The 143,585-nt window shown below is 42.6% G+C and overlaps 2 protein-coding genes, 1 long non-coding RNA gene and 1 pseudogene across 12 annotated transcripts, besides 2 other annotated features; 2 read left to right on the top strand and 2 right to left on the bottom strand.

Moving 5' to 3' along the window:
* Positions 1–1,561: 1,561 nt before the first annotated feature.
* Gm11821 lies at positions 1,562–6,671 on the bottom strand (annotated as a pseudogene).
* A 7,302-nt stretch (positions 6,672–13,973) lies between these two features.
* Gm35631 lies at positions 13,974–16,254 on the bottom strand. Its single transcript, XR_390400.3, has 2 exons — positions 16,202–16,254; positions 13,974–15,521 (listed from the first exon to the last, which is right to left on the bottom strand). It is a non-coding gene; the product is annotated as a predicted gene, 35631 (long non-coding RNA).
* Positions 16,334–16,363: an enhancer, noted in NCBI's record as "m9a fragment". NCBI's record gives its function as "low activity enhancer in mouse ES cells and EBs" and the evidence as "EXISTENCE:reporter gene assay evidence [ECO:0000049][PMID:17784790]".
* Positions 16,346–16,352: a nucleotide motif, noted in NCBI's record as "nucleotide motif; motif 9a". NCBI's record gives the evidence for it as "EXISTENCE:motif similarity evidence [ECO:0000028][PMID:17784790]".
* Positions 16,603–71,453, top strand: Esrp1 (epithelial splicing regulatory protein 1). 8 transcript variants are annotated; one of them, NM_001290383.1, is made up of 16 exons: positions 16,603–17,081; positions 17,611–17,739; positions 18,924–19,037; positions 23,981–24,095; positions 36,203–36,301; positions 36,424–36,478; positions 37,905–38,012; positions 38,110–38,242; positions 38,340–38,382; positions 42,131–42,432; positions 43,430–43,648; positions 45,728–45,926; positions 49,923–50,091; positions 59,124–59,274; positions 64,555–64,664; positions 69,913–71,453. In NM_001290383.1, exons 1-15 carry the CDS (start codon positions 16,950–16,952, stop codon positions 64,627–64,629), a joined length of 2,043 nt encoding a protein of 680 aa, NP_001277312.1. In that variant the 5' UTR covers positions 16,603–16,949; the 3' UTR covers positions 64,630–64,664; positions 69,913–71,453. The 8 variants fall into 8 exon arrangements, 7 of the variants coding, with proteins under 7 accessions (NP_001277312.1, NP_918944.2, XP_006537778.1 ...); NM_194055.3 differs by having other exon boundaries at positions 37,902–38,012; XM_006537715.1 differs by having other exon boundaries at positions 16,608–17,081; positions 37,902–38,012; positions 45,728–45,914.
* Positions 71,454–81,247: 9,794 nt separating this feature from the next.
* Dpy19l4 (dpy-19-like 4 (C. elegans)) lies at positions 81,248–142,071 on the top strand. 3 transcript variants are annotated; one of them, XM_006538041.4, is made up of 20 exons: positions 81,248–81,386; positions 83,568–83,600; positions 86,206–86,313; positions 93,896–94,020; positions 98,996–99,086; positions 99,318–99,439; positions 99,929–100,074; positions 107,327–107,450; positions 110,698–110,832; positions 112,864–112,995; positions 113,097–113,195; positions 113,643–113,716; positions 115,753–115,911; positions 118,213–118,332; positions 122,262–122,382; positions 125,401–125,457; positions 126,440–126,522; positions 130,247–130,379; positions 135,615–135,773; positions 137,444–138,888. In XM_006538041.4, exons 4-20 carry the CDS (start codon positions 93,958–93,960, stop codon positions 137,606–137,608), a joined length of 1,983 nt encoding a protein of 660 aa, XP_006538104.1. In that variant the 5' UTR covers positions 81,248–81,386; positions 83,568–83,600; positions 86,206–86,313; positions 93,896–93,957; the 3' UTR covers positions 137,609–138,888. The 3 variants fall into 3 exon arrangements, with proteins under 3 accessions (XP_006538104.1, NP_001074670.1, XP_006538105.1); NM_001081201.2 differs by lacking the exon at positions 83,568–83,600 and having other exon boundaries at positions 81,249–81,386; positions 137,444–142,071; XM_006538042.4 differs by lacking the exons at positions 81,248–81,386; positions 83,568–83,600; positions 86,206–86,313; positions 93,896–94,020 and adding an exon at positions 107,882–108,029 and having other exon boundaries at positions 137,444–138,545.
* The last annotated feature ends 1,514 nt before the right edge of the window (positions 142,072–143,585 follow it).

Here is a 143,585-nt window from a genome sequence, read left to right as displayed (position 1 = left end):
ACTTGCTAAGCCACATCAGGGCCAAACTGGAGACTCCTGTATTCAGGTCTGTGGGAAAGCAGGGCAGAGTAGCTGCATGAATAGAACATACCATTCTTTGTATATCAGGAACATAGACGAACAGATCTGTGTCTTTCTGCACTATCAGAATTGACCGTGTGACAATAACTTCACAATCTATTCAATTCTGTTCGGCTGCAGTTTGTCATGTAGCCTCTATCTCCCTTGATTGCTGGCCATTGGCACTCACAATGTCTTTTATTCCAGTCTTAATTACTAATATTAACTTCGAGGTCATACATTATACTTCACATAATGTTACCTAAGCAGGTTAACAGAATGGCAGAGAAAGGGTTAAAAGCTTCATGCAGTCAGAGTGCTTGTACAGGTAAACACAAGGAAGTCTTTAGCTGACTGGATAATTGCTGTTCAGGTGTGAGATGTCAGGTGTAGGCCTGGGCAGCTGGCCATCTGAGGGCCAGCTAGAAAAATGTTCCTTGGAGAAAACTGGGTTCGAGCTGGAGCATGGGAAGAGAGGCAGGGTTCCTTTGCTGTCCTAGGTGAGGACCATTGGCAAGTGTGACTAGTCAGTGTGCCTGCTGCACTGCCCTCTTAGGGTGCTCCTCTTCTTTTTTTTTTTTTTTTTTTTTTTTTTAAAGATTTATTTATTATATGTAAGTACACTGTAGCTGTCTTCAGACACACCAGAAGGGGGAGTCAGATCTTGTTACGGATGGTTGTGAGCCACCATGTGGTTGCTGGGATTTGAACTCTGGACCTTCGGAAGAGCAGTCGGGTGCTCTTACCCACTGAGCCATCTCACCAGCCCGGTGCTCCTCTTCTATACACTGCCAGGTAAGGGGCAGCATCGGGTGGGACAGACAAGCTTGTGTCAGGCATTCTTGTGACTTGATAGATTTGGAGGGGTAATTCTTCCCTGGTGTGCAGAGGGCTGCTTGCTTGTGTAAGCAAGATATGAAGTCATCATTTCTTGGCACTTATACTCAAAATGGTGCAACTCAAATTGCAGCTGTTACTTCACAAAATGGAGTCATTCAAGGCCAGGCCCTCCATACCACGTGAGAGGGATCCAGAGGAGCCCTGCCTTTCTCACGTGGTAACGACTATACACTTTGTATGTATGTGTGCACATGTACATACGGGCGACTGAATCCAGGGATGACATTTGATAAGCTTGTGCCTCACTGTCTAGCCACGCCCCCATATCCTACTCTGAGGTTTTAAATCAAGGAAGCCCCAGTGGACAGAGATGGCTGTGGGCTGTCATAGATAAGAGTTGTAGGGCTGGCAAGATGGCTTCTTGGGTAAAGGCATTTGTTGCCAAGCCTGATTTATCTGAGTTCAGTCCCTGTGACCTGCATGGGGGATGGGGAGAACCAACTTCTGAAAGCTGTCCTCTGACTCCACACACATGCTGTGGCACAAATACAAATAAATATAACAAATTCTTAAGCAACTTCTGTTTTATTCCCATTAGATAGGTCTGATAGTTTTTTGTTTTTTGTTTGTTTGTTTGTTTTTGTTTTTGATTGTCACCAAATATCGTAGAGCAGAGATGAAATGTATGCGGGTACATAGATTGTCAATGGTTACATTGGTTACATCACATTTCTTAAGAAACAGAACCTTTCTGCTCCTGTAAACGTTTTCTCCCACTGTAAAGTGAGGTTAGTGCTGACATAGTTATTGCTACACTCAGAGCTTGAGTCTCCACCACGTCGAGGTACATTGTCTCCATCCACCCTCCCAGGCCTTCCTTACTTGATTAAGAGCCAACCCAGCTCACAGCCCACACTGTCCAATGCTTTCACTACTGCTGGAATGACACCAAGTAACGTTACAAAATACCAGAGATCAGACTGTCTTCTCCCTGGAGCACAAGAGTTCAACTTATTCTTCATGACATGAATATACTGCTCTTTAATTCTTCCAGAGAGGATTATTGAAGACAGAAATGCCTCCCCAAATCCTTTTCCAGTCTATTCCTTCACATCTCCTGAGGCGTTGCTTGTCTCGTCCATTTCCTTCGGTCATGAAGAATCACCTTTCCTTCGGTGGTGTGTCATAACGGTTTCTTATGCTTTTTGTCAACTGCTTGATAAATATTTTGTACGTTTTTCCGCAGTATGTGTGAACTGTCTTCTGTAGTTCCAGCTCTAAAGGTTTTAGTAAGGAACGGACGGAATCATCCTCAAGAGAGCAATTTCTTAGTGCTTCATACACAGCTCTGAATGCTGGCTGCTTGTCGTCATGGTAAACACCTCTGTTTCCATGAAGAATGAAGACTCCTTCTTCTTCTGCTTCTCGGCAGTTGCTCCCATATATACAGTGATCTGGTCGGTAATTCCATTGACATGGAAAAACAAAGAGGCTTTCTGGGTTGTGGGAAAACACAATATTTAACAGATCCTGATCACCCCACGTGATGTTCAGTTTGTACTTTTTAAGCAGTGGCATAAGTATGTCCCCCCAATTGTAGCCGCGCAGTTGTCATATCATTCTTGAAGTACTTGCTCCTCATCCGGGTCATGTTCATCAGCATCACTCCAGAGTTCACGCCCGTCCTCCCATAGTACGGGTGCCAGGCAAAGCGATTATACCATCCAATTCTGGGCTCCTTGTGTTCTGGTGCCATCGCAGCAATTTGTGTGGAATTAAATTTCTTTAGTAATGACCAAATATCATCAACAGGTCGTAAAAAAAGGATATCAGTGTCGACATACAACAGTGAGTCAACTTCTTTCAGTATTAATGGCAAGAACAGCCTCTGGGACGCACAGGGCTTAAAGAGCTTCTTCCAGTCCGCGGCGCTGTCGCATGGGAAGGTGATAGGGTACAGGCTGTAGTCAAATCTCCGGAGGAAGGACCAGCTGGCAAGTCTGTCTTTAAAGCTATTGTGCAGTTGGTCTTCAGCAAAGATGTGGACGTGCAATGGCTTGATGCTGAAAATCAGAGCTGACTTCAACATAGTCACAGTTTCTTCCAGTCTCTCACCACAGGCAACAACAGCAAGGTGCATTTTCTCATCGGGCCTTGTTTTCATATCATACCTGCCCGTCCGGCCCGGGCCCGCGCTGCCCGTGCCTCTCCCCGTGCCGCGTCCACCGTCCGCCAGCCAGGAAACTACCGCGGCCTGCGGCCTGCGGCCTGCGGCCTGCGGCCTGCGCCCCCCCCCCCCCCCCCCCCCCCCCGGCATCTCCTTCCTCAAAGGACACCGCGAGCTGGCTGAAGGCCAGGCCAGGCACAGCCCTACGACCCGCAGGTAGCGCCGCATCCCAGCCCGCGCTGCTGCCACCACTGTCTGTTTTTTTTTTTTGTTTTTCAATACAGGGTTTCTCTGTGTAGCCCTGGATGTCCTGGAACTCACTTTGTAGACCAGGCTGGCCTTGAACTCAGAAATCCGCCTGCCTCTGCCTCCTGAGTGCTGGGATTAAAGGTGTGTGCCACCACGCCCAGCTTTGTTTTGCTTTTTGAGACAGGGTTTCTCTGGGTAGCCCTGGCTGTCCTGGAACAGGACAGGCAGATCTCTGTGAGTCTGAGGCCAGCCTGGTCTACAGAGTGAGTTCTAGGACAACCAGGGCTACCCAGAGAAACCCTGCCTCAAAAAACAAAATGAATAAATAAAATAAAAATATTTCTTTGTGCCAAGTTACATGTGGTCAATACTATAAGCCAAAACAAAAAGCTACAGTAAGCCTATTTACTATTGTAGTAATATCACATCTTAAATTCTATAAGATATATCATTTATCATGGTCATGAATCACGAAGAACACTTGAGATACATTAAGTTGCATTCTAGGATTACAAAACTATGTTAAAATAAGCAGTAAGTATGTCATCAAACCTTAAATTTTGCATAATAGGAATAGTCAAGTGTCTGCCTTATCCCAGCGCCCTTGTTTTGCAATAGGCCAAAGAAGCAAAGTGATTTATTTGCTCAGCCAAGATGACACAGCTACCTGGCAGCACTGCTATATGCAGTGCTCAGCAGTCTGGGCTTGCAGGCCAGCGCTCTTTCCCTGTTGGTGTCCCTCTGAGGATATGCTAAATCTCATGACAAGCCTTTGAGACATCTGCGTAGCGGGTTTTGCTGAAAATTAGTTCCAGGGACAAATAATAGGGCATGAAAGTTACTAAAATTCATTATATGAATGCATGAAACTGGCAAACGATATACGACTATATACAAAAGCAAACATCCCATCTGAGTGCTGGGATTAAGGGCAGGTACCACCACACACAGCTGAGATTTGTTTATTCATTGCTTTGGTTCATTCTTTAAACATGTGGTCTTGCCAGGATGGCCTTGGGTCCTGAGCTGAAGATATCCTCCTGCCTCGACTTTCAGACTAGTGAGACTAGTAGCACTGCTGCCGCACCTGACTAGGAAGGCTCTTCTGATCCTTTGGTGTCCAGCATGGCTATTTATTGTGTGGCTTCACTTCATTACCTCCTCCAACTGGTTCTACCTACTTTAATTAGTCAGTGGGGCTGCACACTTCACCCCAAGGCATGGTTCCTGCTGACTGGTAGTGTGCTTGCAGAATTCCTCCTAGAGCTTGGTCACAGGCTCCATGCTTTTGCGTACAGCCTTTAAGTCAGTGACAATAACTACCTGAGAGAAGTACTTACTGTCTGTTGAGCGAACTCACTTGTCTTGTCGTGACTGCCTGTTTTGCCTTCTCTTCTGTACATTCCCACAATGCAGCCCCAGAAACACAAAGGAAACTCTTTCTGCTTCCTCTTCCACCTTCCTCTTCATTTTGAGATGAGGATCTCACTATGTAGCCCCGGATATCCTTATACTCTCAAGCTTCCTGCCTCACTCCCCTGAAAGATGACATTATAGACATGTACCATGGAATTGGCATCAGTGAATATTTTCTTACAGAATGTATGCAAATGGGCTGGGAAGTAGGGGTGTGAACTAGTGCTAGAGACCTTGCCTTCTGTGAAAGAGGTATTGGGTATGGTTCCTAGCATTTGAAGAAAAAACAGGTCAGGGAGTGTTTCAGGGAGAAATGTATACGAACAAAGGAATAGTAGCACACACCTTGTAATCCCAGTACTTGAAAGGCTGATGCGGGAGGATTGGGGATTTGAAGCCAATTTCTCTGCAACACAATTAGACTCTGTCACAAATATGTTTGTGTTGATACGTATAAGCGTATGTGCATCTAGACAATAAGCACATGAGAATGTTATTAGTCACTATGGAAATTCAAATGAAAAAAACAAGCACTATTTAAGCACGTTAGGTTAGCTAAGATTAAAGAGGCAAGCAGTAAAATATGAAGACTATTAAAACCTTTATATATTGTTGAAAGGATTGTTCAGTGGTATAGCCACACCGGGAAACACTGAGAGTTTTTCAAAGGGTTACACATAGAATTACCATATGATCTGGCAACTGTGCTCCTTGGTACATACCTAAGAAACATGAAAACAGATGGCACAATTGATAGTTGCCTATAATCCTACAAGGCTGAAGTAGGACAGGCACCACAAGTTTGAGCTTAGCCTAGTCTACATAGAGAGTTCTGGGCTAGCTAAAGCAAAATAGTAAGGCTGAAAGAAACAAGGAAAAAAGAAGGGAGGGGAGGAGGGAAGGAGGGAGAGAAGGGAATAGAAGTATAAACATACAAGCCTGTTCAGTTTGTGTACAGATCTCCACAGCCACAACACTCACACACAGACCAGATGCTCTCTAGCTAAGGAGCTGTTCAGATGTGTATTACTCACATACAGAAAAGGAGTGACAGAGGCTGGGCGTACTGTCTGGTGGAGCACCCAAGAACATCTGTTGAGAAAGACTTTTATCATCTTTTTATTATTTATGTGTACAGCTATCTTGGGTATATGCATGTGTGTGTACAGCTATCTTGGGTATATGCGTGTGTGTGTACAGCTATCTTGGGTATATGCATGTGTGTGTACAGCTATCTTGGGTATATGCATGTGTGTGTACAGCTATCTTGGGTATATGCATGTGTGTGTACAGCTATCTTGGGTATATGCATGTGTGTGTACAGCTATCTTGGGTATATGCATGTGTGTGTACAGCTATCTTGGGTATATGCATGTGTGTGTACAGCTATCTTGGGTATATGCATGTGTGTGTACAGCTATCTTGGGTATATGCATGTGTGTGTACAGCTATCTTGGGTATATGCATGTGTGTGTACAGCTATCTTGGGTATATGCATGTGTATGTGGGGGTGCACTTGCTTTTGTACACACAGAGAGGCCCAAAGCAAGCAACAGATGTCCACCTACGCCACGCTGCCTGTTCCTTTGAGGTGGGGCCTCTCCTTAAACCTAGGATCAGGATTTTCTTGGTGAGGCTAGAAACCAGCAAACCCCAGTGCTCCTTCTATCTCTGCTTTCCTCGGGGCTGAGATTACAGTCTTATTCTGTGGGTGCTGGGATCTGAACTCAGGTCCTTATTGTTCAGTAAGCATATTCTTAGCCATACGCCTGTCTCTCTGGCCAGCGAGCCTAAGACACAGTGTCCACCTACCCAGCAGTGTGGAAGCTCGGTTGCTCAGGGCACTGGTCCACTTGACTCCACTAGTATGGGAAAGGTAGACGTGGAGTTGAAGTTTAAACACAGGCTGGGCGACAAGTCCATCAACCCAGTGAGCCATCTTGCTGGCTCCAGATTATACTTTTGGACTAATGTTTAATAGTAGTAAGTGCACGGTATTTAAAAATGAAGAAATGGGGCTGGTGAGATGGCTCAGCGGTTAAGAGCGCCGACTGCTCTTCCAAAGGTCCCTAGTACAAATCCCAGCAACCACGTGGTGGCTCACAACCATCCGTAATGAAATCTGATGCCCTCTTCTGGAGTGTCTGAGGACAGCTACAGTGTACTTACATATAATAAATAAATAAATCTTAAAAAAAAAAAAAAAAGAAATGGCCAGGTGGTGGTGGTTCATGCCTTTAGTCCCAGCACTCAGGAGGCAGAGGCAGGCGGATTTCTGAGTTCGAGGCCAGCCTGGTCTAGAGAGTGAGTTCCAGGACAGCCAGGGCTATACAGAGAAACCCTGTCTCAAAAAACCCCAAAACAAACAAACAAACAAACAAACAAACAAACAAGAAATGACCATAGGGAAGAACTACCTCAAACAGGATCAGAGTTTAGGAAGGGTATAGGTAGGTGGCTACAGACTTTATTATAAGTCATGTAGGAGCTAGGCATGGCTGTTTAGGCCTGTAACTCCAGTGCTTGGAGGCTGAGGTAGTAGCGTTGTGAGGAATTTGAAGCCCACCTGGGGTACACAGTGTCAGAACAACTGGGAATCCAGAGTAAGATCCCATTAAAAAGAAAGGGAGGCTAGCCGGGTGTGGTGGCACACGCCTTTAATCCCAGCACTCGGGAGGTAGAGGCAGGTGGATTTCTGAGTTCGAGGCCAGGCTGGTCTACAAAGTGAGTTCCAGGACAGCCAGGGCTACACAGGGAAACCCTGTCTCGAAAAACCAAAAAAAGAAAAAAAGAAAAAGAAAGGGAGGCAAAGAGATGGCTCACTGGTTGGGAGCACTCACTGATTGGGTGCTTTTTCAGAGGACCAGAGTTGGTTCCCAGCACCCAGCTTGGCTCACAAAAACCTGTAACTCAAGTTCTGGAGGCCCAGATGCCTTTTGTGGGCTCTGCAGGCATCTGCATCAGGCCTGGGACATAGCTGAGTTGGTAGAATGCCTGCTGAGCAAGCCTAAATTAAAGCCTTGGGTTTAATCCCAAACAGCACACATGCTAGGATTATAACCCAAGCCTGGAATCCTAGCTCTCAGCAGGTAGAGGCAGGAAGATCAGAATTCCAGGTTATCCTCCACCATAAAGCAAGCTAGAGGCCAGTCTGGGCTACATAAGAGCCTGTCTTTAAAAAACAAATAACAACAAGAAGAAACAATGTGAAGTATATAGAATAGTAAATAAATATATGGAAAACAAAATTGGGTTTGGGGGGAAATTAATTTGTTCATAATTTTCAGAAAAGATTAAGGCAATGGTTCCAAACCCCTGGTATATGGTTCATCTTTCCCCATACAAAATTGATGTGACCAGTTTTTATAAAAAACAAAAATCTTCTTTATTCTTGACTAGACTTTTTGATACTAAAACCTTTTCGTTTTTCTGAGATAGTGTGTCACTATGTAGCCTTGACTGGCCTTGAACTCAAAGAGATATTCCTTCAATTTGGATTCATATTGAATTAAAGGTAGCCAAAACTATATTTTTATATGAAATGGTAGTAAATTCATATGCATTATTTTTTAAAAATGTATTTCTTAGGGCCAGAAGATAGCTCAGTGGGTAAAAGCACTTGCTATACAAGGCTAGTGACCCAAATTTGGTTCCCCAGAACCTAAATAAGAAGCCATGTGCAGTAGTGTGTATCTGTAATCATAAGAGATGGGAGACACAGGCAGGAGAGAGAGATGCTCAAGAGCAGACGCAGGAATAAGAGAGACCCAGCCTCAAACAACAAGCAACAAAGTAGAAGGGAAGAACCAACCAACTCCCCCAAAGCTGTCCTCTGACCTCCACAGGTGTACTGTGAGGCCTGCGTGAGCACACACACACAGAACCACATACGTTAGGGCTGGGTACACTCTATGTACCTTGGTGACCACTTGGACATGGTCAAGAGCAACTCCCAAATTCTCTCCTCTATAGACTATTGGGCTTTTCCTTAACTGGTTTGGTTTGCTGTGAGCCCTCCCAAGTTTGGCTCCCGAGGGTGCAAACAGAGCTCTTTCCGGGTATTTTTGTTTTTTCACCCTGACTAGTGCACTGGAATTCAAAAGCCATTTCCTATCTGCCCGGAGGAGTGTGCCTGTCACAGCTGGAGCCCCGAACCCCGCCCCCTTCCCCCTTCCCCCCCAGCTGAGAGCACTTGCCCTGTTTATGCATTTGTTTTTGTGATGAGCAATTTGTTCACCCCTCTCATAGAGCAAGCACCGATTTTGTTTGGTACAAACAAGCCTGAGCACGGTAGTAGATGAACAACTGAATACATTTACCAAGCCTGACGGTCACTCAGAAGGCCACAGGTGAAAAAGTGCTGCCAACAGTACACTGTAAGAATTGGACATAGACGCATCATAAAAGTTAACTTCCTTGTCTCTAAACAGCAGTTTCTGCCAAATGTCCTCTCTCAATGTAACACTATATACTTCAAACATACAGAAGGCCAGGGGAAAACTGTTTCCTGGTCCCTGGGTTATATTTTGCCAGACTAGCAACGTTAACCCTTTGTCAGTCAAAGGGGTAGCTGAGCTGATAACAAATAAGCCTGAGGCCTAGGGATTAAGAGTCGATATCCCCCCCCCCCCAAAAAAAAAACAAACACAAAAACCCCTCAGTTAATTATGCAGTTTCCTTACCACTCACACTCCTTCTGGTCCCACTCCTTTAACTCCTCCCCCTTCTACTTTCAAGTCTTTGAATTTCTTGAGAGTTGCTTACAGGAGCTGGACAGGTTTGCTACAGAGAACATGTCCCATGTCCCATCTGTCCACCCCACCTTGACTTAAAAGGTAAGCCTGCTGCTGAGCTGTTTCTTTGGAACCTGTAAAGGGCTCAGAGTAAGGAATACGTAGGAAGAAGATATTTGTACCAAAAGGCCAGAGTAAGTGGGGAGGAATTTTTGGGTGGCATCATTTACCCTCTAGATGCCCAGTAAAACCGATGATTTTGTTGTCGCCGCGGGCCAGGTGTCTCTTGCTGCCGTGCTATCCAGACTCCTTGTATTTTATATTTGCACTTTTTTCTGAATTTGCCTATGACAAGCATGGTGTTGGGGTAATAAAGTCTCATTTAAACACCTTGCTAGTGTCTTTTGCAGGGGTTGAAACAGAGACTCAGGTAGCTCAAGCTTGCCCCAAACTTCCCATATTCAGAAGAGCGCTGGGCTAGGTTTCTTTAAGACAGAGCCTTAGAGTCAATGGTTTTGTGGTTACCTTAAGTAACCCGACCCTCTCAGTAAGTCCTCTAAGTAGAACCTTCCTGGCTTGGAAGTGTATTCTTTTTAAGGAGACACTTTATATGCCCCATTTCCTTAAAGCCTGTGAAGTATATGTCATCTTCACAGGTGAGAAACCAAGTCCCTTTGAGACTAAAGAACAAGTCCAAACCACAAGATAGCAAGTAGCAGGGCAAACTATTAAACTTAGATTTTTCTATATTGGTAGTCGACAATAATGGCTATAATAAAGGTTCAGGCCAGTAACTTGTCTAAATGTGGAATACACAGAATAATTAATAGAATATTATAATTTTTTCCTTACCTCCCCATTGCCGAGGTTTGGCCCGAGAATGAGGCATCGTGCAGCCCTGTCTAAGTGAGCATCTAAGGCCTCTCAGCAACTTTCCATAGCCTCAGAATAGATTTTTACTTGATATTTAAAAACTGAGATGCAAGTCACATACTATTCTGTTTCTTCTATTTGGGGGTACAGTTTCATTGTTGTTAGTGCATTCACAAACAATCCTAACCATGAGCTCTGAGTACTTTGTGAACACTTTGCTACCCTCCTTTTCTGAAGTATACCAAGGGAGACCCCGTGCTCCTGCAGGCTGGAGCAGTACAGGTGGATCTGAGCTGGTTGCAGAAATCAGGACAGCTTTTGACTTCTGTCTACAGAGCATGCCTGGACACAAATGGCTGTCTCAAATACGTGGTCGTAGTGGGAGGTCAGCAAGCTCCTGCTTCTCCAAAGACAGGGCTAGTAAATAACACAGAGCACTAATGGGCATTGCCAGAGAGCAAAGCTTGGTCATAATGGGGTTTTCTGTTGTTAAACACTCAAGTTCTTCATTCAACCATCCCTTCATTTCAAAGCACAGTTAAAAACTTCAGTCCCTAGTTGCTGGACTGCTGTCCCCATTGTTCCTTGACATGCAGTCTTCTTGGCTCCTCCCCCTTTCTGGTGGGTGTCTGACGGTTTTGTTTTTGTTTTTATTTTTCGAGACAGGGTTTCTCTGTATAGCCCTGGCTGTCCTGGAACTCAGAAATCCGCCTGCCCCTGGCTTGTTCTAAGGCTTGTTCTTGTCAAGGAGTGGTGTCTCCATCTTTTCTGGTGTGTCTTCCTCCCAAGTACTAACTCCTCCAACTCCTGACAACAGGCTAGCAAGTGAGTTCAGCACATGTTCTCCACTTGACACCTATGCATTTGTATACACTGATCTATTTCACTTTTGATGTCTTGCATAGGTAACAACCAGGTGTGGGCATATGAGAACCCTAAGGAAGGTATAGACACTGCAAATGAAGTTGGAATCATTAATGTAGCTGTCCTCTAGCTTCCAGGTGTACCACCCACTACAAAAGTGATGGGAGGTTCAAGGATAGCCTCAGGTGCACAGAAAGGCTATCCTAGGCTATAAGACAGGATATTTCTCAAAACAAATAAACCCCCCTAAAATAGCAATAAGTTCAATTACTAGCATCTCACAACTCACTCTAACTCTCTCTCTCTCAAAGGAGATAATGAAGATAGGTAAAGAGCAGGAAATGAAGAGGCCACAGCGGCTCAGTCTAGGAAAGGTCACTTGAAAGGACTGTTACACAGAACAAGGGCAAGAGGCTGGAGAGACACCCCTTAAGAGCACTTAATGTTCTTGCACTGAAACCGAGTTTGGTGCCCAGTATTCACATCAGGCGGCTCAGAACTACCTGTAGCTGCAGCTTCTGGGAACTTTAACACTCTGCCCTCCACACTGAACAAACACATACTCATGCCCCAACCCCAGTTTAGAAAAATCAACCTCTAGCCAACAAAACAAAAACAAAAAAAAAAAACTCTTTTTATTTATTTTAACCTCTTTCTATTTACTAAAGAAAATCTAAAATAATGTATTAATTCAGGCTTGAGACCTGGCTTAGCAGTTAAGAACACTGGCTGCTTTTCCAGCTCCATGGAGTCTCACTACCTATCACACCAGTTCCAGGGATTCCAGGAGATCTAAGGCCTTTTCTGGCCTTAGCAGGTAGCAGGCATGCAAACAGTACACAGCCATGCATGCAGGCAGCTCACCCAAACCCATGATATCATCATAGAAGAAAGGGTGGCACCTTGCTAAATACCTGCAGGGCCACAGCAAAAGGCTAAGGAGACTAAAACAAAAACCTTATGTATCTGAAGTGATTTTTAACCTTATACAAGTGACAGAGAGCAGTACAAAGGATTCTTTCACCTACAACTGGGGCCACAGAGCTCTTACCCAGTGTGTGTGTGAGAGTAAGACCCTGGAATTGATCCTCAGCATTGAAGCAAGGCAAAAAATCCCTCCCCAGTTCCTCAGCACCTTACTGCACTTGTTCCATGTGGACAAGGATTTTGTCTGAATCTTTGAGAGCAATTTTCTGATAATTTTCCTTATCCCTAAAATTTTCATTCATGCTTCCTTAACACAAGGCTGTGCTCCTCCCTAAGCAGTGGGACTTCATTTGTGAAATTAAAGGTGACATAATACTGTATAGTCGACAGATTTCACTGAAGCATGCCTGTGCTTTAAGCTTTTTTTCATCTAATGTTTTGAGACAGGGTCTCTCTCTTATAGCCAGAACCCCCTGATCTTGATCCTCCTGCCCCCCACCCCCCAGTGCAGGGATTATAGTTTGTAGTGACATACCCACTCCTTAAAGACCTTTAAAAGAAAAAAAGAAAAGCAGACCCAGCCTGCTGATTCTTTATAGAACATTTGAAACTTACATTTTCTGTAGACTAGTCATATATGGTAGCATACTCCATTCGTCCTAGCACATGGGAGGAAGGCAGAGGAAAATGGATCTCTGAGTTTGAGGCCATCCTGGTCTGTAAGTCAAGTTCCAGGATAGCTATGGCTATACAGAGAAATTGTGTCTTGAAAAAAAAATTTGTTTTTTTCTGTGACTGTGAGTAGAGTTTCCTTTACAATGATGAATTAACACCTAGGCTTATAAGACAACTGCAAATTTGCATACATATTGTTACAATTCTGTTAGGTCTCAAACCTGGGAAAATCACCGAGGTGCTTAGTAACATCAAAACTGCTGCTCTCATATCAACCGCCTGTGCCTCGTGGTAAATGATTGGACTTCTAAAAAAGATTTAAAAGTTATGGACATTTCGAGGATCTAAGAAAGTGTTCTAAGGTATATATAAATAAGAGTTGTAAAGGTCTGAGGATATAAGGTTTAAGTTGTGAAGGTCTCAAAAAGGTTTTTAAAAGATGTGTAAATCCAAGTTATAAAGTTCTATGAAGTGACTTAAGGTATATAAAGATGAGAAACATTTCAGATTTCTTCCCCTCTCTATGCTATTGTTATGGTAAGACATCAAAAGCTCAGAATTTTAACATTAGTCAAGAGAGTTCTGATAAGCTATTAATCTAGTCCCTGGTTAAGGATCGACTACATCATAGTCACAAGCTCAAAATTTGAAATCTCCTTTGGTTATTTCTAAGTGTAGATTTTAAAATGTTTCTCGTTGTGCTAAAAACATCTCTAGAATTAAAGAACTCATACACTTCAGAGAATCGACCTGGATCTCTTTCTCACAGGTCAAAGGCACTCCAGATAAGCACCGCTGTCAGTCAACAACCTAAGTTTCCCCAGCTGCCTATTCTTGAGGGTGCGATCGCTCCTCTACTTGGGACTCCCCTCCACTACCTACCAGTATCACGGGGCTGACCAACTCCTAGACTTTACCTTCTTTCCCTAGTCTATTTGTCGCAGCAGGTATCAAGTTAACTGCCTACAAATGCTGGCCCCCAGGTGTTACTTTGGAATTTGCATCTTAGACAGCCCCAAAGTAGCTAGCCCTAGGTGGTCCAGCTACATAGATTGCTCCTAAGTGGCTTGTGCTTCCCAAGTCCCTGGAGGGGCGGGAGAACCTGGGCATCCATCCACCAGAGCGGAAACAGCCCGCAGCCTTACTCCGGGGCCTTGGTCAGCATTCCAGCTTTCCTGGGCTGCTGACAAAGCCCCAGTTTCAGCCTAATAACTAAGGGACGACCCCTTTACTGACAACAAAAACCTGGGATGCTAGGTCTTAAACCCTAGCGTAAAACTCAGCATCCCTCAGTCCGTACCAGTTACAAGGTCCTCTTAGTCGGTTTACTCTGCCCCCTACCCTGAACTCTCCAGTACAGGAACTGGGCTGAGTTGCCCTTCTACCAATAACCCAGCTATTTTGGCCCCTTGGCCACTGCACCTGGTTTCCCTCTCTCTATCTTCCTCTTCTCACACGGCGTGGCTCAGCTTCCTCTTCATTCTGGACCCTTCCACATACCTCTAGCTATGGGCTCCCTCATATCGCTAATCTCAATCTTTTTCCAGACTACCTAGTCTGTGTAGCTCTGGTTATCCCGAAACTGGGTTTTTAGACTAGGTTCATAAGATTCCCTAGCCTTTGCCTCTGAGATCACTGGCTAAAAAAATGTTAATCCGTACCTAGAAGCAGTCACGTCCTCCTTTCCTTCCTTTCTTTTTATCATTAAAATTACTGTATTTGTGTATTTGTTGTGGGCAGAGCAAGTGCCAGGCTGTTACAAGCCCTGAGCATCTACCCCAAAACAACAAACAGCAAAACCCTTGTTAAGGTAAATCCAGTTGGACACATTAAACTGAATTAAAAATTGAATTTAAAATCTAAAAATTAAAAAATGTTAGAAACAGATAATCCAGCTTATTAAAATGGGGGATGGAGAGTCTCTGCAAAAGAGGGGCAGCTGTGAGATTCATGTTAGTTTCCTGTTGCGGCATCTCCTAGTAAAAGCGCCGACTTTAAGTCTTCCGTTCTTTAAAACTTGTCGTAGGAACGATGGATCCAAACTCCAAAGTCCTGTCGGAGGTGCTTCAGGTGCGGCTGTGATCACTTTCTCTGCAACCTTCGCTTGCCTGACTTGGGGCCTCCCAGCCCGGTGTGCTGAGCGTGCCGCGGAGTCTCGTGCCTTTGCCAGGTGTTGCCTCTTCGGTAGAGCCGAGCAACCGAGATGGTCACGTCTAGAGAGCCCTGGGGCGACGCGGCTCCGCAGAACCGGCTCCTCCAAGCGGCCTCGCCCACTGCAATGCAATCTGGGTGGTTTTTCCAGATTCCCCGCCCAGTCCCAGCCCCCTCGACTCCAGGGGACAAGGAGGCAGGCTCGGAGACACCGGGGCTAGGGCGGGGCCAGGAGAGGCACCCGGGGACTCGGGAGCTGAGCGCGAGCCAGGCCTCCGCCTGCGATCCCGGACGCGGCTGCCACCTGCACCGCCGGCCCCCGTCTCCGGCCGCACCTCATCCTACCGGGAAACGCGCGCCGCGGGCCTCCGACTCCTCTCCCCACTCCCGGGAGTCAGCTCCCGCTGGGAAAGCGTAGTCTCTAGGTTGTCCTGACAAGGGTCCCCCAGGAGAGTACCAATAGGTTCCTGCGGTTGCAAGGGTGTGGCCGCTTCTTTTCACTGCAAGGATATGCAAGGCCACACACCGGGCGCCAAACGAGTAATATTTCAGACGGAATTCGGCTCCTAAGAATAGACCGGTTTAAAACAGAAAACTCGAGGGAACTCCACCGATGGCACTTTTCTAAAGTGTCAACATAACCTTATATAGCTCTTGGTGGCTTGTGGCAGGGCTGGGGTGGTTGGTGGTGGAGGCGCAGGAGTCTATGGGCATAAGTTGGCCAAGTCACACGCTCCAAGAACAAAAGGCAGGATATTTAACGAAAAGTGCGTTTGGCCTGACTGAAAAATCTCTATGAGGGCTGCGGGGCAGATGTACTTCTTAGCCAAGGCAAGTCACAGTTAACTGTGTCTGCGTCCTAGAGGGTGTTCCGGTCTCGAATTAGCAGCCAGCACGACGAAGATGTAACAATTATAGCAATAGAGAAGGGGCTACAGGTCCTTCCTCCCGAGGTTCCCCAGCTGCTTCGAGGGCTGTGATTGCATCCCAGGACCTGCCTAGCCAGCCAAGCGTCGGGTTCTGCGGCTCGGGGGTGGGGGCGGAGGCTCGCCCCGAGGTGGAGAGAGCGAATGCCAGCCTCCCGCGCCGTGAGGGGCAGGGCCAGCAGGACACCCTCCTCCGGCTGTTTGCACAGAAAGGTGTGCTGGGCTCAGGAGCGGCGTTTGCCGGGTTCCGCAATTACCCGCACCAGCTTCCCGGGCAGCCGTAGACCCGTCCCTCCCACGCGCCGCGCCCTGGGCCTCACCTCTGGCCTTCTTTTACCTTTAGGCACCTTGGTCATTCGCGCGACCCCTCAGCTTCTCCTCCCCCCCCCCCCCCCACACACCCTCGGCCAAGCCAACCCTCCAAATCCCTCAACGCTGCGTCCTCGAGCAGGGACCCTTCTCGTCGTCGTGCCCCCCGCCCCTTGGTCTGGCCTTGGCTACCCTCCTGGTGACAAGTAGCTCTTCCCCGCCTCTCTCTTTCCCTCCCCTTCCCCCAGCCCTTGCTTCCCCATTCATCCAGCCTTTGTCTCCCGCCCTCTCTTCTCCCTCCCCCAGCTCCCCTCCCACCGCTGCCACGTCGTGGTTTGAAGGAGCCAATGGCCGGGCGCCGCCAGGTGTCTCTTACCTGCACCACGTGGGGGAGGGGGGAAAAGGGGCGGGCAGGTAGAGCCACATCCCAAAACAGAAAAGCTTTCAGCCATTGCGCGCGCCTCCCGGGGGTGCAGCCCGGCTCCTGGGTTTTTTCTTAGACGCACCAGCAATTGGATACAAAAAGGGCAGGCCTGCTCTTCCCTCCTTCCACCCCCCTTCCTGCCCAGGGTGTGGAGCGCCGGCCAGGTGTGGGCTTGGGTGGCAGGTTACCGCCTTTTGCCCTGGCGGCCTCGAGGAGGGGGGTGGGCGCTTTCTTTTTCTCTTGGAAGAGGGTTTTAGCACAGGTTTTCTCGTTCTCACTTCCAACCCCACCTCGCCGCCTCCCGGCCCCCCTCCTCCCCCTCCCCACCTATCGTCATGACGGCGTCTCCGGATTACTTGGTGGTGCTTTTTGGGATCACTGCTGGGGCCACCGGAGCCAAGCTGGGTTCGGATGAGAAGGAGCTGATCCTGCTGTTATGGAAAGTCGTGGATTTGGCCAACAAGAAGGTACTTTACTATGTTCTGGTCCAAACGAGGAGTCGGGGCAACAACTTTATTGAAGAAAGTTGGAGAAAGGGTAGTCGGTTTCTTTTCCCTTTCCTTTTTTTTTTTTTTTTCTTTTCTTCACTTTTCTTTAAGTGGTTGCACGCTTATGAAGCGGGGCCCCGAGGCCTAGAGAATCCATAGCAGAATCAAACCTGTTGGCCAACCACCTTGGAGCCGTTTAAATCTTCTGAAACTTGGCTCAGGTAGAAAAAGGCCTCTCGCTGCCGAGCCGCGTTCTCTGAGAGTCGCAGAACGCCTATGCCAGGCTGGTGGTCCCCGGGGCGCTAGGGTCCCCTCCTTGGCCTGGGCGACTTGATCCGGGTAGGGTGGGGGTGGGGCGACCAGATCCCTGGGTTTCTAGGGAGCTTTGATTCTGCTGTTAGGTGCCTGTAGAGCTCGAGCCGTCCAGGAAAAGCCAGGGAGGAGGAAGGATTTCCAAATTGAAAAGGGGGGAAACCGACCCCTTGTTTTCTACCCCTTATTCCCCGAGGTGGGACAGCTGCACGAAGTACTAGTTAGACCGGATCAGTTGGAACTGACAGAGGATTGTAAAGAAGAAACTAAAATAGACGCCGAAAACCTGTCTTCCGCGCCGCAGCTGGACCAAGCCCTCCGACAGGTGACAGTTTTGGCCAGGCCACGCCGCCCACCCCCATCCAGGTGGCCCCCATACTCGACCCGACCCAACCCTGCGGCTCCACGCCCTCGTGGGGCGGCCTCTGCTTGTTTCTGGGGTGGGGTGGCGAGGTTCCCAGCCTTGTGTGTGGGAGTCCGGCCGGGGGGCGGGGGAGGGCTGCGGTGCTTGACTTCCCGGCCCCCAGGGTCTCGAGATTGAGATGGGCTCGAGCTCCTGTTGCCTCCTGAGTAGTTCTTTGGGCAGGAGAATCCGCCGCGCGAGGTTTACCTCACGGGCCGCCAGCGAAGTTGCAGTGCCAGCTCCGAGCTCACCCAGTCTCTCCTGGTATCTGGGTCTGTAGCTCGCCTGGGGTTGGAGGCGCAGTGCTGTAGAGGGGTAGACCCTCAGTCATACCGCGCTAATGCTAGCTATGGCTGTAATTTGGTTTGCACCTGAGTGCCCGCCTGATTTTAGCCAATTTCCAAAAGCTTAGCTTCCTCATTACTTCTTTACTGCCTTGATTGGGATCCCATGGAGTGGTTGCATGTACAAACCTGTGGGGCTGTTTGTTGGGTCATCGTGGAGCTGGCGGGATCCCCGGTTGAAATTGAGGTGACCTAAAAACTGCTCTGGGTGCTGACGGTTGCTAGACTCCGGAATAGGGCGGGTCTCAACACCTGTGCGGCAAATGTGCTCTGCGTTCTCCCAGCCTCCGCCGTAGCACACCAGTTTCCAGTTAAAGGAATTATTTTAGAGTATTTTATTTCTAGAGTATTTTCTAAAGAAAGGTGATAACCAGCCGCCTTACAGAATTCTGCTTATTCATTACCCCGCTTGTTTATCGGATATGGGTTCCTTAAACCTGAAACACTGAAAAAGTAATACTATAATATGATGTAATCTAAAAGCAATCTGTTAAAAGTGACCCGATTAGTCTCATCCTGAATATCGGGGCTGCTGGGAAGTGACTTCAACTCCCGAACAAAAACTGCAGATTGGTTGGAAAGCTCCCTTGCCTGGGTGAAAAGAGGAGGTTCCTGGGGAAGGGTTCTTTGTGGTATTACCCTGGTGTCCTGCGTCCGAGGCTTCAGGAGGGTTTTTCTTTGGTTATCTTCAAGTTGGGCCACTTTGGTGTGCTTGTAAATTCTGCTTTCGTTGCATCCCTCGTGTGTCTCTTGTTCTTGCAGTTTAACCAGTCAGTGAGCAATGAACTGAACATCGGGGTAGGGACTTCCTTCTGTCTCTGTACTGACGGGCAGCTTCACATTAGGCAGATCTTGCATCCCGAGGCTTCCAAGAAGGTAAGAGTGCTGGGTTCTGGAAAAGCAGGTGGATGCGCTCTGAGAAACAAACAAACTAACTCAGTCTGTTCTGGTTTCTGGAAGGACAGGTGTACTTTCATTCAAATTATCCTACTTCTAAAGAAGTCAAAGTAGGGAGTTAGCTGTGTAATAGTGCAGATTTTCCTTTGGAAAAATTAAAATGTTCTGAATCAGAAGGATGGTAACAGTTACACAGTGTCAGTGAGCTTGATGTTGCTGTACTTCAAAGTGAGGAGACTGCAGGTATGTAGCTGAGTGCCGGAGCTTAAGAAGGGTTAACATTGCTATGTCTATTTTACCACATTTCGTGGAGATGTCCCGGATAGGAGTAACTTACAGGTATCCTTTGGTGATTTAAAACATTTTCTTTGTTTCCAGCTCTACATCCTCTATTTTCCAAAGCTAATAAAAATTTGAATTTCTGTCATTTAAAATAGAATTATACTTTATTATACCAAATTGTGATAATTTCCTTAATGTGAAATGGCTTTATCCTTCAAAGAGTAAAAAAAACCTTCTAAACATCTAAATATTTTTAAGACTGCTTAAGGAACAATGACCGACATAAGTAGTAAAATGTTTTAGAACACTTCCCTTGGATTGCAAGTAAATGTTCAAAACCAAATTTTAAAATTCTTATTTACTTGTGTATATGTGTGAATTTTTTGAGATAAGGTCTCATTCTGGAGCCCAGGCTAGCTTCAACTTCATGGCCTTCCTGCCTCATCCCTGTGCTGAGATTACAGGGTGCACCGACACCTGTATTGGTGGGGTCATCATTGCTAACTTCTCTCACGTAGAAAAGAAATTATGCAATTTTTTCAGATCTCTTCTGGGAAGAATATTTCTGAAGGACAATGAAGAGCTTAGACAGCTCACCCAGTGAAGCCAATTTGTGCTAATGTAGTTCTTATTAACAACTCCGATTAGTTGTGTCCTGCACCGCAGTAGGTAGGCACCGAGGCTGAAAAGATAGGCTATGTTCAGGGCACTGTGAAGCTCAGAGTTGGTAGATAGAACAGACAGCATGGGCAGGTTGTCACTCCTGGCTTGTCTGCCTTCATTCTCTAAGGAAAGCTGTAAGTTAGTTAAATATATAATCATTTGAACAGTGTCTGTAGGAGAATCGCCAGGTCCTCCACCTTGAAGGTCGATCATTGCTTTTAAAGGAATCTTAGTAACCAGTTGATGTCATGGGATGGTAACTGGTAACTGTGTCACAGAGTCAGAAGTACAAAGGAGGAGTCTCTACCAACCCCCAAGTCATAAAAGAAGGGCCAAGAATTAATTCCTTTGCAAAAGGGAAATAGTCCCAATTTTTTGAGGTGGCCTTATAGCTCAGGCTAGCTAATATCTAAGATGACCATTTACTCAAAAGCTCCCTGCTTCATTTTTTTCTTTTTCTTTCTTTTTTTAAAAGATTATGTATTTATAATATATGTGTGTGTATATCTATATAACATATATGTGTGCATATATACATACATGTATATATACACATATACACATATATGTGTATATGTGTTATATATAAAAAATGAGGCACACCAGAAAGAGGGCATCAGATCCCATTACAGATGGTTGTGAGCCACCATGTGATTGCTGGGATTTGAACTCAGGACCTCTGGAAGAGCAGCCAGTGCTCTACCATTGAATCGTCTCCCCAGCCCCTGCTTCATTTTGTTTCAGGTGCTGGGTTACTACTGGTTACTCTGTTCCCAGCAGTTTCTTATTTTTTGGAAGGATAGCATTGCATTCCAGAAAATTTATAGAGAAAAATTAAGGTAGCTTCCTGATCCATTTCTATTAAGATAAATTAAATATAAAAAACTAAAAGAAATGGCATAATACAAATTATATATATTCATTTTACACACAAAATGATAAAACATGGGAAAAAACCTCACAAAGTTTTCCCTGACTTTAGCATATTATATATTCTCCAGACTTATGTAGGGAAGCATTGTCTTTGCAAGCAGCATTTTTATACAAACCTGTTTAGTTTGCTGTATAACTTAGTGTGATGTCAATATATTTATAAAAAAATAAATGCTAAGTATTTTACATGGGAATGGTGATTTAAACTAATGTTTTCCTATTGTGTGAATTATTGCTATAGATTATCATGACCATAGGGCATTGTGGGTACTCGTGGTTTATGTAGTTCTTCAGATCTGTTACCATGGTTTGATAATTCTGACTTCAGGTACAGTTTGAGAAAATCATACTGAATAGAATCGGCTAAAGACTATGTTACTGTATGTTTGGCAAACATTCAGAACATGTATTTCCTGACTGGAGAGAGCGCTCAGCAGTTAGGAGCACTTGCTGCTCTTGCAAAGAACCTGGGTTCGGTCTCCAGTGCACCCCCATGGTGGCTGGCTCACAATCATATACTTGATTCTACATAATCTGAAATCTATATAACTCCCGTTGTACCTGCTTACAGTCCCTGGGCACCAAGCCTAACCAAGTTGTACATACAAACATGAAGGAAAAATACATATAAATTTTTTAAAAATTAAAAAACCTACAATTCCTTTTTTTTTTCAACAGTAAATTGAATTTTCAAGTTAATGAACACAAACTATTTTGAAAAAAATTTTAAACATCTAGGGCTAGAAATGGCTCAGCAGGTAAAGATGTTTGCGTGCAAGCTAGATGGACTTCAGTCTCGAGACCCACATGGTAGTAGGGAAGACACTGACTTTCCCCTATGACCTCCACATTCATTCAGTGGCATGTGTGTGCTCCACCCACTAAGTATGTAAGAAAGGGGGTGGGGAACCTAAATTCGGTCGTGTCAAAAATTATTTTTAGCCAAGAATGGTGATGTTTGTCTGTAATACCAGTACGTAGGAAGCTGAGCCAGAATATAAGTTCAGAGCCAGTCTGGGGTCATATTCTATAGTATTTCAAGCAGAAACAGAAGCCAGGAATTACTTTTGGGGCTGAGGATTTACCTAGATAATAGATAATAGAGTATTTGATATCCTGGGTTCAACTCCCAGCCTGCATAAAGCTAGGTGTGGGGGCACATTCAAGGGAAGTGCCCTCGGATGAGAATCAGAAGTGTGGTGGCACATAACTTTAGTTCCAGCACTTAGGGGGCAGAGGAAGGGAGATCTCTGAGTTTGAGGCCAGCTTGCTCATGGGGCTATCTCAAAAAACCTTAAAAAAGTCCAAGGCTTGTTCAGCCTGTGTACAAGGAAACAGTGTAAGGAAAAAATACAAAACATTAACAAAAAAACCCAAACCAGTTTTTTTGCACAGTGATCTTTACCAGCCAGACGTGGTGCTCAGAGCTGAGAATGCGAACTACTTCTCTTTGCTTTGACTTAAAGCTCCTTTTCTTCGTGGTCTCTTCAGGAGCTGAACACCTAGAGCCTGCACATGCTTGCAGGCTGTCTGCCACTGACTTACATTCTTTAGCGTGACTGTTTTGAGACAGTCTCTGTGTGTAACTACGGCTGGCTGTGGGCTCCCAGCTCTCTAGTCTCTGCCTGCAGAGTTGTGTGCAGTCTCCCTCTCTAGTCTCTGCCTGCAGAGCTCTGTGCAGTCTCTCCCTTATGTGGTTGTTGGGATGCCTTCTTGTTTTATAACTGTCTCTGTCTGTCGCTAGTGTGCCACATTGTGCCTGTTGAGATCAGGGGACAGCTGTGGGGTCCATTTTCTCCTTCTGCTGTTATGTGGCTTCCAGGGATCAAACTCAAGCCACAGACTGAAGCAGTGAGTGCTCTACCCACTGAGCTACCTTACCAGCCTGTGGGATGTTTTGGGTTTTTTTTTTTTGTTTTTGTTTTTCTTTTTAAGATTTATATCTCTATTTTTTAAATATGTATTGGTGTTTTGCCCGTGTGGATTATGTGTGCCATGTGTATGCATGCCTGTGAGAGCAGAGGTAGGTATCAGACTCCCTGGGCCTGAAGTTACAGGTGATCATGAGCTATCGTGTGGATGCTTGGAACTGAACAAGTGCTTTTAAACACTGAGTTCTTTCTCTAACCTTTGATTCTTATTTTTAAAAGCAACGTGAATTTTCAGGTATAGCCAGAATAATGAGCAAAAACCAATATGGAACTATAATTTGGCACTAATTAAACTAATTTTTCCAAAAAAAAAAAAATAGGTACTACTACTGTTTTCTAATTTTATTATCAAATATACATATTACTGGGATTCAACATTAGTTAGAACTACAAAATCTTACCATTTAATCTTAGTCTAGCCGGGCGTGGTGGCACACTCCTTTAATCCCACTCAGGAGGCAGAGGCAGGCGGATTTCTGAGTTCGAGGCTAGCCTGGTCTACCAAGTGAGTTCCAGGACAGCCAGGGCTACACAGAGAAACCCTGTCTCGAAAAAACCAACATAAATAAATAAATAAATAATCTTAGTCTAAGTTTATCTCTGTAAAAACAGATACCTGAAAACACAGAATGTCTAAAATGATTATGGCCGGGAAAGGTGACAAAATGACTAAGAGCTTTCGGGGAGGGTTTGAGTCGGGGGAGGGGAAGGGCTCAGCAGTCAGCAGAGGGTGCAGATGGGTTCCCTACTCTGACGTCTGATAACCCACAGTTTCTGCAGCTCGTGATCCAGAGGCTTTTGTGAGAACCCACACACACCTGGTACAACTGCAGACAAATAGAAACACGCACAGAAAACAAGAAATGGCTTAATCGGAAGGCACAGTGACCATGTTACTCTTTCTGTTAAAATGAGATGGCTTTTGTAAAACTGCTCTAGGATTTAATGCAATATGGTGGCCAAGGATTAAAAATAAAGCCAGGCCACATTGAGTTTAATATTTCTAACAACTGTGGTAACATGTTAACTATATTCTACCCTAAGGTTCCTGGTTACTAGAGAAATACGGACCAGACTCGCCTAGTTAACCACCTCTACCTTGTCCTCCCTCAGAATGTGTTACTGCCTGAGTGCTTCTATTCCTTTTTCGATCTTCGGAAAGAGTTCAAGAAGTGCTGCCCGGGCTCTCCCGATATCGACAAGCTGGATGTCGCAGCGATGACAGAAAGTATCCTTTCAGGTCACCTAAGAGTGCTTCCTGTCCCAGCCTTGCACTTTGCTTTCCTTCCTGTTTGTTTTTTAGGTTTTGGAGACAGAACTTGGTCTGGCCTGGAACTCAGGTAGTGGAAGGAGGCTACCTTCAGACTTACAGGTATCCCCCTGCCTCAGGCCTACACAGTGCTAGAATTAAATGTGTTAGCCACAGGACCTGGCTCAAGAAAAATGCCTTGAAGTGTCAGTGTGTGGGTCAGAGTGTTCCTGCCAAGTGTGACGGCATGCTGTGTGAGGAAGAAGTGACAATACTGCAGAGTAGTCATTGACCAGCTGGCCTTGAGCAGGTACCTGAGCGCACGGGTTTATGTATGTGAGGTGTTTCTGTTCTGATGCTAAGTATTCACGTATATCTTGTCTGTGTGTGAAGAAAGATGCACACATATATTTGGTAGGTTAGATAAAATATGAAGAGTCCACTTGTCTACAGACCCCAAAGGAACTCGTGCCTGATTGTTGTGGTCTTGGGGTCTATTTTTGGTTCTTTACATCAGGTAGGATTTTTGTTTTGAAGAACTGGGTGCTTCCCCCCGAGACAGGGTTTCTCTGTGTAGCCCAGGCTGTCCTGGAACTCACTCTGTAGACCAGGCTGGCCTCAAACTCAGAAATTCGCCTGGCTCTGCCTCCGCCTTCCAAGTGCTGGGATCAAAGGCTTGCGCCACCACGCCCGGCTCTGGGATCTCTCTTAAACCTTACTTTTTAAGTATATTCCAACCTGATCTTGTGAATATGGCAAGATATTTGGGGGCATGGTAAAACAGGGACTGCCAGACATAGTGGTGACTGTCTCGAAAAATTGGGAGAGGAGAACCTGTTGTTTTGAACATATTTGCTTACAAAAGATAATATTTTTAGTTTATTTTTACTGTTTAATTTTTTCAAGACAAGGTCTCACTGTATAGTTTTGGTTGTCCTGGCTAGAACTCAGTATGTAGATCAAGCTGGCCTCAATCTCATAGATCCACCTGACTCTGCCTCCCAAGTGCTGAGATTGAAGGAGTGTGCCACTTGCTAGGAAAATAGTATATTGGATGCTTCATATATTGTTAAATTGTCTTAATGCTTATAGGAGTCTTGTACCATGAAGGACCTATTGTCTTATATCTATGAAATGTCTTTAATGTACTAGTAAATAGCCATGTATTAGTATATCAGAAGGGAAGCTGAAAATTGGGTTAGGTTTCTCCTTGAAAGCCACTTTAGGGGGTCATGGGCTGTGGAGTGATGGCTCAGTAGTTAAGAGCTCTTCTGTTCTCAGCATCCAGCATCTATAGGGGTTGGCTCACAACCATCTGTAACACTGGGTTCAGGTGGTATTCTCATCATATTGGTAAAGTGTCTGTTGCTATATGTGTGAGGCCCTCTATGGGAAGGAGGCATTTTTAGTTTTCTCAGATAGTTGACAATGCAGAGAAATCTTTATAATCCCCTGTCCCTTCCTTCGTCGGTTTTCTTGGCCTCTGTAAGGTTGAGGCTGAGGTGAGGTGAGGTGAGGGTTGAGGTACTTGAGTTGCTTCCTTGCTCTGTGCTGTGCTTCCCAGCATGCTTTAGTAGCTGACTTCTGGGGAGGGAGATTCGCCAGCACTTTTGCCTGCTGTTCCCGCTAACTCTACTTATGTAATCGTATGTTGGCGGCTCTTTTTCAAGTGCATGATGATAAAAATCAGAAATATTTGTCTCTAGTGAATGGATAAATTGTGACTGAATCAGGATGAACCTCCTCCAACATTAATTCTTGAAATTGGAAGTAGAACTCATGGTTGTTTAGCAATGCATCTGATTGAAAGCAGAGCTGGAGGCAGAGGTACCAGGGGATCCTTAGTGGACTGTAGCAAGTTTCAGGCTGGTCGGGGCTGATGGAACCCCTGCCTTTAAACAACAAACAAAAATGGACTCTTAACTTTAAATGTTTTAATGTTTTTCCCCCCTTTACTATTTTAGAAATGCTATTGACCCTTCTTAGCACAGGCTTTTACCTTTCATTCCTGCTGAAATAATCTTTCTATTCAGAAAATTGATATTTCCGTGACCAGACTGCCGAACCTACCTTAGAGGTCAAAGGAAAGGTACAGACTCTGAGTATCGGCTCTGTCCATCTGTCTGAGCGTGTGTGAGCTGAAGAGCTGTGCTCTTTTAAACCACTTGTTAGTTCCTTGTTAATTTTTGGAAAGATGAAGGTAGTCTAAATACACTTGATGGTTTCCTCAGAGGACAGAGAGTGTGAGCTTGTCTGCCCACTAGTAACAGAGTGTCCAGGTTGACACACTTATTTCTAACTGTTCACATAGTTGCATTATTCTTAAATCTTACTAGTTTTTCGAGAGTTTCATGTAGTCCAAGCTGACCTAGAACTTGCTGTGTCAGCAAGGGTGATCTCCTGCCCCTCCCACCCCCACTTGTAAGTGCCAGCATTTTAGGTGTGCACCTCCCTGCCCAGCCTGGTTTTTGTTTTTCTGTTTTGTTTTTGTTTGGTTTTTTGCAAGTATAGAAGAGATGTAGATTTGTTTGGAACACCAATGGCTGTGGTACTGTGTTAGGAGTATTTTTTCATTTTATATTTAATTAAAATGTAATTCCAGTACTGTTTTTGTTTTGTTTTGAAATGAGGACTTGCTCTGTGGTATATAGGCTTGCTGGGAATTTGGCTATCCTGCTTCCCCACCGGTTCCCTTTAGGTGTTAAGGTTATGTGCACCAGCTGGGCGTGGTGGCTCACGCCTTTAATCCCAGCACTCGTGAGGCAGATGCAGGCGGATTTCTGAGTTCGAGGCCAGCCTGGTCTACAAAGTGAGTTCCAGGACAGCCAGGACTATACAGAGAAACCCTGTCTTGAAAAAAACCAAAAAAAAAAAAAAAAAAAAAAAAAAAACCAGGTTATATGCACGAGCCATCACACCCAGTCACAGATCTTTTTTTAAAGAGTAATTTTAGATCAGAGCAAATTGAGCAGAAAGTCCTGATTTTCCATGAGATCCCCACGCCTGCCTTAGTGTTGGCTTTGCTGTATTACCCTCAGTTTACATTAGAGGCCATTCCCGGGGCTGGGCATTTGCACATGTACGATGATGTGCCCCCAGTCGCACCCACTCCCCCGGGGGGGTGGGGCTCATCAGAAAACACAGTAGTGAAGTATAGAATGATTTCCTGCCTCTGTGCTTCTGACTCTCCCAGGAAGTCTTGTAATCAGGTGGTCAGAATGAAATAGCAATAGTCTCTTCAGATTGGCTTTTAAAACCCAATTATAAATGTCTAAGGTGGTTGGATTTATTTTCATGGCTTAAAAGTTCAGCTTTTTTCCCCTCCATCCCTTCCTCCCTTGGTTTTGTTTTTGTTTTTCGAGACAGGGTTTCTCTGTGTAGCCCTGGTTGTCTTGGAACTCTGTAGACCAGGCTGGCCTTTAGCTTACAGAGGTCCTTCTGCCTCCCAAGTGTGGAACTAATGGTGCCACCATTATGGACTACCGCCTGGCTGTCCATCTCCTTTTGGTGTTGCACAGTATTATCTGGATAGACCACAGGTCATTTACTCTCCTACTGAAAACTTGGTTGTACCCACTTGTGACAGTTATGAATAAAGTTGCTCTAAGTACCATTGTACATGATTGTGGGGAGACAAATTCTTTAGTTCATTTGGGCTAAGTACTGAGAACTGTGGCTTCTATAGTCCAGCTGTAATTGCTTTGTCTTCATGCAATTTTATGTGTGACAGGATTTCCTTCTTTTTCTTTTTCTTTTTTTGATTTTGGTAGAGAAAGCGACTTTGTAGAACTTTTGAGTGTGTGGTTTTTCAAGGTACTTATGGAAGATGGAAAAAATGAGAATTCTAGCATTTTCTGTGCAAATCTTTTGTCGCCCCTGCCCCTGCCCCAGTCCCAGTGTTGGCGTTTTATGGTGGAAAAGGAAGCTAAAGGTATTGATGAAGCTTCCTAACTGGGTCTTGAGGGCCTGCCACTCTGTAGAGTGGACCTCAGCTTGCCTGGCTCTGTGCTCCTAAGTGAAAGTTTTGTGGACTCTGCATGCTCCGGACAGGAGAACCGATGGCTGCTTAGGAACTGTGTGAGTGCTGCTCCGATTCAGTGCTTTTCCCACCACCATTTTTCATGTCTGCTCTGAAACTATTTCTAGTCTCGGTTTAGGCTTCTAGAGTAATTCCAGCTGCAGGTGTGCTAGCCGTGTGTGAGTTACACAATGCTGGAAAGGCCTTATCTGTCAGGTGAACTGTACATTGCAAGGCATGCTATCAGGCGACCTGGGGAGAGGATGATGGGGGTGGAGCTTGTCTGGTTTTGTTTTCCTTTGTTTTTTAAAAGGAAATTATATCAGATTCCTTGAAGAAATAATTTTCTATTGACATTTTGCTTACAGAGCTATTTGTATAAGTGATTTTTATTCATTTGCTAAAATAAAATAGCTGCTTTTTTTAAATCCCTGAAATTGAATTATTTCCTTCCAACTTCTAAAACTTTTTTGTTTTGTTTTGTTTTGCTTTTTTTGTTGTTGTTTTTGACAAATGTTGTTTAAGACATCTTTTAAGACACATATGTCTGTATCCCTGGCTGTCCTGGAACTTGATAAGTAGAGCACACTGGCCTTAAACTCACAGAGATCCAGCTGTCTCTGCTCCACAGTGCGGGGATTGAAGGTCCGTGCATCTTGTTACTCATGAACTAATTATTCTCATTAGTGAAGATGGGCAGCAATACATATTTACTTTTATTGTCAAACCTTTATTAAAGGACTTACTTTTGATAGAGTCTAATGTAACGAGCATGTGAAAGAAAGGACACTTAGGGCCAGGGTAAGACTTGGTGATAGAGTATGCAAGACTCTGATTTGAAAGCCCGGCATTCATATCTATACACAAGAAAATATCAAAACTGGGTTACCTGTTGCTTTAGTAGCCTCACAGAAGCCTGCCGAAAGGACATTGCCCCACTGTGCAACCAGAAAACTGAGGGGTGAGTGCCATCATGCCCAGCCCAACGACATAAAGGTGTTTCATAAGTGAGAGGCTCTGATCTATCAGGTACAGATGTCCTTATTTTGAGAAAGAATTTTCTTTTGTTGAGACAAGGGCTTACTGTACGTTTGGCTAGCGTAGAATATAGAGCAGGCTGACCTAGAACTCACAGGGATCTGCTTGCGTCTGCCTTCCAGTCCATGCACCGCCACATCTGGCAGGTTATGTACTTGTGATCACTTGTTGTCTACTTAAGTATGTTCAGCTTCTCCTGAAGGACCTTCCCTGTTTTTGTACTGTGGTGCTGCTTCGAGCTTATAGCAGGTAAGTCTTTCAGTCTAAGGTGAGAGTAAAATTGTGAGTCTCCACTCAGCACTAGTGTGTGGCCTGCAGGCTGATACTGGTTGGCCCTGTTCTTTGCTGCCTCTTGATGGCTGTGCACGATAGCCTGTTTTTCCCGTAGGTTAGAAACGAAATGCTGTAGCATGGTGCTTAAAACATGAGCTCTAGCCTGGATGGTGGTGATGGGTGCCCTTAATCTCAGCACTTGGGAGGCAGAGGCAGGCAGAGCTCTGAGTTCGAAGTCAGGCAGGGCTACACACAGAAACTCTGAGTCTAAAAGTGAAAACAAAGCATGAAGTCTAAGGTCTAATGTATTAGAGTTAAGCCTTGGCAGTCATCAGCCTCGGTTTCCTTGTGTTAGAGTAGGGAAGACTTGGAAAAAGTAATGTCAGGGAGCGTGTGACCACAGTATCTAGTGCCTGGCTGCTGTGACGGCTTCCTTCTAGGCTATTGGGACTGTCAGAAGAGATAACACAGCTAGCTGCAAACAGCTTTTTTTTTTTTTAAAGATTTATTTATTTATTTTATGTGTGTACACTGTAGCTGTCTTCAGACACCCCAGAAGAGGGCATCAGATTTTTGTTATGGATGGTTGTAAGGTTGCTGGGATTTGAACTCAGGACCTTTGGAAGAGTAGTCAGTGCTCTTAACCGCTGAGCCATCTCACCAGCACCGCAAACAGCTTTAAAATGGACTTCCTTAGTGATTTAAAAATCTGTTGGAACCGTTTTACATGTAAAGTTTGCAACCTGTGTGACACTGGCTAGAGAACTTTGAAAGCTTCAGGTACCTGTTAGTTCAGGTGAATGGCCTTGTTAACGTGTCTTTCTTCTTCTGTAAAATACTCGGTGATTGTGGCACATTTCTGCGTGAGGTTTCATGATTAATTGAACAAGACCATTATAATGACTCAAGCCACTACCCAATTTAAAAGATGGCTGAAAGCGCACTGACTGTTCTTGTAGGCACTAAGTCATATGAAAAGGATTTAAAATGTCCTCAAGTGCACAGTTAAGGCATGCTCTGGTAGACAGCCTTGTTACCTGGAGGGGGAGGAATTATCTTTGGTATCCCATCTGCACAGTGTGAACCAGGTGATCAGACACACTGCCTTGTGGTCTGTAATAAGTTAAGGAACTAGAAATAACTGCTGGCTCCCAGCTAGCACACAGGTAAAGTCTGTATGACTTATTTTAATTCTAGAACTATTATCTTCTTTTGATGTAGCTCAGATGCTTGTCTAGCACCTAGGAAGCCCTGGTTTTAGTAACTGATGTTCATCACCACCACTGTAAACCAGATGTTTATGTGGTGATGCACATACTAATTCCAGCATGAGCAAAGTGGGGGCAGGAAAGTCAGAAGTTCAGGGCCATCCTCACCTCTGTAGTCACATGGGACTATGCGCAGTCACAAGAAAACCTTAGTGAGAATTCTCAGATAATTGTTATTTACCAGGCCCTCTAGCAACACTAGCAAAACTAATTGGATATATAGGTGTGTGTGTGTATTGCATATAAATTATACATCACTTGTATATAAGTTGTAAGTATATTATACGTAATATATACGTATACACACGTGAGATTGAGTGTGGCCTCACGAGTTTGCACTTTCTGCCTTCCATGTAGCTAAGTTTCAGATGTGAGCCGCCACACTTGTTTTGTTGGCTTGTGCCTACCTATATCTTAACTGCTTGTAGGTTGCGTCTGACTCATCTGGTGGGTTTGAAATTCCTTTACTTGGCCCTTCATTATGCTAATACCTCCAGGAAGTTGGATTTGTTACATAGGGATCTTTTTTCCCCTTGAAAAGTATAAATTAAATCAAGCTAAGAATTTGAATACTTTCCCCAGCATATTTCTGGTATAAGAGAGTTGGCTGCTATGACTTGCTTTTTTTTTTTTTTTTTTTGAGACAGGGTTTCCCTTTGTTGCCCTGACTGTCCAGGAGCTCAGCCTGTAGACCAAGCTGCCTCTACCTCTGCCTCTGCCTCTTGAGTGCTGGGGTGAAAGGTGTGTGCCACCACTGCCTGGCATGGTACCCTTTTAGCTGTGTCTGTGTGAAAGACAGGGTCTCATGTAGTCCCAGCTGGCCTCAAACGTGCTATGTGATGGACTTATGACTCTCTTCCAAGACTCCATCCCAAATGCTCCTGCTTGTTTTGTAGCATTTATGCAGGGCATAAATCCATGACCTCATGCTGCCTTGGCAAGTGCCCTACCTTGCTTTTTTCTTTCTTTTTCTTTTAAAAATGTGTATGGGTTTTTTGCTTTGTGTGTGTCTGTCTGTCTGTATACCACATTTGTGTGGTTCCAAAAAAAAAAAAAAAAAAAAAAAGCCTGATTTCTCAGACTGGAGTTACAGTCCGTTTGTGAGCCTCCCTCTCAACTGGGAACCAAACCGTGTTCTACCCCCTACCCCCCCACCCCCACCCCCAGAAGAGCAGCCAGTGCTCTTAACCTCTGAGCCATCTCTCCAGCCCTGTATGTTATTTTGAAAAAGCATACACAGTGCCTGCTATTTTCTTCTTCACCTCCTACTATGTGCTACCCGATGGCTCCTCCTCTTTCAGTACCACGGGTGTGTTCATGTCTGGCAACATAATATTTGTGTTACCCTGTACTTACAATAGGGAGGTAAGAGCACTGTCTTCTGAGGAGTCTTGGGCAGGACTTTGATGGAGAATTTCTGCTGGGATAGAATTTTGAGACTTGAGACTTAATTTTTCTAATATATTTTCTGTGTTCTGTGTGATTGTCTTAGATACAAGCTAAAGCTGTAGCTTTAGAAGAGGGGTTGTTTACATGTGGCAAGTAAATGCATAGGAAGTGTGTCCATTTTCTGACAATAAGGGAAGAAGTTGTCAGTGTAAGCTAGTAGAGATGAACTTTATGGGGCTAAGCCTGTCTCACCAAAGGTGGTGATAAACGAAAGGCTCATGTCGTCGAGACAGCTTCATCTACTTGTCCCACCCTCTTTATGGACGATACTTTGTTCAGTATAGCCTGAAATGTGGGTTCTTGTTCCCACCGAGCTAGGCTGTATTCTTCTTTATTCCCTCCTGGCATTTCTGGTTTGTAAAACTGGCTGAGCCTGTCTGGGCTGTTGTGGCTGCCCCAGGGCACAGTTGAGTAAGTTACAGATCCAGCCTTGCAGTAAACCAGGAGGTGCAGGCTCCTCGAACCTTCTCTCCACACCAGTTGTGGTAGCAAGTATTCCAAAATGTAATAGGCCTTGATGCCGGAAAGTATTGGTGCTAAAGCATTAGGAAAACCCCTAGGGCTGGGGACGGAACTCAGCAGTGTGTAGTCCAAACGTGCACAAGAAACAAGAGATACCTTCCCTTTATTATCTGTGTTCAGTTCTGGTAAGGAAACTGATTGAGCATATGTAAGGGTATGTGTGTACACACACGTGTAAAGACAGGGCTTGGGCATGTAGCAGGTCCAGTGACTTGTGAAAGTTGTTACAACTTTGAACTGCTGGTGGCACAATGGGAAATACGGTGGTATGTATTGTATAGAAACAAGTAAGCCCAAAGCCAGTGACGCACAGACAGACACAGGGGCGGGAGACCAAACTTAGTTGAATATGGTGGTTTATGTCTTCCATCCCAGCACTCAGGAGGCAGAGGAATTGAGAGTTCAAGGCTAGTGTGATTTAAAGTTCTAGACCAGAACTACACAAGTAAGTCTTGTCTCAAACAAAGGTTAAATCTGTGCATGAAAGGAAAGCTGTGAATCCGTCTCTTATCAATGGCCTTGTGCTCGTGATGAAAGTGGGTGGGTGTGGGGCTGGTCCTTGTGGCCCCTCTGGGAGGAGAGGCGCCCCCCGCCCAGCCTGGTGACAGCCTGCAGCTCTGCACAGCGGTATCCCCAGCAGACCTCCGGGTAGGAGCTGCATCCCCTTTGTCTTTAGCACCTGGATTTTCTACCTAGTGCCTACAGTGAATTGTTCCTGTTGCAAGTGGCTCCCTGTAGGCCATGAGAACTCCGAGGACACACTGTTGGCTTCATCTTCCCATTCCTGGAGCAGAATCAAAAGTTGAGGATGAGTTAACTGCATCAAGGGCGGTGCCGGCCACGCTCAGGAACTGTGATACAATTGATCAATTTCCTAGGATGTTGCTGACTGGCCTGGAGCAGGTAGGAAAGGCTTTGGTGCTGGGTTGTCAGTCACTCTGGGCTAAATTGGCAAAGGAATCAAGATGAGTGGTTTACTGTAGACAAGAAAGATACATAATTTGAGCAGAATAACCTTTTTTACTACCTGTTTCTCCAAACCTCTGTTGGTAGTCTCCCTTTGAGGATGGAAAGTTAGGGTGTGGTTAACATTTGCTATGTCTGCCTCTGTAGTAAGAAGTCCACCAATGACTAGATGGTCTAAAATGTATTCCTTGTCCTGGTTATGTAAATCCTTCGAGGAGACAATACCAGCTTTGCTGGATACGGACGCTTTTCCCCAGGTTTTCGAGGGTACACACATGTCAGCTCATTTTTATGTCTCCCATTTTGACCTACTGTCATGCTGGTCCTTACGCGGTGTTGTCTTGGCCACTTGTCTCCAGACTATCCTAGGATGATGCTTAGAGTGGCATTGGAGCTGTTGGAACTATTAGATGACCCCAGTGCTCCTTATCCGGCAGTCACTTTTATTGTTATTTTTTTAGATTTCATATCTGGAGGGTAGAGGACAACATGCTACTGAAAGTCACACAGTACACACTACACAGAAACCCCATTCCCACTTAGTGAACTAGGTGGGTCTATGTGTGGAGTTGGTGCTGAGCCTGAGACCCCTGACCTGTGCAGTGGGCTGCTTTCTATTCCTTGATTCTTCAAAGATCTCAGTAGCCCTTCCTGACTCCCCAGAACTCATACGGCAGCCGTCCTTCTATGTTTTCATTGTTTGGATTCATACATGCATAGTGGCAGCTCCTGCAGATGAGAGCCGTTGACCCAGGAGGCTTCTATTGTCTTGCTTTCGAATTTGCTGGAGCTGACCCTCTAATCCCCCACATGTTTATTTTCTCTCTGGACAGTGGAAAGGCAGAGGCAAGAGTGTGGACTTGATTTTTCATCTGAGATTGGTGGTTATCCATGACAGTTCAGGTTTTTCTCAGTCATAAATGTATGTCTGGTCATTGTGGGTTAAAGTAGGCACTAAAGTGTCTGAAGGAGTGGAGCCTGCTGTTATTAAATGTCTGCTTCGTGTCATGGGGTTTTTATCTCAGTCTTCACACAGAGCCAGAGCAGGAGGTGGTCATAGCTTTGGCTTTATAGATACGCAGAAGTTTAGTGGGGTTAAGTCATTTCTTGGGAACTGTCTCTACTGAGCAGGCAGGGGGAGCTGTGGGGTGAGAAATGACTTAAGACATGAAAAAGAAGTGGTGGTATTGACTCTGACTGACTAGACTCTGAATTGTTCAATTCTGTGTTCTACTTCCTCTTTTGTTTTTTTAATACTTATTTTTTGAACTTTTAAAAACTGTCACAGAGATGGAGAGATGGCTCAGCAATTATGAGCACTGACTGCTCTTCCAGATGTCTTAAGTTCAATTCTCAGCAACCACATGGTGGCTCACAACCACCTGTAATGGGATCCGATGCCCTCTTCTGGTGTGTCTGGAGACAGAGCTACAGTGTACCCAGATAAAATAAATTTTTAAAAATGTATCAGCTGGGGAACAGTTTGCTCTAAGGCCAACATCTACTGAGTCCACCACAGGAGTGCCTTTATTCGAAACTCAGAGAAAAGGAGCATTCTACAGGATTATCTTTGATTCCTGTTGTGCTGTTAAAAATGTATTCTGGACCAGTGAGCTGGCTCAGCAGGTCAGCCTGCTGCTAGGCCTCATGACCTGAGTGCAGTCTCTGGCAGCCACGTGGTAGACGAGGAGAGTCACCTCCTGAAAGCTGTCCTTGTTGCCACACACTGGCTGTGGTATAAACACTCCCACACACTGAATGTCAGTTTTTAGAGTGAAAGGCCACACACACAAATAAGATATAGTGCAAATTTTAAAAATACTTAAAAATCTTAAAATTAGTTGTGACTTACGCATAATACAAGTTGTGGTTTACCCAGAAAGAATACTGACATTGTCAAGTTACATTAGGGTTGGTCATGGTATGTACCTGTGTTCTTAGAACCTGCAGTGGGAGGGTCCACATAAATCGGAGCAACACAGTGAGGTCACCATGTCAAAACATATGACATCATCGGTTCTAAGTGCTTGAATTATTTCTAAAACTGGCTGTGAGAGAACTTGAATTTGTATATATTACTGTTGAATATATGATATCCTACTGGGCTGTAAATCTATTGTGGAAGGGAAGTTCTAGGAAAAGCATAGAAATGATGTCATTGGTGTTACACGGTATGAATTGCAATACTTCCTGGTTTCTATGGACAGCCATCTCTTTAGTTACCTGGCCATTGCCTTGTATGAATGATAAAGTGTTCTAATTAGTTGCTTGCTTTGATTTGACACTAATTAGTGTCACACAGCTTTTATGCATTTGCTATTTCTAAGTAAACCAAAATGTTCTCATTGGTAACGCCCCAGGATAGGGTTGACTTGGACACTTGCTGCAAGAGGGCAGAGGGGGAGGCAGCACGGTACTGGGTGCGTTCCTGGCTGCAGAGAAACAATCATGCTACGGTTGGTAAAGATCTTGTCTATCTTTAAGTTTCGATTCTGCCTAGCAGAGTAACTTTCCTCTGCCTGTCCAAATGTTTCCTTAACTCAGCCCCACAGGCCTGAACTTTGAGAAGAGTGACTCTGTGTCCCGATACGGAGCCTCCCAAGTTGAAGACATGGGGAACATAATTTTAGCAATGATCTCCGAGCCCTACAGTGAGTGTCACGGTGGTGATTGTGTCATGCTGGGATTTAATCCCTTTACTCTTGGTTTTGATTGCATTGCACAGCTTTGCTGTCTAGTAGCCAGAACGATGACTGTATACTCTCGTTTCTAGATCACAGATTTTCAGATCCAGAGAGAGTAAACTACAAGTTTGAAAGTGGCACTTGGTGAGTGGCTGAGAACTATTCATCAGAACCTTGGATTTGTTCTTTCTTGGAACATTTACGTCCCCTTAGAATTTCCTAACTTTATTAAACCTGTTTACCACTTCTTATTGTTAGGCCATCTGTTATTTAAAGCAAGCTTTGTATGTGAGATTCAGATTTAGTGAAGTGCTGGCATCTTTAATTACTCACCGACTTAGGGACATCCTCTGTCTGTGATTCCTATAGCCTTCCTGTCTGTCTCCCTCTCTGAGGGGAAAGTCGCAGGACTTGAAGGGTATGCAGGGAATGGGAAGATGGCTTGATAAGGGTGCTTCCTGCTAGCACGGGACCTGGGGCTTCTTCCCCCATCAGGCAGTTCAAAGGGATTAAATGCACTCTAGCCTGTGCACAGGATGCACATGATTCCATGTAGGTGTGTGTACATACACGTAACACAGGTGGCTCTTCAGATGCGTTCTTAATGGGGTAAGTCATGTGTATACTATCAGTATCTACTTCATCACCAGGGACATCTCGGGAGGAGTGTGAAGTGTCTCTGATCATAGGTAGACTTGGTTGTTAGTCACTGTCATGAATTTTGTAAGATTGTCTGGCACCTAGTGGTGAACAGAAACTTGGACAGCTTTGCCAGTGGAGAGTCTTTAGCTCTCATTCCGTTGTAGAGAAAGTGACTCACTAGGAAAATGTCCCAAAATGACTGAAAATATGAACAGGAGAAAGACAGAACATCAAAAGGTGTCAAACTGTATAATGGGCGATTTGAAAGTGACTCACTAAGGCATGGAGACTCCCAAGTGTTTCCATAAACACCCTGTGCTTGCTGGCACTCCCATTTGATGAGGGAGATAGATACTTTAATAGTCTTCTGATCACATGCTCACATTCCCTGTGTGGGTTAATTGTAGCTTTATTCTGATCCTTGCTGTCAAGCTGGATTCAAAAAGTTGAAGTCCCACCACACCCCTACTTGACCTCAGTATGGTGGCTCAGGCTCCTGTTGGAAGGTGAGGGTAGGAAGTTGTCAAATTCAAGGTCAGCCTTGGGCTGTTTATGCCACCTGCAAGTAGTCAGGAGTGAAACCAAGACAAACCAAACCAGGCAGCCCTTCTTTCTAAGTCAGGCTGTAAGGGTACCGAGAGAATTTTCCTTTCTGTAAACTGATCTGAGATGGTTTTGAACTTAAAGCAGGGAAGGAGCTATTCAACGGATAGATGGTTTCCTGAATGCGTTAGCTGTACTAGTCCAACAGCAAGCCATCATTCTAGAGTGACGCAGTTGATTCTTTGAGCTGTCCGCAGACAAGTTTGGAGGGGATGGAGGAATTCTGGATTGCAAGTCACTGTGGTCTTTATCAGGTCTTGTATGTAGCCAAGCAGCTTGTCGGGCATTAACCGGGCAACATGAAGTTGTGTTTCCTTCACAGCAGCAAGATGGAACTTATTGATGACAGCACAGTGGTGAGAGCTCGAGGTTTGCCCTGGCAATCTTCAGATCAAGATATTGCAAGGTTCTTCAAAGGACTCAATATTGCCAAGTTGGTTTTCTACTCTTTGTTTTGCTCAATTTCAGAAGAGAACAGGGTTTTCTGTGTGTGTTTGCCTCACCTGCCATCTGCTTTGCTTCTTTCAAAGGGGTGGCGCAGCACTTTGCCTGAATGCTCAGGGCCGGAGGAACGGAGAAGCTCTGGTTAGATTTGTAAGTGAGGAGCACAGAGATCTAGCCCTGCAGAGGCACAAACATCACATGGGGACCCGGTACATTGAGGTATGTGCTCACCGCCCAGCATGCCTGACCTCTCCAGGTGCCTGTTAGCATATGACAGGTGGTTTAGAACCTGTTGTAATGTCTCATTCTTTCTTAGGTTTACAAAGCAACAGGCGAAGATTTCCTTAAAATTGCCGGAGGTGAGTTCCTTTTACGTAGTACAGATTCATTGATAAATTGAAGCACACACTGATTTCTGTGACCATAATTGGTTCTTTCCTAGTGAAATGTGGGGGTTGGTCTATAAATAGGGAGAAGAAACGTGGAACACTGCTGGTGAATTTAATGTACTGTAACATTTACCCTAAGGCCTGAGCCAACTACTATGGCTAAATAGCCATTAAGAATGAGACCATATAAAGGTGAAAGGGTCACGTGCAGTCACATAAAGAGAAAGGGTAGTTCTTGAAGGAAATTCGTCTGAACTGTTGGAGACAGCCACCTGTAGTACCTGAGGCTATTACACATCAACTAGTTCTGGCTTCTCTCATAAGTTTTTGAGCTCGCAAGAGCTCAGGACCATGGTAGTTTCTTGTGTTTTGGGGGTAGTTTTATGGATTCAGTTCTCTCCTTCCATTTCACCGTCCTGTGGGCTTAGAATCTAGAACTTAAGTTGTTCAGCTTGCGTGGCAAATGCTATTCACAGAGCCGTCTTGACAGCCCTGATTGGTTTTTAGGTATGTGGTATTTGCAGAAATAAATAGAGGAATAAAAAGATTTAAAAACTTTTTTAGTTTCTCAGTTTTTATTAGAATATGTCTCATAACACATTTTCATTATCCACATACATAATATTTTATTGACTTTAATCCCCAAGATAGCATCTTTATCCAGTTTTTAAGTGAGTCACCTAAGATGCACAAAGTACTTTGTTTCTTTGTTTTGTTTCTTTTTTTTTTTTTTTTTTTCAGGACAGGTTTTCTCTGTGTAGCCCTGGCTGTCCTGGAACTCACTCTGTAGACCAGGCTGGCCTTGAACCCAGAATTACCCTGCCTCTGCCTCTGCCTCTCTGCCTCTGCCTCTGCCTCTCTGCCTCTGCTTCTCTGCCTCTGCCTCTCTGCCTCTGCCTCTGCGACTAAAGGCGTGTGTGACACCGCTGCCCAGCTGATTTTTTTTTTTTAATTTAAAATTTTTAATTTTCTATGTTTGAGTGTTTTGCCTGCATGTGTATGCACCGTGTCTGTGCTCAGTGCCCAAGAAAGCCAGAGAATATTGAATCCCCAGGAACTGGAGTTACACACAGGTGTGAGGTACCCATGGGTACAGCCAGTGCTTTTTTTTTTTTTAAGATTTATTTATTTATTATATGTAAGTACACTGTAGTTGTCTTCAGATACTCCAGAAGAAGGCATCAGATTTCGTGAGAGATGATTGTGAGCCACCATGTGGTTGCTGGGATTTGAACCCAGTACCTTTGGAAAAGCAGTCGGCGCTCTTAATCACTGAGCCATCTCGCCAGCCCTGCAGCCAGTGCTCTTAACAACTGAACCATTGATCCAGCCCTTGTTAGCATGGTTTTAGTTCACAGCCCAGGCTGGCCAGAAACTTGTTATGTAAACTCAGCTGGCCTTAAACCCCAGGCATCCTCCTGCCTCAGCTTTGCAGTGCTTGTGTAAGAATGAGGCAGGATATGCCAGCTGATCTTTTTACATATTTTTATTTAATTTTATTTTGTGTTCATCAATGTTTTGCCTACATACATATCTGTTGGCCACATGTGTGTCTGGTGCCTGTGGAGAGATCAGAAGAGAGCATTGGACTCCCTGGAACTGGAGTTATAGGCAGTTGTGAGCCGCTGTGTGGATACTGAGGATGCAGTCTTGGTCCTCCACAAGAGTAGCCAGTGCTCGTAAGCAGTGAGCCATCTCTCTAACCCCAGTATTATTATTATCATCATTATTATTACAGTAATTGTTAGACATTTACTTTGTAAGCTTCCGTTCTGTTTGAGCAGTTTAAAACTTCATTTTTAATACATTCTGAACACCACACGTTAAATTTATTTAATATTTATCATATGTATTATTATGCAGGTTTTTATATATCACTACTGAATTCCTAGAGCTTATTTTTCGTTTGTTGTAAAGTTTTCTCAATATGTGTGCACTGTTCTTCAGGATGGATCTCTGAAGCTCAGAGAGCTGAGTCTAAGAATTGAAGCCTTTTTAATAGACTTTTGACAAGGTGTCAGATTCTATTAGTGGGACTTTGATCTAAATGCAGAGTCCTCTCTAACAGCGCTGGCGAGTTTCTTCAGCTGCCAGCTCGTTTTCTACAGAAGTCTTCTTTCCCCCAGCTTGGTAGTGTGCTACTTCTCTGCTGCTTTGTTTAGCTAAATGCTAAGGCTTCAGAGGCTGAGGCTGTACTTTTTGTGTTAAGTTTGTGGCATTCTACAGCAGTATTTGGTACTGGCTGGGGATAGCAGATGTATTTGAAGCTGCTGGTGTCTTCCTGCATCCTGGGCTCTGATGGTTGTAAACACACTGCAAACTGGGGACAAGTTGACTGGACTCACTGTGTGTGCATAGTGTGGTAAGCATTGCATGAGCAGATTCTGTCAGTGGGAGTCTGTAGAATGTGCGATGTGATTTGGGGGTTCTATGGCGGTGCTACACAGATACTGTAGTTTGGGCTGAATGTTGGTAAATGTTGGAACTGTGCCTGCGTACTTTATTATTCTCTACAAAAATTTCCTAATTAAAAGCAAAGGAGATTTTTTTTTTTTTTGGATAATCTGTCCATTCATCTGCCTGTTTGTTGTTTTTTTAAATAATTTATCTGTCTGTTTTTTCAGACAGGATTTCTCTGTGTAGTCCTGGCTATCCTGGAACTCGCTTTGTACACCAGACTGGCATTAAACTTCTAAAGATCCACCAGCCCCTGCCTCCCAAGTGCTAGGATTAAAGGCGTGCCCACCACACCCGGCAACAATATCCTTCATTAACCTCGTTCATTCCCATAGTTTATGAAGTAGTTAGTTTAGATGTGGAAGCTATAGCGAAGATGAGACCTAAGCATTCGGGGTCCAGCACTGCTACCTTTAGTTGTTGTATAGCTGGACAGTGAACTCAAACACATTGTCATTGGGCAAAAACTGACCGCTGATCTTCTTACCCGGGACCTATGTGTCTTTAAATTGTCATGAAGATTTACCTAGCTCTCTGTGAGAAGAACAGGTGGATATTCTGTGGTTGTCTGGCCAGCTTTCTAAATTAAGAGGGCTGCTAAAAGTGCTATGGGAAGAGTTTCAAATTTTCAGGAAGAGACATCTTGAGTCCTAGGATATTCTTATGAGTCCACTAGTGGTGTGGCTCTTTTTGTTGTTGTTGTTGTTGTTGTTTGTTTTTGTTTTTGTTTTTTTGAGACAGGGTTTCTCTGTATAGTCCTGGGTGTCCTGGAACTCACTTTGTAGACCAGGCTGGCCTCGAACTCAGAAATTCGCCTGCCTCTGCCTCCCAAGTGCTGGGATTAAAGGTGTGCGTCACCATGCCCAGCATGGTGTGGCTCTTAACTGTACATTCAGAGCTTTGCCAGAAGGGCCTAGGATATAGCTAAGGGGCGGAGCACATGTTTGAGACCCTGAAGCATATACAAACACGCACTGCCAGGAATTCTATCATTTTAAAATCTGGTAATGTGGGCTGGAGAGATGGCCCAGTGGTTAAGAACACTGACTGCTCTTCCAAAGGTCCTGAGTTCAAATCCCACCAACCACATGGTGGCTCACAACCATCTGTAATAAGATCTGATGGCCTCTGTGGTGTGTCTGAAGACAGCTACAGTGTACTTAGACATAAAAATAAATAAATAAATCTTTTTTAAAAAAATCTAGTAATGTTGATGCTTTAACTCTTTCTTCCTGTGTTTTCTAATATTTGTTTTCTCTAGGGACATCCAATGAGGTAGCCCAGTTTCTCTCCAAGGAAAACCAAGTCATCGTGCGCATGAGGGGGCTCCCTTTCACGGCCACGGCTGAAGAAGTGGTGGCCTTCTTTGGACAGCACTGCCCCATCACTGGAGGGAAGGAAGGCATCCTCTTCGTTACCTACCCAGATGGTAGGCCAACCGGAGATGCTTTTGTGCTCTTTGCTTGTGAGGAGTATGCTCAGAACGCCCTGAGGAAGCACAAGGAGTTGCTGGGTAAAAGATACATCGAGCTCTTCAGGAGCACAGCTGCCGAAGTTCAGCAGGTTGGTCTTAGAGCCTCTTTTGGGAACTTTGCGTTGACTTTTTTATTAAGTTGTGGTGTGTATTTCTTTGTATTAAATACTTCCTAAACAGAAATAAGACCTAAGAAATAAATTATTAAGAAAGTTGAGAACTGGCATGGAGGTGGTACCTGGGCTTTTCCATTCCCATTTTTAAGTTCACAGTTGGGAGTGTGAGATAATATGAAGGGAAAACTAGGTGGAGTGTGCCTACTGTAAAGGAGTTGAGTACATTACCCTGAAGTCCACAGCTTGCAGTATGCCTAGCTTTTAATTACAGTTACCCAGATAGGTACTACTAAAGAATCACATTGTATTCTGGGGAGTGTGTGCCTTGATTTATTCTATTGTGTTTACTCTGGTCTTACTAAATAACTCTGACTGCCTAAGACTCCACATATAGAACAGACAGGACCAGCCTGAAACTAATGGGCGTTGCTCCTGCCTCTGCCTCCTGAGCTGGGATTACAGGCGTGTACTTCATATATTTGATAGAAGTGGATATCACACTTTCAGAGAAGACGTGTATGAGTCCTTCATCAGAGCTGCTGCTGCTGTTTTTTTTTTTTTTAAGATTTATTTATTATTTTATGTACACTGTCATTGTCTTCAGCCACACCAGAGGAGGTCATCGGATCCCATTACAGATGGTTGTGAGCCACCATGTGGTTGCTAGAAATTGAATTCAGAGCCTCTGGAAGAGCAGACAGTGTTCTTAACCTCTGAGCCATCTCTCCAGCCCCTCATCTGAGCTTCTTAAACTTCTTTGCACTTATGAATTCCCCAAAGTATCATGAGACACAGCCATACTTTGTAATAGTTCTGTGGCAGGCTGTAATTATGCCCAGTGTCATGCCTCTTCCTGAGGCTTTGCCTCAGTGCTTCCTGCATGCTGAAGTGTGCCCTGCAGCTGACACGCAGAAAGTCGAGCACCTACATTTAGGTCTCCTCAGTCGTTTGCGCTTTGTCTTACATACAGGTGCTGAACCGATTCTCCTCAGCCCCTCTGATTCCACTTCCAACCCCTCCCATTATCCCTGTACTACCTCAGCAGTTTGTGCCTCCCACGAATGTCAGAGACTGCATACGTCTGCGAGGTCTTCCCTATGCTGCCACAATAGAAGACATTCTGGACTTCCTGGGGGAGTTTTCCACAGATATTCGTACACATGGAGTGCACATGGTATTGAATCACCAGGTAAGGGGGGTTATTGGAAAATGTGTTTGCTCATTCTTGCGACCAAGTGCCCCTTCTAGTATAACAGCCCAAAGGTTTACATTGCCTTTATGAAAAGGTTTAGCTGTAAATAGAAGAAATCTTTAGTATATATGTCAGCAATTAGCCTACTGTTGGTGTGGTAATTGAAATTCAACTCTGCTTCTTTTATCACAGAAATCTGTCCATCAGATTGGAACCAAATGTATTATGAGTGCAAATAGCCTTTTCCTGTGTAGCTGTTCAGCCCTGCTGTTTCAGTGTGAGAGTAGTCATAGACCAAACGTAAGCAAAGAGCTTACTGTGTCCTAAAACACTTTATATCCGGACGTTGCACATGGCTTGTGCCAGGCACTCGTTTGTGTTAAGTAGACCGAGGGCCTGGAGCACAGCCTCTGTAGCAGTGTGTGGATCTTAATCTCAGCTGCGTCCAGGAACAATTCTAGTTGTTTTCTATCAAAGGCTGACGGAATTCTTTGCATATGTCATGAAGTGTTTACTAGCTTGATGCTACTTGAGTTTTGGTTAAACAAATTCAGTCCTATTAGGTGCTGGACAGTTGACTAGGATTTTGTGTTGTCTTGAGCAAGACAAAAAATTTAAATACTCATAGGCCAAGAAGCACTAGTTTAAAAGTTCAGGACTCTGTTAAAAGCAAAGAATTTAATTTTGGAAAACAGGTCTTTATTTATTTTTTTCAGAGAATTAATGGATTGAATGCAGACTTATAAGAGAAGTACTATTTTTTTTTCCCTAACTAATTTTCCATTTGGTACTTGGAGGTTTGTTCTCTTTTATAACTAGTTTCCTACTTACTGGAAGGAGTCATAACCTCCTGTGGCCTTGCGAAGTCTTTGACACCAGCATCTGTTTAGTTAATACTTCTTCTGTATAAGCTACACACCTTTTAGTCTGACAGCTCATAGCTCACTTTATCGGTTAAGAGTCCTTTGAAATAGAATGAAATAGAATTCCCCACTGTTCAACATCACCGGGGAGTTATTTCTTTCAAGTCACTGTTTCTTAATAACCTGGGACCATTATCCTTTGATTAACACCGGTAGACAGATTTGCCTCTGATTTGACCTCCATGACCTGGAGGAAATGCTTCTTTGATGATGGCCAAGCTCTTACCTGCCTGGAAGATGTTAGGTTTCCATCTTGACTGGACTGGGTTTGTTGCTATTTCCCTGGTATGGTGACTGTTATGGTAACTTGCATGGTAATAATTTGTAAAAATGGTGTAATATAAATATTCCCTAGGAGACTTGGAGAACTAATTTATAATAGTCCTATAAACTCGTCTTTTTTCTCCCTCCAATCTTGTTCATATACAAAGTATTACAAAGATATTCTAGCTGTATGCAGCTCAGAGAGGCTTGGTTTTCAAGACGGAAATTTTTCCTAACAAACCTGTCTCTGAATAGTTACTTGAACAATCTCAGGAGAAGGTGTTAGGATGCATGAGAAGAAAGGTTCCCAGGATGGCAGATGGCATCTAGCCACTTAGCCTCGTACCTTGCGGCTCTCATTTGCTTACTTTCAAGGTGCATTCTGAGCTAGGCTATGAGGGGTGAGGGACAATCTAAGGGATGTGGCAGGCGGAGAAGAACTAATACTGAGAGCCAAAGGACAACACTGGCTCATTTCATTTCCTGTAGGAGGATATATTTCTAGCTTTTCTCATCAAATGATATTTAATCGGATTTTTCAGAAGGGGAAAAAATCCAATATATAATCCTATATTTTGAAACTACAGTCACAAGGAGATCTTTTAAAATCCTGTAAATTTGATACTAACTTAATAGAAACCAAAAAAGGGTCACTTTTCAGTCATGATATCTCAGAACTTTTTCTTCAAGATTTTGTGGGCCATTCTGGCGATTAGAGAAGGAAACCCAAGTCAGATTTTAGTAGCTCACACCGGTCACCCAGATTTTGTGGCTAACCATGTCTTGCACTGTGGGTGATTGTCACTTTGCATGCTTTGTAAGCAACCATTTATTTCCTTGTTGGAGGAGACAGTCGCCTTTTGTTTGTATTCTCCCCCCAAACACTCAGGGACGCCCGTCAGGAGATGCCTTTATCCAGATGAAGTCAACAGACAGAGCATTCATGGCTGCGCAGAAGTACCATAAAAAAACCATGAAGGACAGATATGTTGAAGTCTTTCAGTGTTCAGCTGAGGAGATGAACTTTGTGTTAATGGGGGGCACTTTAAATCGAAATGGCTTGTCCCCACCGCCATGTAAGTTACCATGTAAGTTTTTCTTGGGTCTTGGCGCTGTTCTACGCTGTGTGCTGGTAGGTGCTTAAGCTGCTTTCATCACTTCCGGGCCCCTGGTTCTTTCTGAGGCAGGCGAGGTGGGTACATAAGGCTTTCCCATCTGAAATCACTAGTTTCTGATAATCATTTCAAGACCTTGGTTGCGGACACTCATCATTAGACATGCTACAGATGCCTCCTTCCAAATTACACTCTTGCTTTTCCACTGATAAGCACGTGGGGTCTGAAGCTTAGTGTGCTCCGGATAAGCACTGACTCTGGGAGGCAACCTGGCTATGTAGATACCGAGGTAAAACGCAACATCTGCCTGGCTCCTTTCCTTTCTGTCTTTTATTTATTTTTTATTTATTCATTGTCTTTTACATGTTAAACTCTCAAGGAGGATGATTTGATGTCCATTTTGTATTCTTAACTTTTTTTTGAGCATTAACTGTGTCCTAAAAGCGGTAGCCTGGAGAGCATTCCGGTCGCTATCCTATTCAGGCCATCTGGGGTGAGCAGGGTGGTAGTCTCCGTTGTGTATAAATGTGTAATTGGTTCAGCCACTGTTTGGTTGGATCGCAGGATCAGTGCTTAATTGCAAGCTGTGCTCTTGCTCATTGGCAGCTGGGTGCAAGCCATGTGGAATCCTGTCCGAGAGGAATAAGCCCCGTAGTCTAGAAGCCGAGTTCTAATTAATAAGTGTGGAGCATTTGGAAAGCTGGCACTAAAATATGAACCTTTTTCATGAAGTTTCAATGGGTTGATTTGCTTGGTTCTATTAAAATCGGCAGTTCTAGGCACTGAATTTTATTTTGAAGCAAAGTGGGATCTATATCAGTTAACTTGTTTAATAAAGTATTGTTTGTAGAGTGTTTGGTGGGGCTTAATCCTTTTTTCCCATGGAATTCCTCAACTCTTTAATATTTCATTTACCTGCTGCTTGCTGTTGGTGAATATCTAATTGTCTATTATTAATGAATATAAGGTTTTAGAAATTTATGATGGAGCATGAGACAATACTGTAGGGTAATACTAGAATGTTGTCTGTCTGTAAATCACTGTCCTTTAGTGACCATCCATCAGATATCATGAAACAAAGACATTTCCCCGTTGTTCTTGTGTAGTTTATTGTAGACTCCCTGCATTTCCTCCCCTGTAGTTCACAAGCTCTAAGAAAAGAGAATATTGTTTTCTGTGTGGTTTTGAGACCGGGTTTCACTGTTTCTCAAGCTGACCTGGAGATCAGCATGTAATCCATGCTGACCTTGCAGTGTAATGGCTCTCCTGCCTCTTCCTCCTGAGCACCAGGACTACAGGTTTGAGGCACGATTCTCACTCAGCAAAGGAGAAAATTTAAATCCATGTTTATGTATGTAAAATTATGATTCTGAAAACCTAGTCTTTAAATACAAATTTTTAAGAATCTATGACTGTGTCTTTGGTTACTTGTTATACTTCCAAAAGATAAGATGGGATTTTTTTTTTTTTTAACCTAAAATTTCATCATGTGTCTTTTTAGCAGAAATGTTAATTTCTATAAAAATCAGAAGCCGGTCTACAACTGCTTGCATTTCGCCTGTTGCTGCCACCTTTAGGGAACTGCCTAATTCTATTACAACCACAGGACTTAAAGTGCCTGTGTTTTAATCTAATCTGAGACTTAGAGCATTAAATAATGATTGGTCTGACATTTCCCACTGAAGACTTTCTTGATAAATTTTATAGTCATAATATATTTCAGTATGGCACCTTAGTTCATCAAGAAGTCAGCTTAAGCTAGATGGTGTGGTGTGCACCTTTGATGCCAGCAAAGAGGTACAGGCAGGTAAAAGAGTTCAAGGCCAGACTGGTCTGTGTAGCTAGTTCCAGGACATCCAGAGCTCAAGATCAAAGAAAGAAAAGTCAACCTAATTCCACAGTCCCCTTTATTTTTCTCACCTGTGCATAGACACCTGATTTCTCTTTTAGGAAAATAAATAGCCATAGTTTCCCATGAGGAATAAATCTCACCTCTGACAATTTTTATTTTACTTTCCTTTGTCGTGAAGCAGAATATGAATATATATACCTGCATATTCCCCCCCCCCACTCTCTCTCCCTCTCTGTCTGTCTCTCTCCCTCCCTCCATCTCTCTTCTTTTATGTGTGTGTCTCTCCCTCTCTTCCCCTCCTCCCTGTCTCTCTCTCTCCCTTCCTCCCTCTCTCTCTGTGTGTGTGAGTGTGTGTTATTAGAGATTAAACTCAGGTCCTGATCAGGACACTTGATGATTTTGCAAGCAAGTCATGAGCATAGGCTACATAATTTTACGTTGTGCGTAAGATGATGTGTGTGATGCTGAGGACTGAACCCAGAGCCTTCACATGTTCTGCTGCTGAGCCACATGCCTAGCCCGATCATCTCCATTAATGTTGTTGTGATCTTGAAAGCCAAACAACATAATCTAAAAGTTTATCATTGTCTAATATTAGCAAGAGTTTTTGATGATGTGAAAGAGGCACCCACAGCCAGGTGTGATTGTGCACATCTGGGTCCATCACTGGGGAGGCTGAGGCAAGAGGCTTATGAATTTGAAGCCAACCCAGGCTACATAATGAGACTCTTTCAAAAGTTCAAGGGCTGTTGATGTGATGCAATGTAGCATGCTTACCCAACATGCATTAAGCCTTGGGCTGGGCCCATGACACTGTAATTGATAAATACATACATTGACATTAAACGTTGAGCCAGAAATCCATGGTGATAACTACTTACCTTATTCTTCATAGTGATGGAGAAACGCTTAAGAAGAAAAACAACCAGGAATCATCTTGGAGGTTTTCCTGTGAAAGTTACCCCTTGGCTCTCTGCTGCTTCCAGGATCTAGTGGATCTCAGTATGGGTCCCAGACTGTCGACTTAGCTCTCTGTCTCGCACGGTGCATGGTCTGTTCAGGCATTCATGCTACCTGTGAGATGTAGTGACTGCCAGCAGCTCCAGGAAAAGGGAGTTCCCCATAGGGGAGATGCAGGATAGCTAGGAAGTAAAGGCATTTTCTCTTCCTCCGCCCACGGCGCTGGGGACTGAAGCCAGGGCCTCATTCCGACTATACATGTGCTCCACTACTTAGCTATACCCGCAGCCCCTACATTTATTTTTCAAAAATTTGAGCCACATTTTTGTATATGTGGAGTTTGATTTGTTTGTTTTGGTTTAGTTTTTTGAGACCCGGGTCTCATTATATAGCCCTGGTGGCTGGCTTGGAACTTGCTATATAGACTAAGTTGGACTTGAAGTTATGAAAATAATGTTTGCCTCCGTTTCACTGGGTACTGGCAATGTAGGTATGCACTACCATGCCCAGTTAAATCGGCGTTTTACCAGCTGGAAAGATTTATGTATTTCTTTCCTCTAGACTATTTCCTGGTTGGCCTTTTATTTTAAATAGGTCTGAAGGTGTAGATTAGCTTCAAAGCCTATCTTTTGGTGGTCTTTAAAAGGTCAGCGTAATGTGGAGGTGACATATTCCGCATAGAGCAGTTTCTGTGACACACATGCTTTAGTATAATGTATGGTACAGCATTTTATCCTAATCTCTTGACTTCACATCGTACTAAAGGATAGAAAACATCCATATAATCGAAAGGAAGTTACTTGGAATGTAAAGCAACTGTGTAGTCTTTTCCTTTAAAACATACAGCTAATCTTAGGGTGACGGCTCAGCAGCTCGCCTTTGCTGTTTTGCAGAGGACCTGGTTTCAGTTCCCAGCACCCACATGGCAGCTCACACACACCTGTAACTTCAGTACTAGGGAGATCTAACACTCTTCTTCAGGCTCCCAAGGGCTCTTGCATGCATCTTGTGTGAATGAACTCATACAGGCATACGCATACACAGATAATAATTATCTTCAAAAAATATGTAGGTAGGAGAGTAACTGTAGCTTGAGTGCTAACACCCATGTTAGCTATTACAAACATGTCTCAGAGTCTCTCTCTTTGCTTATTTAGGCCTGTCTCCTCCCTCCTACACATTCCCAGCTCCCACGGCTGTGATTCCTACCGAAGCTGCCATTTATCAACCTTCTCTGCTCTTGAACCCACGGGCACTGCAGCCCTCCACTGCATACTACCCGGCAGGCACTCAGCTCTTCATGAACTACACAGCCTACTATCCCAGGTAAGGTTATACAGGAAGTGACCAGGGACGGAAACAAAGGACTCCTTTGATAACCAGTGCCTCAGCTCACAAAAGAATATTGTTTACCTTGTTGAAGGTTAGCATGGCAGGCTACAGCTTAGGTCATATCCCTACCAAATAGGTTATGACAGATTGGAAGAGGTTTGTTTGTGTGTTTGTCTATCTTTTATTTTGGTGCATGTGGCGAGCATAGTCTTTATATTGTACGTGAGCTCAGCTCTCCCCTCCACCTTCTTGCAGTGGATTGCAAGCAGGTAGTTCTTTTTTCCTTAAGATCAGATGCTACCAACAGGGAAGATGAATCACAAAACTGAATTATTCATAATAGGAACAATTGTATTATTCCATAACAAATATAATTTATTTGGGGACTTAAACTTTCCAAGGCATGTATTCTTTACTCCTTAAATACTTTCTATAAACAAATCCAGAATGGAATTAATTGAGTATTTTCCTGGGATCCACACATTTTGTCTTTGTCTTACTTTGGTTGCTGTTTCAGGGAGGTTGCACTGGATGAGGGAAAGAATGTGTATTGGGGAGGTAGAGCTTTAGCTTAACGTCTGTATTTTGTTCATTGGCCTGGGTTTCTTTCCTTTTACCTTTTTCCCCCTCCAGGGTCTACCTTTGTACCCCTTGCTGTCTTACTGGTTACTTAGCACTAACCCTGCTTCTACTTCCCAAGTGCTGGGATTACAGCTGTGTGCTACCATGCCAAACCCATATTTCCTTAAAATTAAATTTATTGACTTGTGTGTGTGTGTGCGCGCCCATGGGGGTGGTGGTGGTGTATGAGTGTGTGCATGCACACACACACACCCCACAGGGCACACATGAGAAAGCTAGACAAGCTTGGAGACTCCACTGTATGGGGTCCCAAGGATGGAACAAAAGTTGTCTTTCTTGGATCTTCTAAAATGATGGAATTGGTGGAAACTTTGGAGTCACTTTCATATATCTGCTTGTGATTCTAACTTGGATGTATAAGGAACAATTCTGATTCTCAGTTTTAAAGTGTTTCTGTACCTTTGTTTATACATCAGTCCACGTTCTCTTCATATAAAACTTCACTCTGTAGAGCCGTGGGTGTGTTGCAGAAGCAGCAGTTTATAGCCGGGTTTATTTTTATCCTAAGGACTTTAAGACTGAGGTTTTGAGGTTATTTACACATTTGTAAGGAGGCTTTTGATAGATGGCCTAAAGCTAACTTGTCATATCCCTGCTTTTACACCTATTTCCTCTTCCAGTGGGGAACCAGAATGTTAGGGTCAATCATGGGTGCTGATGAGGAGTTTGGAAAACACTGTGCTATTGAAAACCTGCTGGGGAATAAGAATAGGAATCAAGGCGGGGGTTGCCAGGTGGGTATCATTTAGTAAGGCCCAGAAAGGGGCTTGGGCTGCATGCTTGTGGTACAGTGCTTACCTCCTGTGCATAAGACTATATTTGACCCCCTGTACTTGTTTGAGTACTGAGGTGGGCTGACCTGTAGACTGTATACAAACGCTTATCATTGGAGGGTTCTTTAGTGAGATGTCTGTCTCTTTCTGCCTTCAAAATGTCAGCATGGAAAGATACTGACCCTGAAGGCAGTTCTTCTGCCTCCGTAGGTACCCATGGCAACATTACTGACTCCGTGCCTGGGCCCTGTTAGGATAAAACATCTCTTAGAAAGGAGACCACGAGTATTGAATTGAAATGCCAGAGACAAGATGTAACATATATGGCTTACTTTTACCTTTACTAGGGTGGCTTTGATGTCGCCTTCATCCTTCTGCCCATATCTCCTGAGTGCAGGGATTATTGCTGTATACCACCAAGCCTATTTTTCATGGTCTAGCAAAACAAACAAACAAAAACACTTTCCTAATTTTTAGCATAGGATTTCATTCTCAAATAACAACCTAGCTTTGCAAAACACCCTTGTTTTAAGTCAGAAAGTCTATCACTTGGCTTTAGACTCAGTATTATGGTAACTATATTTTGAGTTTTATTGTTGTTTTTATAATCTTGGCATAACTAGTAAACTTAGGTTTAGTTACCTAACATTTTCAGTGGCAAATTTGCTGCTTAGGTGAAATAGACTCTTGGAAGAGTTCCTTATATGTTGGTTAGTTGTTTTCTGTGGATGTTAGATGCTTGCTCCATTATTGACAGTGTACACATGAGTTAATATTCATACAATTAAAAGTCCAAATCATGGGCTGGGCTTGATAGCACATGCCTTTAATCCAGCACTCAGGAGGCAGTGGCACGTGGATCTCTGAGTTCAAGGCCAGCCAACAGTACTATAGATGTTCGCAGACAGCCAGAAACCCTATCTAAAACTTACAAAACAAAACAAAAATGTATAAAACAGCTGGGCGGTGGTGGCGCACAACTTTAATCCCAGCACTCGGAAGGCAAGGCAGGCAGATTTCTGAGTTCGAGGCCAGCCTGGTCTACCAAGTGAGTTCCAGGACAGCCAGGGCTACACAGAGAAACTCTGTCTCGAAAAACCAAAAAAAAAAGTATAAAACAAAGATAGAATGAAGGAAAACCTTGGCGCCCGAAGGGAGGGCTAACAGGAGTTGTGGGTCCAGAGAGCTCGTGGTACGTTTACTGCTGAAGTGTTTATTGCTTTGGGATTGTAGATTTCAGATGAGAATTTAAAGTTCAAATGGGGAATCTTGACATGAACATTGGGTCCAGGCTTCCTACCAGCAAGGCTAGAAACAGTATTTCCTGTTGGTTTCCACATGTGTGCTTGCTCTCAGCCATTGAGGATGCAGAGGTGATTATGCAAGCAGGCCTTCTCAGAGCACTTCTTATGCCATACCTTTGTATTGGACTGCTGAGTCCCAGCAGGATGCAGAGCTTGCATTTGGTCCCATTTCTCTTAACAAGGACTACTTACAGCTTCTCTTTGGAGATGCATGACAACTTGGGCCTGGGGTTCGCTCACTGCTAGAGTGATTGTCTAGTGTGTTGACAGCCCCGGGTGCCTTCATGGGTGTTGTATAAACCAAGCATGGTTGTGCATCTCCCATCCCAGCACTCAGGGGAGACCCAGAGATCCATAATGAGTTTAAGGTCAGCCAGCATTTTTAATACTGTTTCCCAAAACAGTGGTATATGAAGGAATTTGGGGGGCGGGGAATATTCCTGTTAAACCTGACACCCTGAGTTGTTCCCCATGGTGGATGGAGAGAGAGAACCAACTCCCCCAAACTGACTTAAACATGCGCTGTGGTGTGCATGGCTGCCTATGTGCAGACACAAATACACACGTGTATTAAATGTTTTTGAGAGAGAAATAAGAAGCTCTCAAATCATGACTATTGCCACTCATGATGGTCTTTAATTTTAGAAAGTTATCTGGTAGACTATTGTTAACATTTTGCATTTTGTAATGATGAAGTAAAGGCAGACAATGTGTAGCTTTTTTGTTTGTTGGTTTGGTTTGGGGTTTTTGTTTGTTTGTTTTCGAAACTGGGTTTCTCAGTGTCACCTTGGCTGTCCTAGAACTCACTCTGTAGACCAGGCTGGTCTCAGAAATCCACCTGCTTCTGCCTCCCAAGTGCTGCGATTGAAGGTGTGCACCACAACTGCCCAGCTTTGTGCTTACATGGTGATCATACTGACCTATTGTACGTGCACAACTTTTCTACAGAGAAGTTTGTATGACTTATTAGGAAATATGAAATGTAAAACAGGTGTTATAAATTAGGATCTGGTGAAAATACAGATGTGAAGACATGATTGGACTGTCTCTCTGCAGCGTCCTCGGGTAATTAACTCAAATCTTGAGTTATAAAATTAGGAATTTTTACTCAGTTTTAGAGCTAGAAGCCAGCCCCTGACGTGTACTGGGCAGCTATGGATTGGAATCCATAATTTCAAAGAAAAAAGTCATAATTTTCTGGGGAAATGGGAGCTTTGTGTTTGAAAAGGTTCTTACTATATAGTGGGAGATTGAGAGGGCTAAGTGGGGCAAGCCTTTGATTTCCTTACAGTGCTCCTGTGAGTTCTTCTGTGGTTCTTTTATGATGGGGGGTGGGGGTGGGGCAGGCAGGCAGACAGTTTCCTTCAATGTATTTCAATTATATCCACCCCCATTCTCTCCCAGCTCTTCCCAGATCCACCTCTCTATCCACCTCCAACTTCATGTTTTCTTATATTTTTAATAACTCATTGATTCCAATTTGCGCTGCCAGCCTACTCATGACTGTGAGACCATGCACTAGAGTGAAATTGACCTACCAGGAACCACCCTCTTTAAAGAAAACTATCATCTGTTGTCCGGGTCTCCTCAGTTAGGGGTGGGTACTCCCCCCCCCCCCCCCACACACACACACATACATACACACAGGCACATGCACGTCCCTTACTGGAATGTTGCCTGTTAGATCTCGTACATAACTTACATAGGCGGCCATACTGCTGTGAGCTCAGACTGCAGTTGCCCCGTCATGGCCAGAAAGCATTGTTAGTTCCTGTCCTCCCCTTCCCAATTTCTAGCTTTTAAACTCTTCCCTTGTGTGATGGTTCCCGACCCTTGGTGTGTGTGTGTGTGGGGGGTGTTGGGGGTGTGTGTGTGATTTAGACATCCCATTTCTGATTGCACAGTCCACTGTCTGCATCCTGACCAGCTTTGAGTTCCTACATTAACCTCCATATCTAGAAACTTCTGCCTACGGTACCCACTGTCAGAACCTCGTCTGAAGAGGCAGGATCCTGTGCCCTGTGCTCTTGGTGCACACACACAGAGGGAGCAACTGTGTTGATGTCCCACTTAATCCTTGTCTTCACAGTTGTGGTGATGTGGTTTCCTGTTTCTTCAGTGTGTCATTCAGGCCTCACCTCCTGGATTTGTCACACATTTGAGGCACAGTCTCTTTTTTCCAGCTGCCCTTACATGGAAGGAAGCACCTTGGGTGTAGTGTTACTCTGGCACCACCGTTTGGTCTTTGGTCTTTCTTAGCCCATTTCCTTCTTTCCAGGGTAGAAGTTAAATGACTGATACTATGTGTACATGAGGACTGATAAGTGATGGTCTATGCTGGGAGTTGAAGGGTCGTTTGGGAACTTTGTACTTGTGTTTCTCACCTGCTCGGTTACTACCTAGCCTTCATGTAATAGCATCTCTAGTAAGGTACAATAGATACACACTCCTTTTTTGTGCCTAACATATAACAGGCAACTATAAAGATTTGCATTAAATATTTGTGTACATCCAGACTCCTCCCTCTCTCCATGTCTTTGCCTCTCCCCGTTCCCACCCCTCCTCCCCCAGACCCGTTGGTGTAGATGTGCATATGCGCTTATGTCCTTTTGTACATATATGATGGCCAGAGATGGTGTTGGGTGTCGCCCTCACCTTCACCTTATAATTGTGAGACAAGGGCCCTCAGTGACCATGCAGCTTGCCAATTCATCCAGGAGGCCCCAGGATCCCACCTGGCAGCGCTGCCTCCCCTGTACTGGGATGACAGATGTGCACTAATACGTCTGTCTGTCTGTCTGTGTGGGTGTTGGTCGTTGAACTGATTGTCTTGCTTACTGGCAAGCATCTGATTGTGGTATCTTGTTAGCACAGTGTGGTTACTTGTTTTGAGGTATGTATAAATGAGTGTGTGTGTGTGTGTGTGTGTGTGTGTGTGTGTGTGTGTGTGTAAGTTCTTTTATTTCTGTCTTTTTAACTTCACTTTTTGGTGTCAAATTTAACCATAGGTACAAAGCTTCATTTAAAAAATTTTTTTTTTCAGTTTCATATTTAGGTAAGTAACTCAATTTGAGTTCGCTCTTTTTTTATTGAACCCTTTTATGGTCTCCGAGTCCCGGCATCTGCGGTGGCTTTGTGCTCCTTTATACGGACTCTGGGGATTGAGCCGTCTGGCAGGTACATAAACTTAAGTTGGCTTTTCTTTTCTTCTTCTTTTTTTTGTTATTGTTGTTTGCTTGTTTGTTTTTTGGTAGGATTTCAGGACAATCTTGGGTGTTTTAAGGTGACCTTTATATTTGAGGCAACTCTAGTTGACCTTCAAGCCTCCATCTTCTCTTCCTGTCTCACCACCACAGAGATACCTGCATACACTCCCACATCCGGCCTTTTACATGTGTTGTGGTGATTTGAACTTGGGTCCTCACACTTGTAGGGCAGAGACCTTACCTCTTGAGCCTTGCTGTTGTTTTTGGTATCCCACTGAAGTTCTCAGGCAAGTTAAGCACGCACTCTCCCACTGAGCTACACTGAAACGCTAATGCCTATAGACCTGACACTCAAGGTTGAGGCAAAAGGATTGCTTTCTGGGGTATTTACTACACTTGATCTTAACTAAAAAATGCCGGTTATACTGGGTGAGCTTTTTAGCTGGTTGCAATTTTCATGGTGCTTTTGTGAGTTGAATTGTTGCCATTGTTGGGTTAATTTTTGTTTCAATAATTGCTCCCTCAAGAAATGAATATAATTGTCCTTTATAATGTTAAATGTCACCCTCCACATTTGTATGGGTTTCAGGGACAGAATTCACCAGGTTGATGCAGCGAGTATATTTATCCTTTGCTCCACCTCACCAGCTCGTGTATTGACTACTTGGTTTTAGTTTATGTAGCTCTGCTGTAAGTTAAGTTTTTATTCCATCTGCATTCATTGGATGTTGACCTGGGTGTGAATATGTATGTTCCGTTTCAAAGAGTAGAGGTCAGTGGACAGACAGTTCTTTCCCTCCATGTGGGTTCCAGGGATCATGCTTGGGTCTCAGACTCAACAGTAAGTGCTTCTACCCGCTATGCTGCCACACTGGCTTCTTATCTGCTGTCTGTCTGTCTGTCTACCTATCTATCTAGTTTGAAGGTAACCAGGACTCTATACTTAATTTATAGAGGATCTTTAGACAAAAGCAATGAAATGTGAAAGGAAAGTATGAAAATAAGTCTGTGGGGGAGGGAGAAGACATCCATGTCTCTCATGGAAGAGCCTGGTGCTATTGAAACGTGCAGAGAGCTTCATGGTCTTTGCATGTTAGACTCACATCAGATATCTGGTATGTATAGATACTTGATGAATGCTAATCTAAATATGAAGAAATCATGAAACTTGAGAAGTCGGGATGGATTTGCTCATGGGTTAAGAGCACTTATTCTTTGAAAGACCAAGGTTCGATTCCTAGCACCCTCGTGGGAGCACTCATTGCTTCCTCAGGCACCAGACGTACACGCAGGCCAAGCACTCAGATGAATAAAATAAATCTTAAACAAAGCAAAACAAAAAGGCTGGGTGGTGGTGGTGTGTGCCTTAAATCCCAGCACCTGGGAGGCAGACACTGGTGGATCTCTGAACTTGAGGTCAGTGTGGTCTACGGAGTGAGTTCCACGACACCCGGAGCTACACGGAAGAAAAACCCTGTCTAACAAAACAAAAAGGAGAAATTGGTGTGGTCTTTCTAGTTTGACAAAGTGCTAACTGGTATTGTTTTCAATAGGAAAGTACTTAATTTTAAGTTCTTTCTCACATCTGTTAAAATGCAGAAGTTGTTGGTTTGAGTTCAGTTGAGCACACACCCTGTTTCTAGTGTTGGTTGCACAAGCCTTTAAAGCAGTGATTTCCATTTTGTTTTTCATTGGAATCACTTGGGTTGCTTTTACATGTATTGGCACAGGGATCTAACATTTGGCTTTCTTGAGTCTTTGATTTTTGATCTGGAGGGGAGCACAAGCAGGTTGTTAGCAGGAAAGTGAAAGGTCTCCCCAGCTGTTTTAAACTTGTCACATGGTTAGAGACTGAAGGGTTTGGTGCTGGGTACCCAGTGCTGTTTTTAGGCTTCTATTACTTACTAAGTGATAACGAGAATAAGTTAATGTCATAGAATCTTAATGAGTGTGTTAAGTCATACTCAGAAGACCATTGCTGTGAAGCTGAAGGTGTTGATCATCCCTGTTTAACAATGAAAGGTTTCTGGGCTAAGTAACATAGTCCATGGGCTAGAGGCACAACTGGTAACCTATTTGTTACAATTATATAGAGTGGACACTCTGAAATTGTACAGTTATTTCTGGGAAGATGACTAGATGTTCATAATCTAAAGTTGGAATCAGTATTTCTTTCTTTTTTTTTTTTTTTTTAATACAGGGTTTCTCTGACCTGGAACTCTTTGTAGACCAGGCTGGCCTCGAACTCAGAAATTCGCCTGCTCCTGCCTCCCAAGTGCTGGGATTAAAGGCGTGTGCCACCACACCCGGCTCAGTATTCCTTCTTAAGTTTAGGACTGGGTTAAAAAATGTTCTGTGCATATTTCAAATTGTAATGATCTGGCTGTCATAGAATACTTGTTGGGTGGGGAATCCATAAAGCTGACGGATAAGCTAATTAATGAGACTGGTGTGGAGGTTGCTAGAGGTACCACAGGAGTTAGGCCACCATGGGTCTTGTGCTTCTTGGAGGAAATTGCTACAGTAACCCCTGGAGGCTTCTTCTTCAGTTTCGCGGTGTTAATGGTGATGAGTTCAGCTTGTTGTCCTCTTAACCTCCGTGCTGGCAGTTGCCCTGGTGTGCTCTGCTGTGTTGTTCTTGGGCGTCATTATTCCTCTGCACATTGATAGAGCCGTTGGTTCTTGGGAAAGTTCACTTTTGACACTTTTGATCTCTGGCTGTGGTTCCTATTAGTCCTTTATAGCCCTTTCTCTTCTTCATGCTTTAATATTCCTGAAAACTGGTTCACTAACCGTCAGTGGTCTGGGCTTTGAAAGTGGCTGAGTGACTTGAAAAGGCTTAATTCTTCCTTCCTCTCCCTTTGAGAACCTTAGAGATTGGGGAAAGTCCTGCATCTAACAGCATGGCATCAACCCACTACCTCTCCTTTGGCTGCTGTGGAAGTGTGAGACAGAACTCTGGCATTCTTCTGTCTTAAGAAAGGTAGCTCAGTAAAGCGTAAAAAACATCACTTTCAGAAAGTTTCGTAAGCGGTGTGTTTTAGAGTAAATATTCATCACTGTGTGTTCCTGTTGGTTCATTGTGCTTTCTCTCCCTTTAGCCCCCCAGGTTCGCCTAATAGTCTTGGCTACTTCCCTACAGCTGCTAATCTTAGCAGTGTCCCGCCCCAGCCTGGCACCGTGGTCAGAATGCAGGGCCTGGCCTACAATACTGGAGTTAAGGAAATTCTTAACTTCTTCCAAGGTTACCAGGTCAGTAGCTTGAAGAAGAAAAATCCTCAGTGCCCTTATTACTAAAGTCCGTTTGCCAAAAGAATGCAGCTAGGAAAGACACTGGTTCTCTATACCCAGCACATGTGTCTGTGCAGGTGGACCCACCTCCAGGCTCATCCTCTTGACACGATTAGGGCTTTCTTGTGCTGTCATGGTTCCTGCTGCGACATCACCATCTCTGTATCTGTCGGCAGGCAGCAGGGCAGGGGCTTTCATGAAGAATAGCACTAAGGATGCATTTTCCTTGAAATGGTCTGTTAGCTTTGACTTATAAAATAAGCTGGGTATAGTGTTGTAGGAAAAGGGAGGAAGACCTCTGAGTTCAAGGCCAGCCTAGGCCACAAAGTGAAACACTGTCTCAAAAAAGAAAAACGTAGATCAAGTCAAATAGTGGAGCTCAAGAGATGGCTGGCCTGCGTGTGATAGCAGTGGTTCCTGCTCTTGTAGAGGCCACTGGTGCAGTTCCCGGAACCCACGTGGCCAGCTCACACCCATCAGTAACTCCAGCTCCAGAAATTCAGTGCTCTCTTCGGGCTTCGAGGGGCATCAGGCATGTGTATGTGTATTCACGTATATACAAGCATGCAGGCAAAATAGTCATACACATAAAATAAGTTTGTTTTGTATTTTAGACTTAATAAGTAACTTGACTGTCCTGCAACTCACTGTATAGAGCAGGTTTAAACTCAGAGACCTGCCTGCCTCTGCCTCCAAAGTGCTGGGATTAAAGATAAGCACCACACATCCAGTTTAATTTTATCTTATTTTCCAGACAGGCGGTGGTGGCGATTTCCTTTAATCCCAGCACTAGGAAGGCAGGGGTCAGTGGATTTCTGAGTTCAAGGCCAGCCTTGTTCTACAGAGCTAGTTCCTGAGTAGCCAGGGCCTCACAGAGAAACCATGTCTCAAGAAACTTATTCTCATTATCACTTAGTAAGTAATAGAAGCCTAAAAACAGCACTTATTCCCCTGACCTTGTGAGCTGAATTTGATCCCTGGGAAAGTCACATGATGGAAAGAGAGAACTCACTCATGAAGGTTGTCCTCTGCGTTCACACACAGCATAAGCACACCCCCAACACACACACACACACACACACACACACACAAATAAATGAAGGTAATTATCAGTGTTTTCAGTCTCCATTACTTCAAATAATTAAGAGTAAATAAATAGGAACATTTAAGCATGGGCTGTCCCATTGAGTATTTAAAAATCATAAAGCCTCTTTTAACTGCACTAGGGAAAAATAAAAATGAAAAACCTGCCTAACCTTGGAGATGAAAATAAGACCCCCACCTAACAGGCTTGTTCTGATTCTTGGACTGGGATGGGTTCTTGTCCTCCATGAAGTGACGTGGTTTTCTGCCTTTGCTTTCATCTTGTTTGTTTTGTTTTGCCTACTGCATGTATCCATCCATCACTGTCTTCTTGGTGATAGATCTGTAACAGTGAATATTACCATTTCTGTTTGGTTCATCTGAGCAAACCCCATTCCTTCGTAAAGTCATTTGATTAAGTCAAGTTTTTTCTACCTATAAAGTCTAAAAACAAGTAACTTTTAGTCCCTTACTGGTCTATGAGCAAAAGCGGTCCTTCTACCCCCTAGAGCTGAAATTAGCTTGAGTCTTCAGAAGAGCGAAGTTCTGCGATGCCTCCGAGGATGTGCAGCGCAGCGTGGGCGAGCCCTGTCTACAGAGACCATTCCATGTCCGTGACTCAGGGATGATGTGCTCGTAGGTAAAACTGTCTGATTAGATAGAATCTCTGGCACCACCCTAGCCGTTATTGTCTTAAGGACTTTCAACATGCAAGAATTATTTTCCATTAGTTGGGAAATTGGACTGAAGAAAAGTCCAGTATTGAAGTCACATTTTCCTTCTTCGCTCACACGTTCTTCCGAAGAGTGGTGCTCAGTCCTCGGGGGTCAGTAGCTGAAGAGTGGTGCTCAGTCCTCGGGGGTCAGTAGCTGAAGAGTGGTGCTCAGTCCTCGGGGGTCAGTAGCTGAAGAGTGGTGCTCAGTCCTCGGGGGTCAGTAGCTGAAGAGTGGTGCTCAGTCCTCGGGGGTCAGTAGCTGAAGAGTGGTGCTCAGTCCTCGGGGGTCAGTAGCTGAAGAGTGGTGCTCAGTCCTCGGGGGTCAGTAGCTGAAGAGTGGTGCTCAGTCCTCAGGGGTCAGTAGCTGAAGAGTGGTGCTCAGTCCTCAGGGGTCAGTTCTCTTTCTTCCAGGTGATTATTCAGCTGCTGCAGGGTTTGAAACGTGTTAAAGAGTTACCTTAGAGACTTCCCTTTTCTCTGATTAAATTATACAGTTTTACTGGAGTTGGATTGTAAAGGTTGCTCATTCTTACGGAAGAAATTCTTAGACTTTTGTGTTTCCCCATTGTAGAGACTGAGTAGTTTTCAAGTTTAATGGTCAGCTGGGCTGAATGGTTTAGCTTGGTTCCACCAATTTCATTTACTTTCATACTAAATAAAGTGAAGCAGTCCTACACATACATAATGAGATTAACCAAAATTACTCTTATGGAGGAAGTACCATGGTTGGCAATTGTGGGTTCTTATTTCCCCTCAGACACATAATCAGGATCATTCTAGATTTATGATGAACTGCCTGACACAGGACTGACAAGATGGCTCGAGGGTTTATAGCCTGAACCCATGTGGTGAGAGAGAACCTACTACTGAAGATTGTCCTCTGACCTCCAAATGTGTGCTACATCACATGTGCATGTGTTTAAAGTTTGAAAGTCTGACATGCTTCAAAAATGGGATAACATGATAAAATTTATACCAAATATCTCTTGAGTAACTCCTAGAGTCACTCTTGGTTAGCGTTGTCTGATGAGAAGCACGATGCTGGTACATTAGTTCTTCTCTTGATTTATGAATTTTATTTTGGAAGTGTTTAGAATTTTTATATTTTCTTGCATTAGTTTGAGATACATTTTTACATAGTTCGGCTGACCTCTGTAGCACTATAGAGATCAGGCTAACCTTCCACATGGCACAATCCTCCTGGCTCTGCTTCCCAAGTGCGCCACACTTGTGGCAAGCATTAGAATTTATAAACTGGATCAGTGAATCAGGATTGTATGGAGATCTCAGTCATGCAAACCTGCAGCCCCACTGTGTGCTTTGCAGGTACGTGCCTCAGTATTTCAAGCTGGGAGGCACGCATTCAAATCTATATTTAACCCAGTTTTTTCTTTTTTCCCTACTGTCTTTTTAAAACTGCACATCCCTTATTTATTGTTAGCCCTTCTGCTGTTCAAGGGACAGATGTCTTCGTGGGGTCCCAGGTTCCTTAGATTTGGTGGTAAAATTTGCAGATGACTTCTTAAAAATTGTTCCTTTGAGTACAATCTGTTTATCTCCCCTACCCCTTTCTGTCGGGATTTTAGTGTGCAGCCCTGGCTGGCCTGGAACTCCACTATGCAAAGACCCACATCCTTCTCCCTCCCATGTACTGAGATGAAGATGTGCACCACCACCCAGCTACTATTGTTAATCCTAATGACTTGTTTTAATTTTATCTCGGGCTCTTTCTGATGGATTTTATATGCTTATGTATACACTGATATACTTAAGCAAATATCTAAGAAATAATTGGTTGTATAAATGAAATTTGCCAGTGATGTCCAATCTTATCTTTTAAACAAATATGAAACTTGGGTGTCATAAAGGCAAATACCACTTTAGAAACACATTGTCTTAGTTAGGTCTGGTTGTGCACACCTTTATTCCTAGCATTCGGGGTAGAGGCAGAGGCAGACAGATCTCTGAATTTGAGGTCAGTCTGGTCTACATAGTGAGTTTAACAGGATAATCAGAACTACATAGTGAGACCCTGTCTTGATAAGAACAGGAAGGGGGGGGGACATAATCTTTAAAGAATTTAGATATATTTCCCCCTTTACTTCAGCAACATTTCTCTCAAAACTCTTGCAACTTTGTGAATTTCCTCTGTACAGGAATGTGGGAATTCCAAGCTTAGAAAGAGCAGGGATTATTTGAGTGGGGAGAAATCTGATGGGCAAAGTACGATATAGGGCATCGGGTTCTCCTATCAAACCTATTGTGGCTGGATATAGTGGCACACATTGTTATCCCAGGGCTCAGGCAGGAAGTTTGAGGCTAGCGTAGGGTATATCACAAGAAAAAATGCAAAGAAGCAGAATGGACACATAGCTCTGTGGATGGAGTGCTTGCCTAACAAGCACAAAGCCCCGAGTTTCAGCTCCAGCAGCTCATTAAACCAACATGGTAGCACGCGCCCATAATCTCAACACTTGAAAATCGAGGCAGGAGCTATCAGAAGTTCAGGGTCATCCTAGGCCTATCATATGGAGAACCCCCTTTCCGAACTGAAGGAAATTCACTGTGGAAGAAGGGGAAGGGAGCAGGGTTTCTGAAAGCACTTGGCCGTGTGAGGATTGTTTTGGTTAATAAAGTGAAGACACTTTATTTTAGATGGTGGGTTGCTTATCCTGATGGCTCTTGGGAGTCCTTAGGTATCTTAAATGTTTGTTTGCTCTTTTCATTAGCTGCTACTTTCCGTGGCCTTGGGCTGTCCATACATACTGGGCTTCCTCCTTAACTTTCTGTCTTTGTGTCTTTTGATGACTCATATAAAAATCTTTATTATTCAAGTGAGAGAACTTATTTCAGCAGCTTTATCTCCGGTCTAAAACAATTTCAAATTTACTGGTTTTAGGGGTTTAATGTATAACACCTGACAAAGTAATTGATGCACAAATAAGTAATATCTGTCATACCTGAAGTCTACTATTAGAGATCAGGTTCTGGGCTGGAGAGATGGCTCAGCAGTTAAAAGCACTGGCTGGTCTTCCAGGGGTCCTGAGTTTTAATTCTCAGCACCCACCTAGTGGCTCAAAACTATCTATGGGATCCAATGGCCTCTCTTCTGGTCTACAGATGTACATGCTAACAAAACACATATATACATATGCATATATACATATACATGCTTAAAAAAAATAGATCAGGTTTGATCCTCCTTAATTGTTCTGGTGGGTTTGTTTCAGTTTTCAAAACATATATTCAATGTAACTTCTCTCCTAGAAGGGTTCTTGATAAATAAATGAAGCATTGAGGGGAAATTAACGTGTGGCTATTAACAGTGTCATTGCTCAGGTTCTAAATGTCATATACTTGTATTGATATATCTGGTTTAAAATAACATCCGCAGTGACAGGCTGTCCATCTTTTGATCCTGTTTGTTTCAACTTGCATTTTAGTATGCAACCGAGGATGGACTTGTACACACAAATGACCAGGCCAGGACTCTACCCAAAGAATGGGTTTGTATTTAAGGGCCCCAGCAGTTAGAGCGTCCTCAGAGAAGAAGGTAAGGACCTGTAATGAAAGCTAAATTAGAGGCCCAAGTAGGGAAGCCAAGAGTCTTTGACATTTCTCTAGGAGGCAGGTGATGTGTGTCAGAAGACTTAGAAATGGGGAGGGGAATGAAGTTTGTTACCAAGAACGCAGTACAGGTGTAATGTGTGTGAGTGAGAGAGAGTGCTCTGTGAATACTGTGGAGTAATCTTCTTGGACATTTGTCTACTGCTCAGTTGTGGGATAGTGCTGCTGCTGTTGTTGTTCTTCCCTCTCCTTCTTTTCCTCCCCCCTCCCTTCTTCCCCTCCTTATTCTCTCCCTATTTTTCTCCCCCTCCTTTTCCTTCCTCTCCTCCTTCTCTTCCTTCCTTTTTCTTCTTCTCCTTCCTTTTTAATTTAAAATGGCTAACAAGATGGCTCATTTGCTGCTTAACCTTGTAACCTGAATTTGATCCTTGAGTCCCACATAGTGCAAATTGAGACTTGACTCTGAAGGTTGTCTTCTGACTTCTACATGCGAACTACACATAAAATAAATGTTATTATTTTATTTTAAGTATCCAGCTAAGTCAGATAGAGTTACACATAACCTGTTATTTCCTACCAGGAAGATCACTTGCGCCTAGGCTGGGGTTTGAGACCAGTCTGGATGGCATTGTAAGACCACGTGTTAAAAAAACAAAGAAACTAGCGTTCATCCAAAGTTATTGAAAAGCTTTCATTGAGTTAGTGGGCTTTGTCAGGAGGGACCCCCCCTTACTATCCAAAAGTTTTCCCAGGGCACTCTGATTCTGTGGTTGCCAAGGAGTTTCCGGGGCCATATTCATGGATTAGAGTGGCTTATTTCTTCATATTGGTTGTCGGATCTCTAGACTTTTCGTTTTGCAGTTTAGTTCTTATTTTCACAGTTGTGAGCTTTAACGGTACGGAGTCTAAGCTGGTGATGTAAGTGCAGTGGTCCACCATCTTTGAGGAATGCACATCTGTGTGTGGCTCCTCGTTCTGAGGATTGTTTCAGGGTGCAAGGGATGAGTTTTGGGTCTGCATTTTTCAGTGAGACTTTACAGTAGCTTGAGGATGATTGTGTTGCTCAGAGTGGGAATGGGGTCTGCTCTGTCTGAGCCCCAGTGATAAAAGCATATCATTTTAGCTCACTGACAACTGGGGGGTGTTGTTTCTTCTCATGCTGCCTGGAAGAGAATCCTCTCCTGCCGACATTCCAGGCAAAGCTTCCTAGTGTGTTACTGGGAGTTGCTTCTGTGCAGCCTGGCCATATTTCTCTCCCAGCGTCGGTTCTTGCACATTTATTTGTTTCTGGTGGGTAGTCCAGCCCTACCCTCTGAGCCGCTCTACCCTCCACGCTGCTCAGGATGCCTCTGCCTGTGGTGTGAGGAGCTTGTTCTGCCTAGCTTGTCCCTTTAATGTGCCTCCATCTATTTAAGATTTTCTTGAATGCCGCCAACCTAGGCTCTTGGCTCCTTGGTCTCTCGTCCACCTTAGATCTTCAGCTCCATGAGCGCTCTGTCTGCTTTTGCCCTTTGTCATTGTGCTGCTGTCTCCAAACGACGGAAATGGACCTTTCAGGAGAGTGTTTTCCGTTCTTCTCATAGAATGTGTTACATATGCACTCCTTTATCTTACGTGAATGGCATACTGCCTACATGTATGTCTGCGCCAGTCTTGAGCCCAGTGTCCCACAGAGGCTGGACGAGGTGAGTCTTTGTGATGACTCTGTCTGTAATTCCAGTGCTTTTGAGATTGAAACAGACACTGGAAAAAAACTCAAGGTGGACGTGGATGACATGAGTTCTAGTCCACCTTGTGCTACAGAGTGTTTAAACAAACATCAGAATTTTAGGCTTCTGGTTTTTATTTTACCTGGACTGGGTCTTGCTATATAACTAATGTTTCATACTTAGTGGAATCCAGTTATTGTTAATAATCTCCGTGTAAGCTCCATGTTTTGGCACATATTCAAATTTCTGATATTTACAAGGCAGAGGCAGGTGGATTTTTGTGAGTTCAAGAAAGACCAGCCAAAACTATGCAAAAAGAACCCTATTTAAAAAAAAAAAAAAAAAAAAAACTAAACAAAACCCGAAGTAACAAGTGGGTATGGTGATTCACACCTGTAATCTCAGATCTTAAAGAAGTACAAAGCTCAATTGGCTATTTAGTGAGTTCCCAGGCAGCCTCAGGTTGGTCTGCAGCATAAGGCCTGCCTTGTTTCTAAAAAGAAGAGGGAAAAAAATTCTTCTGTGTACATAATACTTTAATGATAGTGTATGACAAAATAAAACATTGTTTTAACATACATCTCACCAGAAAGGAAAGACAAATTATGAATGTTTGCATCTAAAACTTTAAAAATTATCTTTGGATCATACCGTTTGCTTTTGTTGCTAGGAAGAAAAGGAAACCTCTTTTTGTATCCTCCTTAGATTCTCTTTTTCCTGCTAGCTGTAAAGATTCTGCAGCTTCCTCACTAAATGCTGAGATGCCACTAACACACTAACATCACTGAGGTTAAGAAGCAGGTCTATAATCTTGGCCCTTCCACAGAAAAAACTTAGGACGGGCATGTAATTTTAGGTGCCCACAAGGTGATTTTTAATATACTCTAAGTAACTGGGAACAGGAAGGTGGAACCAACTGATCTCCCATCATGACATGCCCATCAACAACTTTCAAAAGAGTCAAAAGCAAACCAGGAATTGGGTTTCACTGGTGTGGCTAATGGCCATCTCTCAGCCTGCTAGATTATGCAGGACTTTAATTGTTGTTTAATTGTTGTCTGAGTTGTTCTATTAGCTGGTGGTAAAATGCCCTCTCCATGGTATTAGCCCTGGGAGAGGAAAAGTTCTTTAAGGAGAACTAGAGTGGTGTTGTCTAAAGAAGTAGAGAATTAGGGGACTGTGGTGAATGATTGACAGATTTCACTCTGTGTGTGTGTGTGGGGGGGGGGGGTGGGTGTGGGTGTGTGGGTGTGGGTGTGTGTGTGGAAGAAGCTTTTCCATGCCTAGTGTTTGAAGGTGAGCACTGAGTTGCCTCATTTAAACATGAATGCTAACAAACTGATGTTTGGGTTCTTTTTTGAATACTTCATTTTAAGTTTGTATCTATTGCCGTTTGTTACTTAGTCTTGACACTTTTCCCAAGTGGCCCCAGGAAGTGAGATCCATTCCTAACTTTTTAGCTGTTTCTCATTTACATGTAAAAGTGCACAATGCCTGCAGTTTTTATTTTAACTTGAGTATTTTTGGTTTTGTTTTATATACCATGTAAATAAAACAGCATGGGGGGAAGCTGTGTGTGTAAAGATTTTATCCTAGGTCTGTCCATGCAAACCAGCCCTTGGGATCTCAGACCTCATGTACAAAATGTACAAGTGGTCCAGGCCTTCATCCATAAAGCCACACAGCATTTGCTTACAGCCCATGTTATCCTCCTGTATACTCTAAATCATTTCTGGACTGCTAATAAAATGTAATGTGGATGTTCACACACATTGTTCTGTGTCTCCTGGCTATTCTGATACATTCTATACAACCCAGACTGGCCTTGACTGGAGGCAGTCCCTTGCCTCAGCTTCCTGAGTGCTGAGTTTACAAATTGTACCACCACAGCTGGCCTGATTCCTGCTGTTCCCTTGGTGGCTTGTTTGGAGAACAGTGATAAGGTGGGCTGGAGAGATGACTCAGTGTTTCTAAGAGGACATACTGCTCTTGCTGACAAGCTGCATTTGGTTCCTAGTACCCACATCGGGCTCACCATCGCCTGTAACTTAGTTTCCAGGAGGTTCTCTGCCTTCCTCAGTCACCTCCACTCAGACACACACATTCCTACACAGCACACACGAGTGCACAGAACTAAAAATAAGAAGAGGGGAAGAAGCCAGGCATGGTTGCCCATGCCTTCAATTCCAGTACTCAAGATGTAGAGACAGTTGGAGCTCTGAGTCTGAGGCCAGCCTGGTCTACAGAGTGAGTTCCAGGACAGCCAGGGTTTTTACATGGAGAAAACTTTCTTGAAAAACCAGAAAAAGGGTGGAGTTGGAATGGATAATGACCAGAAAAAGAGTCTGCACATGATCAGGATGGACGCTTTTCCCTTCTGAATGTTCATCATGAGCTGTTTGAATTTATAAATCTGGATGGATCCATAAGTATGGAGAGCTTGCCATGCCAACATAACCACTACCTGCTCCACTTGCCCCATTGTCAAGTTGGTCACAGGGACTGGGGCAGTAGCACTTACCTGGTATGTGTGAAGACCTGCCTTTGATCCCCAGTACCAAAATCAGTCAGCCTGGTGAATGTAGCATGGTGTAACACAGCAGCAGTTCTCCCCCTTCTCAAGGCCGGAACCCTTTCATATGGTTCCTTGTGTTAGACCTCCCCACCATACAATTATTTTGATGCTCATTCATAACTAACTTTGTTGCTGTTATGAATTGTAAATATTTTTTGGAGATGGAGGTTTGCCAAATGGATTGACAGAGTGCTGGAACGAACAGATGGACTGAAGTGCTAATCAGTCACTGATGTAGGGTTTCTGTCTGCCATCGGTCAGACCTTAGCGCTGCTTACTGATTTTAACTTTTTTGTTAGAAATTATTTGAAATTCATACTAGAAGTAAAGATTTTATTATAACTATCCGTGTGTGTGTGTGTGTGTGTGTGTTGGATATATGGATGTCAACAGAGGATATCAGAACCTCTGAAGCTGGAGTTACAAGCAGCTATGAGCTGACTACTGAGAGTCAAATTAGTCCGCTGGAAGAGGAACAAGCACTCTTAACCACTGAGCTGTCTCTCCAGACCTGTTTTTGTTGAATTTGGTTTTGGTTTTAGGTTTGTTTGAGACAAGATCATTCTATGTGGTCCTGACTACCCTGGAGCTCACAGAAATTCTGCTTCTACCTCCCCATGGCCAGGATTACAGATTTATGCTACCGAGCCCGGCACTGCAGCTCTCTGTAAAGCCTGTAATGTTGAGTTGAATGTCTATTGCTAGAAGAATATTACAACACTGACCTGCATGGAAAAGTGGGTAAAATTGGAACCGAGGTGCATGCAGAGTTGTATGTTAAATGCACTCAGTAATACAAAGGCAGGGTATTACAGGAACGTATTAAACTCTCAAATCATTGCTTTTGTGAATGTCACTGTGTGATAGAACGTGGGACTATCCGATGTTCATCTCCTAAGAATTTGAAAATTTAAACCTAGAGGTTGTAATACTGTCTTTTCCCCCTTCAGTGTTTGAAAGACGTATGGTGATCCTGAAACTATCAGACAAGAGAACTTCGAGCAATTTCAGGGGATGTTTGTCTACAGTCAGGCTGCGGCATTCTCGGCCAACACGATTGGACAGTAGTCCTGGGCCTTGCCTTTTGCTGGAGTGAGAAGTGAACCCAGCAAAGCCTTACAACAAGCAACACGCATGGACCTGGCTCCTGGCTGAGCACAATCAGGAATTTCGATGTGAATTTGAAGTCAAAAGGTCTCACTTCCAGCTAACGTGGCATCATTTATTTCCTAAGTTGAAGACTTGGAGTAAAATGCATTCCACTAGCGTCTACCATCCGCCATTAGTTGCTCCGGAAGCCTCACTGTGCATTCCCAATCTTCTGTCTCCCTGTTCTCTGTAAAATAAAGCCTTCTTGCTAGGTAACTTAATGTGCATTCTTAGAATACGTAAATCCCAAACTAAGGAAAGCAATAAAATAGAACTAATATTTTCCTGAATATTAGTTTTCTTCAATAGGCCATCATGGTGCCTTATAGTTAAAAACAAATATTTTTAAGACCCTTCAGGCAGGCTGGGCCTGTAGCTCAGTGCTAAAGGGCGTGCCTAGCATACTTGAGCCCTGGGTTGTAGACCTCTGGCCCCCTTGTGTTCTCTCCATACATGCACCTGAGGGTTCCCCTTCCACACACACACCTTGTTAAAGGATTTGAGGGTTTTTCTCTGCAGGTACCACCTGTAAATAAGAAGAAAGTAGGGGCCAAAATTTGAAACCAAAAACGAAGCAGCTACATGTAGCTAGTTCCTAGTGTGAGCTGTAACTGAATGTTGGCTTCATATGTATTATTTTATATTGTACTTTTTTCATTGTTAAAGGTTTGGACTTTAATAAGAGAAATTGCATAGTTTCAATGTCATAAAAATAAGACTATTTGAACAGTGTATTCCAGAAAGCAATATACTAACCAAAGTGAATGCTTGTATATATTGATAAACCTTTTTTTTTTAATGCATCACCTGTCGAGGAACTAAAACCTTTAAAAGCGTAGGCATGCTGGCCTGAGGTAAACACCGATAAGTTAGAGCGGCTGCAGCGCTCAGTGTTTAGCACCGCTTGTATAGCTGTGCTTTGGACCAGAGTGCAGTATTTGGCACTAGCTGGTACAGCTGCCTGATGGAACTCGGCGGGAAAGTGATTTGATCCAAAGCACATGTTTCTTTGTTACTCTCGTCCTTTGCTTGGATGCAATGCCTAGGTTGTGGCTATTTTTAGTTTGCATCATCACCTTGACTGTGGAGTCGAGCATTGCCCTCTCACTTGACCAACAGTAGCCCTTCGACTGCAGTGGGAAAGAAGAAGAAAATGATTTGATGTGAAAATTGGTGAAATCTGGCACTTGAAATAACCAAGAGAAAAGTTCCTACTTGATGCCTTAAGCCACTCCTGCTCGAAGCTCTGAAGAACTGAGATGCCAGAGATGCTTACTATGGTACTACTGCATTTTTTGTAGAGTTGTTACATTAATAATAAAACTTGCCTGCTTAATCTCAATGTTCGCACTCTTCTTCTTGTTGAGGAGGCATGTGGTGATGGGGGCAAGAAGTGGGAAAGGAAAGTCTGCCTGTTTCGTAGGTCAGAGGACCTTTGCCCTAGTTTACCATACAAAGTCACACAAGCTTTCAGTGAATGAGGCTTTCCTGAGGTTTGGCAGTTTGGACAGCTGTGACACAAGATTGCAATGGGCGCCACCACACTGAAGAGTCTGAACTACTACTCGTGGTTATACAGTGTGCGCTTTACTGCCTGAGCCAGCCCGGCTCCAGCATTTGCATTTTCTTGCCGGTTCTCTGTATCGGACAGTGAGCTGACACTGCTATCCTGGTAGAAGGATGTGGCAAGAGGCTTCTAAGTTGGTCATTCTGAGGTATAAAGTGAGCTATCACAAAAACAGGAAAAAAGCCAGTATGACCTGGAAGTAGTGGTGTACTCCCAGCACTTGGGAGGCTGAGGCAGGCAGATCTTTTGTGTTTGAGGCCAGCCAGCTCTACAGAGCTCCCAGATAGCCAGGGCTACACAGAGAAACCAACTATCTTATAAAAACCCAGTTATGCCATACAAAACTAGTAAGAGCTGCAACCTTAATGCTTCCCGAATCTACACCCTCCTTGTTTGTTTGCTGAGTCCCTTAATGTTCACATTCAAGTTCTGTTCATTCTCAGGACCACGTTAAATATTGCTGACTTGTAACAACGTCCCAGAAAAACTCTTAGATTACCAGCATCATTTTCCAAAGGGAGGTCTCTGACCCTTGAGCTTTGGGTCTTTCTCCATCACGTACAGCAGCGATGGTTCTCTTAAGAAGCTGAGGCTCAGCCGGGCGTGGTGGCGCACACCTTTAATCCCAGCACTTGGGAGGCAGAGGCAGGCGGATTTCTGAGTTTGAGGCCAGCCTGGTCTACACAGTGAGCTCCAGGACAGCTAGGGCTATACAGAGAAACCCTGTCTCAAAAAAAACAAGAAGCTGAGGCTCTGCTCCTTGCATTGCTGTTTTTGAGAGACATCAGGGTGTCCTTTGCCTTTGGCAGAATCAACATGTCCTAGACAAAGCCAGAGTTCTGGTGGAGTCAGACTTGGGACAGCTGTCACGTTCATGGTATAGAAAGTTCATGGTATAGAGGGCCAGCAGGGCTTGGCAGGTAGGGGTGCATGCTATACTCTGGAGGACCTGAGTCCCGCCCTCCTATGTACACAGTGGAAAGAGCAAGCAGACTTGTGTTAGTTGTCCTCCAGTGCATGCATAATGCATACATAAAACACAACCACAAAATAAGACTTAAAAACCCATTGAAGTGTTTGGGAGAAACACAATTGATTAAGGGTGATGGAGTAAAAAATGAAAAGGAGGGCTGGAGAGATGGCTCAGCAGTTAAGAGCACCTGCCGCCCTTCCCATGTCTTGAGTTCAATTCCCAGCAACCACAGGGTGGCTCACAACCATCCCATAATAAAATCTGATGCCCCCTTCTGGTGTGCAGGTGTACGTGTAGATATACATTAAAACAAAACAAAACCCAGGAGCAGCTGAGAATGAACCCCAGGCCTGGACTCAAGTGGCCCTGCGTAGCTAGCACTTGCCAAGTGGCCCTGCGTAGCTAGCACTTGCGGTGCAAGCTGCCAAAGCAGGCGTGGCAGTGCAGTTCTTGTTGCTCTGTTATTTGTTAACTATGCAGTACTTGTACAGAGTAAATGCAAGTTGAATGGATGTCTTAGTTACTTTTCTGTTGCTGGGACAAAACACTATGGCTGAGTCAACTTAACAAAAGAAAGCATTTAATTGGGGAGGGGGCGGAGCTCATGCTTCCAGAGAGTGAGACCTCAGTTCTGTAAGGTTTTGATAGGTTTGTAATCTTGGACTGAGATTATTTACCTGAGATTATATACCAAGGGTAGAGTTCTTTTGCCCATTGCCCTGGGTTTGGTCTCCAATACAATATAATAATAATGATGATGATAATAAATGTTTCTGGGGGGTTGGAGAGATGGTTCAGTGGTTAAAAGCACTGACTGCTCTTCTGAAGGTCCTGAGTTCAAATCCCAGCAACCACACAGTGGCTCACAACCATCCGTGACAAGATCTGGCGCCCTCTTCTGGAGTGTCTTCAGACAGCTCCAGTGTACTTACATATAATAAATAAATAAATCTTTTAAAAAAAAAAAAAAAGAAAGAAAGAAGAGGAGCTAGAGAACGTATCCAAGGAGCTAAAGGGTTCTGCAACCCTATAGGTGCAACAACATTATGAACTAACCAGTATCCCGGAGCTCTTGACTCTAGCTGCATATGTATCAAAAGATGGCCTAGTCGGCCATCACTGCAAAGAGAGGCCCATTGGACATGCAAACTTTATATGACCCAGTACAGGGGAATGCCAGGGCCAAAAAGTGGGAGTGGGTGGGTAGGGGAATGGGGGGGAGGGAATGGGGGACTTTTGGGATAGCATTGGAAATGTAATTGAGGAAAATACATAATAAAAAATATTTTTAAAAAATTCTGTTAGGTGACCTTATCTTATTTTCAATGCTCTTTCCTCATGTTATCAAAGAACTAACCTAATAAATACCTATTACTAAGAAAAAAAAAGAAAGAAAGAAAGAGAAGAAAAGAAATGTTTAAAAAAAAAAAAAAAAGGCGTGTGGTGGCACACGCCTTTAATCCTAGCACTCAGGAGGCAGAGGCAGGCAGATTTCTGAGTTCGAGGCCAGCGTGGTCTACAAAGTGAATTCCAGGACAGCCAGGGCTATACAGAGAAACCCTGTCTCAAAAAACCAAAAAAAAAAAAAAAAAAAAAAAAGTTTCTAAGTAATTAAAATTTATTTGAGTATTGCCTTATCATATATCAGTACAGTTCTGATTTTTATATTGAAGCACTTAATGTATTCAGAGTCACTTTTCACACTCAGCCAACTACACACCTGTATTTGCAGTTGGGCATGAGATTTACCTAATGCTTTGGTTTCTTCTGACATCTACTGGACACACAATGCAACTGGCCTTTCAGGAACTAGTCAGTAAGTATGTATCCAGGATTGTAACAGAATTTAAGGAAATCTGACTAAACTGGGCAATACACTTTTAATCTCAGCATGTGAAAGTCAAAGGCAGGTGGATCTCTTGAGTCTCAGGCCAGTCTAGTCCACAGATTGAGTGACTGGGCAGTACTGGAAAATGTGTTACCATTTTCTACAATTCCAGCCCTTTTTATTGTGAGACAGGGTTTCACTAAATCTGCCAACTTTGCACTTTCCCCATTTGAGCCTCTTCGGGAAGCTGGAGTTACAGGCGTGTGCCTGGCTAAAACTTTTTGTTATGAAATCTTGTGTTTTTTCAATTAAAATATTTTTCTATAATATATGCTGATCATGGTTTCCCCTTGTATCCTCCCATATCTTTCCCACCTTCCACTCCACAGATCTTCTTCCACTCCTTTTAGAAAACAGACAGACAAGAAGGAAAAGGCACGAGAAACACAAGAACAAAACCCGTAAGAATACAAAACTGGGAACCATACTGTATAAGAAGAAAAAAAAAAAAGCCCAAACGGTGACATGAGACCAAAAAACAAGACAAAAATAAAGACAAAAGAGGGAGGAAGAAGTGGAGGAAGAAGGAAGGAAGGAAGGAAGGAAGGAAGGAAGGAAGGAAGGGCTCCAGAAGTACGCTTGAGCTTGTTTTGCTTTGGCCATCCACTGCTGGTCAGAGGCGTGCCCTTCAGCAGGGCTTGAGTACCAAGGGGGACTGCGTTGAGAAAAGGAATTTTCCTTTGCAAGTGGGTGTCAAGTGGAAGGCGAGTTCCTGGTCAAGGATGAGAGCTTCTGTTCACTTCCTCCTCTCATGGCTGGGACCCCATCCAGCTTGAACCTTAAGGTTTCTCCTACTGTGATAAACATCATCAAAATGCAAGCTGGGGTGGAAAGGGCTAATTTGGCTTTCTCTTCCACATCAGTGCTCATCAGCCTGGAGGCAGGAGATGATGCGGAGGGCGTGAAAGGGCTCCTCATGATTTTCTCAGATCCTTATAAAACCCAGTGCCACCAGTCTTTTCAAAGAAGGTTAGAGGGTAGAAAGGAAAGGAAGAAGGGCTTTGGGTCTCTTTAGACTACTTTCTGCTGATTAGAAGGGTTGACTTCCTAGCAGCAAGTCCAATGTTCATCATCAGAATATCTTCAACCAGTGATTCTGCGAACCAGCAATGCTGCAGCAAACAGCAATGCAGTAAAACAGCAAATGCAACAGCAGGAACCAGCAGCAACTGCCATGTGCCAACTTAGGGATCTCATATTCATACCCTCTCAAGAGTTCCCAGAATTCCAAGTATAAGCTGTTTGTAGCTGGCAAAAGTCATGCCCTTCCTAGAGCAGGAGACAAATTGTAGATGCTGTGGACAATCTGAAGCAGCCACCTATCCCACACCTGGGATTAAAACATAATCATATAACTGGGTTTTTTGTTTTGTTTTGATTTGGTTTTTGGTTTTTCGAGACAGGGTTTCTCTGTGTAGCAACTGGGGTTTTTTTTCTTGTTTGTTTTTTTCGAGACAGGGTCCCTGGCTGTCCTGGAACTCACTCTGTAGACCAGGTTGGCCTTGAACTCAGAAATCCGCCTGCCTCTGCCTCCCGAGTGCTGGGATTAAAGGCGTGTGCCACCACACCTGGCTCCCGGCAACATTTTCTTAAACCCTAAACAAATTAAGCGTTGATGTCTTTAATCTTTAATAGGGAAAACAGTAAGGCTATAACTATCTAGTCTTCAACTCCATCAGAGACCCAAGAAGGATAAATGTTACCTGAGTAAACAGGCAGTGCAGAGCAAGCAGCTTCCAAATCTCTATGACAGACTGCTGGCTCAGGTGCTCACTCACCTAGGATTCCCCGGTATCCGTAGGGCAGCCAATCTTTGGCCAGTAGGGTCAGAGTATCTGACAGACTTTTCATGAAGCAGAAATTTTGAAGGACTGGCCTACCTTGTCTCAGCAAAGTGGATCAATCAACTTCCCAGTGTCCTGCTTTTCCACAGTTTGGAGAGCCTGCTGTCAGCCATTGAGGTAAGGGGCAGGTTTTTTGCCCAGTGGCCATGTTTGCCACAACTGAAGCGAACTCCATGTAGCGGTCCTTCTTTGCTCATCATCATCTTTGAAGTAGATTGGGGATGCTACCAGGAGCTGATGTGTCTGTCAAAAGAGCCTTTTGTTACTAAAACATCTTAAACGCCATATCTGCAGATCTCTGAAGTGTTTGAGGACCACCCAGTTATCTAAAGTAGCTCTGAATAGGCAAGCATTGCTTGTTTCGAGCTATTTACTCTCTGCTTTAATTGAAAACCTATAGAGAAGGCTAAATAAAGCTTATGCTGTAATTAACTACACTAATCCCTAGCAAGTCCACACCTGTGATTAGTTACAGGTGACTGACTACTAACTAGCATTTCTTAACTATCCTAAGCAGTTTACATGAGTGTCTTTAGAGACTCAAACTTTACATCGTTTTTAAATGAGTTGCATATGCACAATGCTTTAAACAAGAGTTGAAACATATATACAGTATGTTATAGCAAATACTACCGTAAATTTCTATCAATATGCAATAATCCATACCAATGTAAAATATTTGAGACTTATTGTTGCTTTCTTTATATTATTTATTTATTCACTTTATATCTTGATCACAGCATGTGTATATGAGACAGTGAAATGATCCTGAGATTATTTTTTTAAGATTTAATTATTTATTATATATGCAAGCTACACTGTAGCTGTCTTCAGACATACCAAAAGAGGGCATCCGATCTTATTACAAATGGTTGTGAGCCACCATATGGTTGCTGGGATTTGAACTCAGGACCTCTGGAAGAGCAGTCAGTGCTCTGAGCCATCTCTCCAGCCCCACTCATAAGATTATTATTGGCAATTATGCTAACTAAGCCAATTAAAAGTATATGAGTCCCTTTATTAGCCAGCAACCAAGAGTGGCTCACGCCTAAGAGTCTCTTGGTTCCCAAGCTCAGGGGTACAGTGTTTCCATTAATTTATTTTTGTTTTATTTTTATTTACTTCATTTTTAGTTTTGGTCTTTCAAGACAGAGTTTCTCTGCATAGCCCTGGCTGTAATAGAGCTGACTCTGTAGACCAGGCTGGCCTTGAGCTCAAAGATTCGTTTGCCTCTGCCTCTCAAGTGCTGGGATTTAAGATATGTGCCACCACTGCCCAGCATGGGGTACAGTATTTTTAAAGACCAAAACCATAATTACATGTGCTTGTGCAGGTACGTCAGTGAGGGTCTTGGGGTGGCCCAGTAATGTCTGCTTTCTTGCAGAGCTTCACAGTGTTTCCAGACAACATGACAATTATTTTTGCTTACACTCCCTTTTTATTATTTTAGATGTATATTTTACATCCATTATTTTTGTTAGTACATATGGACCACAGTCAGGGTCATGAACAGTTCCAGCATGTTGCCAAGGAAGTCGGGCTATTGTGGAGTAGAAGGGCGAGATATAAGACAGAGTTAGGACAAGATAGCGTTACCTTAGTCAGCTTTAGCAGCAAGTTCGTTAACTCCCTGAGCCATCTATTTGTCCTTTTTTCCCTTTGTAAAATATTTATTTAGAGACAGGGTCCCATTGTAGCCCAGAGAAACCTTGACCACACAATGTAGCTGGGATTGGTCTTGAGGTCCTTATCGTCTTACCTCTACCTCCTAGGTGCTGTAAGTACAGGCAGGTACTGCTATGCCTGTACCACCTAAGAAAGTTTTGATGCTAGACTGCTTGGTGTTTATATTTTAGTACCAATATTTTTGAATTTTGTTTTACATAACCAGCTAAAAATATCTTTCTAGAAGAGTTTTGAGTGACAAAAATCTGTATTTTAATAAGTTTCAAGGTTTTTAGTATATCCATCTCAAAATATCCTTTCCCATGGACCTGAGCGATGGTGCAGTTGTTTTGAGCACTTTGTGCTGGTGCAGAACGTGCAGGAGTGGTTCTCAGTATTCCTGTGTTGGCTTGCAGTTGTCCATAGCTGCTTCCAGGGGATCTAATACTCTCTTGTGTCTGCCTCAGGCACCAGGGACACACATGCATGCAAAACATTTATATACATAAAAGAAATCTAAAAATGTTTTTAAAATATTTTAATAAAACATATGCTTAATTTCTTATTTTTTATTTTACTTTTAATGAATATAGGTTTTTGCCTTCGTGCTTGGTGTCTGTGGAAGCCAGAATCTTCTGAGGTACTCCTTCAACTTCACTTCTGTCATATTTTAAAAGAAAAGTTCAGAAAACTGGGTGTAACGGCACATGAGTATATGAATGAGTCTTTGCCTCAAAAATAAAGGAAACATGTCAGAACTAGTGACAACTGAGACAAAACTAGCTGTTGAGTCAAGCAACAGTCTTCAGCACAGCACAGTGTGTCCTGCCAGTTTTAAAACCTGGTCACAGTTGATGGTTCCTGGTATTAACAACTTTGCCCAAGACCTTTGAGCACGTGTTAATCTCAAAGATGGAAAGAGAAGGACCACAGACTCAATTCATCATGGCCAAATTAATTAAGGCAAGCAAATAATTATTTCTTTTTTATGTGCATTGTTAATTTGACTTCATGTTTGTCTGGGAGAGGAGTTGGATCCCTGGAACTAGGGTTACAGACAGTTGTAAGCTGCCATGTGGTTGCTGGGAGTTGAACACGGGTCCTCTGGAAGAGCAGCCAGTGCTCTTAACTGCTGAGCCATCTCTCCAGCCCTTGCAAGCAAATAGTTAAAGGAAGATTTTTAAATTCATGTACACAGACCTCTTACCAAGATGTGGCTCAAGAGTTTAGCATTGAATATGAGGAAGACAAAGCTTTTTATAGTTCAGAAGTAGGGGTTTTTCAAATGGGGGATTTAGCAAGCAAAATAGGTGGGGTTACAGGAGCAGAACATCATAGCAAGCTTTTCCTAAGGGCATCCTGAAACAAAGACATGGTTGCAAGGTGAGCATAAAACTGGTAGTTATAACAAGGTAGCCATGACAACCCTTATGAAACGGAAGTAGGGTTGCAAGATGGTTAAAAAAAAAATTGAAACAAAGACATAATTATCATTCCTGGAACAGGCAGTACAAAACCATTTGTAGTTAAGGTCACAGGTTTTATGTGGAGCATAGCCTGATCCTTGAAAAACAAGTTTAATCATAAAGAGGAATGAACCTAATTTGTCATTACTGTGAGACGGCTTTTAAGCCAAAGAGGCTGATTCTTCCAAACCCACCAGAGGTCTCCTAAATGTCTAGTTTTCCCATTTCAGTTAGGCTGGGCCTTTCTGGGTTCTGTCACAGCTTCTAGTCTCAGCTAGACATCCTGTCTCAACTAGATATCCTGTCTCAGCTAGACATCCTGTGCTGGGCCTCTCCAAACCCTAGACATGAACCTAGTGTTGTGGAACATCCTTGTGGTTCCTTGGCTGTGTTGTGCAACCTAAGTGTTGAAACCCTGCCAATGGGAGCTCAAGCGCTGGGCCTCTAATTTTCTCAGCCTCCAGTATCACCAGGGTATACTCTGAGTCCAAGGCAAGGCAGAAAAAGAACTGGTGGCTCTGGCTGAACTCCCAATTAACCAGAAACAAGTGCTCTAACCCCCCCCCCCCCGTCCCTCCTGAATGTAGGATTGGACCCCCAATATCACTAGATCAGGATCCCACAGAATCAGAACAGATCCAGAAACCAGGCATTATAGGAAAAAAAATTAGGAGTTTCTGTGAATTACTATAGGAGGCCTACATAAGAAAGGAAGGAAAGAAGGAAGGAAGGAAAGAAGGAAGGAAGGAAAGAAGGAAGGAAGAAAGAAAAAGAAAGAAAGAAAGAAAGAAAGAAAGAAAGAGAAAGAAAGACAGACAGACAGCTATCCTTTTTTTGAAGTGGCTGTTCACTCATGCTTTTGGGCCAACTGAAGGCGTGCCACAGTGTTCTCAGTATGAGTCATGCACTGCACAACAAAATTAAACTGCATTCTATTGTTATGAAATAATCTCTATACATTCCTCATAGCAGACTATAAAGTACTATTGTGCTTTCTTCCAGAATATTGACATGAGCAAACATTTTGTTCAAGGCAGTTTTCGTGATTGACACGTTGCTCTCTCTTGTGTTTCCTTTTTTATATGATAATAACTTAATTTGCTTATGTAGCTGAGGTTGGCCTTGATAATGAACCTCCTTCCTCTACTTGTCACGGTCTGGGATTACAATAGGGAATAACCTGGTACAAACTTTTTTGTAGCCGCCAAGTGTCTACTAAACCAAACTGTGTATCACTCTTGCCATTGCAGCAGTAGGGAACCTGAGGCAAGTTGAGAGCAGCCTTGGCCATATAGAGAGATCCAGTCTCAAAAACAAACAAGCAAACAAACAAACATCTACTAATCCAAAGGACCTGCCTAGAACGTCTTGCCTGGCTTTGAAATCATCGTAACAAGTCCAGGACTCGTTGCTCTGCAGTTGAAACTCCGTTTTCTGTTTGAAAAATCGGCCGGACATAGGGACTGGATCTGGCCTACAGTCTATGACTTTCTGAGACGGATCCCAGCGTCACGAAAAGCTTGCTCTGGCTCCTGCTTTCCTGTGAGGCTCAGCAAGGAGCGAGGGCGGCGGCGGGGACTCGCTCCTCCCAGGAGCATTGCCATCCCGTGGCCATCGTGGGCATGGCTGAGGCGCTCTAGCGAAACGCTCCGGCCGGGCCCCGCTCCCTGCACTCTGGTTCCCGGAGCGCCTTGGAGGGACCCAGTTGGCGGAGACACCAGAGGGGGGCGGGTCAGGAAGTGGGGGCGCGGCAGCCGGGAGCTGGCCGGGGCGGCCGCGGGGTTTGGATACTCGGAGGTTTGGGAGACTCCGGGCTGCTCGGGAGCCGTAGGGCCACTCGGGTCTCCGCGGAGACGATGGCAAAGGAAGAAGGTGAAGGCTCCGGCGTGTAGCGCGCCAACTGCCGCGGCGGGCTCGGGAGAGGGGCCGGGCCTGACTGCTGGCTGCGGGCCGCGGGGAGCAGGGCGGGCGGGGGCGCGCGCCCCCGAGTTTGCAGTGGAACCGGGCGCGAGCCGAGAAAATGGCCCAAAGTTTCGTCTCCCGAAATAGGACGCAGAAGTGGAACTTAAAGTCAGGAGTCTCGGAAAGGAAGCTGTTGTTGGGTGGCGGGGCTGCGGGTCCGGAGTTGCTCCGCAGTGGAAAGCAGGACGAGCTTGGGTGGGTTCTGGTCCAGGCTGGAAGCTTTGGGTGCAGAATGGGAGGGATCGCACCCCTCGCGGGAAACTGAGGCTGGGATCTGGGATGGACGCGCAGAACCTGACGGAGTTCACTTGTGCTCTAATGGATAACAAATGCCAAAGGGCAGGGGCATGTAAGTGGTTTTAGGGGAGGAGGAGGTCAGTTTTAGGGTTAAAACTAATGGACTGGAGAGAGCTCTGCACGCTCCTCAGGGTCAGTGCCAAGGGAATTTATTGTTTAGCCAGCAATATTTATCCATAGAGGATTTGGACAGTGAGCAAAAGATAGGAAGCGGCAAAAAACTTAGCAGTGTACGATACATAGTGTAAAAAAGTATTGGTGGCATAGTAACTTCATGGGATGTGTATGCACGATTGAGCTCTTGGACTTCATTCGCTCGGATGAACAGTTACATGTTTCATTCTGCTGGAAAGCAGTTTTTATCTTACTGAGTGGAGTTGTGAATGCGACCGTTAGTTATCTGGTTTAGATTTAAGCCGTTGAACCAAGGAGACAAGAAGGGAGTTTGAAGAATTCAATGGAAAGCCATTTTTCAAAAGACTATTAGAAGTACATGCTGACTGGGACTAGATGTCCTGTCCCTGAGGTCATGATTCAGCCATTCCTCCTCTTCCTGCAGCTCTTCGTGTTAAATTTCATGCACATTTAAGATACTACCTAAAACCAGCCTCAAAACAGGTTGCTGGTAAGGAAGAATGTAATTCCTCTTTTTTCTTTAGCTATAGCTATATCTGTGTTTGCAATGTGTTATCATTTGACAAAGATTTTTTTTAAACTTTATTTTTGTGATTAGTTACAAATCTGTGTGGGTAGGTTGATAAACCAGTTTGTCTTTGTGAGCACATTAATACTTAACACAGGAGAAAAATCGCACAGTGCCACTAAAACTTGATATTGTAAATATGCAGAAATTGCATTTAAGATGGAATTATTATACTTAATAACTATGATGTGGACCTTTTTAAAAGGCTATATCATTTTGTAAAAGTAGTTGACTATAAACTGTTAAATGATTTTTGGTTATAGAATTACAGGTAATCTAAAAACATGTGTTTTATTCAGGACAATTACTGGGTGGCAGTTTTATTAAAATAATGGGTCCTTTCAACAAATATTTAATTCCTTGGCTAAGTCTCTATTCTTTTGGGTGCTGGGATATAATAGTCAACAAAGTATAAATATTTATTGTAATGATGTTTGTGATGATAATATTTACAGCAAACACGTCCCGTGTCAGGAATTTCCCCGAATCCCTTCTGTTTACATATCGTGTATTTATTATGTTAAAATTAGGCCAGTCTCTATATTCTTGTTTGAATTCAGGTCAGGTACAGTTTATAGCTTTTGGCTTATTCTCAGGTCCTTCAGGAGCCTCTTTGTTGTCCAGCTGTCCCTGGAAGTAAATGTTCTTCCAGACGCCTCTCCTGTACTGTGTGTGCAATGGTGCTTGCATTGATGCTTCCTGAAACAGACACAGGCTTTGAGGAGAACAGTGTTAACATTTCTCTTGGACCCTTTCTAGTCTACATGGACATCTGGAAGCCTGTTTGTAGCTCTGTTGGCTCATGTGCCTATGATGGGACTAGAGATTGAAGTAGCAAGGTTATTCTTGTGGATATGTAGTCATCATTTAGTTTGGCTTTTTCCTTCTCTTCTCTCTCTCTCTTTCTCTCGCTCGCTTTCATTTCCTTTGGTTTTTTGAGACAGGGTTTCTCTGTGCAGCCCTGGCTGTCCTGGAAGTGAACCTGTAGACCAGGCTGTCCTCTGCTGGAATTAAAGGCATGTACCACCCAGGACTTAATAAGCTCTGTTGCCTAACTATATCATCACCATAACATTACTTTTGTCTTTCAGTTGTGAAGTTCGATGAACAATGATAGAGATGAGGTGAGAAGTTTGCACTCAATTAGCTTCTGGTTTTTAGGGCCAGGCAAAAATGACAAAGTAGATAAATTGGCTAAAATACATGCGGTCTTTGTCCGGTCTTACTATGTAGCTCTGGCTAGCCTGGAACTGGCTTTGGAGGCCTTGAGCTCACAGAGACCTGCCTGCCTGAGTGCTGAGATCATAGCAGTAAGTCACCAGACCCAGCTCAGGTTGTACTGTTATTGCTGCTAAAATTTAATGCAACTAAACTTGACATTAAAAATGAATGATTTTTTTCTTTTTCTTAAAAAAAAAATATATATATATTATATTTAAGATGGTAGTTACAATTACGTTACTCCCCCCTTCCCTGTTCTCCCTCTAAACCTGACGTACACCCCTTCTTGTTCTCTTTCAAGTTCATGGCCTCCTTTTCATTAGCTGTTGCTGTATGCACATATGTATAGGAATATACATACATATAGTCCTAAATATATACTGTTCAGTAGGTATAGTGGGACTTGTATGTGTGTTTTCAGGGTTGAGCATTTGTTATTGGATAACCCATGGTGTACGCTCTTCCCCTGGGGTAGACTATTTCTCCAACTCTCAGTGTTCCTTAGATGTCTTTAGTTTTTCTGGCTGTTTTTTGTTTGTTTGTTTGTTTGTTTGTTTTGTTTGTGACACAGGGTTTCTCTGTCTTCCCTGGCTGTCCTGGAACTCACTCTGTAGACCAGGCTGGCTTCAAACTCAGAAATCTGCCTCTTGCCTTTGCCTCCCTCCAGAGCTGTGGGATTAACGGCGTCTGCCACCACCATCTGCTTCCTTGTCTATGTTGGCATGTCCATTATTGCTCTTGTTTGGGTCATGTTCAGGCAGTCACGTTGGTGAGACTTCATGGCTGTAGCTTCTGCCATTCCTAGGAGACAGAGGCTCACAGCAAACTCCTTATCCTCTGCCTCTTAACAATTTTTCCACCTCTCTTCTGCAACGTTCCCTGAGCCTTATGCATGGGAGTTGTTCTCACCAATTGGGCCTGTGGTCTGGGATGCAGAGAGAAGTTCCCAGGATGAGGGGCGAGGAGCACACTGGACACGGCTGTAAAAGTGGTGGGCGTTAGACACCACACCAGTCTACTAAGTCACTTCTTTTTTCCATGCTGCTATTTAAAGTCATTTTAGTAAGCATGCGCTGGCTTGGAAACAGTTTCAGAACATCTTTGTTTTATTCAGTTTTCAGGGTAATGCTAAGGAGCTGTCTGTGTGACCAGAGTAGCTATTCTCTTTGCTGCTGATTCTTTCCTTTGGTCTCACATTTTATAGCATAACTACCGAACTACAAAAAGGAAGAGAAATCAAAGCCTGGGTCACATTACTAACTTGACAGGGCACTCTGATCTTCCAGAGTAGTTATTCATCTCATGAGGTAATTTGGGGGGGGGGGGGAGTTATGTTCTCTATCTCAAATTTCTGTTTAAGTTGGAGTCTCTTATTTTCTCATTTGGAATTTAACTTACTAGTTTCGAAGTAACTTCTGTATTACAGTTTTTAAAAAGTAGAGACAGAGCCGGGCGTGGTGGTGCACGCCTTTAATCCCAGCACTCGGGAGGCAGAGGCAGGCAGATTTCTGGGTTTGAGACCAGCCTGGTCTACAAAGTGAGTTCCAGGACAGCCAGGGCTATACAGAAAAACCCTGTCTCGAAAAACCAAAAAAAAAAAAAAAAAAAAAAAAAAAGTAGAGACAGAAAAGATAAGCAGTTTGGTATTACAGCATTTTTTCCAAGCGCTTCCCATGATGTTATAGGATTGAAAACTAGCACCTCCGTGTGTCAGAGTCCACGATGACCCCACAGCTGCGGGAGCCTGTAGAGCTTCCGGGAGCACACTGTGAAGAAGGAGAGGCTAGGCTCAGCACTCAAGCATCCTAGTATGTTCAGGACCCTTTGTTTAGTCCCAAATTCTGGAAAGAAAAATGATGTTGCATGCCTGTAATCCCAGCATTTAGAAGGCTGAGGCAGGAGGATCATGTGTTTGAGGCTAGTCAAGAACCTGCCTTTAAAAAGGAAAAAAAAAAAGCCATAATTTTATGATGAATCCATTGTATTTTGAACAAAAATTGTTCGTCTGCAAATGATGGCTTTCATAATCTCAGGTAACTATCATAGTAAGGACAGTAATCACGTCAAAACTTCTGGGAAAAGACATTTTAAAATAGCATCAGTGCAGGAGAAGACTGTAAACTTTCATCAGCTGGATTCTGAAATCACGAGTTGCTGTGTAGTGGTAGGGAATGCATGTTTGTTGTTTCCAGCCGTATACTGAAGACAGTTTTGAGGAAGAGGCACAGATGCTATGACACTGCAGGTACTCCTCGCACTAATGGGTCTCAGTGTGACTGCTTTAGTCACATGATCTCCAGGCTTTGCTCTCTGTCATAGATGTTAGACTCGATTCCGTCTGTATCAGAGTTGTGCCCTTTATGGTTTTTTCAACCAGGGAAGCTCATTAGAGACAGGACTTGGGGCTCTCTACTGGGATCTGGTCAAGTAGGTAACCTAACAAAAGTTGATTCACCTGAGATCCGAACATTGATGAACACATTGCAATAATGCCTTCACTGTTTTAAGGAACATCTGTAGAACCCCGCCAAAGGAAAAAGCAAAGAACTTCAGGAAGTCAGGAAGCCAAAGCAGAGAAGATCCGCAGAACCCCAGCTCCTGAAAGAGCTCCAAAATGTAAGTCAGATGGACCTGGGTGCAGTAGCTGCAAAAATATGTTTTCATCATTCAGATGTGCACACTTTCAAAAATCATGTCTTTTGCCTTTTGTGTTTTGAGGTGTTGAGTGGGAACTAAATCTAGGCCTTGTGCATATGAGCTAGACAAGCTCTCTACCACTGGGCATGCCCCCATCTTACATAAAGATATTTTGAGATTAAATTTATGGTTAACACAGTTGGTTTTTGTGATAGAACAACCCCTAAGCTGTATCACTTTACAATAAATATTTGTACCTTAATTATGGCCCATGTTGTGGCCATGATATGACAGATATTTATTTCTGATCTGTTATATGTTTCGATCATGGCTTGGCTCGCTTGGCTTCCTGTGTCAGGAAGGAATAGCCCCTGTTTGGGACACATTTTTCTTGGCACAGAGGAGAAGAGAAGGAAGGCCTCTTGGAGGTTCTGCTGGACTGACCCACTGTTCTTGGTCCAGGCAAGTGCTAGTCAGTCCAGACAGTGGCTTACAGAAGGACACCGTTACTACAGGAAACTCTTAGAAGTCATGGTTATGTAGAAATACATAATCTTCTGTTTTTATTCATTGATTTATTTTATCACATTGGGGGTCAAGCCCTGGGGGGCTTTGAGTGCAGCTTGTACTATCAGTGAGTTATTCTTCCCCTCATAACTATCTGCTCCTCTCTCTCAGACAACACATCCCCTCCCCTGCATTGCGGAACTCTCAGATAGCACATACTCTCCCCTGCACTAAGGGAGACATCCCATCTTGTTTTGTCACAGCATCAGTTTTAAATCTTTTCTACATCAGGGCCAGCTAGGGCTCATTCTGATCCTAAGACCTATGAACTGAAAATACAAGTTATCTGCAACATGTCACAGTCCTCAACAACAGTGGTTTCCTTCAAGGACTCAAGATCTTAGAAAACAATTGTGTGTGAAGGTGTGATTGCCTTAAAGAGCAGCTTCGAGTCAGCTCAGAGCAAAGGTGTGTAAGTTATTGGATGCACACTTGCAAAACTCCTCTCTAATGGAGTCATACAGACACTCTTCATCTGTTTGACCTCAAATTCTGGCATTTATAGTTTTGTCAATGAGTGAAACTCATTAGAGGCAATACTCAGTTGTTTGTTGTTGTTGTTGTTTTAAACCAAAACCAGGGAGTTGGCCCTGTAGTTTGTTTGTTTTGTTTTTCCAGACAGGGTTTCTCTGTATAGCCTCAGCTGTCCTGGAACTCACTCTGTAGACCAGGCTGGCCTCGAATTCAGAAATCTGCCTGCCTCTGCCTCCCAAGTGCTGGGATTAAAGGCGTGCGCCACCATGCCTGGCTTTTGATATTTTTTGCCTATCATATGATTATATGGCCAAATTTTAGACTCTCTGGGAAGGAAGTGTAAACCACATTGTATAAATAAGGTAGGCACAGTTAACCACCCTGTCAGAGAAGGTAGAAATTCCTTGAAATTCAGGTTTCCAGATGCCAGCCCAGAGCCTATCAGCAAGCCGTCCTGTACTGTGGACCTGCCTCGGGCCTAGCTGGCTTTCCTGTGTGTGCCCCTCTCAGTATACACTCTTAGATGGTGCGATGCTGTAAATCCTTCTGTTAGAAAGGAAGGAAGAGCTTGGAGACACAGCACAGTTGTACAGCAATTCAGAAATCCTGCTAAGCACAAGGTATCGCCTTACCCTGGGCTAGGAAATCTTTTTCTTTAATGCTTTTAAAAGGTCTTATCATTTATTTGTGGTTTTGATAACCATTTAATATAAGTATTTGAAAATGGGGTATATTGTTTACTTTCATGGAACAAATATATAAATATGTAAGTAGGCAATGTAACTTTTGATAAACCAGTAACTTTTCTCTTTTATTTTTAAAAAATTTTTTTTAAATTGGATATTCTGTTTATTTACATTTCAAGTGTTACCCCTTTCCCGGTTTCTCCTCTGCAAACCCCCATTCCTATTCCCTCCTACCCTGCTTCTATGAGGGTGCTCCCCCACTTACCTACCCACTCCCGCCTCACCACCCTAGCATTCCTCTATACTGGGGCAGCAAGCCTTCATAGGACCAAGGGCCTCTTCTCCCACTGATGCCAGATAAGGCCCCTTCAGCTCCTTCCGTCCTTCCCCTAACTCTTCCATTGGGATCCTTGTGCTCAGTCCGATGGTTGGCTGTGAGCATCCACATCTGTATTGGTCAGGATCTGGCAGAGCCTCTCAGGAGACAGCTGTATCAGGCTCCTGTCAGCAAGCACTTATTAGCATCTGCAATAGTGTCTGGGTTTGGTGTCTGCATGTGGATTGGATCCCTAGGTGGGACAGTCTCTGGATGGCCTTTCCTTCAGTCTCTGCTCTACTCTTTGTCCCTATATTTCCTTTAGACAGGAGCAATTCTGGGTTAAAATTTTGGAGACCATGAAATTCACAGGCAAATGGATGCATCTAGAAAATATCACCCTGAGTGAGGTAACTCAGTCACAAAAGATCATACATGGTATGTACTCAACTAATAAGTAGATATTAGGCAAAGAGTGTGGAATACCCATGATACAACTCACAGACCACATGAAGCTCAAGAGGAAGGAAGACCAAAAAGTGGATGCTTCAGTCCTACTTAGAAGGGGGTACAATATAATCAAGGGAAGTAGAGGGTGGGGGAGACTTGGCAGGAAGAGAGGAGGGGGAGGAAGAAGAGGGGAGCAGAATCAGGTGTGGGAGGAGATGGAGGAGATGTACAGAGGGTCAGGAAATTGAACAGAGGTGTATAGCATTGGGAGATGGGGAACTGGGGTTAGCTACCAGAAAATCCCACATGCCAGGAAAGCAGGAGCCTCCTAGGACTCCACGGGATGACATTAGCTGAAATACCCCACAACGGGGAGGGAGAACCTGTCGAGACCATATTGAGAGGTGAAGCATGTCCCTTCCTCCTACCCCCCATTTGAGGGATGGTACCACCCACCCATCTCCAAAATGTTAACCCAGAGTTGCTAGGAAATCTTTTGTGAGGAGGCTGAGAAAGGAGAATTGAGAGCTCAAGAGTGAAAGACAGGCTGGGCAGTGGTGACACATGCCATTAATCCCAGCACTCGGGAGGCAGAGGCAGGTGGATTTCTGAGTTCGAGGCCAGCCTGGTCTACAGAATGAGTTCCAGGACAACCAAGGATACACAGAAAAGCCCTGTCTCGAAAAACAAAACCAAAAACCAAAAAAACAAACAAACAAAGTGAGATATAAGCAATGCAAAGTGGAACCTTGTCACGAACAAACACAGAAGCACATTATACAGCGGCAGACATTTGATAATGCTGTTGCCATGGGTAGTTGCAGTCATTTTTAAAATGTATACATACTTACACATTAATGTGTATAGGTGTTTTGTCTGCATGTTTGTATGTGAACCTCATGCATGCCTTGTGACTGCTGAGGTCAGAAATTTGTGTCAGATCCCCTGGAAATGGAGTTACAGATGCTTCTCAGCTGCCACAGAGGTACTGGGAATGAAACCTGGATCTTCTGGAAGAGCAGCCAGTGCTCTCAGTTACTGAGCAATCTCTCCAGGCCCTATATTGTTAAGTAAGTAGATACTGCACGTAGACACTGTATATACATGTGAGTGCAGGTGTCTGCAGAGGGCAATAGTGTCAAATCCCTTGGAGCTAGAGTTAAGCCACCAGAAATGGGTGCTGGGGTTGAGCTGGGGTCCTTTGGAAAAGCAGCAAGTACTCTTCTGTCTTTCCAGCCCCATGCTTAGCAGCATTTCATTGTTTGACTGTACGTAATTGCTTCTTTTGGACATTTGGGTTTTCAGTATTTAATTACAAATGTTCATGCTGTGAATGTTGTGTTTGTGAGCATATATCTTGCAGGCATATTTTGTATTAGAAATTTCTGTGTATGTGTATATGTGTGTCTGTCTGTGTCTGTCTGTCTGCCTTTCTCTCTCTTTTTTTTTTTCCCAGACAGGGTTCTTCTGCAGCTCTTAGTGTCCTAGAACTCCGTGTATAGACCAGGCTGGCTTTGAACTCAGTAGAGATCCTCCTGCCTCTTGCCTCTCAATGCTGAGATTAAAGGTATGTGCCATCATACTCACCCTTTGATTTTTTTTTTGTTTTTTTTTGTTTTTTTTTTGGTTTTTTTTCGAGACAGGGTTTTTCTGTGTAGCCTTGGCTGTCCTGGAACTCATTCTGTAGAAGACCAGGCTGGCCTCGAACTCAGAAATATGCCTGCCTCTGCCTCCCAAGTGCTGGGATTAAAGGCGTGCCCCACCACGCCCAGCTTTTTTTGCATCATGTCCTCACTGACTTGCTCTGCCTGACTTCAGATTCCCCAGCTACCTAAGTCACTGGATTTTCAGCTGAACCTCTACCTAATTTAGCCTTTGGGATTGTCTGTCATAGTTTCAAAGGTCTGCAAGTCTTGAGGTCTTAAATCGGCATATGAACTTGTCTGCAGGCAGCAAGCAGATCTGAGAAAGCTGTTCAGTCAGTATGTGATTCAGTGACCATGTTTTGCTTTGGGGAAGGAAGTAAATATTTGTGCCTGTGGAACCAGTCAGTTACTATTTTATTATTCCCAAACACATGCTGTCTTTGCTAAAGTGCATGACACATCCCTTGATTACTGTTGGATTTGGACTACCTCTCTGAGGCAGTGACCTTCCTGTCCTGCTGAGAGGCAGGTCTGTGACTGGGTTGAGCCTTGGAATGTCAGTGGAAGAGCAGTATGCTAGTTCTGAGCACAAATTGCTTTCTGCTATGTTCCTCTGTCCTGATAATAGCGTGTCAGATAGAGTCACGCTAATCTGGAGCTGTGAAGATACCAGAAGTCCAGGAACAAAGCTGAACTGCTGAATTAAGCAGTAGCCTAAAATAGAGTTGTGAGAAATAAAGCTTTGTAATACAGAAACAACAAAAACTGTTACCTATACTATTGATATTGATACCTATGAAATTTTTTTTTTCTGTACTTGATCAGCATTTTACAACTGAAAGATTTATCTGCTTATGCTGGATTCTGACTGACCATGTAATTAAAAATCCTATACATGTTTGTTTGTTTGTTTATGAAAAGGTCTTGCTAGGAAGCCCATGGTAGCCTAGAACTCCTCTGAAGCCCAGGCTGGCTTTGAACTTGTGATCTAGCTGCTTGAACCTCCTTATTGCTGGATGCTGGGCATGTATTATCATTTTTTAATTGGTACTTTCATTTATTTATTTATTTATTTATTTATTTATTTATTTATTCATTTAGTTTTTTGAGGCAGAGCTTTTCTGTGTAGTGCTGGGCGGCCCTGTAACTAGCTCTGTAGACCAAGCTGGCCTCAACTCACAGATCCTCCTCGCTCTGCCTCCCAAGTGCCAGGAGAGCTAGGTGTGCACCAGATTCTAGGCTGTCATGGCTTCAGCTACTGTGTATATCTATGAAAGTATACTTGTTTAGCACAATAACAGTAACTGGTATTTGCTGTGCTCTTAGCATTGCTAATCACTAAATGCTTTGAGAATAGGAAATATATGTGTATATATTATATATTTATGTGTATATGTATTTATGTGTGTGCTTATATGTAATATAATGATTATATATCATGATATTAGAAACAGTAACGTGAAAAAGCTAGGTAACACAGTGCATACCTGTGATGTCAATGCTCGGAAGGTGGAGGCAAGAGACTCAGGTTCATGTACAGCCTCCACTATGTGGTGACTTAGTTCAACATATGATCCTTTCAAAAGCCAAATGAAACCAAGCCAAAACCAAATTTTAAGACAGTTATATTAAGGCTAGGTGTGGTGGCTCATACCTTTAATCTCATCACTTGGGAAGTAGAGGCAGGTGGATCTCCATGAGTTCTAGGCCAGCCAAGGCTACATAGTGAAACTGTCTCAAAAAACTAAAACCATAAAACAGTTATATCATACTGACACTAATAGTTGATTATTGAATAGTTTAAAATATTTACAATATAATTGTTTTTTATTTAGAAATATGTATTTTATATAATAAATAAGAACATTTGCAAACTCTAAGTTTTGTTTGTCTTTTGGTGCTAGAGATTAAACCTGGACCTTGCCCTGTGCTAAGCCCTCAGTCCTGAGATTTTCGTTTAACTGACCTAATAAATCAAGAAGTGGATCTCTCAGAGTTGTCTGCTATTCCGTCCCATGCCTTTGGGATATACTTCCTGGGCTGTGTGGGACTGCCTCCTCCTGTGCGCAGTCCAAGTGTGTCTACATGTTCATCAGGAAGAGCTCCTATGCATGGATGCTTATATGTAAACAAACAGTTATATGTGTCCTTTTAAGACATAGTCATCAAAACTCATCCAAGTACATATAATATATCAAGGACTGTAGTTTACAGAATATATGTTAGTTTTTTTTTTAAAGGAAAACTATCAGTGAAGATTCAGAATGAGTGTCTATAAATATTAATAGATATTAATAGTTAGTTTATAGATATTAACCCATTCCTTTTTATCATTTAATGTCAGTGGGCAGTTTTTTCATATCTTGTTTTTTTAAATTGTTGTTTCTTAGTTTTGTTTGTTTGTTTGTTTTTTGAAACAGAGGGTTTCTATGTGTACTTCTGGCTGTCCTGGAACTTGCTCTGTAGACAACGTGGTTGGCCTCAAACTCAGAGGTTCGCCTGCCTCTGCCTCCCAGTGCTGGGATTAAAGACAACCACCACCACTCCTCGCCTTTTTTTCCATGTTTCAACCAATTTTCAGTATACTGTTCTTTCATGTTAATCATATTTGCCTTGTTGTGAAACAAATCTCTACAATGTGTCAGACTTAAAAATTGTTTTTTTACTAATTGTGTATGTGTGTGTGAGAGAGAGAGAGAAAGAGAGAGAGAGAGAGAGAGAGAGAGAGAGAGAGAGAGAGAGAGAGAACGTGAGCACACATGGAAGACCAGAGACAACTTTTAGGAGTTAGTTCTCTCCTTTTACCATATTGGTCCGAAGGATTGAACTCAGGTCAGGTCATCATGATTGGTGACTAGTACTTTCTCACACTAAACCTTCTTACAGGTTCCTAGACCATCTTTCCCTTGTTGGCATTTTACACTAGTGTGGTGCATTTGTTACAAGTAATAAATATTGAGGCATTCCCCTCAAATGAAACCTGTACTTTATTCAGATGTTCTTAGTCTTCACCTTATGTCTTTTTACTTTTGTTGTCGTGTTGTTTTGGACTCTATGCACTGACAGTTTCCTAGGTTTTTGTTTTTGATGACCCTGACATACATCTGTCCATTTTTCTTTCCTGACATCCACCTGTCCATCCATCCATCCATCATCCATCCCTCCTTCTTATCTGACATCCATCTATCCTTCTTTCCTGACATCCATCCATCCATCCATCTTATCTGACATCCATCCATCCATCCTTTCTTCTTTCTGGCTCTTTCTCTTTCCTTTGCTTGTAGTGGGGATTACCCCAGGACCTCACATATGCCAGGCAGGAGTTCCATCAGCTGGGCTTCTCATCTGGGAAGCGTCCTGCTGAGCTGTCCTGTAGGATGGGCCTCTGTTGGAGTTTGACTATCTTTAATATTCTTTTTCAGATGTGTCATTTCAACGTTTTGCAAAGATCGTCATTGGCTGTCTCGCAGCCGTTATTAGTGGTATGATGCATGTTTTCTACTTGTCAGCTTACCATGAACGGAAATTCTGGTTTTCCAACAGGCAGGTAAGAAGAATTTTTGAGAATATGAAAAGTGTTTTCACACACTATTAACTTGAACAATGTGTTTCTTAGGAGGTTGTACATATATTTGTTAAGTATGACAAGTAGGGGGCTGGTGAGATAGCTCAGCGGTTAAGAGCATCGACTGCTCTTGCTAAGGTCCTGAGTTCAAGTCCCAGCAACCACATGGTGGCTCACAACCATCTGTAATGAGATCTGACGCCCTCTTCTGGAGTGTCTGAAGACAGCTACAGTGTACTTACATATAATAAATAAATAAACAAATATTAAAAAAAAAAGTATGACAAGTACCTTCTTATTTGTAGGTATTAGCAAAATGCTATAGAAGTTCTTTTGAGACACAGTTACAGTATCACCCTTAAAATATGTAATAAGCTGGGTGTGGTTGCAGGTGCTATAAATCTAGCACTGGCAGGCAGAGGTAGACAGAGCTCTGTGAAGTCTAGGTTAACTTGGTCTACATAGCTAGTTCCAGGCTGACCAGGCCTACATAGTGAGGCTGTCTCAAACAAAATGAAGTAAGCTAATTTATAAACTAGAATCTATTAGGGTGTTCTCCTTGTACAGTGAATTTATCTGGGATTGTTTGAGGAAAATCTGGCCCAAGTGTATGAGAACTGGCTGCAAGAGGCACCAGGCTGAAGAAAGACAAGCAGATCCAGGAGCTCATTTGTAGCTGTGAGTTGTGGGCAGTAGCAAAACTGAGTCCTTGAACTTGGAATGAAAAGGAAGTGATGGTAAAATGTCAGAACAAGTCCGATTTCTTCCAGACCAAATGCGCCGGGTAGGCACATTCCTGATGCAGGATGGAGGTCCGAAGTACCGCTCTAGCAGTTTGTCCATTTAGAGCATGCTGAGAAACGGGAAAAAGAGGTCAGAGCTACTCAGAAGCAGCAATGACTCCTCTGTCGGAAGATGGCTGTGGTCAGATCAAGCTGACTCTAGGGACTTTCAGAAAAGTGCTATGGTATAAAGCCTCTTAGTAGTTTTGGTAGTTCATATTTCAGGAATATGAATTTCAGCATTAAAATACTTTACTTTTAGATTATGTAATTACACTTATATTATCTAATTTTAGAATTAAAATACTTTACTTTTAGATTATGTAATTACACTTATATTATCTAAATTTAGAATAATTTTATGAGTTTTGGGGGAAGGTTGAAAATGATTAACCGATATAATAGGATTTACATTTTAATTTTATTATATATTTTTCAATTTTAAAATTGCATTTATTTATTTTGTGTATGTATGTGGTATAGCAAGTATCTTGATTCACCAAATCCTCTAACTGGCTCCAGTAATAGCATTAACATGTTGCCTCATCTCGATAGATGCCCCAGGAACACCCTCATAGAAGCAGGGGAAGGAGTATGGGGTAGGGGCTCTCCTGGGGGTGGGGTGGGGGACTGGGAGAGGGGATAACATTTGAAATGTAAATAAAGAAAATATCAAGATGTTTAAAAAAGAAAGATGTTTAGTATTTGGTTTTCAGTTTCGGTATTTTACAGAATACATAATTGCTATACTTCTTTTTTTTTTTTTTTTTTGATTTTTCGAGACAGGGTTTCTCTGTGTAGCCCTGGCTGTCCTGGAACTCACTTTGTAGACCAGGCTGGCCTCGGACTTAGAAATCTGCCTGCCTCTGCCTCCCAAGTGCTGGGATTAAAGGTGTGCGTCACCACGCCCAGCTCATAATTGCTATACTTATATTTGAAATTTCATCATTTGACTTTTGGCTCTATGGAGTTTTAAGAGTTTGGAGCCCATACTGATGCTTTTGTGGCTTAGTTTTGTCATTCTTATTTTTGAGCAAGTAGACACTTAGAACTCACTATGTAGGCCAGGCTGTCCAGGAACTAACTCACAGATCTATCCACATCTGCCTCCAGAATGCTATGGTTAGAGGTGTGTGCCACCAGGCCTGTCCCAGAACTGGCTTCTTGATCCATAGGTGACTGACCATTTTACTGTGGCAGAAGGGACGAGGGAGTTCTGGGACCTGTTTGCTAAGTGCACTAATCCTGTCCTAAAGGATTTGTCCTCATGACACACCCATATTCCAAATCCCTCTTTCAAATACCATCGCACTAGGGATTGAATTTCCACATACAAAATTGGCCCGTATCTAGGACAGTAGCATTCAGACCAGAGCAGTGTTTAAATGGGAGAGCAGTTCATTGGGTAACTAGATCTGGGAACCATTTATTTCCCTTTGGAGACTAACAATGGAAAGCATCTATGGAAATGGAAATATTTTATAATAAAGAAACTCATAGAACTGTTTAATCTAGCCCTTTCAAAATGTAACTACAGAAGTATTTGTATTTTTTACATTTAATTAAAGACAGAGTCTTGTTTGTAGCCCAGGCTGGCCTTGAACTCTCTGCCCTCCTGTTTGACTTTTTAAGTGCTAGGATTACAGACACTTAGTGTGTACACTTAAGTATACTCCAAACAGTTAAAATGTTTTACTTGTATTTGTTTGTATGTTTGTTTATCTTGTGTGTGTGTGTGCGTGCGCGTTCAGGGAGATCAGAGGACAACTCTATCCTTCCAACATGTAGCTTCTGGGAATCAAACTTGGGTTATTAGGCTTAGTGGCAAATTCTCTTACCCACTGAGCCATTTTATAGACCCCAAGGCTCTTTAATTAACAGTCAGTAAAATCATAACTAGTTAGAACTTTGGGAAATTGCTCCTAGGGGCTGAGAGACAACTCAGTGGGCAAGAGTGCAAACTGCTCTTACAAAGGAGCCAAGTAAGCGCCTTGTTCCATGTCAGGCAGCTCAGAACAGCCTGTGACTGTGGCCTCCATAGATATCTGAATATGTATGTACAGGTACCTGAATGCAGGTGCACACACATGGGCGTGCATATTCACTTGAGCGCGCGCGCACACACACACACACACACACATACCCACTTAAACATAATGAATCTTTATTAAAAAGTGGTTCTAGTAACATTGTTTTTGAGTACAGGTTGGGTATCCCTTATCCAAAGTGCCAATGTTCAAAGTGGTAGAGATTTGGATATTTTTTAAGATCATTTTTTAAAATTTTGCAGTACTTACATATACACAATCTGACATGTTGGGAAGGGGTTCTGCATCTAGACATACAGTTCAATGTCGTAGCTTCCTGTGTGGAGTCTGAAGCTGTCCTTGCATTTCTGTTGTGCTAGCACTTTTATTGTTCTTCCTTGGGGAACATTTTTCACGTACACCATCATGTCCACATACACAAAGGTTCAGCTTTTAGAATGTTTAAGAGCTCAGATCTTGAAGTAGGAATCCTTAATCTGTACTGTGTGTGAAAACAGCTTGATGTTAGCAGATGATCTGCTCAGGGCTGGATTATAGTGCAGGGTTAGAGCTCTGGACTAGCAAACACAGGGCCTAGGGTTGGACTCCTAGCAAGGAGGAAATAAGATTAGAACTGAACAAAAAATTGATTTAGCATAAAAAATACAAAACCTTCTGATGGTTCTGTTTGTTTGAGACGGGGGTCTCACTGTGTGTTTTCTAGTTGTACTAGAACTTGCTAGTAGACTAAGCTCGCCTCAAACTCACAGAGATTGCTCTCCTCGGCCTCTGGAGTGCTGGAATTAAAGTGGAGACACCACACATGCCCCCCCCCCTTTTTTTTTTTTCGGTTTTTCAAGACAGGGTTTCTCTGTGTAGCCCTGGCTGTCCTGGAACTGACTCTGTAGCCCAGGCTGGCCTTGAACTCAGAAATCCACCTGTCTCTGCCTCCCAAGTGCTGGGATTAAAGGCATGTGCCACCACTGCCTGGCTTTGCCCCATGTTTTTAATTACTGTAGTTTTGGTTCTTTGTAGTTGAATCTTGGGATTTTTTTTTTTTTTTCTTTTTCTAATTTGGGAATTGAACCAGGACCTACAAACCCTCCACTACTGAGCCACATGTCCAGCCCCTAAGTCTTAGAAATCTTGCTTATTTGGGAAACACTTAGAATGTATGGGTCTGCAAATGGAATTATTAAAGCCTTCCTCTTCTCAATGTGTAAGGTTATATATAGTCATACAAAACACTGCTTCCTGCATAAACTTATCTTCTTTTTTAAAAAAAAATTATTTATTTATTTATTTATTTATTTTATGTATATGAGTACACTGTAGCTGTACAGATGGTTGTGAGCCATCATGTGGTTGCTGGGAATTGAATGTAAGACCTCTGCTCACTCTGGTTGGCCCCGCTCGCTTCAGTCAACCCCATTTGCACCAGCTCTGTTCATTCCAGCCCAAAGATTTATTTATTATTATAAATAAGTACACTGTAGCTGTCCTCAGACACCCCAGAAGAGGACGTCAGATCTCATTACGGATGGTTGTGAGCCACCATGTGGTTGCTGGGATTTGAACTCAGGACCTTCAGAAGAGCAGTCAGTGCTCTTAACAGCTGAGTCATCTCACCAGCACCTAAACTTATCTTCTTCTTCTGGATATTTTGTTTCTAAAGTCATTTATATTTTTTAAATAGAGTCATACTGCAGTTCTGGAACTCACTGGTAGTCCAAGCTGGTCTCAAACTCGATCCTCCTGCCTCAGCCTCCTCTGTGCTAGGGTTGTGGGCCTATACCACCATGCCTGGCTTTTACTTTAGAGTTTGACATTCAGTTTATTGCCAGTCCCTTCTTACTGTTCCTGCTGTTTGTAGGGTATTCTTTGGGTTTTCCTTCTAGAATTTCCTTGTATGTAAAACATATAATGTTATATCAGTTGTAAACCATTTGAATGTTTTAACAAAAATGATTGCTAGGCTATTGAGAAATTTAATCTTATTAATACAGTAGTTTAGGAAATTTTAAATATGTCCTTGAATACAACTGTAAATGTCAGTTTAAAATGTGAAGGAAACAAACGAAACCAAACACAAGAGGCTGGAGGAGAAGAAAGAGTGCAGCCTGACCTTTACTGCTTGTGTCACTGCAGGAGCTCGAGCGAGAGATCACCTTCCAGGGAGACAGCGCTATTTACTACTCCTACTATAAAGACATGCTGAAGGCGCCGTCATTCGAGAGAGGTATGGCCAGCCACAGCGGTAACTGCAGCAATGATGTTGTTCTAAAGGAAAGCACTCTTCTCAAAGGTTATGAGCTTTAGGATGCGGGATATGATAGTAAGTTGGGAAGATGCAGCATCTACTGTAACATCTGAGTGCCTTTTTTTCCATATTATTTGTGATTACTAATGAATGACATGTTGAATCACTGTCGGGGCAGAACAGTAATCTGGAGAAAAATCATGTATTTAGGTGTTTATGAGCTGACGCACAATAACAAAACCATCTCCCTGAAGACTATCAACGCCATGCAACAGATGTCTTTGTACCCAGAACTTATTGCCAGTGTTCTCTATCAAGCAACTGGCAGCAATGTATGTATTTATTATTATTATTTTTTTTATTTTAGATTTACTTCATGTGTATGAGTGTTTTGCTTGCATATCTATATGTGACTGCATGTGTGCCCAGTGCCCTTAGAGGACAGAGAGCATCAGATCCTCTAGGACACTAGTTCTCACTCTGTGATATTCTGCATATCAGGTGTTTACATTATGATTCAAAACAGTAGCAAAATGACAGTTATGAAGTAGCAATGAAGTAAGTTTATGGTTGGGATCAGCACAGCATGAGGGACTGTCACAGCACTAGGAAGGCTGGAAGCCACTGCTCCAGAAGTTGTAGACAGTTCTGAGCCACTGTGGGGGAGCAGAATCGAGGGTCTCTGTAAGAAGAAAAGTGCTCTTAGCCACGGAGCCCTCCCTCCAGCCCTGTGTCTTCACTGTGACGTCTGTTTTCCTACGTGGGTTTGTATCTTTGGGTTGTTTAACCATCCTCTGTCACTCCCTTTCTTTTTACTTTAGGAAGTGATCGAACCAGTGTATTTCTACATTGGCATTGTGTTTGGATTACAAGGAATGTATGTCACGGCTTTGTTTGTTACAAGTTGGCTTATGAGTGGCACGTGGCTAGCAGGGATGCTTACTGTTGCGTGGTTCCTAATTAACAGGTATGCAAGGTTTTTACATTGATATTTACAGATTTTGTTTTGGTTATAGAGTTCCAAAAATATCCCCATTCTTACAGTGCTCAGCTGTTATCTGCAAACCTATTGATTGTTATGTTTGATGGTGACGATTAGGTAGGACTCCACACAGGGACTAACTTAGATACAGGATCACTTACAGAGCCGGTCTAAGCGCTTGCTGTACAAGTATGTGAGCTGGAGTTCAGACTCCAAGAATCCACCCTTCTCAATAGTCACAAATGATATAAAATACTTTGGCGTGACTCTAACTAAGGAAGTGAAAGATCTGTATGATAAGAACTTCAAGTCTCTGAAAAAAGAAATTAAAGAAGATCTCAGAAGATGGAAAGATCTCCCATGCTCATGGATTGGCAGGATCAATATAGTAAAAATGGCTATCTTGCCAAAAGCAGTCTACAGATTCAATGCAATCCCCATCAAAATTCCAACTCAATTCTTCAACGAATTAGAAATGGCAATTTGCAAATTCATCTGGAATATCAAAAAACCTAGGATAGAAAAAACTCTTTTCAAGGATAAAATAACCTCTGGTGGAATCACCATGCCTGACCTAAAGCTTTACTACAGAGCAATTGTGATAAAAACTGCATGGTACTGGTATAGTGACAGACAAGTAGACCAGTGGAATAGAATTGAAGACCCAGAAATGAACCCACACACCTATGGTCACTTGATCTTTGACAAGGGAGCTAAAACCATCCAGTGGAAAAAAGACGTTTTCAACAAATGGTGCTGGCACTATTGGCGGTTAACATGTAGAAGAATGCGAATTGATCCATTCCTATCTCCTTGTACTAAGGTCAAATCTAAGTGGATCAAGGAACTCCACATAAAACCAGAGACACTGAGACTTATAGAGGAGAAAGTGGGGAAAAGCCTCGAAGATATGGGCACAGGGGAAAAATTCCTGAATAGAACAGCAATGGCTTGTGCTGTAAGATCGAAAATTGACAAATGGGACCTCATAAAACTGCAAAGCTTCTGTAAGGCAAAGGATACTGTCAATAAGACAAAAAGGCCACCAACAGACTGGGAAAGGATCTTTACCTATCCTAAATCAGATAGGGGACTAATATCTAATATATATAAAGAACTCAAGAAGGTGGACTCCAGAAAATCAGATAACCCCATTAAAAAATGGGGCTCAGAGCTAAACAAAGAATTCTCACCTGAGGAATACCGAATGGCTGAGAAGCACCTGAAAAAATGTTCAGCATCCTTAATCATCAGAGAAATGCAAATCAAAACAACCTTGAGATTCCACCTCACACCAGTCAGAATGACTAAGATCAAAAACTCAGGTGACAGCAGATGCTGGCGAGGATGTGGAGAAAGAGGAACACTCCTCCATTGCTGGTGGAATTGCAGGCTTGTACAACCACTCTGGAAATCAGTCAGGCAGTTCCTCAGAAAATTGGATATAGTAGTACCGGAGGATCCCGCAATACCACTCCTGGGCATATATTCAGAAGATGTTCCAACTGGTAAGAAAGACACATGCTCCACTATATTCATAGCAGCCTTATTTATAATAGCCAGAAGCTGGAAAGAACCCAGATGCCCCTCAACATAGGAATGGATATAGAAGATGTGGTACATTTACACAATGGAGTACTACTCACCTATTAAAAAGAATGAATTTATGAAATTCCTAGACAAATGGATTGACCTGGAGGGCATCATCCTGAGTGAGGTAACCCAATCACAAAAGAACTTACATGATATGTACTCACTGATAAGTGGATATTAGCCCAGAAACTTAGAATACCCAAGATATAAGATACAAAGCACATGAAACTAAAGAAGAATGAAAACCAAAGTGTGGACACTTTGCCCCTTCTTAGAATTGGGAACAAAACACCCATGGAAGGAGTTACAGAGACAAAGTTTGGAGCTGAGATGAAAGGATGGACCATCTAGAGACTACCATATCCGGGGATCCATCCCATAATCAGCCGCCAAATACAGACACCATTGCATACACTAGCAAAATTTTGCTGAAAGGACCCTAATAGAGCTGTCTCTTGTGAGACTATGCCGGGGCCTAGCAAACACAGAAGTGGATGCTCACAGTCAGCTATTGGATGGATCACAGGGACCCCAATGGAGGAGCTAGAGAAAGTATCCAAGGAGCTAAAGGGATCTGCAACCCTATAGGTGGAACAACAATATGAACTAACTAGTACCCCCTGGAGCTTGTGTCTCTAGCTGCATATGTAGCAGAAGATGGCCTAGTTGGCCATCAGTGGAAAGAGAGGCCCATTGGACTTGCAAACTTTATATGCCCCAGTACAGGGGAACGCCAGGGCCAAGAAGTAGGAGTGGGTGGGTAGTGGAGTGGGGAGGAGGATATGTGGGACTTTTGGGATAGCATTGGAAATGTAAATGAGGAAAATACCCAATAAAAAAATTTTTTTAAAAAATCAAAAAAAGTTCTAGGCCAGGCATGATGACATACCTGTAATTGCAACACTCAGGAGTTAAGGGTAGGAGAATCAGGAGTTCAGGTTTAGTGCAAGACTGGCTTTAAGAAGTGATTGTGTTTGCTTATGGCTGCCTAAGAAAATAGCTTCTACTAAAAAAACATTATTTGACACAATTGCTAGGAATAGAGCGGCTTACCTGGTGGATCTGGGTCTGATATAACTTAAGATGTTATTTTATATTAAATGATCCAAGAGACATTGATCGATGTTTTTTATAACCTAATCCTGGAGACATGGCATCACTCCAATACACACACACACACACACACACACACACACTGTAGAAGATATATACTGTAGAAGATGATGGCATTTTTTATATACACACACACACACACACACACACACACACGCACGCACGCACGCACGCACGCACGCACGCACGCACGCACGCACACACACACCGTAGAAGATGATGGCGTTTACACCAGAAGGCAGGAACCATGAATACCATTATGAAGACCACTACATTTGTCAAATAGTACTCTTTTCATTTGATCATTAAATATTTATCATCACATTCAAAGAAGCCTAGAAAACATTTTTCTTTTATATGGCTGAGGAACAACGTATAGCTTTTTACAGCAAGGCAGGGACTCCATTGAGCCTGTTCCCTAGTTGTTTTTGTTTTTGAAAGAGAGTCTTATTATGTCATCCGTGGCTGGTCTCAGATACAGTGTACCAGTGTGGTCTGAGGTGCACTGTCCTCCCCAGTCTTACTATGTCAACCAAGGCTGGTCTCAGATACAGTGTACCAGTGTGGTCTGAGGTGCACTGTCCTCCCCAGTGCTGGGACTTCAGAGGTGCACTCATGTGGTGCATGCTGGGAAGCACTAGACCAACTAAGCTCTACCCCTGGCTTATTTTCTCCATGGTCTAACATTTGTGGGTTGCACTTTGGGATCTACTAGTATGGATATCTCCTCTGAGTTACTTGCAGGGAGGCTGTCTTGTTTTATTGATCAGCTTTTTAAAAATGAAGATTTGTTTTTATTTTATGTGTATAGATGTTACCTGCCAGTGCATTACATATGTTGCCGGTACTCACAGAGGCCAGAAAAGGGCATTGGATCCCCTGGACTATAGTTACAGACAGTTCTGAGGCACTCTGGGTGTTGGGAATTGAATGTGGGTCCTTTGCAAGAGCAGCCAGCACTTTTTATAAACTCAGCCATTTCCCCAACCCCTCGTCAGTTTATTCTTGAAGGCTCCGCCCTTAGTACTACTCAGCAAGGAGACAATACATTGCTTCTGGAAGCAGCTGCTGGCTCTTCTCTCACAGGAACTACACTGCTAAAGCTCTATCCAGTTTACTTTTTTGAATTGCCTGCCATTTTCTCTGCTCTCTTCAGGTATCCTTCTTCCTTTGTAGACTTTTCTGGCTTTCTCTTTTACCAGTTCGCACTTGAGGCAGTTTGCAGCTTCTGATCTTATCTGGAAGTCATAGCATAAGCTGTTTTAAGCAAAGGAGTTTTCCCTAGCTTTGTTTCCTTTTAGTTTTTGTTTGGGTAATGCCGAGTATTGAACCCAGGATCTTGTGCCTGCAAGTGCTATCCCACTAAGCCATATAATTGGCCCTGATCTTAAGTCACTCTGTGTGTGTGTGTGTGTGTGTGTGTGTGTGTGTGTGTGTGTGTGTGTGTTTTGCTGATAGCCTTGTTGCATAGTAGGTAATAGAGTGTTCAGTGATATCTCATTGTAGTTTATTTCCCATGAGAGGCAGGAAGAGAATTTAGTTTTCAGCATGGTTGTACTAGAAAGACAAGCGAGCCCAAACACCATGCACCTCACACCATAATTCTAGGATTCGGCTTGAACTGTGAGTTTTGGTGAAGGGAGTGGTGAGAGGAATCCAGCGTTAAGCTGTCCTCACTAGAATCTGGCTTGCTTTTGTCTTTTTTTCAGTTTGGGTCTGTGGAGGGGCTCTCTTAAGGAGACATCTTCATTGACTTGCATGAGGGGACCGTGGTGGTCCCTTTGTATGATGTTCCCTTCTGCTTAGGGGAGTGTGGAAACAGTTCAGTTCCTATCAGGGAGTGATTCGGTCTGCTCCTCAGGCCGGCTTGCCAGTGTTTGTCTGAGTGAGGGGCTCCACTGTCTGGAATGCAAGGCGACTGCGTGTAAGGATGGGTGGCAGACTGATGGCACCTAGGCTTCTCTCACGGATTGGCAAGCTGACGCTTTTTCCTTGGAGTTCTTTGAGCATGGTCTTGGAGATTTGGGGGCAAGATTTGTTGGCCCTATTGCTTTGGTCCTGAGGCAGGGAAGAATTTGTAACAGTTAAGAGTTGTGTGGCTCCATCGTGGCAGTCAGGGAGCACTTAATGCCCAGTGATGTCCATGTGCTTAGTTGGTAAAGTCTTGCAACCTTGGGCTTTCCCACCCGTGCCCCAGTTCCCCAATAACAACTCAGAGCTTTATTTTAGTTACAGTGCTTACGGCCTTATACTACTTGTTCCCCGACTAGATCATAACTCACTTAACCCAGTTAAACTATTCCATTGTCTACCACAAGGTTAGTTGTCTCTCCTCAGTTTTGTATATCTGACTTCCTCAGAGTCCAGGGTGGATCTTCTGTGTGAGAATCTCCCAGAATTCCTGTCTCTCTACTGGAACTCCTTCCTCTCATTTCCTGCTTTTTGCTAATAGGACATCAGCTTTTTTATTGACGGGTGACGCTTCTACACAGTACACAAGAGACTCTTTCTACAAAGTCTCTTCAGTTCTTTTTTTTAGTGGAGAGTTCAGTGTCATGGATCTGTTCACACCTCCTGTTCTGTAGTAGTGAGGTTGGACCTGTGGTATGCTCTGTAAGCACTGTAAATCTAAACTATCCTCCCCTCACCCCATCGCCCACTGAAGCCTAGGTTGACACCGGACTTGTGGTCTTCCTGTCTTGGCTTCTTGTGCTTTGTGCACCATGCCAGTTCTTGTTTTTTATGGCATTGTTTACATTTGATTATTGAGTAGTAAGAGTTTTTACACAGTTATCCTGGCATAACAACATTGCAGTCAGTGAAGAAGAGTGGTTCTACTGTGCAGGCTATGATATTATAAACACGAGTTCTTCCTGGTGGTTTCCCTTGTCAGGGGCAGGTTTGTCAGAGTTTTTTGTCTGTGTGCTTTATGCTTTTCTTTTCTCCCCTCTCTCCCCTCACCCCTCTTTTTTTTTTTTTTTTTTTTTTTTTGAGACAGTCTCTCACTATGTAGCCCTGGGTATCCAGAACTTTCTGTGTGGGCCACACTGTCCTCAAACTCAGGGAGATGCGCGTGCCAGATCCACCTACTGAGTGCTGGCATTAACACAGGGGTCAGTACGTCGGCCACATGCTTTCTTTCTTTCTTTTTTTTTTTTTTTTTTTTTTTTTGGTTTTTCGAGACAGGGTTTCTCTGTGTAGCCCTGGCTGTCCTGGAACTCACTCTGTAGACCAGGCTGGCTTCGAACTCAGAAATCCGCCTGCCTCTGCCTCCCAAGTGCTGGGATTAAAGGCGTGCGCCACCACGCCCAGCTTTGGCCACATGCTTTCTTAGAAAACAGAACCGTTTTAATTCTGGTCAAGTCCAGTGAGTTGGGTTTTACTGTTTGATTTTTTTTTTCATACTTTGTGTCATAAAGCCCAGAGTCGACAGACTTGCCATTGTGCAGCTGTGCTTTGAGTGTTTTCTCCAAGCTACATGATTTCCAGTGTGCTACTACTGAGAATGGGGAGGAGTCTCTGTGACTGGAGAAACAGTGGGGGCTCCATGACTGCCCTATAGAAACAGCTAAGGGCCCTGGGACACTGCTGCAGGGTAGAGGGCGTGGCTGCTGTGCATGGGCCCTGCTTTCATACTTCAGCACTAGAGGAAAACATTTTTGGTTGCATCCCCTGATCCTTCCTTGATCTTGGATTCCCAGCTTCTAGAACTATGAGCATTCTTTTGTTTATAAATAGCAAAGTCCATGGCATTCTTTTATAGGAGCAGAAACCCACTAAGACATAATTTCTTTTTTCTTGCCATTTTTTTTAAAAAGTAAAAACAAAATGCAGAGATTTTTCAATAAACTTTTACTATTTTTTGTTTACATTGTATCAATTATTTGTTAAGTGTATATGTGTGGGAATCAGAGGTGAACTTTCAGGACTGGTTTTCCCCTTCTATCATGTGGGTCTCAGGCATTATTTCTTGGAAACACCTTTGCCCACTGAGCCACGCACTTGTTCTTTCTGAATTTTGACTATTTTATACTCTTTTATCATAGGTAACTAAAGGCTGATTACAATCTTATATGCATGGAACTAATTATTCTAATATCTGTCACCTTTTTTTTGTTGTTTGTTTAACATTTTTGAGACAAGGTCTTGTTTGGGACTTAATGTGTGGACCACACTAGCTCCAAGCTTGCAGTGATCTTTCTGCCTTTATCTTCCAAGTATTGGAATTACTGCTGTGAACCATGATAGCTCAGCCGTTATGAGCACTGGCTGCCCTTCCAGAGGACCTGGATTCAATTCCCAGCACCCACATGGCAGCTCACAACTGTCTGTAGCTCTAGTTCCAGGAATCTGATGCCCTTTTCTGGCATCCAGGAGCACCAGGCTCACACATGTAAACAGACCTTCATGCAGGCAAAACACCCATATGTGTAAAATAAAATAATAATTTAAAGATAAGATAAAGAGAAATGTACTGTAGTGTCACACAGATGCATGCCTTACTTTCAGTGTCCTCTGTGGTTTGTTTTAGGGTGGACACAACAAGAATCGAGTACTCCATTCCTTTAAGAGAAAACTGGGCTCTACCGTATTTTGCATGCCAAGTTGCTGCACTTACAGGCTATTTAAAAAGAAATCTAAATACTTATGCAGAGGTAAGATATAAATGTGTTTTATACCTCACAGCTAATTCTGATGCTTTGCAAATATGCTTTGGTTGTTTTGTTTTGACACAGAAATGTCTTTCGTTCGGGCTGGCTTCAAACTCACTGTGTAAGGAAGGCCGGGCCTTGAGCACTTTCTCTCCCTGCTGCCATGTAGGGTTGCACGTGTGCACCACCATGCTAGGCTATGGTGCTTAATTTTAAAGTAAGTCATAGTAGGAGCTAAGTTGTATTCAGTGAAGCATGTTACTATGTAACATGTAGTAAGGCCATTGTTACATCTGTTTTTCTGTAATCTGATGGCAGCGGAATAGTTTTAGAAAAACAGATGTTATATTGTTTTTAGTATGGTTACATGAAGAATATCTGATTTTGGAAGTTAATCTATCCAAGTGTTGTTTTTGCCATTTCTCTTACTTCAGGAACATTTATGTCCTTTAGTCATCAGAACTTAAAAGAAATATTCCTGAAGACACAGCCGTGGCTGAGGATGACAGTGGTGTAAACTTTGATGGCAGTACGGCATGGTCTTGTGTTCATTCACATGTCTTCCCTGACTGAGATTAGTAGGTTAGTCAAAGCTTAAGGAAATGTCCGTCTCAGATCATTTAGAATCTTAAGTTTTTGTTATTGTTATTCCCTCAATCCCATGGGCAGTTGAATGAAGCCTATAGACTGTGTCACAGAATAATGTTAATAAAATGTATGCCTACAGAGGCAGTTCATTATTGAAGTTGACTGAAACATAGCAGTCTGTTGGCAGTCGGCCTGTCTTACATAAAAATTTCCTGGTTAGGAAGAGACCAGAATCGACCAAACAAAGTCTTCTAATAAGCTTGTCTGTTAGAGGGGTGTACCTCTGTGGTAGCTGGCATGTGCAATGGCTGGAGCTTCTACCCCAGCACCAGACCCAAACACACCAATGGGAGGAACTAAGCAGATTCCTTCCTCGGTTTTAATTCCTCATGTGTATTTTACATTACTAAGAAGCAAATACAATAGGAAACTGAAAGGTAATATTCTTTTTACTGTAGACCCACTTATAATGATAGGATTATTTTTGACTATGTGTATAATATAGTATAATATGTATATATTACATATATACATATAATATATATATATATTTAAATTTGAAAATATAAAATAATAAACTAGGTATGGTGGTGTATGTCTTTAATCCCAGCACTCAGGAGGCAGAGGCCGGAGGACCTCTGTGATTTTGAGGCCAGCCTGGTCTACACGGTGAGTTCCAGGGCAGCCAGAGCTACATAATAAAGAGACCCAGCCTCAAGAACCAAACAAAAAACTTAGAAATAATATATAGCATAGCATGAAACACTGCAGTGAAAAGAAATTAAATAACGACATGGTACAAGTGGGATAAAGCATGGCCCTAGCTAGATACTGTCGTCCATGCTCTTATCCCAGCACTTGGGGGTAGGTAGGAGGCAGGAGTTCAGGTATATCCTTAGCTACATGATGAGTTCAAAGCCAGCCCTGTCAAAAAGAGTACAGCAAAAATATCTCCCTAAAAATAAAGGACGAACAGATGGACGTGGAGGTGCATACTTGTAGTAAGTACCAGCACACAGACAACTGAAGCAGCAAGATTTCCACAAGTTCAAGACTATTGTAGACTCCAGACACTAAAGCAACCTGCCTGTATAGCCTGACTCTGGTCAGAGACACTAAAGCCTGGCAGCCTGTAATTCCATGGCCCTCATAATAGGTACAAGGAGAGAACAGACACCACACATGTGGTCCTCCCCCAAATTATACACAATAAAAAAGTTTAAACAAATTTTACTTAAAAAGTTATTACTATTTTTAGGCAACAGTTTATTTTAGTTCAAAATAAATGTCATAAAAGCAGCTTTGGCAGTTCATCTCTCTCTACACAAAGAACTCCCTGACAGTGTAAAGGCCTGTGCAGGAGATGCAGCTCCATGGACGAACTCTTGGCCAGTAAGGCTGAGACCTTGGGTGTGATCCCTCACGGCAGAAGAAAGCACTGAGCTATGGGAATTAGGCCTGAAATCTGTCATGTTGTTCTACATGCAACGGAACATTCAAGCCATAAAAGTTCAGCAACTAAGCTTGCTGTGTTGAGGGCAGGAAGGAACAGGATGTGTTCAGAGACACAGCCCAGACTGGCCTTGGATCCTCTCGTTCTAGTTCTAAGAGCTGAGATTAGGGAAGTGCACCCAGGCATGGCTCTTTTTCATTATTACGTAAAGAAAAGTAGCATCCAGGTTTGCATGGTTGTTATGTGTTGCACTGGAGGGAAACAGGCCAAACCTTGTTAAGAGCAAAAGCTTGGCTAGGCAACCCAGATTCTTGAGGGTTTTTTTTGAAAATAAAATTAGCATGAATGAGAAAAGAGAGACGATTTTAGGACAAAAGAAGCTTCCATATTAACAAAAGTTTACCAGCTACTCTAATAAAACTCAATTTCTTGGGCTTGGAGAGGTGGCTCAGTGGTTAAGAGCACTGACTACTCTTCCACAGGTCCTGAGTTCAATTCCCAGCAACCACATGGTGGCTCATAACCATCTGTAATGGGATTCAATGCCCTCTTCTGTTGTGTCTGAAGACAGCTATAGTATACTCATATAAATAAATAAATCTTTTTTTAAAAATCAATTTCTTTTAGCATTTGCTTCTTCTTCTCTCTCTTGTTTTTTTTTTTTTTGTTTGTTTGTTTTGTTTTGTTTTTTGTTTTTTTCAAGACAGGGTTTCTCTGTGTAGCCCTGGCTGTCCTGGAATTCACTCTGTAGACCAGGCTGGCCTCAAACTCAGAAATCCGCCTGCCTCTGCCTCCCAAGTGCTGGGATTAAAGGCATGCACCACCACTGCCTGGCCTTGCTTCCTCTCTTGAAATGAAAAAAAAAAAAAAATTGTGCCCCTTTTGTCCTGCCCCTTTGAAATATAATATGGGAAAAACAGGTGCTGGTTCCTCTCTGTGCTTTGCTAAGATCCTGCTGTGGTTTTTTGTTTGTTTGTTTGTTTGGCTGGTTTATTTTGTTTTATCATTTTATTTTAATTTTGAAATAAGGCTCCTTCTATGTCCTAGAACTTGTTATGTAGACTAAGCTGGCCTTGAACTCATAGAAGTCCACCTGCCTCTACTTCTCACGAGCTGGGATTAGGACATGCACCACCACACCTAGTTGGTCTGTAGCTTATTGGGTTTTGCAATAGTGAAGTAACTGATCCTAGTTGTTTTTTTCTCTAGAGGTTTTGCTACCTGTTGCTGAGTACCTCGACGTACACTTTCATGATGGTGTGGGAGTACAGCCACTACGTCTTGTTTCTTCAGGCAGTATCCCTGCTGCTGCTAGATATCTTCTCAGTGGAACAAAGTGACAAGGTAGTGTGACACTGTTAAATGGGGGACAATGGTTTTACAGTATTGTTTCTAAAATCCTCTTTTCCATTTCTTCATCTCTTATTCTCAACTCTTCAGAACTCTAATGAGCATCAAGATTGAAATTATTTGAACAGAGAGAACCTAACATAAAGATTTAATATCCATGACTGTGCACATAGTTCAGTGGTAAAGTACTTTGTTTAACATGGAAAAGGCCCAGAACCCTCGAAACTTATCACTGTCTAAGCAGTCATTAATCAAGAATAAAGTCATTGTCTTAATAACTGATTAGCTGGAAGGAACCCTGCTGTTGGGATCCAGAACTGACAGTCTTAGGTGAGGTTCGAAGGAAGCGCAAGCCACCAAGAGGCAAGGAGAGAGCGAGCATCTCCTTCTTCCTCCAGCGGTGTGCTTTCCGGGAAGCCCTTCCTTTTCACAGTTGTACTTGGAGCAGAGAAGTGTACACAGAAGGGAGAAACAGGCTGTGAAGCTGAGTTACTCTGCAGCAGCACTTGTGTGGACTTAGCCAGGTCAAGAATTGACTTGCCACACCAGAAGACTTACCCTCTTTCCCAGGCATACATTAGTATTTCCCAAGACTGTCATTACTTGATACAGTGAAATCTCTCTTTTATGATTTTTTCTATTTTTCGGTTATATATGTGTGTCTGTGCATCTATGCACATATGAGGGCATGCACGTGTAGTCTAGAAGAGTGTTGGGCCTCCTGCAGGTGGAGCTTAGGTGGTTGTGAGCTGATGGATGTTGGTTCTAGGACTTGAACTCAGTTCTCTGCAAGAACAATATCTACTCTTAATCACTTAGGCATGGATCCAGCCCCTTTATTCTTTCTTTGTTTTAAAATTTTTAAGTAACTTAAAATTTTTTTTGCTATGTGTCTGGATGTTTACCTGCATGTCTATATGCTGCATGGGTGCAGTGCCCTTGGAGGCCAGAAGAGGGCGTTGGATCCCTAGAACTAGACTGTGGAGCCTCCTCTCCAGTCTTCTCTCCATTCTCTGTGGTTTTGTTTCTTTGCTTGTGTTGTTTTGTTTTCTCTCTTTTTTTTTTTAAAGATTTATTTATAATATGCAAGCACACTGTAGCTGTCTTCAGACACACCAGAAGAGCGTGTCAGATCTCGTTACAGATGGTTGTGAGCCAACATGTGGTTGCTGGGATTTGAACTCCAGACCTTTGGAAGAGCAGTCGGGTGCTCTTACCCACTGAGCCATCTCACCAGCCCTTGTTTTCTTTTTTTAAGACAGGGTTTCTCTCTGTAGCCGTGGCTGTCCTTTAACTTGCACTGTAGACCAGGCTGGCCTTAAATTCATAGAGATCAGCGTGCCTCTCCCTCCTTCCCAAACACTGGGATTAAACCACCATTGCCTGGCTTCAAACTTCTGGTCTTCCAGCCTCTACGTTGTGAGTTGGAGGTTAAAGGTATGACTACCACCACTCCCAGTTGTATGCAGTGCTGAGGACTGACCCAAGCACTTAGCAGACACTGTTCTAACTGAGCTGCATCTCTAACCTGTGACTTTTTTTTTTCCTACACAGAGACAGGGTTTCTCTGTGTAGCCCTGGCTGTCCTGGAACTCACTCTGTAGACCAGGCTGGCCTCGAACTCAGAAATTAACCTGCCTCTGCCTCCCAAGTGCTGGGATCAAAGGTGTGTGCCACCACTACCAGTGTGTGACTTATTTTTTGACACGAGCTCTTGCTGTATAGTCCTAGCTGGACTTTAATCCTTCTGAGTAGGCCTTCCAAGTGCTGAATTCGTGACAAGAAAACTAACAGACGTTATAGTGTGGCTGTAAAGAGTGTTCTTGAGTTTTCATTTATGATGTTTTAGCTCCTTAACTTTTCTGTAGGGCACTAAGAGGCAAATGTAGAATCCCTTACATTCAATGGCGATGAAAAGAAGGTCAAACACTCCCTGACACTGCCCTAAATTATAACAGCATTTACTTACAATTTCTATTTTTAAAATTAAGTTTACTATCATTTATTTCATTTTTGTCCTGACAGGTTTATGAAGTATATAAAGTCTACATATTTTCTCTCTTCCTTGGGTATTTACTACAGTTTGAGAATCCAGCTTTATTGGTGTCTCCTTTATTAAGTTTAGTAGGAGCGTTCATGCTTGTTAAGTGCCTTCAGGTAATTAACTTTGCCTTTTGTAAAGAGTAGCCTTATGTTTTAGATTGTTAATTTTATACTTCACTTCTTTGTTCATGTGATTTTGTTTTTTTCCTTTGTAGCTGAATGGGAAAAAAGGAACTTTTGTGGCTAAAGTAATCAAAGTGTTTGAGTTTTACTTGTTATGTACCCTGCCGGTGACCTTGAATCTTATAGTGAAGGTAAGTACTTGACATTCATGTGCAGGGCATTTTGAGTAGAGGACTGTATTATGCCAGCTTTACTGAGAACCACATGCTAACAAAGGAGTAGAGTGTACACAAAGTTATCCTTAACTGCACTGTGTTAGAAACCAAATAACCCAACAGAAACGTCTGGGAGTAGGGGTTATTTGAATCAGCTGTGCTAGGTTGAAATGTTCATACTCTCAAAATACCATTCCATTTCATGCCTAAGCATGCAGTAAATGTATTCATATTGCAAACTGTGTGCTACTTAATTCACTATTCTTTTAATCAGGCTGTATTTTCTATCATTGGTAATTGGAAATAAGTATACTGTCAAAAGCATAGGCATAAGAGTGTATTTCTTTGTTAAAATAATGTTTTCTTCTCTGTAAGAAGGATATTTCACAACTTGGCCATGGTATCTGATTCTCTCTCATCCAGATGTTTGTCCCACACAAAGAAAATGAGCATGTGCTGAAATTTCTTGAAGTCAAATTTGGACTAAATATGACTAAGTAAGTTTCACATTTACAAGTTTATCTCATATGTAACCTGTAGGAAATAAAAAGCAAGAACCCTGGATGGAGGGAGTGTGTACTTGGCTACATGTTGCTTAGAAAACAGTTTTGGATTTTATATAGAAGATTAATTTTTAGTTTTGGTTTTGTAGTATTGAGGATAGCCTTCAAGGCCCTGTGGATTATTGGCAGTTTTCTATCACAGAACTATAATCCCATCCTATAGAATAAATGACATTGATGTTTGGAGTGGTGGGGTGGGGAAGGAAGTGTGGGGCCATAGCTCAGTTGGTAGCATGCTTGCCTCGTATGCACAGAACCCCAGTTCTAACCCAGCACTACAGGGGAAACGTGGCTAGCATGCTTGGGACCATGGTTTGAATACCTTGAGCAGCAACATCAATAAATACATTTCTAGTCTTCTAGAAAGTAGATAGACTTAAACCTTAGACAGCATGGGAGTATTTAGTTTATTTATTCTTACAGATGGATATGTTGTGTATGTGTAAGGAAGTGTGTGTAGAGATCAGCCCCCAAAATATAAGATATTTCGGTAGCAGCATCTTTAATGGTGCTATAGTCCTATTGTCAAAATTTAGCTTATTTTTTAAAATGCAGTCATTTTTGAAATAGACACTTTCGTACTACCCTCACTTTTTAAATTTTGTTATTTTCTATGTATAAGTACTTCTGCATATATGATGTGCACCATATGTGTAAATGCCCTTGAAGGCCAGAAGACATTGAATCCCCTGGAACTGAAGCTGTAGATGGTTGTGAGGCTGAGTGTATGTATGTGCACATCAAGGAGCCCAAGTAGGTCAGGAAAGGGAATTAGATCCCCTGGGACTGGAGTTAAGCAGATTCTGAGCCGACATGTGGGTGCTGGGAACCAAGCCCAGGTCCTCTGGAAGAGCAGCCAGTGCTATTAACTGCTGAGCCACCTCTTCAGGTGTTCCATGAGCACTTCTGAACATCACTCCATGTCTGACCTGGGGATGTGGCTCAGTGGTAGAAGTGCCTGCCTCATTCATGTGCATGACGCCCTGGGCTTAACCCTCAGCTCAGCAACTGGAAAAATACGTTTGCCATTGGACTTCACAGATGGTCACAGCCACTGGATGTCTTAGCTACTCCACAAAATGCTCATGTGAGCAACTTAAAGCACTAGCAGGCTTAGTTTTGCTCACTAGACTTACAAAAGCAGCCAGTGTTCCTAACCATTGAGTCACATCTCCAGCTTTGATTACTTAAGGCATTTTAAGAGAGTGAGAGAGAGCGCGCGCGCGCGCGCGCGCGCGAGAGAGAGAGAGAGAGAGAGAGAGAGAGAGAGAGAGCAAGAGAGAGAGAGAGCGAGAGAGAGAGAGAGCGAGAGAGAGAGAGAGTGAGAGAACAGAGAAAGAGAATGTGTGTGTGTGAGTGCCTTGCTGTGTATATATGTTTGTGTTAGTCAAAAGTCAAGTTTTACAGTTTGTTTTCTTCTTACACCATTGCATTGAACTCAGTTTTTCAGGCTCATCAGGAAGTGCCTTTATCCATCAAGTTGTCCCACTGTCTCAGTTCCCTAGATTGTGACTGTTCCTGGTCATTTGTTTCACTGTTTCTGACCCATGGAGTGTTAGGAGGTTAGGAAACAGAGAGAGAGGAAGGGGAAGGGACAAGGCACATACTTCAAAGACATCTTCCATCCAGTGGCCTACCCCCAGTCAGATTATGAATCCTTCAAGCTTCTGACCTACGTCGGTTCCTATGGCTTCTACCCCAGAACAGTGCTGCTGGGAATGTAGCTTTCTGGCCTCAAGCCTGTCTTGAGGGTCGTGATTTATTCACCATGAGTCTGGTAAGGGAGCAGTGTGTCATTTGTGAACAGTTTAGATGAAGGCATGGCTTCATTGCAGCCTACCCTTGCTGTTACAAATGAGTAAATTTAGAGAATGCGTTTTATCTTTGTTTTTACTGAGATTTAAAAATACCTTTATGTTCATCAGTTTAAAACACATGAGGTTTCCTACCCTGTGTTTTGTCTTTTGTAGGAATTTCACACTGAACTGGCTCCTTTGTCAAGAGTCTCTCCAGGCGCCGTCCCAGGATTTTTTTTTCCGATTGACCCAATCTTCCCTGTTGCCATTCTATGTTTTAGTGTTAATTATTTGTCTTCTTTCTATGACACAAGTCTTTTTTAGAAGGATGAGGTAAGTGCTTATAATAATCAATTGTATTACTAATTACTGTATTTTAAAGATATAAAGTATTTTAAGGTGTGTGTGTTGGTCTGGTGCTGGGTTTTGAGAACCCAGGGCCTTGTGCATGCTGAATGTGCTTTGCCTCTAAGTTGTGTCCAGATCCAGAGTCTTGTCTTGTCTTCTCTTCTCTCTTCTCTCTTCTCTCTTCTCTCTTCTCTCTTCTCTCTTCTCTCTTCTCTCTTCTCTCTTCTCTCTTCTCTCTTCTCTCTTCCCTTCCCTTCCCTCCCCTCCCCTTCCCTCCCCTCCCCTCCCCTCCCCTCCCCTCCCCTCCCCTCCCCTCCCTTCTCTCTTCTCTTCTCTTCTCTTCTCTTCTCTTCTCTTCTCTTCTCTCTTCTCTCTTCTCTCTTCTCTCTCCTCTCTCCTCTCCCCTCTCCCCTCTCCCCTCTCCCCTCTCCCCTCTCCCCTCTCCCCTCTCCCCTCTCCCCTCTCCCCTCTCCTCTCTTCTCTCTTCTCTTCTTTTCCTTTCTCTCCTTTTCTCTCTTTATTTTTATTTTTTTGAAGAGACAGGGTTTGGAACTTGGGTGTAGTGCTATGACAGAACCCTTAACCAGCCCACACGAGGCCCTGGGCTTAGCTCTAAGGGGACAGGAAGGAGAGCGAGAGGTTTTCTTGTGCTCCCCTACATGACCTAGAACTCACAATTGTAAGCAGTTCTCTTGGCTCAGTCTCCAAATCATATAAGACTATAGGTGTATGCCCACGTCACAGCTTTTCAATACTGTGTTTATTTTAGAGCATCTAATTCTATTCTTTCTTTATTGGTTATTGTGATGGTTTGAATATTTTTGGCCCAGGGAGTGGCCCTATTAGGCGGCGTGGCCTTGTTGGAGTAAGTGTGTCACTGTGGGAGTGGGCTTAAGACCCTCACCCTAGCTGCCTGGAAGTCAGTCTTCCTCTAGCAGCCTTCAGATGAAAGATGTTGAACTCTCAGCTCTGCCAGCACCATATCAGCCTGGATGCTGCCATGCTCTTGCCTCAAAGATAATGGACTGAACCTGTAAGCCAGCCCCAATTAAATGTTGTCTATATAAGACTTGCCTTGGTCATGGTGTCTGTTCACAGCAGTAAATCCCTAACTAAGACGGTCATTATAAATTAATCAGGAAAGCAAATGTTTAGCTTTATACCTCTGAGTATTTATATGGATATATAAGTAATAGATTAAGCTTTTGCATATTCATTTAATAATTTTCTAAAATCTTAATTAAGAATAATATTTTGGATGGGCATGGTAGCACAAGTCTTTAATCTCAGCACTCAGGAGGCTAAGTCAGGCTCATCTCTGAGTTTAAGACCAACTTGGTTTACAAAGCAAGTTCCAGGAGAGCAAGGGCTACATAGAAAAATTCTGTCTCTGAGGTGGTTTGGGATACACACACACACACACACACACACACACACATATATATATACATACACATGCACACATCCATACACACACGTGTATACATACATATATGAAATAATTTATATATACACATATTATGCATGTGTGTACACATATACATATATAAACATATATATGTAATTTAATTAAAATGAAGCTATTAGTGTGATTTGAAGTTACTTAAAACTTTTCTGAATATGATTGGACATGCCTATAACCTCAGGACAAGCCTATAAACTCAGGAGACTTTGCTAAGAGAATTGTGAGTTCAAAGGCAGCCTGGGTCACTATCTCAAAAAATGAGAAATAAAGGCAAAAAAGCAAAAACAATAACAAAATATAAATCACTATAAATATACTTGATTCAAATGTTCATTATGCTGTAAAGTATCACTTCCCAGTCAGTTGATCTACTTTATACAGTGCATGCTCTCTTACCGCTGACAATATATACAGCACTTATTAGTGTATAAAGACCTATGCTTGGTGGCCCCCAGCACTAAAATAAAAGAAAATGTAACTTGAAGCTAGGTATGGTGGCTCACATCTGCAGTCTCAACTCTGTATAGCCTTAGGCAAAAAGAATGGCCTGGGGTAGAGGCAAGCTTAGATACAGACTGTGTTCTAGGCCTGAGCTAGTGGTGTCCCAAGCAAACAAAAAGAAGAAGATGGTTGCGTATAGCTTTTTATCTTTATAATTTAATTTTGTAGTTTAGATTGATTAGCATCACTAGTTCAGGAATAATTGGTCTTAGAAAAAGGAGAAGAAATTCAGTTTTAGGCATAACCTTCAAACATGATGATGTATTGTTGATTTTTCATGTATATTTTTCCAAATTTACAAAAATGTTTCCTTTATATAGTGGTAAGTCTAAGAAAGAAACTGTAACTCTTGAAGACGGAAGAATTGGAGAAAGGCCAGAAATAATTTATCATGTAATTCACACTCTGTTGCTGGGCTCTCTTGCCATGCTTATGGAAGGGTAAGTGCCCTGCTTGAGCAGTTTGTCATTTTAAAGCTTACCTTTTTTAGAATTTATTTATTTATGTATTAGGTACTTTGTATGCATGTATATCTGGACACCAGGAGGCAGCATCAGACAGATGTGGGCTGCCATGCTGGTGCTGGGAATTGAATTCAGGACCTTTGGAAGAGCAGTGAGTGCTCTTAACCATCTCTCCAGCCCCACCCTTACCTTTCATGCTGAGAGCTACTGAGTACATTTAAAGCAGTTTCTAAAACTTTATTTAAGGAAGTATAAACTTTCAGGGCTGCTCTTATTCCATTACTTAGGAGGCAGGGGCAGACAGGTAGATCTTTGCGGCCAGCCTGGTCTGCATAGTGAGCTCTGGAGCAGTCAGGGCTACACAGAGGAACTCAGTCTTGAAAAACAAACAAGCAAAAACTTTTTAGTGGCTAGGGAAATGGCTTATAAATTAAGAGTACTTGTTGCTCTTGCAAAAGACCTTCCCAGTACCCACATAAATCAGGTCTCTAAAACCATATGTAAAACTGTAGATTCAGAGGATCCAATACTCTCTGCTGGCCTATTCTGGGACATACATATGCTCAAGCAAAGTATTATATATGTAAGATAAATGAAAAATCGTCTAATTTATAAAGATACAACAATTTAAAATATAAGTGAAGTTTAACAAACATTTAAAAATATAGCAAACATATTTAATTATTCATTTATTTATTAAAGTACTATTGAATACCTTCTAAGATTCATGCATTATGCTAAATACTCGAAGTACAGTGGTAAACAGCATGAACACAGGGTTTGGTTTCTACTTTCTGTAACTATTGGCCTAATGGAGCCGACAGATGTTAACTATATAACAAACTAAAGTTATAACTTGGGAAGTGAAGGACGAGTAAATGGTGCTGTGGGGACATTTGGAGTCTGGATATGGCTAGAAAAAATGTTTGAGGGACGGAGTGCTGAGTAAAACTGACCTTGTGAACAGAAGAGAGAAGAGTATCCCAGGCAGAGGGGATCATGTTGCTAAGTTTATAATAGGAAAGCACGCAGCTGGACTGGAGAGATGGCTCAGCGGTTAAGAGCACTGACTGTTCTTCTGAAGGTCCTGAGTTCAAATCCCAGCCATCACGTGATGGCTCACAACCATCTATAATGGAATCTGATGCCCTCTTCAGGTGTGTCTGAAGTCAGTTACAGTGTACTTACATATAATAATAATAATAAATAAATCCTTGAAAAAAAATGAAAGCAGGCAGCATATTCTGAAGGGGCTAAGGAGATATGGTGAAGTATAGTGACATGCAGTGGGTCTTATAGTAGGCCCACTATAGTGGGGGTGGGGTGAAGGAGTTGGTTTTGTTTTTTCTCTTACTTCTTTTATTGCTTTTAAATGGAAAACCAACCGTTGAGACTCTGATTGGTGTATGAACAAGGCAAAGTGTTTACATTTCATTTCTTTCTGGTTATTGTGTTATGTTTGTTTATGTTGTGTTATGTATGTTTAAAATTTGCGCGAAGTCAGTCGTTACTTCACGTTCGTATAGTACAATATGCAAGGTTGTGGTGTGTGGTTCAGTTGTTTCACAAGTGTGCCTGTTCAGATAACCCCACCATGACCTCACTAGGCAATGTTAGCTTGTGGGACTACTGTCATGTATGCAGTCTATTGTTGACAGAAACACCACCATGTAGTATACTACTATTAATATTTAGGTAAGTTATGTCACAGTTACGTTGGAGGCGAAGGCACATGGCTCTATGAGTTCAAGGTCTTCATAATGAGTTCTAGGCCAGCCAGTGCTACATAGTGAGACCGCTCTCCCATAACAAAACAGAAACAACAGTGACAACCCTAAAAACCATATCCTTATTTGTACATTTTTAGTTTTCAAACCTCCCTTAGTCTGCTTCTACATAAAATCATGCCAAATTGTTAATAAACTTTATGAAAACCCATTCATTGAGCAGAAGAGTTTTTGTTTTGTTTTGTTTTGTTTTGTTTTGTCTTTGAAGCAGTATCTCAAGTCTGATCTTGAACTTGAAATTCTCAAAAATCTGACACTCCCAGACCCCTACCCCTGCACACCTTTGTGCAGTGCTAGGGCCTGAACCCAGGACCTTGCACAAGCTAGGCAAACGATATACCTAGTTGAAGCAAAGGTTCTAAATCTTTATATGTAAGTCAATTAGCAAATAAAATGGAATGCCTCTTCAGTTTAAGGTAGTAAATGTTCAGGAGTCCTTAAGGCTATCCCTACTTTTGAAACCAACTACAAGTTCAGAGGTTTCCTAAAATATTTTTGGGTTCTATTACTAGGACTGACATGATGAGAATAGTCATTGTAATGTGGGCTACCACTTACTTCAGCGAAACAGGTATATATAATGAGCAGATGAAGAGACACACAGAATAGGGTCTAGGAGAGAGGTAGACTTAGGACTGTGCTGACCGTCACACTGTGGAGATGGCAGACCATTCCTGTTTCTGAGGAGCAGTGCAAACCTGGTGTTCACAGGGGACACAGCTGTCAGGGAAGCCCAGCTGGGTTCAATTTTATTGGTGCTTAGACACAGATGAAGTTGGCTACTCGTGGCTGACCTTATTCTGAAGCCTCTCCAGAGGTTGAACTGATACTTTGTCGCCCAGGGCCCCAGAATAAATGTACTCTTAGCATGAGTTGTAGGCATGGCATAGCCATCCCATCTCCACAAAGATATTCTTGTCCAGCAGGTGGTCACCTCCTAGGAGTAGGGGCAGAGGCCAGATCCCTCTGTGTGCAAGAGTAAACATTTATTCACAATAAGTAAGATGTATGAAAATAAATATGATGAAAGGTAATTTGTGAGGCTTTTTGCACGATAATTATTATTAAATTATAATTCAAAGCAAAACATATCATTTTCCATTTTGTTCCTTTCTTCCTCTATCTCCCTCCATCCTTTCTTATTTTTTTTTTCTTGTTGTGTTGGGAATTGAATTAAGGCCTTATATATGCTAGACAAATACTCTACTACTGAGCTACATCCCAGACTTGTCTTCTGTTTACATAAAACAGATTAAAAACTGGGCAAGTTGACCATAGCACTGCAGAAGTAGAGGCAGAAGAGCCAGAAGTTCAAGGTCATTGGCTCAGCTGCACTGCAAATTCCATGCCAGCCTTGATACTTGATACCTTACCTAAAAAATAAAATTAAAAAAAATAAGAGGAAAGTCAGGTAGCTCATGCTCTCAGAGGGTGGAAGCTGGAGGATTGCCTTGAGTGTGAAGCCAGCTTTTGACTTTTCTTGTCTCAAAGACAAGGAAAAGCTGCTGTTAGTGGCTTATACCTGTAATCTCAGAAGGCTGAGGCAGGAGACTCACTCTAGTAATGTCAGCCAATTCTACTCGGAAAGACAGTTTGGAAATACTGAGTGAGATCACATTGTGTAAAAAAAAAAAAAAAAAAAAAAAGAAAAAGAACAAAAAAAAAGAAAAGAGGCTTTTGAATGGAGGTGCACACCTTTAATACCAGCACTTGGAGTCAGAGATTCGTGGATCTGTGAGTTTAATGCTAGCTTGCTCTACACAATGAACCCTTGTCTTCAAAACAAACAGCAATGGGCTGGATGGATGGCTCAGCAGTTAAGAGCAGTGACTGGCCATCAATTCCTAGCAACTACATGGTGGCTCACAACTATTTGTAATGGGATCTGATGCCCTCTTCTGGTTTATCTAAAGACAGCAACAATGTACTTAGATACATAAAACAAAAAGATAAGTCTTAAAAAAAAAAAACCAAAAATAAAAAATTGGGTACTAATCTGTTGCTGAAAACTAGAAGTGAAGATTTTTCGTGGTTCATTAATATTTTGTGGATAGTTAAAAGTACTTAGAAAAGAGAAATCAGGTAATAGGATATGTGATATGTGACTTTTTTTTCCAGCTTGAAATTCATTTGGACTCCTTACGTGTGCATGTTGGCCGCGTTTGGTGTATGTTCCCCCGAACTTTGGATGACACTTTTAAAGTGGCTTCGATTAAGAACTGTACACCCAATGTTGTTGGTGAGCCATTGTTATTTTGTGTTTGATACTTGTTTATCTTGCAGTTATACAAAATGTTAGGGCCATAAAGATGGCTCAGTGGGGGAAAGGCACCTGCCACCACCAAGCCTGTGATGATTTGAGTTCCATCCGGGGGCCCCACATGATGGAGGCAGAGAACTGATTCCCATTTGTTGTCTTATGTGCACAGCTGTATGTGTAAGTGTGCATACTGTGACACACACAATTAAATAGATAAATGTAGTCAAATCATTTTAAATGCTGGTAAATGAAACCAAGACAGGGGTGGTGGAAGCTCATAACTTTAATCCCAGCACTCGGGAGGCAGAGGTAGGTGGATTTCTGAGTTTGAGACCAGCCTGGTCTACAAAGTGAGTTCCAAGACAGCCAGGGCTACACAGAGAAACCCTGTCTCAAAAAATAAAAACAAAACAAGAAAACCCCAGGACAACAACAACAACATAAAAACAAGTTATGGGTAGAAAAGTAGACTATGATAGGTAAACAGCTTTTAAAAGTTTTCTTTTCTCGTTCTTGTTGCAGCAGGGTGCCAGACTGGCCTGGATCTCACTGTATGGTGAGAGACTATCTCGGTCTTTTGAAGATCCTACATCTCCCCAGCATGAGGATATGCATTGCTAGGGCCTGGACCCAGAGCTGCTTACATGCTAGCTAGGTTCCCTGACAGGTCACCTGTATCCCTGCCCATTGGTTTATTGATTTGTCATTTGTTTTTGAGACAGAGTTGAATATAGTCCAGGTTAGCCCAGAATTCACTATATGGTTGAGCTCCTGATCTTCCAAATTCTAGATTTATAGGCACGCACCATCATACTTAGATTTTAGGGTTTTGGTGGTGGTGGTTTTGTTTTTAATTTTATGAGATGGGGTCTTTATCCATCGGTTAGGGAATCCTCAAACCCATAGCCATCCAGTGTCAGCTTCTTGGAAGTTGGGCTTACAACCATGAGCACCACCCTTGGCTTATAATGTTCGGTTTAAACAAATGCATTTCAATCTATATAACTTACAAAAGAAAAGGCAAAAACTGAAATGAATCGGTAATATGAGGTGACATTAAAAATTTTTCTAACTGGCCTTATGAATGACAAGAACTATTTGTTTAAAAATGTTTAGGATAATATTGTAGACTTTATTTCTAAAAGATTTCTATTGTTGTTACTAAGGGTGACTTCAAACTCCTTGCTCATAGTGATCCTTCTGCCCCAGCCTTCTGAAGTCACAGACACACATTTTATATGGACTTCAGGTTTTAAATATCTTCTTTCTTGACTTTACTTAGATCTATGTATGTTTCCATGTGAAAAGAATTTACACTGTTCTGCTGTGTGCGTAAAATAAAGATAAATAAAATGTTAGAGTTAGGTGTGATAGAACTGGGGTAGTTGAGAAAGGAAGATTCCAGTTTGGGATCAGCCTTGGCTACACAGCAAGATACTATCTACAAAACAGAACAGATCAGGGGAGATGGTGGAGTATGGCTCAGTGAAATGCTTGTCTCTCATTCCTGAGGATTCCATTTGGATCCCACAAGGGGAAGAATAGTACCTGATGCTGTAGAATGCTTTTATCTGGCAGGGGAAATTTCATGATGAGGGTGGATTTCTCTTAGTGGGGTTTAACCACTTTATCTGGATGTCCTAACCCCTGTTATTTCCCCAAATGTAGGAATCCAGACAGAATTATTTGTGTTAGTGGGAAAGAGGGCAATGTTCATAGTTTCTAACAGTTTTGAAGGAGAGGAAACAACAAGCAAACCCCCACCATATGTAGACTAGGAAAAACATGTTTGGGCAAAAAGATGATAAATTATGTTAAACAGTGATCTTCTTATATTTTCTCCAGTCTTCGTTCCAGAATTTACGTTTTCTCATTTTTAACATAGTATGGTGATCTATGATAGCTATTTCGCCTGTGTGGTTTTAGTGCCTTTTGCTGTTACCTTTTCATGCTAATTCATAGTTATTTGTAAGCTTCTTATAACATAGGCCTCCGACAGAGTTTTACATATGATTGGGGCTAGAGAAATGACTCGACAGTCAGGAGCATGAACTGCTGCTGCAGAGGACCCACGGTATCCTCCCAGTAGCACATCAGGTGTCCTGCAACCATCTCCAGGGAACCTGATGCTGTCCACCTGTCCTAGACACCGCATATGCATGTGTGAGAGATGCACACTCATACAGAAGCTAGAATAAGTCTTGAAAAACTTTACATGTTATTTGCTATTGGAAAAACCTCTATGGAGGTAATGTTTTCTAGTTTGTTCCATGAAACAGAATCACTTAATGTAATAAACTCACACTGGTCTCACATCCCCAATCCTCCTGACTATCTCAGTTACAGGCAACCATAAATTCAGATTAACTAAGCACTAGTTTCTTTAATTTCTTTTTAAAGTTATTTTCTTTATTTAGAGACAGAATCTCTCTATGTAGTCCAGATTGTCCTTAAACTTGCAGACATTCTCTTGCCTCTGGCTCCTGAGTGCTGAGATTAAAGGCATGTGCCACATGTGTGCATGAGCCAGTGGACATTACAAAAGAGTGTTATAGTGTGCTGTGAGCCACCATTCTGATGCTAGGGACTGACCCTGGTTCTCTGCAAGAACACAATAAATACTCTTGAACTGTTGAGCCATCTCTCTGGCACCAAGCACTAATTTTGTTTGGTTTTGTTTATGGTGGAATCTTACTGTGTAGCCCTGATTGGCCTAGAACTCGGTCTCTAGACCAAGTAGCCTTCAACTGAGATCCGTGTGCTTCTGCCTCCCAAGTGCTGGGGTTAGAGGCATGTGTCACCATGTCCCACTCCTTGACCATCTGCCTTATATAGCAAATACTTTTACCAACACCTCAATTTGTCTGAAGCACACTAGCCTTCACTCAATTCACTTTGAACTAGATTCATGTTAATGTTAGTCTAAGTCAATGCTAATAGATCTAGCATATATTCTAAAGTGTGTTTACCCATAACTCTTTTTGTTATTTATTTTAGGCTCTTATTCTGAGCATGGCGGTACCCACTATTATAGGTCTTAGTTTATGGAAAGAGGTAAGAGATTTTATATTATGAAAATGTATTTATCTATAAGGTTATAAATTTATGTATGTGTGTAGGAAGCTTCTATCAAGACACCTCACTAACAAAGCTGATGTCCTTAAAGTTGCTGCCATTGCTTCCTAACAAGATAGCCAAAACATTCCCTCCCTCCCTCCCCCAACCTCCCCCTCTTTCTCTTTCTTTCACTCTGGCTGTCCTGGAATTCACTATGTAGACCAGCCTCACCTCCAATTCATAGAGACCTGTTTGCCGCTGCCTCCTGGGTGCTGGGATTAAAGACATGTACCACCAACTTCTGCTCCCCAAACATTTTTTAAATTTACTTTCTCATGTATTTTATGTATATGAGTACTCATTTCCTTGTTATCTTTTGAGACAAGGTCTCATTATGTAGCCCAGGCTGACCTTGAATTTTTGGTAATCCTCTTAACTCAGCATCTCAAGTGCTGGAATTATACAAGTATTCTATCACATCCAGCCTAAAACAGTTTTAGGATGTAATCTAATGCAGTTTTCTTCAGTCTAATGCTATTGTAAGTTCTTACCATAATTGACAAAACTTGAATAAGTAGGTCTTAATATTTAAATATATTTTGGTAACTCCAATTTTAATATCTGTGAAATGAAATAATTTTTTGGCTTAACATAATATAGCAGGAAACTAATTGCCAATCAACCTGCAAAATATTTGTCCTGGAATTTTTAAATTTACTATGTCTATACATGAACACTAAAACCGATGTTATAGTGTTATATTGTTGTTTGATAATAACATTAGTTACTCCATCTAAGCAGTGAGTAACTATAAAATTATAATTATTCCGGTTGAAAAGATGACCAGGTCAGTGAAGAGAACAGCAATGTGGCAATGTTGACATGTCAGCATGCTTCAAGGTGGTCTTTTGGAATACTTTGAAACAGTTTTCAGCTTTCCAGTTACTTACACCTCTGGGTGTTTTGTTTTGTGTTTTAGTTTTTTCCACGATTAATTACAGAATTAACAGAACTACAGGAATTCTATGATCCAGATACAGTGGAACTTATGACCTGGATAAAGTAAGGACCAAATTGCTCAAGACTATTGTTAACTGTCATTAACTAGTCTTTGCATGCTGTCTCATGACTTCGGGGATAATAATGAATGAATTGTTCTTTGTAAACTCAGGAATCATTAATTTGTAATTCTAATTTTATAAGTAAACTCATCTTAAAGTTGAAACAACCTTGGTAAGTCTGAGAGTGGCAGTTGGAGACCCTTTCTTCCACACAGCAGCAATGTGGACTCCAGACACCCTTTACTTACTCAGAAGTGAAGGTGGATAATTCAGGGACTCAGAAAAGGCTGTATTGCCAGGAAAAGCATGTTAGCTCTTGGTTAGAAACAACCATAGCCATGAAAGTCTAGGTAATTAATCTGAGTTTGTAGCAATGGGTCTGAGTTCACATGGGCTAGAACTTGATTCAGGAAATCCAAGGTATTGACGTGTTCGTGAAAAGTAGTCCTGAGTCCGTTTCTTCTCAACTCAGGTTCTATGGAATTCCATAAAGAAATTCATGAAGCCCTGAAATAACACATGAAAAAATAGTTCAGCATAGGAAGTATCAGCTATTGTTTGTAATCAACAGTGGAAGTGGACTTTAGCAATTTCTAATAATTTGTGTTGTTTCATTTTTGGCATATAGCAAACTGTCATAAAACTTAATGATTATAAGCAATCAGTGAAAAATGTTTTACACATTTTTGTGGATCAGCGAGTGCTAACAGTTGAGAAGATTTCTCTGGTCTCGGCCAGCTCAGGCAGGGCTGGATAACCTGGCATGGCCTCTTTGGCTTGTCTGTGTTTGGCTAGTTGTCACCGGAAATCAGGCTAACTTGACCTCTGGTCTCATGGTATGTGCACCTGTTTGTGACGTAGTAGCTAGAGAATTCCCAAGAGCAAATAGAGTGGGCACAGTTCAGTGTAAACCACACTGTCTGTACTATTTTGCGTATCTTAGGGTTTCTAGTGCTGGGGTGAAACGCCATGACCAAAAGCAGCTTGGGGAGGAAAGGGTTTGTTTCAGTTACACTTTTATATCACAGTCCAGCACTGAAGCAGGTCAGAACAGACAGGAATCTGCGATAGGAACTCCATCGGCCACGGAGGGGTGCTGCTTACTGACTGTTGCCCATGGCTTGCTCGACTTGCTTTCTTAAAGCACCCAGGATTGCCAGCCCAGGGATAGCACCTCACCCAGTGAACTGGGTCCACCCACGTCAATTATGAACCAGAGACTAGCCTAGAGGCCAATCTTATGGAGACCTTTTCTCAGATAAGAGTCCTTCTTCCCAGATGTGTCTCTAACTTGTGTTGACATGAGACTAGCCAGCACATACAGCTACTGTCCCATTGATGTAGCAGACCACATGGCAAAGATCAGCATCTGCCTCCGGATCCATGGCTGCGAGAATTACTGCAGCCATTCTTGTGATCAGTTTATCCCTGGTAGAGATTTCCAAATAACTATGTTTAAACTTGTTAAAGACAAAATACAAAAAGCAGATAAAGCCTTTTTTAAAAGTCCTAGAAGAACAAACGCTGAGTACTTGGGAGACGGAGGCATGGGGCATCACTGTAAGTCTGAGACCAGCCAGAGCTACAGAGTGAGACCCCCGGTGGTGCTGGTTGTTGTTTTTAAGACGTGGAAAATAAAGGAGATGGAACTGAGAAATATTTAAAGAAATGACAGGTTTGTTTATAGAATGAATGCATAAAAGTGAGGATAGGTTTTATAATGAGGTCTTAATTTCTATAAAGACATTCCATATTTTTTTAGGTTACCTTAACCATTGCTACTAAGACTTAATGGGAGTCGTAGTTGCTAGTGGGGAGCATGACAATACACTATTGTGTTGTCACAAACAACAAAGGCAACTACATCCTTTGTGTGATTTACCAAAACTAGGCGGTAGTGGTGTTCTCAGAAGGCAGAGGCAGGCAGATCTCTGTTAGTTCAAGTCCATCCTGGTCTACAGAGCAAGTTCCAGGACAGCCAGGACTACACAGAAGAACCCTGTCTTGAAACACCCCTCCCTCCCCACCCCTCACCACTCCCTCACCAAAAAAAAAAAAAAAAAAAAAGAGGGCTGGAGAGATGGCTCAGCGGTTAAGAGCACCGACTGGTCCTAAGTTCAAATCCCAGCAACCACATGGTGGCTCACAACCATCTGTAATGAGATCTGACACCCTTTTCTGGAGTGTCTGAAGACAGCTACAGTGTACTTACATATAATAAATAAATAAATCTTTTAAAAGAAAAAAAGAAGAAGAAGAGAAAAAGAAGCACAGCAAAGGCCTGAGCAATTAGATGCTGGATAATTAGATATTTATCTGAGTGTAATATTTTGTCTAAAGTCTGTTTCCTTATTCCTGAGTCTTCTATTAGGACATTGCCCGCCAGGTGCTGTTCCTTCTCTTTTAGAGCTTATCTGTGTGTACTACGCCGCAGCCAGATGCTGAGTAGTGCACACTGGAGTGGATAGATGAGCTGGGCTGGAAGTACAGCTCAGAGGTAGAATGAGATGTGTGTGCCACAGCATGTGTGTAAAACTCAGGACAGTTTACAGGTGTAAGTTCTTTCTAGTGTATGGGTTCTAGGAATCAAACTCATACCGTCAAGTTTGGCAGCAAACACCTTTACCTGCTGAGTCCCTTCTCCAGCCTGTAGATCATGCATGGAGGCTCTCAAGTTCATCCTAGCACTGCAAGGCGGACGGAAGGAACTTGCTTGCTGGTTTCCTACCCTTTAAGTGGCACCTGAGAGTTTGTAGTGGACTCAATGTGGACTCGTCTACACTGCTGTCAGGAGACAGAGGAGCAGGAGGGTGAATAGATGTCGAAGGGTTTGAGTTATGTGTGATTAGTGTTGCAGAACCTGAGTGTGAGAACCAGCCACCCTATCTGATACAGTATATCCTTCCTTTCTTTTTTCTTTTTTTCTTTCTTTTTTTGTTTTTGGTTTTGGTTTTGGTTTTTTGTTTGTTTGGGGTTTTTTTTCGAGACAGGGTTTCTCTGGATAGCCCTGGCCCTGGAACTCACTTTGTAGACCAGGCTGTCCTCGAACTCAGAAATCCACCTGTCTCTGCCTCCTAAGTGCTGGGATTAAAGGTGTGTGCCACCACTGTCCAGCCCTCTTTTTTTTTTTCTTTACTTTTACTTTTCCTTTTTTTTTTGAGGTCTGCCTGTCTCTGTCTCCCAGGTGTTTGGGGTTAAAGGCCTGTGCCACTACCGCCCGACATATTCTTGTTTCTTACCTCCACTCCTCCTCCTTTTAAATTCATTTCATTTATATGAGTATAATATAGCTATTTCCAGACACACCAGAACAGGGTATCGAGTCCTGTTACAGAACCACCATGTGGTTACTGGGAATTGAAATCAGGATCTCTGGAAGAGCAGTCAGTGCTCTTTGGTTTTTTTGTTTTTTTGTTTGTTTGTTTGTTTGTTTGTTTTTTGGTTTTTTCAAGACAGGGTTTCTCTGGATAGCCCTGGCTGTCCTGGAACTCACCGCCTGGCCCAATCCCTTTGTTTAAAAAAAAAAAAAAATTGTGTATCTTCAGTGTTTAAAACAGCTGCTAGCATATAATAGAATGCTTTTCAATGAACACATAAGTTAAATGGACTGCGTTGACTTTGAAATCTTAGTGTGCTTGTACATTGGAAATTGTTGGATTTGAGAGTTGGTATAAACCAATGATCTTAGTAGCATAATTCTCAGATGATCTTTTGGTTCTTTTCAGGAGGCAAGCTCCAGTTGCAGCTGTGTTCGCAGGAAGCCCACAGTTGATGGGTGTGATTAAGCTGTGTACTGGGTGGACAGTGACAAGCCTGCCACTTTACAGCGATGATGACCTGCTCCAGAGAAATGAAAATGTGAGGCACTTCATCTACATTTGTATCTTCTCAAAATAACACTACAATTTAATCTGTTCTATGATGGGACGTGTTTCCTGATAGCTAGCAAAATGCAATTTTATAATTCACTTAAGTTTTTAAAAGTTGTCGGTAGGTTGAAACAGAGGCACTGTGAGCTTGATGCCAGCCTGTGCTCCATCATCAGTTTCAGACTAGCCAGAGCTATGGATACATGGCAGAACTACCTCAAAAAATGAAAAGCAGAAAAAGAAAAAGCAGGTAAAGGTTGTGTGATCAAGAGAAAAATCCAAGATTAAAATATTAAATTCTTCATTTTGTGAAGAGTGTTACTAGTTTCTGCGAAAGGTATTTTCATAATGCTTTTAGAGACACTGATGGATAATATTTCAGAAAGGGCAGCCATCCTTTCAAAGTATTATGGTTCTCAAAATTACTGAAGGAAACCTGTCAGTTCATGTCTTAATACACGTCTTTCCAAAGCTGTCTTGTTGCTGATAAAATAAAAATGTAATTTAAGGTGGTGGGTCAGTGAGTAGTGCCCTTGCTGTAGGAGTCCAAGGGCCTAAGTTTGGATCCATAGCACCCATGTAAGAGCCAAGTGTGGCAGGCAGCACGCATCTCTAATCCCAGTGCGGGGAGGCTGACAGCAGGTCCCTGAGGCTTGATGACCAGATATTTTAATCAAGTCAGGGAGTTGTACGTTGAGTAAGACTCAAAAATAAGATGGAGAGAAATTGAGTGAGTCAGCTGTTCACTCCTGTCCTCCTCCCTGCGCCCCCCCCCAACATGAGAACACATATTACTATTTTGATTTAGCCAGGAACGTCTAGCATTCATATAATCCTAGCTGGTTGGGCGATGGAGGCATGAGGATAGCAATTTCAGTATCAAACTAGGGAATAAGCAATTGCTTTGGGGGGAAAAAAAAGCCTGAAAATGTAAGTCAGTGGTACTGTTTGCTTGCCATTCAGAAGTTCCTGAGTTGAATCCTTTGTACTGCAAAAATCAGTCGGCTAGCCAACCAGCCAACTAACCAACCTTTAGGGTTTCTTATGTTTTATTTTATTGGTATTGGCTTTTAAGGATAATTCTGTATAACATTAGAATGATACCTAATTAATTTGATTTAAAGATGTGTAATTTTGATTGTTATGGATTTAAATGATAAATCTATATATATGAAAAGTTAATGATCACTTGAACTAGGATTCTCCATATTTTCTTTTTTTTTTTTTTAGATTTATTTATTTATTTATTTATTTATTTATTTATTTATTTATTATATGTAAGTACACTGTAGTTGTCTTCAGACACACCAGAAGAGGTTGTCAGATCTCATTATGGATGGTTGTGAGCCACCATGTGGTTGCTGGGATTTGAACTCCGGACCTTCAGAAGAGCAGTCGGGTGCTCTTACCCACTGAGCCATCTCACCAGCCCCTCTCCATATTTTCATTCTTTCATCTTTTCTTTTTTTCTTTGAGACAGGGTTTCTCTGTGTAGCCCTGGCTGTCCTGGAACTCTGTTGACCAGGCTGGCCTCCAACTCAGAGATTCTCCTGCCTCTGCCTCCTGAGCGCAAGGATTGACCACCACTACCCAGCTTTATTTTCTTTTTCTATTTGTGAAAATACCATATGATTTTTAAGTAAATTCTGAGCTTTTAAAAAAAAAAGTGTAGCAATGTAAGGCTAAGAAAGAACCCAGCCTTTGGATATCTACAGGATAATGAGATTCCTGTGCTGCTGGTCCTGCTGCTGAGGCAGGAGGATCGCCAAGTTCAAACCAATCACCATAGGGACAGCCCCAAAAATGTAGGTGAGGCCCCATCTTCCATAGCTGCAAAACAAAATTCAGACAGAAGGGGATAGAGAGGTGGATCAGTGGGTTAAGAGCACTGGCTGCTGTTCCAACGGACCTGTGGTTTTTTTTGTTCTTTGGTTTTTTATTTTTGGGGGGGGCGGGTTCGAGACAGGGTTTCTCTGTACAGCCCTGGCTGTCCTGGAACTCACTTTGTAGACCAGGCTGGCCTTGAACTCAGAAATCCGCCTGCCTGTGCCTCCTGAGTGCTGGGATTAAAGGCAAGCGCCACCACGCCCAGCATGCACACGGTGGCTCACAACTGTCTGTAACTTCAGTACTAGGGGATCCAGTGTTCGCTTCTGACCCTAACAGGTATCAGGCAGGCACTTGGTACACAAAAGGCATGCAGGCAAAACATTCATACACATAAAATAAATAATTTTAAAAATGTATCAAGGGGCTGGTGAGATGGCTCAGTGGATAAGAGCACCTGACTGCTCTTCCGAAGGTCCGGAGTTCAAATCCCAGCAACCACATGGTGGCTCACAACCATCTGTAACAAGATCTGACGCCCTCTTCTGGAGTGTCTGAAGACAGCTACAGTGTACTTACATATAATAAATAAATAAATCTTTAAAAAAAAAAACTTTAAAAAAAAAAATGTATCAAGCCGGGCATGGTGGTGCACGCCTTTAATCCCAGCACTCGGGAGGCAGAGGCAGGTGGATTTCTGAGTTCGAGGCCAGCCTGGTCTACAAAGTGAGCTCCAGGACAGCCAGGGCTACACAGAGAAACCCTATCTCGAAAAACCAAAAAAAAAAAAAGTATCCAAAAACACTTTCTGGTAGGTGGTGCATACCTTTAACTTCAGCATTCAGAGAAGCAGAGACAGGTTTGCTGTGAGTTTGAGGTCAGTCTGGCCTGCCTACATGGTGAGTTCCAGGACAGTCAGGGCCCTGTCTCAAAACAAACAAACAAACAAACACACACAAGCAAGTAGAATTGACTGTAGAATTATGTTTCTGGACTCAAAAGTTAGTTCTGTGCATTCCCTTGAGTAAGTTCCTGCATCTGGAAATGATAGTAATAGTTCTACTTCCTACTCAGGAAAATTAAATGACTAAACCATAGTACATGACGAAAACTTCAAAGTTAACTTGTGTATTTTAATAAAGACAATTTTTGTTTTTTTTTATTTAGAAGTAGAGTCTCAAGTTGTGTATATAGTCAGTTAGCCTTGAACTCATTACCCTCCTGCCTCAACACCCTCAAGTACTAGGATTGTAGGAGTGTTCCACTGTACTTAGAATGCACTATTAAATTGTAATTGTATGTGCATGCATGTACATACTCATCCAGCACAAAGAGTCCAAAGGCAGGATAGTCAGTCCTGCTTAGCAGAAATGTAAGAATCCACCATACATTATATTTTTCTATTTGATGTTGGCATTGAAGACTGATGATCTGCTTCTTAGAAAATGGGATGTGAAAAATATGCTGAAAAATACCACGAACCAAGAAATGTGTGTGACTGACTATAGAGCTAGAAAATGAAGCTGAGTGGTGGTGGCACATGTCTTTAATCCAGCACTGGAGAGGAGGAGGCAGGCAGAGCTTTATGAGTTTGAGTCCAGCCTGGTCTACACACACACACACACACACACACACACACACACACACACACACACACACACACACACACATACACACACACCCCGACACCCCTGCCCTCAAAAGAAAGAAAGAAAGAAAGAAAGGAAGGAAGGAAGGAAGGAAGGAAGGAAGGAAGGAAGGAAGGAAGGAAGGAAGAAAAAGTGAGGCCAGCTTCTGTGGGAGTGTGGTCATGCTGAGGAATTGAGGCTGCCCTAGATCTGGCAAAGTTGTAATGAAACGGCCATCTAGTCATGACCCAAGTTTCAGACATCCTTCCTTGTCATTTCTGAGTGACCAAATTATTTTTAACATTGTTGACTCTTACTATGTCATTTGGAAAATGAACATTCTGATACATGGCAATAAAAACTAAAGGAACTATTACAACACAATAATAAGACAGATGATTAAAATTTGAAACTAGACAAAGGACTTATATAGGCCTTTTTTTCCAAAGAACTACGAACAACCCATTTGCATATGAAAGGTTCATGACTTCATTTACCATCTGGAAAGTGAAAGTCAAATCTACAAGTAGGATAGCTAAAATCAAAGGGGCGTATTAGCTGGGCTTGCTGGTATACACCATTAATCCAGCACTGAGGCTTGGGGTGGACAGAGAACAGACAGTCTCTGTGAATTCAAGGACAGCCTGCCTGGTCTACATTTCAAGTTCCAGGACTACAGGGCTATGTAGACACCCTGTCTCAAAATATAAACAAAGGGCTGGAGAGATTAAGAGGGCTCAGCGGTTAAGAGCACTGGCTGCTCTTCCAGAGGCTGTGAGTTCAAATCAGACCAGCCACATGGTGGCTCACAACCATCCCTAATGAGACCTGATGCCCTCTTCTGGTGTGTCGGAAGACAGATACAGTGTACTTATAATTAATTAATTAATTAATTAATTAATTAATTTTTAAAAAGAACAAACAAAGGTATAGGATATAGAGAGCTCAAATGAAACCCTGTATATAGTTTGTGGAAACTTGTCAGTGAGTCTTCACAAAATTAACTGCAGTTACCTTACAACACAGCAGCTGTTAGAAATGCAAATATGTATCCTGCACAAAACCCCTATGTCAATATTCATGTACAGTATTCATCATGGCTCCAGAATGCAAGCAACCAAAATGTTTATTAACTTATAGTAAATATTATTTGGCTTTGAAAAATAATAAAGTACTTATACAATATGGGTAAATTAGGCAAGCTTTATGCTTAGTAAAGGAAGTCAGTCACATAGGATCACATACTGTAAACCCCATATATTTCAAATGTCTAGAATGGAAATCTTTGAAGAGACAAAGAGGATTACTGGCTATATAGGACTGTGACAGGCAAGTTGGGAGGTGACAGATAATATACACAGCACTAATGCAAATAAAGTGTCAGTCAGTGTACAGCTCTGTGAACATACTAAACAGGATTAGCTGGTGACTTGTATAGTGTTGAGTTGTATTTTATTTTAATTTTCAAATTATTTTTATAATTATATGTGTAAAATGTGTATGGGGTGGGTATGTGCATGTGAGCACAGGTGTCACAGGTAGGAGTGCAGAGGAGGATATCCTATTCCCTGCCGATGGGGTCATAGCAGTTATCAGCTGCCTGAAGCAGGTCCTGGGAACCAAGTTCAGATCTCCAGCAAGAGCAATATGTGCTCTTACCTGCTGAGCCATCGCTCCAGCCCTGTGAAGGGGGTTCTATTGAAGCTGTAATTTTAATTAACAGGTGCTTTTACTGTCTTTTAAATTTTGTTTTAATTATTTGCTTTCAGATTTACCAAATCTATTCAAAGCGATCTGCTGAGGATATTTATAAAATCCTGACATCTTATAAAGCTAACTACCTAATTGTAGAAGATGCCATCTGCAATGAGCTGGGAACCACGAGAGGCTGTCGGGTTAAAGACTTACTAGATATTGCAAATGGACATGTACGTAACCACTTGAAAAGTTAATTGTTCTGACTGCGTTTAGCTTTATAGTCTTCTTCCCTGAGTTGTGGCTGCCTTAGCATGACATCTTCCCTCGCGCTAAGTAGTAGATACACTGCTATCTAGTAACCAGGGTGACTCACGGGGGAGCTCGTAAGGTTCATAGAGAGAACTGGTGTGAACCCATGCTTTTATTCCTAAGAACAGTAGGCTAGAGGACTTGAGAACAAGATGATAGCTCATTCTGAGTTGTAGGGTAAACTCTGTTGAGGCCACAGCCAGGACTTTTGCTTTTCCTTCTGAAATACTCATAAGTTTGTCTTCATAAACTGAGGCTAGTTTGGAGGCCAGTGGTGTTTTTTTTCCTCCCACAGGTCCCATGTTTCAGGGTTGAGAGATGGCTCAGCACTTAAGAGCCTTTCTTGCCCTTGAAGAAAATGTAGGTTCAGGTCTCAGGACTCATACAGTACCAGCAGTGATGGCACATGCCTTTAATCCCAGCACTTGGGAGGCAGAGGCAGGCGGATTTCTGAGTCGAGGCTAGCCTGGTCTACAGAGTGAGTTCCAGGACAGCCAGGGCTACCTTCTGTGCTTGAGGGGTTATAACGCCCTCTTCAGGCCTCTGAAGGCAGTGCATGCATAAGGAGTACACATACATGCAGCCAAAACACAAAAGATAAATCTTTGAAAACTGTTCTCCTCCTCCTGTCTGTGACTAAGTAAGCTTGCACTGTGACCTTACTTACCTTATGCTGCGTGTGTTTTGAATGTTTTCAGTTGGTGCCTCATGATGTGATTTTGGTTTAGTGGTGACAGATGGGATATAATCAAGAAATGATATTTAGTAATTACTAATATGTTTCTGTCTACTCTCTGCACCTTTCTCTTCTTTTGACGCCCTGCCTTTCTGCTCATTCTTTCATGTAATACCAGGCGTAAACTTAAGCTTCTTCCCTATCCGATGTATGATGCAATAATAATATTATAAAAACAAACGATCCTGGGGCAGAGGTGTGCCTTAGTGGTAAAGGTTTTTGTTTCCAATCCTGACGACCTGAGTTGCATTCCTGGTTCTCCAGAAAGTTGTTCTCTGATCTGAATACAGATACACACACACACACACACACACACACACACACACACATACATGCACACACGCATGCGCACTCACCCACACACTCCTTAAATCAGCTGAGCTCTGGTAGTGAAAGCTAGATGGAAGTGAGATGTTAGTGGGAGTGTAAGAGCCTAAGACATGCATGCTTGCCCACCAGACATGTGTGATTATGGGTCCTGCACAAGAAGAATGGATTGTATAGGAGGAAGACAATACATTCATTTCCATCCTTAGAGGCTGCCTGATAGAGCAATGTCTCAGAGCAATGATGATGGACTATAGCAACAATACCAGCTAAGTTTTAGGATTACATCCTTTACAAACTACAAACATTTTATGCTTATTACCCAGTTAGTGTTCAGGAGTTCAGTGGTTGTGGGGACTTAGGAAAAGGCTTAAATTTACTAAACAGCATAAGATAATTTAGTCATATTTAGCAATGATAATTTTCACTTATATGTAGTAATATACTAATATATATTTCCTAGTATAAGGATTATATTTCTCATATATTTAATACGGTTTTAATATTGTGTTTCTTATTGTTTGATAGGTGGTTTTCGAAGAAGGTGACAAATTAACCTATTCAAAATATGGACGATTTTGTCATGAGGTCAAAATTAACTATTCTCCATATGTGAATTACTTCACTAGAGTATACTGGAACAGATCCTACTTTGTATATAAAGTCAACACTGTGATTTCCTTCCAATCTTGACAAATAACAGAGCCTTCATTTCACAGACATGTTGCTTGAAGTCAAGTGCAGTTTTCTTGAGCCTGCATGGTTTCTCACAGATAGAGAGTGGGCATCTGAAACGCTGCTGTTCCTCCTGCACCTGCTGATTCCTGGGTTAGAGATTCCTTGGCAGTAGATGATGAGGTGTTGATGTCGTCCAGTCCACCACTGTGTCTTTCTGACAGCTTTCTTCCTTAGTACATGACGTAAAGCTTCCCTGTAGCGTCACCTCACAAATCTTACTTCAGAATATCAGTCTTTATTTGAATATTTTCCAAGGTCAGTGTTTACTTCAAAAACATAATTTTCAATTAAGTACTTCATGTGATTTAATTCTATGATACAAGAGAAAATTCTCCACGGAAGTCTGTAACAGATGTAATTATTTTACAGTATTTTAAAAATAATTGAAATGTTAGTTAAAATTATGTGACATTTAAATTAAAGTGGAAAAAACATAAAGGGAAGTTGATTGTTTTTATGATGCTGTTCCTGTCACCTGCTGCTCAAGTGATCGAGCACATCCTTAGGGGAACAGGACGAACCCATACATTTAATTGTTTCATGACTATTACATGATTGCCTTTTCTCACTTATACCCTCTAAGTTGATAACAATTTAATCATGCTAAGACAGCAACTCCTGTTAATAGACACATACGTACACATGTAAATGAACATTTAAAATAATTTTATAATTGTTTTGGATGTGGAGCATACAATCTAGCCACATTTTCTCTGAACATATTAACACTATCACAACAACAATGTGTGCACTAGCGTGCAGCAGTTTCTGGAGATGTATGCAGGTGCTTTTCAGTGTAAGAGCAAACCACTGAGAGTTGAGTTAACTTCTCCACAGTTCAGTGCTATAAATGCTACGTTCCCTCATGTATTTTCATGTTTTTATCATTAAAGGAAATTGTAAGCCAGTGTGGTGCCTCACGCCTTTAATCCCAGCACTTTCGAGGCAGAGGCAGGTGAATCTCTATGAGTTTGAGGCCAGCCTGGCCTACATAGTGAGTTCCAGGACAGCACACAGAGCACTATAGGTAAAACCCTGGTGGTTTTTTGAGGGGGTAGGGAAGAAATTCTAAATTAATATGGCCTCATAAAGAGATTCAGGATAGATAAAAGCCTGTAGAGAAATGGTTTTAATAAGATGCATATTTAACTTTACATGATAAAATTGTTTTGTGAACAGGTTCTATAATTTTATTTTATTAGAATGCTATAAAATTGCATTTTAAGAACTCCAAATTAGAAAGAAAAATATTTCCTTTTTTTTGGTAATGTATATGTACAATTTTTTTCAAGTGTGTGCACTTAGAGTAACGTCTAGAGCTTAACTGACATCTGTTCTCCCCCCTCCTCCCCGTTTAGTGTAAATGGTCCTGTTCACTAATGGTCCTGTTCACTAATGTTCATGCTTATTTTGACTAAACATGCAGCTGTGGCACTGTATGTCTGATGAACTCTGAATATCTTGGTAGTCACTAGTGTTTAACATCAGGCTTTATGAAAATTACCAGCTACTCAAATACACACTGAGTACTCATGTGGTCATTCTTGTGATCAGAGCATGCAGAAACAGCTTACATATTGTAAAGGGGGAAGTATAAACCGTATTTCCCTTGTAATACGATTTTTTTCAATTCCCTTATAAAATGAATTGAGTTTTTGACATAACATGTGCTAAGTTAGTTTTAGTTTTTGTTCTGTTTGCTGTATCAGTAAGCTAAGAATTTTTTTATTAAAAGTTCATAATTAGTCCCAGGCATGATGGTGAACTCTTTTAATCCCAGCATTCAGGAGGAGCAGTAGCAGGCAGTTCTCTGGGTTCGAGGCCAGTCTGGATTACATAGTGTGTACCAGGATAGCCAAAGCTACCCCCACCCCCCCAAAAAAGGTTTAAAATTAATTTTTCATTCAGCATCACCTGAAAGAAGAAGTATTATAGAAATGGCACTATTGGCTGAGGATGTGTCAATCAGTAGCATGGCGCTGGGCCAGCACACACAAGTCCCTGGGTTCAGCTCCTAGCACCATGGTGGGGGGGGAGGGAGTGGGCAGAGAAGGGCAGACAAATGAAGAAAAGACTGAAATGATAATATTAGGTATCATAGATATGTTGATTCACTTCCATCTGGACTGTCACTAAGACAACACTATGTTGTTGCAAGCATTTAACTTTTTTCTTTAGTGATTTGTGGAGTAACAAGTAAAAGGTCCTACTGCTTGCTATTCTAAGTACTTATTATATACTTGGGTAACCGAGCCGCTGCTAGGATCAGCCGTAAAGCTGCGCTGAAGGGTCAGCCGTAAAGCTGCACTGAGGGGCAGAGTTTGCAGGATGTGGGTGGGAGGAATTCCTCAAAGAAAGATTGAACATATTTGCTCTTAATATAACAAACCCATTGAAATAAGTGCCTTAACTTCTTTATTTCTAAATCCATCTTATACTTTATGTCATATTACCTGTTTTCTTTTCCATAAGAAACTGCTGTTAACTTTTGCCACATGGGTAAAGTTGAGTGAGGTGAGGCTTAGGCCCCTCCCTCCCTCCCTCCCATGTGTATGCGTGTGTATGCGTGTGTATGCGTGTGTATGCGTGTCCTAGTGCCCTTCCCTACTATACAAGAGCTTCTGGGCTTCATCCCCAGCACAACAAAACATTAAGCCACCCCACACCATTTTCATGATTAGCTTCAATTCACTAAAAAGCAAATCTTTGTCAAGAATTTCCAGTCTTCTGAATTAATTAATTAATTTAGGCCCTTGCATGCCAAATAGTCCAACATGTGAAACCTACTTGATAAGGGATGTAATATGGACTCTGGATGTAATATGGACTCTGTGAAACCTACTTGATAAGGGATGTAATATGGACTCTGTGAGTTTAGTAATTTTTTAAAAATCTCTTTGGCATCTGTATCTTGATGTTTTGCATTTTATTGGCAGTTTAGTTTTACAATCTAAGTAGTATACTACACTCCAGTACTGACTTTATACACATATACACACACATACACAGAGACAGACAGACACACAGACACACAGAGACAGACAGACAGATAGACACACAGAGACAGACCCACAGACAGTGGCTTTTCTGTCTAGGACATTAACATAAGTTGCCAATAACCTCAGTGTTCTGACACTTTTCCACAATGTACATATTGAGTCAACAAAGAATGAAGAAATGGGTGTTAATAATTTGTGGCTGAAAACCATGCCTAAAATAGATTATTAATTTCTTTTATAACTCTCTTATTAGTTTTGAGAAATCTTTCTTGAGGCTTTTTATTTTTGAGTTAGTAACACGTTTTGCTGTCTCTTTTTGTATAAAAATTGTATTTTTTTTCAGTTGGGGTTTTTAACAGTTCTATGTAGATTGATCTTTTAGTAAATTTATTTTTAATGCATGAATATTTATAGAACATGTGTTACTACTTCTGTATATTTAAGAACATTTTAAAGCTCATAACTACTTTCTAATTTATATTTTAGTGTATTCTTTCTTTTAAAATATCTAGTTTTGCTGTGTGTGGTGATGCACATCTCTGATCCTAGCCCGTGAGAGGTAGAGACGGGAGGATCAAGTGTTCAGAGTCATCCACAGCTACAGAAATGAGTTTGAGGCCAGCCTGGGCTTCATCCACAGCTACAGAAATGAGTTTAGGCCAGCCTGGGCTTCATGAGTCCCTATCTCAAAAAAAGATCCAAAAATTAAATACACAGTCTCTATTGTTACTGTTTGCTGTAGCTTTAGACTCAATATGTATTAGAAATCTGGCAAATTACAGGGAAAATCAAACAAGTTCTTACCTGAATTACTGAAGTTTTTTCTTAATGTATAGAGTTAATGCTTTAAATCAAATTAGATTCAGTGTTGCAAAGAAATATATATGACAGCTTATTTTCTGTCTAGTGAAATTTCTAAATAATATATGTGTTTCTGTAATGAAAATTACATTTTGGAATCAAATGTGCTGAATTTAGTATAAAGGATTCTTTGTATTGTTCTGTAATCTTGACAATTCTTGTGTAATTCTATGACCTTTACTTATGACCATCATCTATATTTTGTGTAATAGTTGAATAACAGAAAATATCAAATAAGTTACCTTTTCCTGTTTTAAGCCAATAGCCTGTACAGGTACTTATCCAGAATGAACACAGCTGCCTTTATTAGGTTGACCTCCGAGTCATGACTGTGATGTTTAGAGTAAATGTTACCTCCTGTAAATAAGCTTACATCTCTGTAAAAGTGTAAATCGTTAGTGAATACAGATACCTTAAAGGACTTGTTTATAAGTATAAACAGTTTTATTCCAGGTTTTGTAACGTTAATACCCTTTTATCACTAATAATGTTCTTTCATGCTCATTTATCCTCCTTGTTTTGTGTTCATAATAAAACTTCTCAGATTTTTAAACTGTCTTTAACTCGTACTTGATCTTTCTTGTTGTATTTATTGAGCTATAACTAATGGTTCAACTCACTCTTTTGAGCACCCAATCCAGTGTGTTTTCAATAGTATTCACAGTTGTGCAGTTTTCACCACAGCCAACTTCAGGACATGTTCATTGCCCACCACAAACAAACTCCATTCCTTTTGGCTGTCAACTGATGCCACCCCATCCTTACTATAGGCAACTCTCACTAATCTGTATATATATTTTCTCGTCTTCATGTTGCATATAATGGAATCACACAACTGATGGTCTTTGATGTCTGGCTGCTTTCACTGGACCTACATTGTCTAGGTTCATCCACATTGTAGCACGTAGCATTCCTTTTCAATGTGAAATGTTACATCTATATCTCCTACAGGTTCTGTCTCTCGTGACAGCAGTTCTCAACTTTCATAATGCTGCTGACCCTTGAGTACAGTTCCTCAGTTGTGATGACCCCTGTCTTAGGGTTTTACTGTTGTGAACAGACACCATGACCAAGGCAAGTCTTATAAAAAACAACATTTAATTGGGGCTGACTTACAGGTTTAGAGGTTCAGTCCATTATCATCAAGGCAGGAGCATGGCAGTATCCAGGCTGTCTTGGCACAGGCAGAGCTGAGAGTTCTACGTCTTCATCCAAAGGCTGCTAGTGGAAGACTGACTTCCAGGCAACTAGGGTGAGAGTATTAAGCCCACACCCACAGTGACACACCTACTCCAACCAGGTCACACCTATTCCAACAAGGCCACACCTTCAGATGGTGCCACTCCCTGGTCTAAGAATATACAAACCATCACAACCCCCAACCATAAAATTATTGTTGTTGCTACATTGTAACTGTAATTTGCTAGTTATGAATCATAAGATCTCATGATCTTAGACAACCCCTATGAAAGGATTGTTTGACCATCAAAGGAATCTCAGCCCCCCAGGTTGAGAAACCCTGCTCTAGAGAGACCTAATAATTTGAGGCTCACAGTGGATAATAAATCTTCAGGCTGATACCTTCTCTTGGAAAAACTAACTCTGGCTTCTTTTTTTTTTTTTTTTAATGATCCCCTTTTATTTTTTTTATGTGCATTGTTGTTTTACCTGCATGAATGTGTGAGGGTGTTGGATCCCCTGGAATTGGAGTTAAAGAGACAGTTGTGAGCTGACATGTGGTTGCTGTGAATTGAACCAGGGCCCTATGGAAGAGTAGCCAGTGCTCTTAACCTCTGAGCCATCTCTCTAGCCCCAAAGTTGTTCCTTTCTTTTTCTTTTTTCTTTTTCCTTCTTTTTTTTTCTTTCTTTTTCTTTTGTATCCTTCCCTCCCCTCCCCTCCCTCTCCCTCCCTTCCCCTTCCCTTCTCTTTTCTTTCTCAAGACAGGATTTCTCTGTGTAGCCTTGGCTGTCCTGGAATTTTCTCTCTAAACCAGGCTGCCTTGAACTGCCTTAAAGTCAACCATAGGTCAAAAAAGTAGAACAAGCAACTAATTGACAGGAAATGAACATTA

The sequence above is a fragment of the Mus musculus genome, chromosome 4 (genome assembly GCF_000001635.26).
Source record: "Mus musculus strain C57BL/6J chromosome 4, GRCm38.p6 C57BL/6J".
Classification (NCBI taxonomy): Eukaryota; Metazoa; Chordata; class Mammalia; order Rodentia; family Muridae; genus Mus; species Mus musculus.
Note: the sequence above shows the minus strand (reverse complement) of the source record. Positions and strands in the feature narration are given on the sequence as shown.

Bases quoted from the DNA above. Each gene is read 5' to 3' on its own strand.
- Esrp1 (NM_194055.3), top strand. From the start codon at position 16,950: ATGACGGCGTCTCCGGATTACTTGGTGGTGCTTTTTGGGATCACTGCT. The intron at 36,302-36,423 runs GTGAGTGTCACG...TCTCGTTTCTAG, and splicing joins AATGATCTCCGAGCCCTACA to ATCACAGATTTTCAGATCCA. The intron at 50,092-59,123 runs GTAAGGTTATAC...CTCTCCCTTTAG, and splicing joins TACACAGCCTACTATCCCAG to CCCCCCAGGTTCGCCTAATA.
- Dpy19l4 (NM_001081201.2), top strand. The intron at 112,996-113,096 runs GTAATTAACTTT...TTTCCTTTGTAG, and splicing joins TGCTTGTTAAGTGCCTTCAG to CTGAATGGGAAAAAAGGAAC. The intron at 125,458-126,439 runs GTAAGAGATTTT...TTTGTGTTTTAG, and splicing joins GTCTTAGTTTATGGAAAGAG to TTTTTTCCACGATTAATTAC.